The sequence below is a fragment of the Mytilus edulis genome, chromosome 8, assembly GCF_963676685.1.
Source record: "Mytilus edulis chromosome 8, xbMytEdul2.2, whole genome shotgun sequence".
Taxonomy (NCBI): Eukaryota; Metazoa; Mollusca; class Bivalvia; order Mytilida; family Mytilidae; genus Mytilus; species Mytilus edulis.
This window is the reverse complement of record NC_092351.1, coordinates 13,240,080-13,384,258: the sequence shown is the minus strand read 5'-3', so window position 1 is coordinate 13,384,258 and position 144,179 is coordinate 13,240,080. Positions and strand designations below refer to the sequence as shown.

The 144,179-nt window shown below is 32.7% G+C and overlaps 7 protein-coding genes and 1 long non-coding RNA gene across 20 annotated transcripts; 5 read left to right on the top strand and 3 right to left on the bottom strand.

Moving 5' to 3' along the window:
* The first annotated feature begins 33,623 nt into the window (after window positions 1-33,623).
* On the top strand, window positions 33,624-46,235 carry LOC139484846 (uncharacterized). Of its 2 annotated transcripts, XM_071268844.1 has the most exons (9): window positions 33,624-33,757; window positions 37,039-37,117; window positions 37,463-37,726; window positions 38,347-38,496; window positions 39,133-39,322; window positions 40,575-41,859; window positions 42,228-42,449; window positions 43,532-43,627; window positions 44,275-46,235. In XM_071268844.1, the coding sequence occupies exons 1-9, from the start codon at window positions 33,740-33,742 to the stop codon at window positions 45,877-45,879; spliced, it is 3,909 nt and encodes a 1,302-aa protein (XP_071124945.1). In that variant the 5' UTR covers window positions 33,624-33,739; the 3' UTR covers window positions 45,880-46,235. The 2 variants fall into 2 exon arrangements, with proteins under 2 accessions (XP_071124945.1, XP_071124946.1); XM_071268845.1 differs by lacking the exon at window positions 33,624-33,757 and having other exon boundaries at window positions 37,588-37,726.
* A 345-nt stretch (window positions 46,236-46,580) lies between these two features.
* Window positions 46,581-48,036, top strand: LOC139484847 (uncharacterized). Its single transcript, XR_011655170.1, has 2 exons — window positions 46,581-46,661; window positions 47,783-48,036. It is a non-coding gene; the product is annotated as an uncharacterized lncRNA (long non-coding RNA).
* Window positions 48,037-54,988: 6,952 nt separating this feature from the next.
* Window positions 54,989-67,965, bottom strand: LOC139484845 (uncharacterized). Of its 5 annotated transcripts, none has more exons than XR_011655169.1 (11): window positions 67,858-67,964; window positions 63,445-63,532; window positions 62,877-62,963; window positions 62,212-62,361; window positions 61,501-61,662; window positions 60,542-60,645; window positions 59,446-59,626; window positions 58,845-58,997; window positions 57,154-57,361; window positions 56,073-56,692; window positions 54,989-55,389 (listed from the first exon to the last, which is right to left on the bottom strand). XR_011655169.1 is itself a non-coding variant. In XM_071268843.1 (11 exons), the coding sequence occupies exons 7-11, from the start codon at window positions 59,476-59,478 to the stop codon at window positions 55,366-55,368; spliced, it is 405 nt and encodes a 134-aa protein (XP_071124944.1). In that variant the 5' UTR covers window positions 59,479-59,626; window positions 60,542-60,645; window positions 61,501-61,662; window positions 62,212-62,361; window positions 62,877-62,963; window positions 63,445-63,532; window positions 67,858-67,965; the 3' UTR covers window positions 54,989-55,365. The 5 variants fall into 5 exon arrangements, 1 of the variants encoding a protein (XP_071124944.1); XR_011655166.1 differs by having other exon boundaries at window positions 57,219-57,361; XM_071268843.1 differs by having other exon boundaries at window positions 56,073-56,124; window positions 57,219-57,361; window positions 67,858-67,965.
* Window positions 67,966-68,339: 374 nt separating this feature from the next.
* Window positions 68,340-73,260, top strand: LOC139484844 (uncharacterized). Its single transcript, XM_071268842.1, has 6 exons — window positions 68,340-68,586; window positions 69,571-69,648; window positions 70,091-70,150; window positions 71,232-71,297; window positions 72,106-72,174; window positions 72,879-73,260. Exons 1-6 carry the CDS (start codon window positions 68,393-68,395, stop codon window positions 73,153-73,155), a joined length of 744 nt encoding a protein of 247 aa, XP_071124943.1. The 5' UTR covers window positions 68,340-68,392; the 3' UTR covers window positions 73,156-73,260.
* Window positions 73,261-73,315: 55 nt separating this feature from the next.
* Window positions 73,316-77,489, bottom strand: LOC139483953 (putative ATP-dependent DNA helicase Q1). The gene is made up of 4 exons (XM_071267676.1): window positions 77,208-77,489; window positions 75,098-75,249; window positions 74,662-74,718; window positions 73,316-73,424 (listed from the first exon to the last, which is right to left on the bottom strand). Exons 1-4 carry the CDS (start codon window positions 77,487-77,489, stop codon window positions 73,316-73,318), a joined length of 600 nt encoding a protein of 199 aa, XP_071123777.1.
* A 4,868-nt stretch (window positions 77,490-82,357) lies between these two features.
* On the top strand, window positions 82,358-93,446 carry LOC139483952 (uncharacterized). The gene is made up of 9 exons (XM_071267675.1): window positions 82,358-82,491; window positions 85,767-85,845; window positions 86,191-86,454; window positions 87,075-87,224; window positions 87,861-88,050; window positions 89,303-90,587; window positions 90,956-91,177; window positions 92,260-92,355; window positions 93,003-93,446. The coding sequence occupies exons 1-9, from the start codon at window positions 82,474-82,476 to the stop codon at window positions 93,444-93,446; spliced, it is 2,748 nt and encodes a 915-aa protein (XP_071123776.1). The 5' UTR covers window positions 82,358-82,473.
* Window positions 93,447-97,684: 4,238 nt separating this feature from the next.
* LOC139484843 (uncharacterized) lies at window positions 97,685-110,662 on the bottom strand. Of its 6 annotated transcripts, none has more exons than XR_011655165.1 (11): window positions 110,555-110,662; window positions 106,142-106,229; window positions 105,574-105,660; window positions 104,909-105,058; window positions 104,198-104,359; window positions 103,239-103,342; window positions 102,143-102,323; window positions 101,542-101,694; window positions 99,851-100,058; window positions 98,770-99,389; window positions 97,685-98,086 (listed from the first exon to the last, which is right to left on the bottom strand). XR_011655165.1 is itself a non-coding variant. In XM_071268840.1 (11 exons), the coding sequence occupies exons 7-11, from the start codon at window positions 102,173-102,175 to the stop codon at window positions 98,063-98,065; spliced, it is 405 nt and encodes a 134-aa protein (XP_071124941.1). In that variant the 5' UTR covers window positions 102,176-102,323; window positions 103,239-103,342; window positions 104,198-104,359; window positions 104,909-105,058; window positions 105,574-105,660; window positions 106,142-106,229; window positions 110,555-110,662; the 3' UTR covers window positions 97,685-98,062. The 6 variants fall into 6 exon arrangements, 1 of the variants encoding a protein (XP_071124941.1); XR_011655161.1 differs by having other exon boundaries at window positions 99,916-100,058; XM_071268840.1 differs by having other exon boundaries at window positions 98,770-98,821; window positions 99,916-100,058.
* A 106-nt stretch (window positions 110,663-110,768) lies between these two features.
* Window positions 110,769-143,454, top strand: LOC139484842 (alcohol dehydrogenase class-3 chain L-like). Of its 3 annotated transcripts, none has more exons than XM_071268837.1 (12): window positions 110,769-110,862; window positions 111,983-112,060; window positions 113,775-113,876; window positions 128,363-128,504; window positions 131,167-131,257; window positions 132,144-132,276; window positions 134,271-134,357; window positions 135,349-135,478; window positions 136,747-136,877; window positions 136,988-137,123; window positions 142,053-142,191; window positions 143,284-143,454. In XM_071268837.1, exons 2-12 carry the CDS (start codon window positions 112,040-112,042, stop codon window positions 143,312-143,314), a joined length of 1,143 nt encoding a protein of 380 aa, XP_071124938.1. In that variant the 5' UTR covers window positions 110,769-110,862; window positions 111,983-112,039; the 3' UTR covers window positions 143,315-143,454. The 3 variants fall into 3 exon arrangements, with proteins under 3 accessions (XP_071124938.1, XP_071124940.1, XP_071124939.1); XM_071268839.1 differs by lacking the exon at window positions 110,769-110,862 and adding an exon at window positions 111,818-111,838; XM_071268838.1 differs by lacking the exon at window positions 110,769-110,862 and having other exon boundaries at window positions 111,919-112,060.
* The last annotated feature ends 725 nt before the right edge of the window (window positions 143,455-144,179 follow it).

Below are 144,179 nucleotides of genomic sequence, written 5' to 3'. Positions count from 1 at the left end.
CATATAACAACACAGGTTTCACAGTATGATCAAATATATGTGAAAGTGTGTTAATTTTAGGTTTATATAAGTTAAAACTTTTTTTATATTTAAATAAAGCTTTCAATCCCCTTTTATATGAATCTTCTTTAGCCTCTGTAAAGCTTCCACTTGCACTTACATAAATTCCTAAATATTTATAGCCCCTAGCCCGTTCAATAGGTATATTATTATCATTAAATATTTTTTCATCTAGTTTTCCTGTTTTATTAAATACTACTGATTTATTTATCTTTTATATTTATTTGGAGCCCCCATTTATCACAGTTATTATATAGTTTACCAATTATACACCTCTGTAGACTATCAGCTGTTTCTGACATCAATACTAAGTCATCTGCATACAATAAGCAATTAAGCTGTAAGGAATTCAAAATAGCAGGTTTACAGGTCTCATCAAAAGAGTCAAGAATATCATTTATAAAAATTTTAAATAAAGTGGGGCTTAAATTATCCCCTTGTTTGACTGCTATATTAGATGTAAAGTTATTAGTCATAGAATATGTGTCTACCAGATATGACTGCAGATAGTAGTGTCTTGTATGACAGTTGTTGTCCATTCGTTTGATGTGTTTGAGCTTTTGATTTTACCATTTGATTAGGGACTTTCCGTTTTGAAATTTCCTCGGAGTTCTTTACTTTTTGGTTCTCTTTTCAATAGTACTGAAATATTCATTGAGTTATTTTAATTTTGAAAGTTAGTAAGGCATTTTCAATATTAAAGTATAAGAACCGCGCTGAAGTACGTCCATTATTCATAGTTCATTATTCGTTATTTAATAATCAATAATGAAATAGTTCACTATTCACTATTCAATATTAAAAGATGAATAATGAATAATGAAATAGTTTATGTTTCATTATTCAAATTGAAGCGGTGAATAGTGAAATACATATAAAAAAAAATTGACTGTGACACTATAGCTATATCCTGATTCGCAATGACCATAAGAGGGTTTACGGAGGACCTAAATGCCACAATATGCGTAAAAATGAGGAAATAGCCAATTTTTAATAATGAAATGGATATTTTGAATAATGGAATGGACTGCTATGACCCTTCAGCCCCTAAATACAGATATATATTATACCTAAATCGAAAGCTTATCAAGAGAGGAACAAAAGGTATATAGTCAATATGTTCCACAACGGATATTAGAGGAGTAACGATGGGACTTAAATATCGAAATACGCGTGAACATTGAGAAATAGCCAATTTTAAATAATGATATGGATATTTTGAATAATGGAATGGACTGCTATGACCCTTCAGCCGATAATTACAGATAAATATTATATCTCGATCGAAAGCTTATTGAGAGAGGAACAAAAGGTATATAGTCAATATGTTCCGCAACGCATATTACAGGAGTAACGAAGGCCTTAAATATCAAAATACGCCTGAACATTGAGAAATAGCCAATTTTGAATAATGAAATGGATATTTTGAATAATGGAATGGACTGCTATGAACTTCCAGCCCCTAATTACAGATATATATTATACCCCAATCGCAAGCTTATCAAGAGAGGAACAAAAGGTATATAGTAAATATGTTCCGCAACGGATATTACAGGATAAACGAAGGACTTGAATATCGAAATACGCCTGAACATTGAGAAATAGTCAAGTTTGAATAATGAAATAGATATTTTGAATAATGGAATGGACTAGTAGTACCCTTCAGCCCCTAATTACAGATATTTATTATACCTCAATCGAAAGCTTATCAAGAGAGGAACAAAAGGTATATAGTCAATGTGTTCCGCAACAGATATTACAGGAGTAACAAAGGACTTAAATATCGGAATACGCCTGAACATTGAGAAATAGTCAATTTTGAATAATGAAATAGATATTTTGAATAATGGAATGGACTGCTATGACCATTCAGCCCCTAATTACAGATATATATTATACCTCAATCGAAAGCTTATCAAGAGAGAAACAAAAGGTATATAGTCAATATGTTCCACAACGCATATTAGAGTAGTAAAGAAGGACTTAAATATCGAAATACGCGTGAACATTGAGAAATAGCATGAAAAGCATATTTTGAATAATGGAATGGACTGGTAGGACCCTTCAGCCCCTAATTACAGATATATATTATACCTCAATCGAAAGCTTATTGAGAGAGGAACAAAATGTATATAGTTAATATGTTCCGCAACGCATATAAGAGGAGTAAAGAAGGACTTAAATATCGAAATACGCGTCAACATTGAGAAATAGCCAATCTTGAATAATGAAATGAATATTTTGAATAATGGAATGGACTGGCAGGACACTTCAGCCCCTAATTACAGATATATATTATATCTCGATCGAAAGCTTATTAAGAGAGGAACAAAAGGTCTATAGTCAATATGTTCGGCAACAGATATTACAGGATTAACGAAAGACTTGAATATCGAAATACGCCTGAACATTGAGAAATAGTCAAGTTTGAATAATGAAATGGATATTTTGAATAATGGAATGGACTAGTAGGACCCTTCAGCCCCTAATTACAGATATATATTATACCTAAATCGAAAGCTTATCAAGAGAGGAACAAAAGGTTTATAGTCAATATGTTCCGCAACGGATATTAGAGGAGTAACGATGGGACTTAAATATCGAAATACGCGTGAACATTGAGAAATAGCCAATTTTGAATAATGAAATGGATATTTTGAATAATGGAATGGACTGGTATGACCCTTCAGCCCCTAATTACAGATAAATATTATATCTCGATCGAAAGCTTATTGAGAGAGGAACAATAGGTATATAGTCAATATGTTCCGCAACGCATATTACAGGAGTAACGAAGGCCTTAAATATCAAAATACGCCTGAACATTGAGAAAAAGCCAATTTTGAATAATGAAATGGAAAATTTGAATAATGGAATGGACTGCTATGAACTTCCAGCCCCTAATTACAGATATATATTATACCCCAATCGCAAGCTTATCAAGAGAGGAACAAAAGGTATATAGTAAATATGTTCCGCAACGGATATTACAGGATAAACGAAGGACTTGAATATCGAAATACGCCTGAACATTGAGAAATAGTCAAGTTTGAATAATGAAATAGATATTTTGAATAATGGAATGGACTAGTAGTACCCTTCAGCCCCTAATTACAGATATTTATTATACCTCAATCGAAAGCTTATCAAGAGAGGAACAAAAGGTATATAGTCAATGTGTTCCGCAACAGATATTACAGGAGTAACAAAGGACTTAAATATCGGAATACGCCTGAACATTGAGAAATAGTCAATTTTGAATAATGAAATAGATATTTTGAATAATGGAATGGACTGCTATGACCATTCAGCCCCTAATTACAGATATATATTATACCTCAATCGAAAGCTTATCAAGAGAGAAACAAAAGGTATATAGTCAATATGTTCCACAACGCATATTAGAGTAGTAAAGAAGGACTTAAATATCGAAATACGCGTGAACATTGAGAAATAGCATGAAAAGCATATTTTGAATAATGGAATGGACTGGTAGGACCCTTCAGCCCCTAATTACAGATATATATTATACCTCAATCGAAAGCTTATTGAGAGAGGAACAAAATGTATATAGTTAATATGTTCCGCAACGCATATAAGAGGAGTAAAGAAGGACTTAAATATCGAAATACGCGTCAACATTGAGAAATAGCCAATCTTGAATAATGAAATGAATATTTTGAATAATGGAATGGACTGGCAGGACACTTCAGCCCCTAATTACAGATATATATTATATCTCGATCGAAAGCTTATTAAGAGAGGAACAAAAGGTCTATAGTCAATATGTTCGGCAACAGATATTACAGGATTAACGAAAGACTTGAATATCGAAATACGCCTGAACATTGAGAAATAGTCAAGTTTGAATAATGAAATGGATATTTTGAATAATGGAATGGACTAGTAGGACCCTTCAGCCCCTAATTACAGATATATATTATACCTAAATCGAAAGCTTATCAAGAGAGGAACAAAAGGTTTATAGTCAATATGTTCCGCAACGGATATTAGAGGAGTAACGATGGGACTTAAATATCGAAATACGCGTGAACATTGAGAAATAGCCAATTTTGAATAATGAAATGGATATTTTGAATAATGGAATGGACTGGTATGACCCTTCAGCCCCTAATTACAGATAAATATTATATCTCGATCGAAAGCTTATTGAGAGAGGAACAATAGGTATATAGTCAATATGTTCCGCAACGCATATTACAGGAGTAACGAAGGCCTTAAATATCAAAATACGCCTGAACATTGAGAAAAAGCCAATTTTGAATAATGAAATGGAAAATTTGAATAATGGAATGGACTGCTATGACCTTTCAGCCCCTAATTACAGATATATATTATACCTCAATCGCAAGCTTATCAAGAGAGGAACAAAAGGTATATAGTAAATATGTTCCGCAACGGATATTACAGGATAAACGAAATACTTGAAATTCGAAATACGCCTGAACATTGAATAAGAGTCAAGTTTGAATAATGAAATGGATATTTTGAATAATGGAATGAACTAGTAGGACCCTTCAGCCCCTAATTACAGATATATATTTTACCTCAATCGAAAGCTTATCAAGAGAGGAACAAAGGGTATATAGTCATTGTGTTCCGCAACATATATTACAGGAGTAACCAAGGACTTAAATATCGGAATACGCCTGAACATTGAGAAATAGTCAATTTTGAATAATGAAATAGATATTTTGAATAATGGAATGGACTGCTATGACCCTTCAGCCCCTAATTACAGATATATATTATACCTCAACCGAAAGCTTATTAAGAGAAGAACAAAAGGTATATAGCCAGTATGTTTGGCAACGCATATTAGAGGAGTAACGAAGGACTTATTCGAAATACGCGTCAACATTGAGAAATAGCCAATTTTGAATAATAAAATGGATAATTTGAAAAATGGAATAAACTGCTATGACCCTTCAGCCCCTAATTACAGATATATATTATACCTCAATCGAAAGCTTATCAAGAGAGGACAAAAGGTATATAGTCAACATGTTCCGCAACGCATATTAGAGGAGAAACGAAGGACCTAAATATCAAAATACACTCGAATATGAAGAAATAGCCAATTTTGAATAATGAAATTGATATTTTGAACAATGGAATGGACTGCTGCGACCTTTTAGCCCCTAATTATAGATATACATTAAACCTCATTTGAAAGCTTATTAAGAGAGGAACAGTAGTATGATTATGAGAGTTCTGCCACATCCCCATTTTGAGGTTGAGGTCGAGGGAAAATGTGCCTTTGTGGAAGAAAGAAACACACACACACAAAAATAGGAATTCACAGATAGAAAAAACACAATGGATTTTAAGATTACAAATAATTATGTCTGATCACAGATAGAATACACAAGAGGTAGAAATTCTGAGAAAAAAAGATTGCCGCTGTTAAGGCCAACCGAGAACAGCGCTGCAATGATGAGCAAATTTTCAAATGGCGAGAAGTAGGGCAGGACTCACCCTGGATTGTCAAAGACATTAAAGATGTTGACACGAAGTAAATGTCTGCAAAATTATTACCTTGTGCTGGAAAGTGGAAACCTTTTGCACATGGGGATGTGAGAGATTAAACAAGCAGCTGACTACCGTCTTGGCAAAGAGAGAGACCGATGGAGCTGTGCAAATTGTGAGCTACGTTTCACGACTTTCTTATTTTTCATAAGGATTGTAGGATCGGAAGTGTTAGGATATGATTTTGCCATGTGATTATGGACTTTCCGAATTGATTTTCCTCTAAGTTCAGTATTTTTGTGATTTTATTTTTTTGTAGACCCGAAAACTGGGTCTAAAAAACCAGTGAATTGGGGATGGTGGTTTTGGGGTGTCCTAAATTGATTTTTTTTTATTTTTAGGATAAAGACATGGATCCAATAGTGAACATGGAGTTTTTAGTTGAAAACGTCAAAGCCCTGAGAGGTATAGCCAAAAATGAACCACCTTCGAGGGTACTCTCGGTTGAGGAAAGATCAGTTGGTTGAGAGTTGATAGAAACGAAGACAAATCTTAAATTTCATCGTCGTCCCAAACCCAACACGAGGAAGAAGATTATCACCCAGGCAAAACAACTTGGGTTGGAAGAGGTTTGCAGGCTGTCGATAGATCGACTGCTAAAGAAGGTGCAGGAAAAGATTTGGGGAGATAGGAAAGCCATTGGGGATAAAATTGAGGTACATTCGCCGAAGAAAGTCGTTAAATTTGTATTTACTACCTAGAATATGACCCCCATTATTGGCATGCATGTGCAGACCTCCTTGAGGTCTCTCGGATGTCACGGGTGGAACTTATAGAAGATTGGGATTGAATGAGGGATACTTTCACTCGGGAAACTAGATTTTCACCGCGGCCACGGACTTGGTTGAAACCCTTGAGGAGATGGATGAAAAGATCGTATAAAAGATTGCCCAGTGGACCTCTGACAAAACTAGGGAAATGATGCTCACTTCCTCTGTCCAGCGGGGGTGTATCCCTTCTCGAATGTACCTTTCTTCTTGGTGATTCGGAAAATTGCGGTGGTTTCATGAGAGGTATGCTGCCGTAAAGGTTCCAATATACAACTTGTTTTTATGCTCCTTATGACTTGCGGCAACAGGGGCCATCTTGAAAGCGGTGTTTGGTGGTATTGTACTGGTGAACAAGATCGTCCAGGACATCGATATAGGTGTGTGTGGAGTTGGCTGAAAAGTATTTGAACATTTTGTCTTTCATGGTGCGGTCCAACGATTAAAAATACTCGACTTCTCTTCGTTCCCGGTGGAGTAGAGATCGATACCATGCTTTTGAAGCAGCTAATTTACATGTTTGTCCACAGCTTCTTGGGCACACCGCTTGGAAGGCATCCCGCACCGTCACCCCTTTCTTTTTCTTGAGTGGTATCAGCCAGCCATATTTGGAGAAGACATCGATAATGCTCAAGATAAAGATAAATTTATTTCCCTTGTTGTCCCTGGCGAATTCACTCATATCAACGAGGTCGGCCGCCCAGGTCTCATCCACATCACCCACCGTTTAATACAGAGCGTTTATGAAACTAGCGTCGAACTGGTTTGTGCAACTCCTCAGCTAGCTCATCGGTCTAGCGAACATTTTTGTTAACACCCAAACCGAATCGAACTTTGGTACCGATGATGAGTACGACGATGCTGCAGTTCAAGCGTTCGCGTGTGGTAGAGTTGGGAATGGTGTTAAGCGAGGCTAGCATAGCTTGGTCACATATGGAGTTGCGTGCGGTTGCATCCATGTGCTGGGCATAACAAAAATCGTGGTGATATGCTGCCTGGTCAACTTGATTAATGGGTTTTGACCAAGCCTTCGGGGTGCCATCGGAAAGTAGTCGCTTGCTACGTTTAGTCCCTGGCCCGGTGAAGTTGTTTCCAGGTAAATGCATTTCCATGGGCAATCGGTTGATTAGATTGTTCATGAACCCTGTACCGGTTGTAGCAACAAACTGAGACTTCTTGACATCGCACACCTTGCAGTTTCCAACCTTTCTCCGTCGCCCGTTGCTGGTCATTACCTCGCTGGTGTTAACTGTGTCCGTCTTCCTACGACTTTCACGCAGAAAATCATCGCTATTTTATTTTAATAAATGAACGTTGAAGGCATTTCCTACAGTGCCAACGCCCCCACGAGGAGTAATCACTACCTCCTGCCTCAGCGATCGATAAGACGGTTGATCATTGGGAAGTCGGACTGTGGTAAGACGACGCTGCTGAACACCCATTCCTGCGCGATGGATGGCTCCGACTACAATCGATTGTACGTCTTCGGACAATCGCTTCACCAACTTATCAACCAGCTGTTGGAGCTAGCGCTGGAAAAAAGCTTCCATAAAGAAGATATCCGAGACCTTCTATAGTGCAAGGGCAAGTCACCCTACTCGTTGATAGATGTGGTCAACACCTTACCACCACCACGACACCCGAGTGGTATCGATACTTTTTTCTTCGAGCAAGGAAGCGATGTACCAGATGCCGAGAACTTGATCCCAGCCGCAAGAACCTTATGGTGAACCTCATGGTGTTCGACGACTTGATGCTGAGAAAACAGAACACGTGTGAAGACAACGTCGATAGTTTTTACCTGTGCCAGATCTACATCACACTGCCCTGCCAGTCAATCCGGGAGAATGCCAACACCCCCTGCCTCTTCTAGCAGAGCGCTAAGAATATCGACCACATCCGACGCGATCACTGCAACGATCTCACCAAGGAACAGGGTGACGCTCTGTGTAATAATTGCTGGTCCAATCCCTATTGATTTGTAACCATCGATTTTACAAGCACCAAGGAAAATGGAAAATATCGATGCAAATTAAATGAGTTCTATGTGATATAAGATACGGAATGGATCAGCCCGGAGATTTCTTTATGGAACTGAAGTATGAGGAATATCTGGACACAGAGGAACCCCAGCCCTGCAAGTTCAAATGGCCCTGAAAATGCAATTTTGAGTGGGTTTCTGTCGATACGAGGAGCATAATTATGTTGAAAATGCGGTTGCGTGATCCGTCATCCGATCTAAAGCGGTGGAGGTGATTTCAACGCATGGAACTTCACCATTATGGTAACCCCAATGCCCTGTCAAGACGATTCGAGGCCACCAATGCAAGTACCCATAACACTTGAATCTTTCGAAGAAAAGGGATTCGTATCAGCTGTGTAATACCTTCATGTGCAATTCATCGATTAGGGGCGTTCACACCAACGCTTATTCAACAGCATTCGATCCTATTAGATAAATGATGTTTATCAAGATTATCGACCCTAAGCAGCATGAGACACTTGCCAGGGATTTGCAAGACACCAAACAGAAGATTCAAGCCAGTAATATGCAGCATCGCCTCGACGAGATTGAACTTAGCCGGGACCTTTACAAGGTGTGCAAGCCTGTGGTTGAGGCGCAGCAAGAGACAGCTTTACAAATCACCAAAAGATTGCAGACCTTCCCGCAACAGTGCCATCCCTCCCTCCTCCACCGCCCGAGTTTGCCAACCCACTACTCATTGCACCACTTACAGACACCGTCTTCGGACCTCTAGCACAGCAGCATTTGCAGCTCAGTATGACTACTTCCGCCGACCATACCTTTGGATTGCGATCTGAAAACGATGATGATATCATCGGAAGTCACCAGTTTCTTTTGACGGCGATATTTTTTTCATGGATAGTGAAAAGTACAAAGGAACCCTTGGCCTCTGGGAAGTCATTGTGAAAAAGAAACCAGAATCGTTCGAGCTCGACGACCTTGACGACTATGCAGAGATCCTGAAAAGTTCCGGTGTCATGTATCAAGGCAATTCCATCCTTTCAAGAAACCGGGCCTTAAGGCGAATAAGGATTACAAGTGGAAGGAAATCGTGTCCCACATCTACCAGAAGTATAAGTTTGACAGTGAGCTGCAAACCGTGTTTTTTTTCAACTTCAAGCAGCTTCTCGATCGCTTGGAACTGTGTGATGCAGCATACCGAGCAGGAATAATGGTGTGCGCATCGAAATTGTGTTGATTATCCATGCTATGAAAAAGGGTGGACATATCAGCATCGAAGAATATATGGCGCTTCATCATGGCATTTTATAAGTAAAGTTACGCCTGAAAGTACGCATACATGGTAGAGGACTGTTTGACACAATCGACAGTTTGGCTTGCTGCATGTTTACTTCCTCTGCCACCCAAACTATAGGAAGGGTCCTAGCTGTCAATTCCATTATTCAAAATATCCATTTCATTATTCAAATTGAATGTTTGTTATTTTTCACGCGTATTTTGGCATTTAAGTAGTAGTGTAATAGGCATACTAGCACAGAATTAGCAAGAATGAGCAAGGATTAGCAAAAATGTAAGGAATGTGCTCACGTGGAATGTGCTCACGAGGAATGTAGCAATATAATGTGCTCACAAGGAATGTTGCTAGCTTCGAATGTAAGGAAGGTAGAAATACAAAATTATGAGAACTGATTTTTCACTTATTATATTTGCAACAACCCCAAGCTAAGCATATGCATATGGCTTGTGCAAATGCAAAGTTTATAGACATGATTCCAACAGTAGACTCTAACGAAGATCTGAATTCAATAAGAGATCATAGCGCTGCAGGCATCACATTTACAACTTCGAGATTGAGGTCTAGTTTAAGTTCTATGTATGCAAATTATGACTTTCACTTAGACATGGTGAAAGTGATGGGGGTAATTGTCCTCCTTTCAGTGACGAGTGCAACACTAACCGTTATTAACAATCTACATGTTTGTGAATCAAACAAGTCACACAATGCTACAGATTGTATTAGATTAACGCACCACCCAGTAGATTCTATAAGACAATACAATTCATCCATATGTAACTTTTTTCAACAATTTGAACTCCCACAGGACTATAAGGCAACTGTGTGTCGATATCAGAGAGAAGTAAGGATTGATTTTAGACAATTTATTAGTGAACACCCAACAATCAAAGGACTTTATTTCAATACAAGACAGTGGCAATATCTACAGAGACTAATACCACACATTGACAAGTCTATCACTAAATCACTGATTTAAAACAATCTATCATATTTGTGATTTTATTTTTATCAATAAAGCTGTGTTGAATTAGCATTGTATATCAAGTTGTTTGCTTATTGTCCATTTATACAAATGGATTGCTTGTGATTTTATCAGTTATGTGAATAATCACTGGGTTTTAAATGGTCAGTCCAGCAAACTCTCATGATTTTATCAGTTATGTGAATAATCACTAGATTTTAAATGGTCAATCAAGCAAACCTTATCTGATTTTAAATGACTGGTCAAAGGTTACAATTTATCCATTCAATATGACAAAACCAATGTGTGAAAATTTTTCTCATGATGTTTAAACAGAAACAAACTTATAAACAATTTATTTCTAGATTTTTAAGACAAAAAAAACTCTTTTCAAATAACAATTTTAATATCATAATATCAAATCAGCTAACTGCTATATATATACATACAAACAAATTATTCAACATCATCAGTAGAAAATATTCATTGTAAAAATGTGTAAAAGTTATCTGATACAACCAAAGTATTTATGTGGTGAATTGAAATCATATTCCAAAATAATGTTTACTGAGACATTTTAAATTACTTAGATTTTAGAAATATTGTGTTAACCATGTATATAACATATGGTGGAAACAACTCACTGATGATAAGAACAAACTTTTTTGATTCAAAAAGGATACAAAATGCTATAAAAAGTGCTAAAACTTGCATATACATATCAATTGAGAAAATTGACATTACATTTCTCATAAAAATATGAAACAACAACAGCATTAATAAAAATCAATTTTACACAAAAGTAATAAATCAGCTAACTGCTGAATATATATATATATCACCATCACAACCATAAGAAAAGATTTATTGTAAAAATATATAAAACTCACCCAAACAATACTGATTTTAAATAACATTGACTAGAAACTGCAACCAAGATTGGAATGAGGATTTAAGTAAAAATTTGTTAAACGAAGGACAAAAACAAACCTAACCAAATGTGTGTCGTTTAAAGGCAAATAACTTTATCTAAAATGACAGGAATAAACTCACAAAATGCACCAGTATAAGGAGAAAAAACCAGATGTTGCTATCAAAATTGTAATACTGAATTAAAAAAAAATTGATATATCAATCAAGAAAATTGACATTACATTTCTCATAAAAATATGAAACAACAACAGCATTAAGCAAAAACAATTTTATGCAAAAGTAACAAATCAGCTAACTGCTGAATATATATATATATCACCATCACAACCATGATTAGAAAAGATTTGTTTGTAAAAATATACAAAATTTATCTGAGCAATTCTGATTTTAAATTACATCGACTAGAAGGTACAACCATGTTGGAATCATAGTATAAGTACATATCTATTAGAAAAAGAAAAAAAATAAGCTTGTTTCGGTTAAGTGAATATAACTTAATTCAAAAAGACAGAAAAGAAACCTCACAAGACGCACATATATAAGAACACAAAACAGATTTGTAATCAAAATTCAGAATACTGAATTAAAATCAAATAATATTAAGAAAAACTTACATATATTAATCAAGAAAATTCCTTTTTTCAATTACCAATAAAAATATGAAACACCAATAACAAAAATCAGATAAAAATTTAGCAGTAAATCAGCAAATTTTTGAATATATATATCACCAACACGATCATTAGAAAATATTAAAAATGTTCAACATTGAACTGAGCAATACTTATTTAAAATAATACTGACTCAGTGCAACCAAGATAAGAATGAAGATTTAATTAAAAATTTTGAAAAGAAAAAAGGGGTGTCGGTTAAATAATTATACCTTTATTTAAAAAAGACAAGAAAAAACTCACCAGACGCTACATCATGAAAAATACAAAGCTCATTGTAAAAGTAAATGGAATTGTGGACTGAATTTTAAATAAATCTAATGAGTCCCAACCATGAGCAAAAGATTCATTTTGATTAAAGAATTAAGATTGGATGGAAAATACTTTAAATATGATAAGTAAATGAGGTAGATAACAATAAAAAAAAATAACACATTGTTGATTACATGTTCAAAGACTCCCACTAAGAAATGTTCTTATCACATAGACATTGTTATAACAATAATATGAAATCTCTAAAATATCTCATTTATAACTATACATAAACATATAAAAAAAAAATGTCAAATAAGAAAGGATAATATGATTTGTAAATTTTGTAAATAAAAATAACTTTAATATATCAAAATGGAGTACATGTTTACCTGAAAGATTTAAAAATGTGAACATTGGAGAATGAAAAGCACCATGATCTTTGTAAATATAATAACAAGAGCAATGTAAAGCATCATTATCTTTATAAATAAAGTAGAAAGACTCTTGTTTACTTGCGGTTTTCAAAAATGCAAATTATTTAACAATGAAAAGTCTATCATTTATAAATATGTTCATAAAAATCAACAAAGTATATGCATTCAATATTTCAATTAATATTCTACTTTAAGCAAAGCAATACAAAAATAATAGAAATTGTTTAAAATCATCACCCATAAACCCACGTATCACAACCAAATATATAGACCTTTTATTTTTTAAATGTATTTTAATTTCACAGTAAAAACCATTTCTATACGGTTAATATGACCTCTGTTCAAAGGGGAACAATTGTTGTATTATGTACAGTGTAGTTGTCGTGAAATAAACCTTTAAAAACTTTACGTAGAAAATACGATACAGCTATCGTGAAAAGTGTTTTTGAACAGATTTTGGGAAAAACATATGACGAAATTATGATCAGTATATTCAAACACTGTTTGTAACCGCATTATTTAGTTAGTGAAAATATAGTGTTGAAACTGTAGATAATTACTTCAGTTGTTGTTTTGTATGTTAAGGGGGTATATTTATTCAATTATACCCGATATATTCTAAATACCACCCATTCATGTAACAACGATGAAATACATATGTGTAATTCTAAATTTAAGTGAATCATTGGGTTTGTTTGACACACTGAGAACTCATTAGCCTTTTGACTTCTGTGTTTGACTAGTTTGCACTGAGCGGTTAACAAAACACCATAAACAATGGAACACAATGCACTATGAATTGTGAAGGTCTAAATAGTCAGAACACTAGACATTGAGAAAACATTTCTCTAAACTTTGATAAGAAGCATGTTTATCATTATAGGTATTCATTGAGCATACTGATAAAATCTGGAAAAAAGCACCACAAACCACGATCATATTTTCTCAAATTGCAAAGCGTGATTAAATGATAATCAAAAGCATCTACCATTAACTCGGTTGATAAAACAAACTGACCAATTTTTTGGTTTTCATCAAACATTTTGTCTCTCATGTATTGATAAAATCAAAGAAAGCAAACTCGCCACACACCTCGACTATAGTTCTTAAAATTTCAAAATCATCGGAACTCAAATTGATCGATAAAACTAAATTATCTTTTGGTTTTCATCGAGCACTTTGTCCTGCAAGTGGTGGTACAATCGGAAAAATCAAACCCATCACACAAATTGATTTCATTTTCTAAAAATTAAAACTAGATCAAGTAATAATCAAAAGCAGCTAAGCTCATATTGATTAACAAAACGGGCTAATTTCTTTTTTCCATCGAGCACTTTGTCCAGAACCACTGGAAGGTGGTCTTCTTTTCTATGACTATAATCAGCTAGCGAATCAAAGAAAGGATATAAATATGACAGTGTTTGATACACTTTACCAAAACAATTTGAACCAACAGAACAAATTATGGACCAATAAGCATTCTGCAAAAAGAACAGCATGTAGGGGAATTTAGAAATGAGAACCATGTTTGGTAGAAACATGGCTCTTGTTTTGACAAAAGTCAACGGGTATCATTATGTCAACTTATACAACAATAACCCGCGCAACCCAGGCAGGTGTTCCCTAGGGTGGGATGAATTTATCGAGATGTTTTTACTCTATTTCGCAAGTTTTTCATTGTTTTTCCAAAGACGGAATTACACATTAATTTGAAAAATTGTTTTTCAAAATCATTCCTTGCCTCCTGCCTTCTGCTTGTGTTGAATTGAATATAAGTAGCCAACCAAGGAGACTGGTGAAATTCCAATATTCTATGGACTTTAGTAATTTGCATTCCCAAGTTTGTATACAGTTGTAAATTACGGTAATGTGTGATATAATTTTTCTTCTGTTCTAATGTTGGTATCAATTTGGTGGTGTTTGGTCGTTTTCTGTGTTCACCATATAGATCTCGATACAGACATTTGCTATAGCTTGAAAGTTCATCATCCTGCACATTTTTATGTGAGGGTGCTAGTGGATAGGAGTTATGTGAGTCGTGTAAGTCATGAGGATATTCCAGGTCTACCTCCAACATGTACCCTTTATCTGCATCTGTTGAAATGTTTTTCAAATTGAAACTTTTAATTTCATCTTCATCTAGCCAACACATTAACCCTGTTGGCAGAGGTTGTGACATTGCCCAACCATAGAGGTTATTAGCATCATAATACATTATAGATGAATTTTGTTTCGCATCATCATATCCATCTATATATTTGTTGTTGGCTTTTCATATTTTTTTTATATCATGCTTATTCCCTCTCTACAGCCAAGCTCGAAAAAATTGTACATATCAGGACTTGTCAACAATTCTGAATTTACACCCGTCATTTTCAATGCTGCTTGCCATGCAAGCCCTGGTGCTGTATAAAAATGGCTTGCATCTAATCCATAATAATCAGTAGTCATATTTCTAAATCGCTCAAATACATCAGTTAGTAACACTACATCAGTCAAAAGGTACAAATCATGATAGCTTCCAAGATTTGACATGCTGAATGTGTCCCACACCTTTAGTGCGTGGCGATAATCTTACTCGGAAATGTCTACTCTCTTTAAACGATTATAGAAAGTTCTTTAGGCGGTAAGGAAGTTTCTTGAAATTTGTCATGATTTGTTACGTAATCATAGCAGTAAACATTTTTTCGCAAAAGTAATTTTGAAACCTCTTCAGATGGAAACGCTTTTCGAAAGTGATGGAAATGAGTTAACCCATCAATTGCTAAGTTCTCTACTAAGCGTTCAAAACTTTCAGACATAAATTGATAGGAATCTAAAAATCTTAAATTTCCAACTGAGAAGGAAATGTATTTCTCCATGTTGTTTGGAATGCATTTGATTTTCTTGTCTTTAAACTTTCCTGCTGCTTCAATCAATAAATGTGAATCAAATCCTCGAAAGTTGTGAAAAAAAATTGGGATAAACTCAGATTGCAAGAATTACACGAAGCCCCTCTAATATTACTATAGTTTGGGGAGTTCATATGAACGCCAAACTCACTAATTTCAATATGCGAGTGATCCCTCACTTTACCCGATGTTTTCGAGAACAATGTACCACATACATAACAATTTGTTGCATTTTTTAATTTCTTTTCAGTGTTGGTAGTCATGATTAAGGGTTCAGCATCTGCTAATATATTTCCTATGTAATCTTCCTCTTGAAACATGCTTTCAAAAAAATGTTCGACAACGTTTTCCCCTCTATAGATGACTGGTGCTTTGGAATAATTCGCGTTTGTACAAACAACCTGATATGCATAACCGCATGCTTCAAATTTTGTGTGATGAGTTGTTGAAGCAGTATTTGGATTTGGTGAGCATGTATCTAGTTTACATGCCAATGCCTCAAAATCGGCATATATAACAAACGGAACTTTCATTGTTTTGTGGTAATCCTTAAATCTCAAAATATCATCTTCACCCTTTTTTGGGTATTGTACTTTTTGAAAGTCGAATCGTTCACAATAAGGTCGATGAGCATCTAACAGGTCTTGACGTATAAAACCTAGGAGACATCGATGACAGTAATGCAGTTTTGTGTGTGATTTATTATGTGTATGTCCTAGGAAACGACTCAGATTTTTAATCCAACAGTAATGAGAATTTTCATCATTGGACAAATACAGCAAGTCAATTTCATTAGAACCATTTGACATTTTAGTCATGTATGATGGGAAAACTTCCCCATCTTCCCATCCAAACACATTAATGGATAAGTTATTTTGTTTTTCGAATTTCTCCACTTTGGAAAGTGAAACAGGGAAGTCGATTCCAGTCAAATTCAGGGAATCCTCATACTTCATGTAATGAGAAACATGATCGGGATTCTTTTCTACAGGATGTAGTGCAGCTAATACACTCCACAAGAAACATTTTCTATCTTCATTTTTGATGTTTGTTATAGAATGAGAGGCGTACAACTTTGAAGGTAATTTCATGTAACTGGATCCCGAAATCGGTGAGTTTTTTACAGTATTAACCTCCAAACCTAGAACTTTGTTAATAATCCAATTGGATCCTTTGTGTATAAATTCCTCCAAGGATCCATTCATTTTTTGAAACGCTTCGTTCAGGTTGTGATCATTATCATCATTTTCCAGGGATGTGTAAGTTTTACTACGAAAATGTGGTGTTGTTTTTTCTTAAGTTCCATCCTCAATATTTCGCACCATATCCACCCTTACATTTAAATACCATTTAACGTCACGAACTTTTTTTCGTCTTATATTCAATTCTTGTTCAACTTTCAATTTCATGTTCGATAAGAAAAGGTAAAAGATCATATTTCTCTGCTTCTTCTGGGATTATATCAATCTTGTTCACCAGATCATTTAAAGCACCTTTTCGAATGCGTTTCAATTGTTTTCTCTTTTTACCTACTTCTTTGGAGGGATCATCGTCGGAAATTTTTAATGGTTCCTTTGCTAAGTCATTCGTTATCGTTGAGACATTTCCACCCTGTTGCAACGTTTGATTGTTTTCTTCATTATTTAATGGATGATTTTTTATCACATGTTGAAACAATACATCATAAGTTCAACATATTATTCCACAGTGTTTACATTTCAATTTGGAAGATGTTTTTGTTGTAACACCTCCCTCACACCCTTTTTGGTGTTTCTTTCTATAACTGTTGCGTGAAAATAACTTTTCACATTTATCACATTTAAATGATGTATAATGTGCATTCATATGTTGGATTTTGTTGTGAATTTGTTGAATTTTTTTTTTCCACAAATGTCACATTCATGTTTCAATTTCAGCTTTTCACTGTGAGTTTGTTCAGCATTTTCAACTTCTCTAACCAGTTCATCCTCATCACAGTCACTGAATTCTTCATTATTCAATTTTTTTTCAAATTTCTAATTTCAGAATCCAATGGTTCACTACCAGGTGGATAGTTTTGTGTGAGACATTCAAAATATGATGCGCTTTCACCGATGTATCCATCATAAAATGAGTAGCTGTGTGAGGTTTAAAACTTTTATAGTTGGCTTCGTGGAATTTTCTTATAACTTGTGTGACTAGTGAGTTTATTTGATACAATCTTAAAAGGAATGTTCATTTTTAAATGGTTTCAAAGATGTCACTTCAGCTAGTAGTCACTGTTCTTGTTTGCATTAAAACAATGAAATAACAATTTATACGATAAAGAACAATAGCACAAAGAAAAATTATTGTTGTTTTTAATCAGATAATATCAATGTTCAAGATATATATTAACAATTCAAATCTTAAATGAAATCCTTTTCAATTTGTTACTGTCTTTTGTTTGTAAATGTTTTTTTTTGTGATCGGAAATCCTTTTTCACTTCATTCTTTTTCGATTTCAAAAATGTCTTCGGTTTCATTCGCACATATGATTCATCGCTTTTTTTATTCACAGTGTAATCTTCATTTTTGTGATTTAATGGAATCTTTTCCATCCTCTTCTCTTTTAGAATGTGTAGGATTTAACGTCTCATCCTTTGTTTTTACATTGTTAATCAATTGTTGATAGTTTAGTTTTGGAATTAACATTAACTTGCGAGCCATAATGTATGCAAGCCTCCAAGAAAATAGGTAATTCTTTTTTTAATTTCTGTAGTTGTCGTCGTCTTTGATTTAATGTTAAGCCTGGACGTAGTACTTATCTAATGAGCCGTTTTCGCTGCATCAATGCAGTTAAATTCTTTTCTTAAATGGGACAAACACTCTTTATCACATTATATAAGATTTCTAAAATAAATTGGAGTTTTCAAATATGTATGTTATTTGCTCTGTAGTTCCAATTCATTCATTTTCAGGTTGGTAGATAATTGTGTCCTGATCGGGAAGAATGTCTGTGCGCAACTGATAAGATTTGTCGGAGTGAGGATTAATATCAGCAACTAAATACCCATAGGATTTGAAAATTGATTTCTGGTAAGCATCCATAAAAAACTTTGTTCTAGCGGGAAATATTTGTCTACCAAGAGTTTGTATTTGTAGCATATCTCTTCTGTTTTGAAATAGAATGAAATAATGACAGTTTAAAGATGCCGTTCTCATTGATTTTACTTTTTGAAAAATATTTTGAATTAGAAATATAATCGTTATGTTTGCATGGTGACTACCAACACACATGAGTTGCACCAATTCCTCTGATTCTACTCCTTGCATCATGAGGTCATCAAAAACAATTATTTTATGTCCCTCAACAGCACCCCATTTGTTTAATATATCCATCGTAAGTAGACCTTTGTAAAACTGAATGTCTGCTATTTCATTTTCCATTTCATTGTATATTTTTTGCCACATAGAATAACAAAAGAATATTTTAGAGATAGGAGTCTTAAACATTCCATTGGCGTGTTTTAAAATGTTCTTTGTGAAAACAGTTTTTCCTGATCCGCTGGGGGCGGCTATGAAAATAGATGTTGGAGATTCAAATTTCAATAAACTTTCTTTTTCCCACCATGTATCCATGTCGTGATCACTTTGTAGAATGAAAACAAATGGGTATTCTGACATATTTATGACAAAAACGACAACAACTAAAAATCATGGAGTATATCATAGTTTATTTATACATTTTATATGTTTACATATTTGATTATTAACAGAAGTGTTGTGTATGCAACAGTGAAACCTTTGTCCAATAAAATTATATACAAATTGGTCATTCCTTTCAAAATCATCGTTAAAAATGTCAAAGACTTCTTTTTGCGAACAATTTCTACAGCGACACATTAAGTAGAATAAACAATATTGTCCACAAACTTTCGTTTCTGAACTCTGTAGTCTCTTGTGATTGAATAAAGTGCTGAATGAAGTGCTGAACTAAACTGAATCTCTAAACGAACGTTTCCTTGTTTAAGTAAGTTTAGATATGATCCATCATCTCCAAAATTTGGCTCGATCTCAAAACAATACAGTGCATACCCTCCAGCGAAATCGTTTCTGTTTAACTGGTTACCTGAATCACATGTCCATTAATCAGTTACTTCAAACATGCTATTGAAGGCTGGAATAATGGTACGACCAGTGCTAGCATCAAAATTCAATCTCATTAAATTCCCAGATACTTGTATGCTATCAACAAATACCCCGATTTGATTTAAATTAAAATGTTGAAAAAATGGATTTTTCGTATAATCACCAGCAGCGGCTAGAGCATTGACAAATCCAATCACTACTCTGTTTGGTCTTATGTTTTGAAATAGTTGGTCTTGTGCAAATTTCACTGTCCCTGCCGCTACAGTGATTTACATCACTTCTGTTTTGGTGAATGGGTACTTTGCATTCACAGATTTAAGTATTTCGGCATGTCCATAAATTACTGCAGGGTTGATTTGTATTTTGCAAGCTTTCAAAACGATGTCTTCGATGATCACTTTAAAATCTGGGGCTACCTCGTTCGTCATGAGACAAAATTCTGGCCTTGTTCTGGTTAATCTTACATTAATCGCAACTTGATTCAAAATATATCGATCCATGTGAAACAGATCATGACAAAGAGGTCCTTCCATGTCACCTGTTTTCGATTGAGCAAAGTAACGAGAGCGGGTATTGAGGGATCTATTAGATCCACTATTAACATCGTTATCATCCAAGTGTCCTGCCACGTCTTTTATCCAGAATTGAGATGTCAGTTGGGAGGTTTTTGATTCGCTACCATAAGACAATAATGTCTGAATCATAGCTTTATAGGGATAATGGTTAGTTGTAGATGAAACTAGCTGGCCTTGCATTGTAACTTCCACTTGTGAAAACATTGATTGTAGAAACAAATCTATTGGTCCTACATATTCGTTTTCAGTTAAGTTGCTGCCATCACCTTTTACAAGTTTAGCCTTAACATAAAGCTTTGATCGTTTAAGGTCTACATATTCCATGCCATGTTTTCCTGTAATCTCCATATCTATAATATTTCCCGTCAATTGGGAGTTTGAACGAACTTTCTGAAAATACATGCGTTCTACTGCTGACTGGTATGGTGGTAAGCTGAATAAACTTAGCCCACTAGGCTGCGCTTCGTGAAAGTCTGCTACATTATGTGCTGCCATAATTATTTTTGAAGATGTCCTTAAATGTTCTAGTAGTTAATTTCTTCCCCTTCGATTTCTTTATCTTTCGTATCTTCTTTGTTGATTTTTTTTATCTTTCTTATCTTCTTTGTTGATTTTTTAATTTTTCTATGAGTGAATGTCTTCTTTAGTTTTTTAGATCTTGATTTTCTCTTTTGCAGAGCTCGTGAGGTCTTTACCGTTCGACGTTTTTTAGTTAAACTGAGAGGTTGCGGTGAAGCTTTTCGTTTAATACCCTTCTTTAAAACCTGGAGTTCGGTTTTTGCTTGTTCGACTGTCTGTTGTGCAGGTGATACCAATTGAACTGTCAATGTATTTGATGAGTTTTGATTTTCTAAATGATCAACATTCTCTATTGGTATCATAAATGTTCCCTGGCTACCAATGAGTGAACCACCAACTTGCTTCCTTTTTCCAACCCCACTTTGATTATGTATGGGTTATGGTTACCTTTAGCCATGTTTTCATAATATCTGACCCATTTTTGTGGGTTGGGAACATACATTCTATCTATATTAGAAAAACGGGAACGATTTTAAATGAAGTGTCAACGTTGAGGGTTGGTTTAAGAATGAAGCTTGTGAGTACTATCTGTTTGTTATATAAATGTCAATATCAAATAACTCTTTTGTATTTACAGGAATGTAATGGGGAGTCTCAAGAATTGAAGTTCAATCACCTGGTCTAATGAAAATGAGTCTTCGAAGTAATGGGTTTTTTTTCACCTTCTACAATGGAATCCTGGCAAATACTTGAATGTATGTATATAGTATGCTCTATAGACTTTGAACATTGAATTTCAGCTTCTAAAAGAGTAACTTTCCATGTTCCATCTAAAACAATTGGGGCTTTTAAATGTGATTTGAATTTATATGGTGAATTGTCTGGATAATATGGAGATGATCCATCACTACTGAGAACAACATAGATACTCATCTTAACTGCTACACCTCCACTGCGTCAGTGATATCTTTCTCCGGAATCCACTGATTATATTTATCAGGCCATCCATCAAATTTTACTAACCATTGAACTTTACCATTGAGTTTGCGCTTTTTAATTTTCTTTTCTATAAACCATAAAGCATCTTCATCTTTGTTTACCCTCTGGAGCTCGCTTTCATAAAAATGGCCGCGAACTGGTTGATCCATAAAATCTTTAATCACATAAACACAAATTGATTGCATTCTCATCCTCTGACTTATTTTAAAATTTCTCTAGTGAAATGTTCATCATATGATCGATCAAATATCATATTTTTATGCGAAAGTCTTACGAGATCATTGCGCTTATAATGGTATGGTGTAACTGTTTTCTTGCTTTTCATTTTTCTTGGTTTTAAATACATGTATGCCCATATGTCGGCTTCGTTGGCCAATTTAACATCTTTGGGTGCTATATTATTTAAACTTATATGCGGCGTTGCATTGTAACTTTTTATTGTGTATGGTAGCATATCAATATAGCGATGTGTTCTTTGTTTTGTAAAATAGCGAAACATCATGTTCTTGATAGTTTGAATTACTCGTTCAGCTATGTTGGCCTTTGTTGATGAGTTTTGTGTGGTGAAGAAATAAATATCTTCACTCTTCAAATATTTGCGTGTAATATTTGAGGTAAATTCTGTTTATCAGTTCTTAGTTTTTTACATTTTCTTCCTTGATTAAATATGCTTTGAAAAAAAACTCTTATAACTTCTTTTGCTGTTTTATTTTTTAGAGGTTCCACCCAAAGATATTTAGAGAAGATATCTATAACAAAAAGAAGATGTTTCACATCTCTATTCTCTTTGGATATTGAGGATAAATCAGCCAAATCGGCATCGAACTGATCATCAATTCCGGCTACTACAACTTTTGCCTTTTTAAAAGTTTTCCGTGCAGGCCTTTGCAAACTGTAGTTATCTTGATTTTGCAACCATGATCTGATGGAGGGTTTACCAACATTCTTAACACCTCTGACTTTTAAAACCTGGTACAGCTTGTCAGGACCAAGATATGCACCTGCTGTGGATAAATCGTAATAAATCTTTTTTCAAAATGGAGTCTACTCTCTTATAATCCTGTCTTTTCACCATATTGATAATGTGGGGGAATTGTGATAATTGATTGATGGCGAACTGTGAAATGACGAAAAATAAAAACGAATGAACTACTTATACAGTTTGATACAATTTTTATTGAATATATGTACAGTTGTGCATAATGGATTTTTGATAAACAGATCAACTTCCATCTAGTATGTGTATAATAGGTTTTATTAAAAGAGGTATTAAATGATAAAAAGATAATAACATTCTTCTTTTTCTTGCCATATCAATTCTAGAGCTGGCTATTGTTCGAATTACAGTCTTATATTGGTTTATTTTTTACTGGTTGGCAATGCTGACTGTTATTCTTCCTTGTAAAATATTTTTAGCAATATCATACAAAGTTTGGATATGTTCTTCCTCCGTAAATCGAACTAACGTCTTTCTTTCATTGGGGTCCACTAGGTAAATAGTTTTCAGAAAAACGGAGTTATGCATAATTTGTCTAAACATTGTCAGGTTATACAGAGCTGAAGTATAAAACAGAGGTTTATATGTTGTGTTCCTCTGCAAAGAACCTTTGAAAAAGTGCACAGAAGTCTTGAACGTCCTTGTAAAGTCTATCTGGTTTTGGTAAATTTTTCCTACACCATTCAACATCGTCGAGTAGTTTAAGAAATGTATTCCTAGCATGTTCACTTATGTCTACAGTGTAACTGCTTGTCCAATCGGATTGTTCTATTTTTTTCATTTCTTCTTGCCAGTTTGTGTGAACTGCTTTGTGGTTGATGTGAGATAAGGCTTCTTCAAAATGCATCTCCAAATGTTCCAACTCGTTCCACATTAAACATGTATGTTGTATCTGACTGGGATGGTCTACAGCACAACCATAACAATATTTTATTGACAGTTCGACAATGTCTTCTCTCAGTTTAGAATCAAACTTGACGTTATAATTACTAAGCATGAAGCAAATGCTGTTTTCACCTACATCCATTCTGAAGTTAAATGTGTCTATAGTGGGAAAAGAAGTGATCATACTCTTTTATATTGAGGAAGTAAACATTCCAAAGAAATTCATACCAAAACTATTTGAGGTATGTTGATCATATGATTGATATTTGATAAAATTCCATAGAAAAAAAATATTAGCAATGTCTACGTCGAAAAATAATTGAAGAATGGTACTTCATTAGTCACCATTTTTGCAAATAAACAATTTGGTTCCTATTTTTGGTGTTCTGTTTCTACACAATCGGACGCTTCCCACAGTTTTGTGGTTATGTTGAAATAGAAACAAGTCACTCGATCTCCAATCCCGGTATAAAAGAATCCGTTTTGAATCAAGTGTTGTGGTTTCTGCACAATCTGTCTTGGCCAATTCTCAAATGTGTGTTCCCTATCGATGTAATACATTTTCGTTGGGTGTACAGGATTAAATGAAAACATTTTTGAGCATAACGAGTCTGTTTCTATATCCATTTTTGTAAAATGGATTGTCTTACTAGTATAAAGTTTATGTCGTTTGCTTTGGCGAAATTTTCTATGATTTGGAAATATGCTGTCCAATCTCCTCCTCCCAATCCACAACCGATGTGATCAGGTAGTCCAAAAGTTTTAACGTTTAGTTCTTTAAGTTGTTCTAAGCACTGTTTGAACCAAATTATTCGGTTTCCCGAGTATCTTTATAGGGTGGAATATTTCTAAAATTCTGATCTGTAGTACCGAAATCCCACTGACTTAAAAAAAAAAAAAAAAACAAGCAACATCTGGGTGTAACTGATGTTGGGATCGAATAAGTTTTACAGTACCAGGTTCTCCTCTGTCTTCTAGAACGGCTAATTTTTTATGACCTTCAGCGCGTCGTTTTGAATATATATCTGCCCAGGGATATTTTATTGCAAGTGTCTTTGATCACCCATGTGGCTTTACACATAGGCAGTTTACCTGATGTACAATAATATCGACATCTCCGATTGTTAGCAAATCACCAAAAACAAATTTCAGACTCATTTTTAAATAGGATTATTGATTGTTAGAATATTAGTGTTTGAATTTTCTGTAATATCACATTCCATTAAAAAATGTTCTTTTTATTTCTACATTCCTTACATTCCAAGCTAGCTACATTCCTCATGACCACATTATATTGCTACATTCCTCGTGAGCACATTCCACGTGACCACATTCCTTACATTTATGCTAATCCTTGCTAATCCTTGCTAATTCTGTGCTGGTATGCCTATTACACTACTACTCATTTAGGTCCCCCGTAACCCCTCTAATGGTCATTGCAGCACATATTGTTTATTCTCAGTTTATTCCTCTATAAATAAGCTTTGTTGTGGTGTATAAATTATTCCTTAATTAAGAGCTGACGGGTTGGATCAGTCCATTATATTATTCAAAATAAGCTATTTCCAATGTTCACGCGTATTTCGATAATTAAGTCCGTCGTTACTCCTCTAATATACGTTGCCAAACATATTAACTATATACATTTTGTTCCTTTCGTAATAAGCTTTCGAATGAGGTATAAGGTATATCTATAATTAGGGCTAAAGAGTCGCATCATTCCATTCCATTATTCAAAATATGTAATCATTATTCCAAATTGGCTCTATCTTAATTTTCACGCGTAATTTGTCATTTAGGTCCTCCGTTACCCCTGTAATGGTAATTGGGGCACATATTGTTTAGTCTCAGTTTATTCCTCTATTAATAAGCTTTAATTTGGTGTAAAAAAATCTTGAATTGAGAGCTGACGGGTTGCAGCAGTCCATTCCATTATTCAAAATAAGCTATTTCTTCATGTTCAAGCGTATTTCGATATTTAGGTTCTTCGTTTGTCCTCTAATATGCGTTGCTGAACATGTTGACTATATACCTTTTGTCTCTCTCGTAATAAGCATTCGAATGAGGTATAATGTTTATCTATAATGAGGGGCTAAAGGGTCGCAGCAGTCCATTCCATTATTCAAAATATCAATTTTATTTTTCAAAATTGGCTATTTCTTAATTTTCACGCGTATTTTGGCATTTAGGTCCTCTTTAACCCCTCTAACGGTCATTGCGGCACATATCGTTTATACTCAGTTTATTCCTCTATCAATAAGCTTTAATTTGATGTATAAAGTTTGCCTTGATTAGGGACTGAAGGGTTGCAGCAGTCCATCCATTATTCAAAATAAATTATTTCTTCATGTTCAAGCGTATTTAGATATTTAGGTCCTTCGTTTCTCCTCTAATATGCGTTACGGAACATGTTGACCATATACCTTTTGTTCCTCTCGTTATAAGCTTTCGAATGAGGTATCAGGTTTATCTATAACTAGGGGGTAAAAGGTCGCAGCATTCCATTCCATTATTCAAAATATCCATTTCATTATTCAAAATTGGCTATTTCTCAATGTTGACGCGTATTTCGATATTTAAGTCCTTTACTCCTCTTATATGCGTTGCGGAACATATTGACTATATACCTTTTTTTCCTCTCTTGATAAGCTTTCGATTGAGGTATAATATATATCTTTAATTAGGGGCTGAAGGGACCTGCCAGTCCATTTCATTATTCAAAATATTCATTTCATTATTCAAAATTGGCTATTTCTCAATGTTCAGGCGTATTTCGATATTTAAGTCCTTCGTTACTCCTCTAATATGCGTTGCGGAACATATTGACTATATACCCTTTGTTCCTCTCTTAATAAGCTTTCGATCGAGATATAATATATATCTGTAATTAAGGGCTGAAGGGTCCTGCCAGTCCATTCCATTATTCAAAATATCCATTACATTATTCAAAATTGGCTATTTCTCAATGTTCAGGCGTATTTCGATATCTAAGTCCTTCTTATCTCGTCTAACATGCGTTGCGGAACAAATTGACTATGTACCTTTTGTTCCTCTCTTGATAAGTTTTCGATTGAGGTCTAATATATATCTATAATTAGGGGCTGAAGGGTCATAGGAGTCCATTCCATTATTCAAAATATCCATTTCATTATTCAAAATTGGCTATTTCCTCATTTTTACGTAGATTGTAGCATTTAGGTCCTCCGTAAATCCTCTTATGGTCATTGCGAATCAGGATATAGCTATAGTGTCACAGTCAATTTTTTAAAAATATATTTCACTATTCACCGCTTCAATTTGAATAATGAAACATACACTATTTCATTGTTCATTATCATTTTTTTAATATTGAATAATGAATAGTGAACTATTTCATTATTCATTATTGAATAATGAAAAATTAACTATGAATAATGAACGTACTTCGGCGCGGTGGTATAAGACCTTCAGTGAATAGTGAAAACTTTTTAATGGCTCTATTGGTCCTACGACTCCTATGTAAGCATTTACTCATACATCAGTGACCTTCACGTTTAGGATTTGAATGTACCTAGGTATGTTAATTCAGTAGTGCAACTGAATTAAGTGTGTGGTTTTTTTATTTATACCATGGAAGTGGTATTTTGTCGTTTCAGTTTCAGTCGGTATTTACTATTGCCTTTTCCTTTACACCAAAACCTGAAAGTTAACCAGTCATTGACACATATATATGAAGACAATTTAAATGAACTCAATGAGAGTTAAGAATAAATTGGTGTACGTTATAATTATCCGTGTAATCAAAATATTTATTTAGTAAATGTTCGTTGCCATCTTTTAACCTTTTATGTTAAAGAACTATATTTTCTTTTTCAGCTTAAGATCAGTGTTAAACATGTGGGAGTGAATGGAAAATGACAATGACAATATATTGATAGTTCACTTATTAATAAACAGTAAGCTGTACATTTATACTCGCACCATACATATAATATAACTTTGTATGCAATGTAAAGGAATACTATAAAACAGTAATGCTGAGGCATACACCTTTCGTTTACATACTTTTACAGTAATTTCATTTCTACTTTATTAATTCTATTAAGTATATTGATTCATATGAAATTTCATTTGTTAAACTACATAACTCTTTTGGGAGATACACAAGACACTCCGTTTTTTTTCCTACCTACTGTTCCAAGGTTTGATCCCCATGCTACATCTAACAACTTTTTCAAGCTTATAAGTATAAACGAAGTCACAGAGAAGCAGACACATTACATATACAAAGAAAAGGAACACTTACTAGGCAATTGTATTATGTGTCTTAATTGTTTGCACAAATGTGACCTAGAAAATTATACTTATCACCAGGTTTTAATACCTGTATTAGCAACACAAGGAGTGCCACATGTGGATCATCGTGTTGCTCAGTCTTTAGCTTTCTATACTGGGTTTGGTATACTGTTGTTTGTCTTTTGATCTTTTACGTTTATCGCCATGGCGTTTTCACTTTATTTTCGACTAATGAGTTTGAATATCCCTTTGATATCTTTGGCATCCTCTCTATTCGGAAATTACAACTTTATCAAGTACAATATGTTTCATGAAACCGAATGATATTTATTTCCACAATAAAAGCACAGGCAGTTGTCTCTAGACTAAAATTACCTATATACCTTAATAAAACACGTGTTATATTTAGGTATGCAAGTTTTTTATTCAGTCACCAGTGTCATGGAATAAAATTCGTTCAATTCTTAATTCTGAAAGGGGCATTGGCTGACAAATTCATGTGGAACTTGCAAGCTGAAATTTGTTATAGATGCAAGAACAAAATTAAATATCAGATCAAACTATCATCGGTCATTTTAGTTCGGCCGATCGGTGAAAAAATTGCTCAAATAATGAGAAAAGCACCAATTTTTGCATGATGGTACATTTTTGTGTACTGAGCAATATTAGCTATGGACCCACCCTCAAAATTCAATATGGCGGCTTATTTTAAGATGGCTGCCGTACGTTCTAAAATATTTTCCAGTATTGCACAAACCACAGTGGATTTGATGCTGGGTGCACGAAAATCAACATATTTGAATGACTTGGTGTACTTAGCAAGATTTTGTTTTGGCAGCTATTTTCAAAATGGCCGTCTTGAAAAATAAGCAAGTATTCATTATTGAGAATTGAATATAAGCATTTTATTGATGTATAGTGTCATGTCCCAGTTCTGTCCTTTCTGATTTTGCCTTGCTTGTCATTTCATACACAAAGTAGTAGCTTTCATAAAAAAAAATGCAGTAGTAGCTTTCATTAAAAGCTGCACTATTTGTTGTCTTGGGTCACACATAAAAACTGTGATTTGGAATTTATCTGCCTTAAGATATTATTCAGTGCCTATCTTATCTCTTGGGTCGCAATATTTTGCAATTTAAGACATAAAACTGTGAATTGAGAATCAGTTAAACACATATCAGTGAAATGGCAGGAATTGAGGACAAGAAGGACAAGAACATTGAAATGGCAGAAACTGAATCACTTGGGGATATGGAGAAACCCACAGCTGAAGACGCTTTAACAGAGGACAGCTCAGAAATGACTATTAAACAAATGTACCAAGAATATTTAACAGATAAAAAATCAAATGCTCAAAGAACAGCTGAGATTTACCGCAATATAAAACAGAGCGAAGCGCGAATATATAAAATATGTGTTGGTCTCATTACGTTCAAGCTGAACAGAAAGAGGCAATGAGTATTGATAACAAACAGATGAAAGCAATAATTCAGCAACTTCAGCAGTCTGAAGACAGGATATACCACAAGGCTAGTAATAGTTGCTTGGTGGAATTGGTCAGACCAATAAGATATTCAATGTTGTGGTGAGACGAATGAACAAGCTGACAACAACTGAGGAAGTAGACACAGTTCTATTTAAAAGTGCATTTGAACAGCAGGGTACCTTCCAACAACTGGCATCTGTTGTAAATGAATCAGTGGACAATCGAAATAAAGAAGTTAATATTTCTGAAATGGACACATCATTTAAGCCAAAATTTGACCTTAGCCAGTACAACGCAAGTTTACCAAAAGTACACAACAAAATCCATGCCGTGGGTCTTTACCCAATTGTAGTTCGCATGAACCATAAACCGCGCCAACTCTGTTGAAGGTGTCTTCACCTTAAGTTAAAATTCATATGTCTGGGCCCTTGGCCCTGCATGAGACAGTTCAAATTATTCAACAACAATCTCCATTTAAGAACATACTATAAACCTCTAGTACTAATCAAGGATATCAGCAAACGGCTTATGTGTCTTCTTCCGCACACCAACCATCTACTATGAGTCAATAATATTTGGTTCAGATCAGCACACCATTACAGAAACAATTGGCAGCAAGTGGATTCTATCAAGTTTCTCCAATGCTGAATGCAGTGCCTACTTACGGTATCATTCCCGTCGAGTCAATGGCAAATCCCACATTTATCACTCCAATTATGACAACCTCGTCCGCTTCTGGAGCTCTTATATGCTTCCCATAACAGCAAGTTGACTCCATTGACCGATCCAGTAAAGGGCAGAGGAAAGAAAAAAAGTGTGACAACACCTCTTCTTCAGACTCTTCATTGGAGAGAGAATATACCCGATGGCAAGAAAATCTTTGTGCAAGGGACCGGAGCCGAAGCCCACAGCTGCCAAAAATGCAAAAACTCAATTGAAGAGGATCCATCACTTGGGAAGCGTTCATTTACCAATTTGAACGAACTGCCGGTAGATGACAATGGGAAATCAGGGAAAAATGTGTGTAGGCCCCAGATTGCCAGGCCGATGTTGGCTTTGAGTACGCTCGGATGGTAAACACAGATGATGATTCCAAGGCCTTAAAAAAGCATTCATTTGGAGCAGCGCTTCCGCAAGAAAGACGATCAAACCAGATTGGAACCAAAACATTCCGTCGAGGATGTAAAGACAAAGATTCTTCAAGGCATGTAATAGAGAGGAACCCAGAAACATTCAACAAGGCGTTAAAACAATTGAAAACCTCAAAAGCAAACCAGATGGCGATATATGGATAAAAAAGTGCCAATTATGACCATCGACAAGTCTACTTTGCTAATGGCGCAGTATCACCGACCGATAAAGAAAATATGAGCAGTCCTTTAGATTATGAGTTGCATAACCTCACACAAATTGTCACAAAACTAGGTGATGTTATGCTTTCAACTAATCAGCATAACTTCGGATTGGTCGATCAATATAATCTCGGTTCTTCTGATAAAAAAATCATGGAAGATCACCAGTTCAATGGAAGATCACCTGATCAATATAAACGTGGAGGATCTCTTGAGCAATACAATCGCGGTAAATCGGCAGATAGAAGTACACCCAAGCTTAATGCCTATCGATCAGCAACACCCCCACTAAGCTAGAGATCATATAGTCCCTAAAGACAACGGTTAGCATCTCCACGGACAAACTCCAGAAATCCCGAATATTTCAGACAACGGTCACCTTCACCAGGATACGGAGCAATTCAAAGTTTAACCTCAACAATGGAGCAAAGGGTCGGGTCAGTAGGACAACTCAGATTCCAAAGTCTATTGGCCATGAAACATCACCTTATCACAAACTCAAACAGATGCCCACTGCCTCGTCCAATATTGTCATCATTTGAACCATTTGAAAGAGCTAAGTAACTACAAGGTACTATACATGACCAGAATTTGAGCATGATTGTGGACACTGCTGCAATGATAACATTAGTAAATGAGAAATTACTTCCAGCAGAAAATGGAGATTTGGAGATCGTAACGCTACGTGGTTTGGGTTAACAGCTTGTTATTGAGAAGATAATAAGGAACGACTCTCGACATTGATAGAGTAAAAATACAATGGGATGTGTGCAAAGAGCCATTAACAGACGATGTTATACTTAGCCTAGTTATTTTGGACACACTGATCGCAGTGATAAACCTGAGTACTCCCACAATTACAATTGTACCATCAACAATAAAGTGTTAAATGTGCCATTTGTTAATAGTGGAAACGAGATTTTAACTCAGCTAGTTTGCATAAAACGAACCATCACAGTTCCGCCAAATTGAAACATGACGGTTACCATTAAAACTAATAAAAGTGCTGACCAGGAGTGCATTTTAAGACCATGCTCGCTGAAATATTGCAAATTGATTACGCACGTAGTTAGAAAAGGAAATAGTTACCCCTTAACCATTTTAAATGATGACAATCGTCTAATCCGACTGAAGAAAGGTACACCTATTGATTACATAGAATAATTTGACGATGTAGTGGGTACGGCAGATGAAAACGCGATAAGTGACGTAAGACGTGGCATTGAAGAGACACGAGACAAGGTGCCCTTGGCACTGCCTCAAAGTTCAGATGAGTTATCTAGTATTCCACCACATTTAACCGACCTATATTAACGTCAATCGACTCGTTTCAACCCATTTCAGTCCAACCATTAAAACTGAAAGCGTTTAAAGAACAATTACAATAACATGTAACATATTGATTAACATTTTGAATTTCACTATTTGTTTTTGTATATGTAGCTATATTTGCAAATGTATGTGTTATAGAAATACCCAAATTATTTGTTGTATACTTTAATAACAAATTCAAGAACATGAAGTCCATTTTTAAAGAATCATGCAGTACTTTAATTTCAGAAATTATATAGAATACCTTTAGGACAATCTTGAATTTTATACCGTTTTTCCGCCATCTTGAAAATGGCAGCCATATTGGATTTTTCAGAGTGGGTCCATAGCTAAAATCAAAGGGTATATAACCAAGAACTACTATGCAAATTAAGTATCATGCTTTCCTCATCAAGTGAGCAATTCTGCTCTATATCTGCACCAATCGGCCGGACTATTTTAACAGTAAGCACCACATTGGACATTGTTCAATACAAATACTTAAGTTTGAAATGCTGTATCTTTTGTAACCTGCTGAAATTGAAGATGCCCATTAGATTCTGTATAAAATTAAAATAATCAATGGGCTATACTCAATCACATTGTTACTCGCATATAAATATTATTTAAGAAATAATTCATGGGGGCTTGAATATATCGTGATTTTACCACGGGTTGGCCCTTTATGACAAATATTTTACCCCTGAGCGATAGCGAGGGGTAAAATATCGGCATAAAGGGACAACCCGTGGTAAAATCTAGATATATTCAAGCCCCCATGAATTATTTCGATTCTGATAGGACACATACGGCAATTCTTTTGGATCGAAGCGCTCTAGGTGTAGGCAAATATTTGCCGTTCCCATAAATAAACGCACTAATAAACTAGCGTAAAAGAACGGAGCAAACTGCATTAGTGACATGCTTAAACTATTTAAAATAATGTATTTAGACAGTTTTGGATGAATTTGAATGATAATTTATTTATATGTCTTATATGATGTACAATAAAGGGCTTTTGCCACATTTTAGCATCATTTGTGTATGTTTCCTTGTGATGATTTTCGGATTCACAAGCGTGTATTTTCCCGTAAAATGCTTACATTCTAACGTCATTGTTCTATGACGTCGGGTATCTCATTCATAAAAAAGCATATGACGTGGCAATCTCCGGCGCAGAGATCACATATCCGTTCCGTTCAATACTACGTAACACTACCATAGTATTTACCTACCAAAACGTAGGAACCAATCATATCATATATTACAAAAAAGTCTGGTGCTGTACGTCCCATTGGTTGCTTGAATCATGTGATATAGCTACTGCTGCAGAGCATCTTTGTCGGCCATTGTTGCTTCACAAAGGGGTCACAACAATTCTATAGTTGATTTTATTTAATTATTAGAATATTTTTAGCAGGATTATGAGTAATTTAGTGAAAGTAAGTTAGCTTGCCAACTAAATGCAGCAAAAAGTGCTTTAACAGTGTGTCTTGCGGGTTTTCAACTCCATAACATCGACCCTCCCCCTTTAAAAAAAACATCGAGGCCCAACCGAAGATGTGCGTACAATACTCGTCAATAGCTAGTCAAACCTATTACAAAAGTAATTACTAATTATTAACCTTTGGAGGTTTCATATATACCCAGGTTTAATAAGGTCCCACGCTCCGCACGTGCATTCATATCTGACAAACTAAAGTTACAAAAAAGTCGTTCTGGGCATAAACGAAAGCATACACTGGCATGACCTGATAACTTTAATCTTAGTCTTGAGTTGTGTACTTGACAAGAACTTGGGAACACTACATTAAAAAAACAACAAACAATGGAAATTTATTACAAATTAGGATTTGGGGGGGGGGGGGGGGGGGGATTACTGAAAAAAGAGAATAACCTAGATTCGGTAAGAGCTAAAAATTAATGAGCTTTCACAGTACAAGATGAATAATCTGCTACAACATGCAGTAAACAATTGTGGAAAATGTTTAAACATATTAAACTGAATATGATTTTTCAATTTTCAAAGAAATCCAGAATTTATCCTTCTAGCTAGTCCAGATTAAAAAATTCTTTCATACATTGGCAAAATACAACTTGGCAACTTGTTACACTGACCGCTAACTTCACAAACTATTGGTTCAAACATCTTCAGGAATAATATTCTGCAGAATAGTCTAGAAATAACTAATGTTCTGTAAGTACCAATTCTCGATACATTAGAATGGTTTAATGGTTGTATTTATTTACATGTATAAACAAGGCTATTGCCGCCAATGTGTGTTTTTTTAGACCCAACTTTAATATCATATATGTTTTATGCAAGCATGACAGGTGACAAAAAGTTTGTTTTTTTTTAGTTTGTAAATAATTTATAAAAAAACATTTTTTTATTATTAGGCCAAAAAATATATATATTATGTCTGTTAAGGTTACATGCTTTAAAAAAAATTTAGGGTAGGTAAGTCGGTATTTCCATATTATTTTATATTTTCATTTTATTTTTTGTGACATGATTTTGAGTGTGCTGTTTTGTCTTGTCGTGGTTCGAGTTGGTCCTGGGCCGAGTTAACCCGTAATTTTGATGATTTGGATTATTTCCCTTTGTTATTGGATGTAAAAAAAAAATGAGGAAAATGTTTACTTGGCAAGGCAGGGAAATACCTCCTTAGCATTTGTCACACACAAATGCTTTTAAAAGAAATAAATAGATATAGATAGGTGTAAGAAGATATGGTATGAGTGCCAATGAGACAACTTTCCATCAAAGTCACAATTTGTAAAAGTAAACAATTACAGATTAAAGGTAAAGGTTTCGACACAGAGACCTGGCTAACACTGAACAGCAAGCTATAAAGACATTCAAACTTGGAAACCTAATTATAAAAAACCAGAATCACTACTAAACCACATCAACAGACGACAACCAACCAACTAACATCAGGTTCCTGATTTGGAAAATAGAGTTTAAAAAAACATGACACGACCCTCCACTTCTCCCTATGGTGTATATAAAAAAGAAGGTGTGTTATGATGGCCATAAATGAGACACCTTCCACAATAGTCCTATAACATATGACCTCGGGGGCATTATTTACTATTTCTATTTACTGTTCTGATATTTTTTTTTACTATCAATATGCCACCCGAGCTCAAAAAAAAATAAAAATGAAAATATCAGTATAAAAACGTTAAAAATTGAATAAGAATGCGAAGTCATATGTTATAGGACTACTTCCACAAGAGACATAGAAATTAACAACTATAGGTCCTTGTATGGCTTTTAACAATGAGCAAGCCCATACCGTATATTCAGCTATAAAAGGATCAGAAATGACAAATGTAAAACAATTTAGACGAGAAAACAAACAGTCTAATTTATGTTTAAAAAAATGTTGAATGAAAAGAAAATATGTAACCCATTAACAAACGACAATCACTGAATTACAGGCTCCTGCCTTGGTACTGGCACATACATAGTTACATACATACATTGTAACATACATTTTGTCTCTATTTTTGGCTTTTATTCTGAAGTGCAGTTATTCTCTCGAAGTTATTGTCTTATATTTTATTAAACTAATACACAATGCTTACACATCTATGTTGGGCATCACATATGTACTAAATACTACTATCGACATATTGTCATTTTTTTTTTAAAGTCTACATATTTTTACTGAAATTTTCTGAAGAAATCATAACATTCATTGACATTGAAATTTTATAAAATATTTTATCAATATTATTTTTTATATATATATACTGCAGTTTTCTTAAAGTTTCATCAAGATCTAATGGGTTCTTTCTTGAATTCCTATCAGTTGAACAATAAAATGATGTACAGGTGCGTGTGCAGAGGAACATTTTCTGTATTTCATCTAAAAAAACTTGTGCTTCTGTTTGATTAATTTTAATTTTATCTAAAGATCAGTTACTTGCATGTGTCCATGTATAATCATTAACATAGATGCCAACCATTACGATTTTTCCGTAGTTTTTCCGATTTTGCGATAAAAACTACGCTATTACGGTCAAAGTAGTATAGTTACGGATTCCCAATCATCGACGTTCAATTTTGTAAAACGCGGATTTTTATCATTACTTTTCCGTCCTGGTCCAGTATTTAGGAAACGCCAATGTAATGCTTCCGGTTTCTCGGGAGTTATCAACCTATTGTTGGGTAACTAACTGACTTCCGAAGAGGCAAACTTGCATTTTATTAAGTAGCTTTCCCCCTTTCTCTACTTCTCCTTGACAAAACAAAAATGTTTGAGTCGAGAACATCTGAACAATCAATGAATGGAATACATACTACAGACAACATGTTAAATGACAAATTTTAGTGTACATCACTGTGCAACCACTCATCAGTAATTTTTATTGGTAAATGCACGTTTATGAATGATTACTGAAAACTTTTCAAAAATACGGAAAATTTGATAGTTTGTTACTGATTGTGTCAAAAAGGGGTTTGCATCTATGCAGTAATCAATTAAACCCAAGTGCCTTTCTAAAAATATTATGAGTCACACCTTACTAAGGCTTCATTCTAGTTCTTTATTTAGTAGATAGTGAAAAATGTCAGCAGCTTGGCTATGATAAGTTATTATGTGGCATATAACAAATGCTTATTACCTTTTGGGGCGTAAGCTGAAATTATACACAGTAACATGTAGTAAGAAAATTTTCATTTTTAATTTATTTTTTGTTTATTTGATAGGAAACTTTTGGAGTACACTCAACTAGACCAGAATTAGCATGTCCATCATCTTCAGTTTTGCAACAGTTGGAAGACAGAGGTAATTCATGAATAACATAAATTGTAGAAATATATGTCATGTATGTGCAGTATTTTTAATTGGTTTTTTTTTATATTGATAGCATTACTATATATTTATTAAACTTGAAACAAAAAAGATAAACAATACATTTTCTGAGTAAAATCAGCACAAAAACTTATCTAACTGACATGTCAATGTTCTACATGATATAAGGTTAACAAACATATCATCTTTCATTTATTTTAAATGGTTTTATTATTGCAAAAATCTTTACATTTTTTAAATGAAATTCATGTTGCTTCTAGGTAAAAAATATATTGTTAAAATGAATAAGTAAACTGTATAAATCAAAATTCATTGTAGAATGGAAAGTCAGCTTAAAGAAGAATCTAGAAATTGCCTCAAGAGCTGTGTATCTAGAAGGAAAATGTTCTGAATCTTTGGCCGCTGCTGACTTCACTTCACCAGAAACACCGTTTTTATTTCAGTTAGAGAAAACCATGTTAGATCTGTCATCACCCTCCCTTACTGATGGAGAGTTTTACTGCTCCTTCTTCAAGCTTGATGATGTTTACTACTGTAGATTTTTTGAAAGTGGAGTTCTTCAGGGATATTTCTTATCTGAGGGTATGTTTCATTATTGTTCATATCTACATGTACCATGTAAATTCATACACAGTGATCTACACAATCATGACAATTGTCCTTAGTTTTTTCCCATTGAGTTTTTTTTACTTTTTTACATTGTTTTCATATTTGTAATATGTCTTTGTTATAACATTATTTGAGTAAGGTGTGCAATTAATCTAAAAAAAATAAGGAATTAAACATTCCTTAAAGTATAAACTATTTATCATATGATTAATCATGGTTCTTAGCCATACAACTCATGATTATCATGTTTTTCAGGTATTTATATTTTTGAAGGAAACTCATTTATATCAGTTCTAGAGCAGTTTTCACTATCAACATTATACAATTCAATGCCTCTAAAAATGTTAACACATCATGCAGTTTTATAACAGGTCCTGTTAACATACCATGATTGTGAATAAGGAAATCTAGAAAAAAAAGTTAATAGTGAATAAAACTGATGAATATCTTTTTCTTTTTTTTACAAATTCTGCATAGTGTTAAGATAAATTTGTCGAATCAGTAACATTTAGCATTATTTCAATTTGTGAAAAAATATATTTATTCATTGTTGTAACATTTACAGAAATAAGTTTCTTATTTTTTGTCACTAGGAATGTCTCAGCTTAAAAATTATTTTGAGGAACATCGTTTGGATATGACAAAACTGGTTTGGTTGCAAGTTTCCACTCAAGATGATATAAAGCAGTACCACAGAAGATACACCCTTAAGTTAGAAAGAAAAAGAAGTCATCATTCTTTAAGCAAGTTTACTATTTTAAAATATACACTGAATAAAGACAACTGCATTGGTCATAATTCCATGTTCAGCCTCAAAATTGATAAGCTTCATAGATGGTACCAAACTATGAAGAAAGATGAAACATAGAAGACAATTTATGATAAATAAAAAAATAAAGCCATAAGCAAGTAAAACATAAACAGACATACATAATTATATATGAACAGCACATAAAAAACTTCGAGCTTTTTATAATACAAATGATATGATTTATAAGCTGCTTCCAATAATTTATTTTTTCTATTTTTAAAGAGGATTGTGATTTAAGTTATTAAGAATAGTCTGCATATGCATGCTCCAATTTGAATTTTGTAAAATGGGAGCTTCAGCAGTTTAGTGATTTAATGTGATAATTATCCTGTCAACATTGAGGTTGTAAGTTTGAACCCAGCAAGGTATGTTTAACCTGGACCTACATGTTAAAGCTAATTAGGGCGAGTCAACAACAGCAATCAATCATCTGATAAGAGATATTTCTCTAGTGTATTTTTTCTAGATAATATTCTCATTCAAAAACACTATTCTGTCCTCAACAGCAGTTACACCATAATTTTATAATGTTAGTTTCAAAGAATGAGATTATTGTTTATTATTGTAGGTAATCCTGGTTCAGATACTGGAAGACGATACGTCAACCTTCTTGAAAGAAATAAATCCAGTATTCTTAATTCACACAGAAAGTTGATGGCAAAGGCGCAAACCTCAACAGAATCCTGCCAGTTACTAGGAACAGTGGTAAATGTTATCAAACATAACTCGCACAAAGAAAACAATACTCAAAAAGCCAGGTATAATTGAGATCTTCAGAATTGAAACTTGTATCAATTAATGTTCTTAGTTTTTCTCTAAGGAATACTTGTTAAAATTAGATATAAATTTATCTTTTTATTCAGTTTGAAATTTTCAACTATGTATTTATTTATTTTATTGCAGGAGTAATTGAAGAAAAATATTATTGGTTTAAAAGTTTAGTGTGTAAATGAAAAAAAAAATGACACTTTGAATCTATATACATGATATACTTACCATACTTTTGTTATGCCCCTGCTTTAGGGTGAAAGAAGCATTGTGTGTTACCTTTTACAGTCCATCCATCCATCCATCCCAATTTTTATTTCTGCTCTCTCTAACTTAAGTTTTACTCATCCAATTCTTGTGATACTCATACACAATGATAAGAACCACAGCATGCAGACAATAGCAAAATATGAGAAGGTGTATTTTTGTCCTCAAACATTCTATTTTACTAATTATGTAATTTAAGCTGTTTTCTCTCCTATTGTGGAATAGCTTTTAACATTGTTTATTAATATGTTTAATTGTTCTGAAAAATATAATGCAAGTTTAAGAAAAATGAACATCAAAAAGAAATGTAAATACATTTTTAGCTCACCTGGCCCGAAGGGTTGCTGCCCCTGAATTGGTAATTTTAAGGAAATTTTGCTGTTTTTGGTATTATCTTGAATATTATTATAGATAGAGATAAACTGTAAACAGCAATAATGTACAGCAAAGTAAGACCTAAAAAGAAGTCAACATGACCAAAATGGTCAATTGACCCCTAAGGAGTTATTGCCCTTTATATAGTCATTTTTTTTTAACAGTTTCACAAAATTTGTAAAATTTTACTAACATTTTCCACTGTAACTACTGGGTCAAGTTCATTATAGATAGGGATAATTGTAAGCAGCAAGAATGTTCAGTTAAGTAAGATCTACAAACACATCACCATCACCAAACCACAATTTTGTCTTGAATCCATCTGTGTCCTTTGTTTAGTATTCACATAGACCAAGGTGAGCCTCTAGTTGTTTATCAGATAAGAAAAAAATATTTAATGTATTTGTTTTTGATATATATATGCTATTAAAGGAGAATCTTTGAGACCAGTTTAACATGTTAAAAAAAAGATACTTTACAGTTATATTATTTCATATATTAAATATTATATTTGTAGAATATTATATTTTCAGTTGTCTGAAATTTTAACCTAAAACATATCTACCGTAATATGATTGAAACTAAATATTTCTTTTGTAGATTTCTCGAAGCCTCAGGAGTCTTTCATCCTATTCTCCATATATGGGAAAATACCATACATAACTACCGTTCTAAAGGAGTCCCTGTTGAGAATCCAGAATTTAAATTTATTTTTGATCCACCATCCAGCTCAAAATACACATTATATGACCAGTGCAAAATTATTTCCTGCCTACCAAATGACCACTATTGGAATGAGGGAACCCATGCTCATGTTGGCTGTGGTAGAATGTTATCTATCCGCGATTCTACTGAGAAATATAAGCCTGCTTCTCTTCGTAATCTGATACTTTACCATCACAGAGAATCCAACTACTCTGCTATTTTTAGATTAGTTGACAAATTTCGTAACCCAGAGTCTTCCCCATCAAATTCGCGCCAGAACATCAATGACGACAACATCAACATTGGGGAAAATATGCAAAATTCTACTCCGAGACAAGTAAGACCTAAACGCAAAGCTTTAAATGAAGAGGATATTTTAAGAAACCTTCGAACTGTTAATCCTCTCTTTACAACACACAACAGGGCTTCAGACAATTCCTTGTATGAAAAGTATAAAACAGCACAAACTGAAACTGGAGGTTTATTTTGGCGTGTTCACGAATCAGATATCGATGTCCTCTGTTTGAATGACGTCAACATGACCACTGGATGTTTAATGGAGTCATCTTTTGTTCACATGACAAGGAGAAATGTTGGGAATGTCAACGTATACCATTGCACATGTACACTCTTTGCAACTTTATTACAGCTCGCAACATTAGATGAACAGCCTGACACAGAAATAGATTCTATTAACATCAAATGCTGCCATATAAGGTATTTCAAAGAAATTATTGAACCTGATTATCCCATCTACTTCAGCACAGAAGTTTTTACATCACCAACAAAATCTCAGAAAAGTATAATGTTATCTTTGGCTGCTTTACAAAAGCCTGTAATTTTACTTCTGTCATCTCTTCGAACAAAAAAATTTTCAGTTGTACCAAACAGTAGTCAAGATTGTAAGTTTGTGAATGTTTCCAGAAACCGTGTATCATGCCAGTCCGGTGAATGTAGTGCCATTTACAGTTTTTCTACTCGTAAAGTCATATACTTGTGCGAAACAAGTAATGTTTGTCCTCATCTGCAGGCAATGAAAGACCACAAAAATTTATGGATGAATGGTAATGATATTGAAGAAGACATTGAAGATGAAGATGAGGAAGCATTTATTGATAATGAGGAAGATGAGAATGATTTGGAGGATACTTTTCAACCAGAAACTACTCAAACAAAGAGGGTAAGTTACAAACTACAATCATTAAACCAAAGCAGATATATCTAATTAATAGACAAGAATAACACCGTTCACTCAAACTTTTAATCAAATTGAATTTGCCAGCGTTGGAAATAACATGCAATTACCAACTAAATGCCTACAACACAAACATTTCCTTGATGGACCAAAAATCGTTTTTAAATGAACATAAATACAATAACTGATACAATTGCCCATAAAGTATGATTTTACCTGACTAAAAAGGTTAATCTAAAAAAAATATGGAAGAAATAATTCACATCATGATGTCAGTTTTTTCATATAGTGCTACATACTTTATTTTGTCTGTTATGTTATATTTATTAAATATGTTCACATTTTGTTTTCAGACAAATTTTTTTAATCCGGCAACAGGACTTTGGGATTTCCCAAGTTTGAGTGAGCACAGACCCAAGGAGGAAGATGATCCAGCCTTACAACGAGCAATTAAAAAAAGATTAGCTGTATTTGATGGTGCAGAAGGAGTTGTTCGAGACACTAAAGGGTATTTGACCGGAAACAATCCACTTGTACTCTTTCCTCCTGTATTAGAAGATGGATGTCTTTGTGGGGTAATTTTTTTCTCTATTAAATTTCTACTACAAAATTCTGCGCTAAATGTCACAAATTATATTAGTGCAAAATATAACAAAATTGGAAAACAAAGAATGATGGGTTTTCATCCATGACCAAAAAAATCCAGTACACATAAAAAAAAACGGTACTATTATTGCTGTTCTTTATCTGAAAGGACCAGTGAGGCCTTCAACACAAACAAACAAAAAAAAACAAAAAAAGATCACCTCAATGCAAGTTGAAGATGGCCCCTAGCACTGGCTTGAAAGGAATTCTTTGAAAAAATGATTAGTTGTAACACATCCTAATCAGTCCTGGTCAAAAAAGGACATACTGGAAAGTAGTACATATTTAAAACAAAATAGTTTCTACAGAGAAAGGTAAAACTTGTGTAGAATAAATTTATGTAATTAAGGTATCAGATGAAAGGTGAAGGATTGGTGATCCTTGTAGAACATACAATTTACTGATAATTTTGAATAATACAAAAATATATGAATGGTTCTAAAATTAAGGGCATGTATATTATCACTGGACTAGTATATATTTGTTTAGGGGCCAGCTGAAGGACGCCTCCGGGTGCGGGAATTTCTCGCTAAATTGAAGACCTGTTGGTGACCCTCTGCTGTTGTTTTTTATTTGGTCGGGTTGTTGTCTCTTTGACACATTCCCCATTTCCATTCTTAATTTTATAGCCTGTTTCTCAAATATAAAGTGCCTGGTTTGGTGTATCCGAAATTCTAATAACCAGTGCAGTATGCCTGACTTGTAATTGTTATAAACATGATATAGACAGACTAGATATACATTATTGTTTAAGAGTATCTTAACTAACTTAGCTTCTATGGCAAAATATTTACATGTCATTTAGATTTTAGAATGAAATATCTCGCCAAATTATTTAAAAGGTAATGAGTTGCATTGTAAAAATTAGTAAATAACAGTTATTAGATTGAACCTTTGACAGTTTTAAAAAAAAAAATCTATAATGTCAGATTGCATGAATATCTCAACATTTTATATTTTTTTATTTTTCTGCTTAGTGTTTTCATGTCTAATAAAATGCTTTTAATTAAAGGCCGGCTACTCTGATGATGACCATCCAAATGGGGTATTGACCGAGGTGAAGTACAGGACAGTGGTGTATTTGACTAACGGACCAGCTAGATTTGAAGTGAGAATGTTTTCTAAGTCTTGAGCCATTTTAAATTTAAGAACTATGTGTGCTTTCATTTATTTTTAATTATAAACAAGTTTAAAGAAATTAAAAAGACTTTAAATTTTTGTAGATACTACAATTTTCAATTTAATTTTTATAATTTGCCTATCTCATTGTTTTTCTTAATATCATTCATATCATTGATGAGACAAACAATTAATAGTGCAGATCCAGTGAGGTTATTCATTTCTCAATTTTTAAATTCCAGTGTGGGCCCTTTACAAAGTAATTAAAAATTGTTTATTTTGTTTTAAAGTGTTATATAAATGAATGTGTAGTGCAGGTAGTGTTCAGACCTACAAAATTTCATTTTAAAAAAACAAGTTTATCCGACAAAATGCTCCTAACAATCGATTCCAAGAAATATTTTATATGACCCTTACCTGTATAAATTCACTATTTCTTTTATGCAATTATTAGTATGAACATAGTTAAATCAAAAGTTATGATACTTTATTTTAAACAGTATATTTCCTATTCAACTGATGTAGAAATAATATACAGATACTTGAATTCCCTGATGAATCAGAAACAGATTAAATCTATATTTTGGCTTAAACTATTTAGAAGAAAAATGCAATTTGCTTTTCCTTCTTTTTCAGGTACTTGGTAGGAATTGCTTGGCAGCAAATGCAGAGTGCCAAGTTCAATATGGTGGATCTTCAGACAGCCTCCATTTTCTTTCAAAGGAAACTGCTGCAGGAGATGAGATTGGCTGGGATTTTGTAGATCATGCATTGAACACTCATGTCACTTTCAGTGCATATTGCAAAATCATGAGCAAAAAATACAGGAGAAATTTTCTTAATTCAGCTAAATTTATGTCCCCTCAAACATTCATTGCTTGGTGGTTTTCATGGAGTAGTAAATTCAAGACTGATTTCAGAAAGCCTTGTTCTATCTGCAAATACAACCCAAAATTCTTAGCATGTGATGGCACTAAAATTGGTATTAGCTTTAAAAATGCAGATACAGATCCAATAGAAAAACCAACTTCAACAGAAAAAATTGACCCATGTCACAGAAGAAATGATCGTTGTTTCTTGAATTTCAATAGCGAAGAACAACCGGATGCTATAATAAGAAAATGCAGAGATCACCTTGCATACACATCAAAAAAAGCACTTGGACAATTAAATCAGACATTAGAATTTGAAGAAGAACTCATTAGAAATACACTCCTTATTGAAACAGTTTCTGGTCAGTGTTCAAACATCATGCGCAAATTTGTATGTAATGAGTATCATGAGTCCGTACAGAAAAAATTAGCAGTAATATTCAAGTTTTTGTCAACAAATCATTCTTTGTCATCATTGATTCCTTTTCGCTACACAGATCTTTTGGATTCTATTTTGTTGGAATTGAGAACATCTACACAAAACCACAGAATAAATTTGATATCTGATTTTTCTCCAGAAATTCGTGATACTTTATATGCTGCTTTACCTTATGAACAGTCATTTTCTGATGTTATTTCTTTATTTCAGTATCTTGTCCTAAGAATCCAACGTATAAGAGAAAAGAATAAAGATCCAGCTCCTGCAGTCCGTCAGCCATCTACGTACAATCCTGAAAGATATGGTGCAGCTTACTACTTTACACCCAGTGGAGAGAAGCTTAGAGACATTCCAATTTATACCATGAATGAAAATGCACATTCAAAGAATTATGATGACCCACCTACTAGGTCTGATGAGCAGTGTAATAAGATATACCCCGAGGTCTCCAGACGTGGTACTACCTACTTATTTCTTTGGTTTGACCCTAAGCACTATGGTCATTGTTATGGTTTTCATATCATTCCAGGATCTGAAGGGAGGAAAGACCCTTTCTCTTCTGCCTATTCATACTTAGAACATGCTCCAGAAGAGGTATTTTATGATTTTTCATGTCAGTTTGAGGAGTACTGTCTGAACAGGGAACCTGGTTTCTGGGAGAATACCCGATTTTGGCACGATTTATTTCATGGCTACAGTCACAAATGTCCTTTCTGCTACAAATCCCAGAGAATTTGTCCATTGCAGGGCTTGAACACGGAAATATGTGAGCAGTTCAACTCATTCATTCAGAAAATCAAATATTCTGCCAGATCTATGTCATTGGGAAAATTTTGCTTTTACCTTCAATACATGATTCATCAGTGGTGTGAAATGAAACGCTCGTCATTTGAACAGAGATGTGATATAGCAGCTGCATATTTAGCCTGAATTGACAACAACAAATATTAGATACACCTAATCTGGTCATTTATACAAGTTTGTTTTTCTTTGAATTCAGACAATATAAAAATAATGAGAATTGGTATGATTGCCAATGAAAAAGCTATCAACCAAAGTCCAAGAGCTGTGCATGTTAGCAATTATATTCCACCATATGGCCTTCAACAATAAGAAGAAAAAAATTAAAGTACATTCTATGGTGTGAACAAAAAATATATGGTACGGTATGTGCATTTTCATTCATGGCATATTGGTTTGTAAGCAGTGAGGATAAACAAAAGGTTAAGTAGAAAAGTATATTGTCATAACAAAGAATTATTTTTAAATAAATATGAGAGAAAAAATATTAAATGGGGATGATTCTTCAAATATAATGTGACAAAGATCTGTGTTGATTTTGAGAACAGTTTGTTAAATAAATGTCAATTTTTTTTCAATATGATGCTTCCAAATAAATTCTGAATTTCAGTTTTTTTCTGACAGAAATTTGAATACAGAGAAGTATGTGGTAACAGTCAATAAGGGACACCTAACAACACCCCAAAAACTGAGAGAAAAAATAAAGTATGCTTAATCTCTTCATGATTGCATCATGGTTAACGAAGAAAATTGTTCTTGTTTTGATGTTGAGTGACTTAAATCATTTCCAATTTAAATGTATTTTGTATATTTTGTATATATTTTGTATATTTGACTGTATACTGGCTCTGTTGTTTGTTTGTTCTTTTTCAGGTCAGAAGAACCAGAGAACTATCAATGAATTCTTAAAGGTATATAAATTGAACTATTCATCCAAGTTTTTTTTTAAATGTGTACAGATTTAGAGTATATAACTATTAATAGAAAGGCAAGAACTATTTATGAATGCTGTATTGTGAATGGCTTTCATCCATCTTGGACTTGTTAAGACCATGATGTCTTAACATTGATTTAGATTAAAGATGTACAAACTGTATACAAAATTACCTTTCAACATGAAATCCTTATTTAAGATATCTGTACTTTCCTAGAATATACATCGTTTACGTACATGAATTAACTTTTACACTAATTTACCTGTTTAGTTGTACATCTATTTTATGATATATAGTATACCCATAAGCTCATATCTATTATAAGGCATAAATGAATACAATATATAAAGTGTTGCAGATAGCCCAGCAAGCATAGTGGACAACAGAATTTATTAGCTAATTACATCCATGTGTCTTAATATATATATATATATATATATATATATATATATATATATATATATATATATATATTATCTAGAAAAAGTAAACCTTGTACTGGCAAGAGCTATAATATGGTTGACATGAATGTAAACTGAATAACTGAATAAATCGATCATAATCGACCTTCCAGGTACAACCAAACAAACCCAATAGTGGAATAAACTGGAAACATGGATCCGACCTCATACATAAAGACATACTTGGACGTGTATTGTTTTTGAAAAATATATAAATGCATGTACCAAAAGTATATTCATAATATGAATGGAACTTGAATGTTGCCCTGCAGCGGGTTAGAAAGTGATCATCTATTGGAAAAAATTTCCCCACTATAAAGTTAGTCACATGTCCAATACCTAGTGACGTGAACTTATAAAACTACTACGCTAGTACGGTATAATTTTTTTTAGTATATACAATAATATCTCCCTATACTACGAAATGTGAGAAATTTATACTAATAAAGGCATAAATTTTATAAAAAAAAACAGAAGGAGTTGCATAGCTATTTTGACTGCTTCTAAACAAAAATATATCAATCAATATGTACATTCATTTAATGAAAACATCTAATTTAAAAAAAAGTTGTGCTCATAAATTCAGTAAATTGTCGAATGTTTTCTTAATGTTTTGTTTGTTTATTCTTTTATCAGGATGTGGTCAAGAAGATGAAAGAAGCTGTTGTCTGTCAAGGAGATATAATGTTTTTAAATTGACTGACAATTTCATTGTTGTTATTGTCATTAATTTGCACAAATGACTTGCAGTTCTATTCATTATTACTTGTTCATATACTATATTGTAAATAAGAACAATTTTAATTATCATTTTTGAGTCTTCAAATTTTATGTATCAGACTCATGACTGTAATCGTACATTTCTATGATCTTAAATGAATTATTTTTTTATGGGCTTCAATAAGTATTTTGGAATGTTCTCATTACCAAACTTGATGAATTTGTACTTTATCATCCTCTGAAAGATTTAGATTATATGTAAAAAAAAAAAAGTTATAAACCAGTTACCATTGTCAGGTATCCGCTTCCTGGAATACAATTTGGCTGTACTATCAAGCTGCACAGTGTTTATGCCTAATTTGAAAAAAAAAGGAAATGTGGTATGATTGCCAATGAGACGTATTCTTAGATGGCAACCAATTCCAATCTATGGAATACAGGCCCTCTATATTGGACTTTTATTACAGATTGATTTGGAGTTCAAGTGGTTGTGAGCGTGCAATCCTTCCCTTAACCTGACAACATTAGACTTTGATGTTACAACTAAATATCAGTTGAACATTGTATGACCCATTGTATTGGAACAAAGCCCCGAAAACAACTTACAAATGACAAAAGAGTAGCAATGTAGGAGGAAGACGAAGTCACTGAAAACTAGTTCAAAACAGAAAACATGTATCGAGGATATTTTTCATAAAGCATTTATAAATAGACGTCACCTGGGTTTTTGGCAGTTAAATAACATTGTCCTCTTTCATTATTCACACTAGAGGCATGATGAGTCAAATACAGTTTTTTTTATAACAGCATATTTATATAAATGTTGTTTTTTTATTTTATTTAAAAGAAAATACAATAAAAAGAACCAAGGTATGGAATTTTCTTGATGTGCAGTTACATTTGTAAGCCTATAAATTGATGTATACATATTTCATTCTCCAATAAACTTTATTTATGCTTATCGTTTTTATTGTATCTTTGTCAGTATAACTGTCTAATAGTGTTGCCAATTAAGAATGAGATTTGGTATGAGACAAAAAGTTGTGGTAGTTTGGTCAGTTAATATTATTTACCAGTCTCACATATTTTAAAACAAACAATAAACCAGGGCAGTCAAAGGTTGATGCCAAGTAATAGGTAAATGGAAGAAAAGAAGATAAATAGTTCTACTGAGGTACATGTAAAAAGTATGTTCAAAAGATTTTTCAACGGACTCGAAAGATGTGGGACAGAAATCAAAATGATTTGAAGAACACTGGTGATGGTTGTACTAAACAAACTTATTGTGCATTACAGGATATATTTACATATTGCATATATATCTATTTACTGATGATGTTTTGCCTTTGAGTGCTTCATAGACATCAAATGAAAAGTAAATGAACTGATGACTGATTCAACTTTTTTTTCTTTAAAATGCTGTTTGCAGGTGTAAATTTTGTATGATGGCCATGAAAGTACTTGAATTCAGACGTTTTAATTGCTATATGAGATAGTTATTCAATAGGTATAAACCTTGCATAACGTTCAAATACCATTGAGACCCAGTTATTCGATGTTTATCCATAAAAACCGTTATACATCAATGAGACACAGTAATTCAATGGGTACAAACCCTAAATAACGTACACACACCAATGAGACACAGTTATTCGATGGGTATAAACCCTACATATTGCTCATATACCAATGAGACACAGTTAGTCGATGGGTATAAACCCTAAATAACGTACATTAACCAATGAGACACATTTATTCTATAGGTATAAACCCTTTATAACGGTCATGCACCAATAGGACACAGTTATTCGATGGGTATAAACCCTATATAACGGTCATACACCAATGAGACACAGTTATTCGATGATAATAAACCCTTTAAAACTTTCATACATGAATGAGACACATTTATTCGATGGGTATCAACCCTATAAATCGTTCTTACACCAATGAGACAAATTTATTCTATAGGTATAAACCCTATATAACGGTCATACACCAATGACACACAGTTATTCGATGGGTATCAACTCTATATATCGTTCATACACCAATGGGACACATTTATTCGATAGGTATCAACCCTATATATCGTTCATACACCAATGGGACACAGCGTTTCGATGTGTTTATACCCTATAAAACATTCATACACCAATGAGACACAGTTATTCGATGGATATATACCCTATAAAACGTTATACACAAATGAGACACATTTATTCGATGGATATATACCCTATAAAACGTTTATACATCAATGAGACACTTATTCAATGGGTAAAAAACCCTATATAACGTACATACGCCAATGAGAGACAGTTATTCGATGGGTATATACCCTATATATAGTTCATACACCAAAAAGACACAGTGTTTCGATGGATATATATCCTATATAACGTACATACACCAATGAGACACATTTATTCGATGGGTATCAACCCTATAAATCGTTCATACACCAATGAGACAAATTTATTCTATAGGTATAAACCCTATATAACGGTCATACACAAATGACACACAGTTATTCGATGGGTATCAACCCTATATATCGTTCATACACCAATGGGACACATTTATTCGATAGGTATCAACCCTATATATCGTTCATACACCAATGGGACACAGCGTTTCGATGTGTTTATACCCTATAAAACATTCATACACCAATGAGACACAGTTATTCGATGGATATATACCCTATAAAACGTTATACACAAATGAGACACATTTATTCGATGGGTATATACCCTATAAAACGTTTATACATCAATGAGACACTTATTCAATGGGTATAAAACCCTATATAACGTACAAACACCAATGAGACACAGTTATTCGATGGGTATTAACCCTATATAACGGTCATACACCAATGGGACACATTTATTCGATAGGTATCAACCCTTATATCGTTCATACACCGATGGGACACAGTGTTTCGATGTGTTTATACCCTATAAAACATTCATACACCAATGAGACACAGTTATTCGATGGATATATACCCTATAAAACGTTTATACATCAATGAGACACTTATTCAATGGGTAAAAAACCCTATATAACGTACATACGCCAATGAGAGACAGTTATTCGATGGGTATTAACCCTATATAACGTACATACACCAATGAGACACATTTATTCAATGGGTATAAACTCTATATATCGTTCATACACCCAAAAGACACATTTATTCGATAGGTATCAACCCTATATATCGTTCATACACCAATGGGACACAGCGTTTCGATGTGTTTATACCCTATAAAACATTCATACACCAATGAGAGACAGTTATTCGATGGATATATACCCTAGAAAACGTTATACACCACTGAGACACATTTATTCGATGGGTATATGCCCTATAAGACCTGTTTCGATGGATATAAACCCTTTAAAACTTTCATACATGAATGAGACAAATTTATTCTATAGGTATCAACCCTATAAATCGTTCTTACACCAATGAGACAAATTTATTCTATAGGTATCAACCCTATATAACGGTCATACACCAATGACACACATGCAGTTATTCGATGGGTATCAACCCTATATATCGTTCATACACCAATGGGACACATTTATTCGATAGGTATCAACCCTATATATCGTTCATACACCAATGGGACACAGCGTTTTGATGTGTTTATACCCTATAAAACATTCATACACCAATGAGACACAGTTATTCGATGGATATATACCCTATAAAACGTTATACACAAATGAGACACATTTATTCGATGGATATATACCCTATAAAACGTTTATACATCAATGAGACACTTATTCAATGGGTAAAAAACCCTATATAACGTACATACGCCAATGAGAGACAGTTATTCGATGGGTATATACCCTATATATAGTTCATACACCAAAAAGACACAGTGTTTCGATGGATATATATCCTATATAACGTACATACACCAATGAGACACATTTATTCGATGGGTATCAACCCTATAAATCGTTCATACACCAATGAGACACATTTATTCGATAGGTATATACCCTATAAACCGTTTATACATCAATGAGACACTTATTCAATGGGTAAAAAACCCTATATAACGTACATACGCCAATGAGAGACAGTTATTCGATGGGTATTTCGATGTGTTTATACCCTATAAAACATTCATACACCAATGAGACACAGTTATTCGATGGATATATACCCTAGAAAACGTTATACACCACTGAGACACATTTATTCGATGGGTATATGCCCTATAAAACGTTTAAACACCAATGAGACACTTATTCGATGGGTATCAACCCTCTATAACGGTCATACACCAATGAGACACATTTATTCTATAGGTATATATACCCTATATAACGGTCTTACACCAAGTAGACACAGTTATTCGATGGGTATAAACCCTAAATAAAGCAATGAGACACATTTATTTTATAGGTATAAACCCTATATACTGTTCATATATCAATGAGACACATTTATTCGATGGGTATAAACCCTATATAACGGTCATACACCACTGAGACCTATTTATTCGATGGGTATATACCCTATAAAACGTTTATACATCAATGAGACACTTATTCAATGGGTATAAAACCCTATATGACGTACATGCACCAATGAGACACAGTTATTCGACGGGTATAAACCCTACATAACGTACATACACCAATGAGACACATTTACTTGATGTGTTTATACTCTAAGCAACGTCCATATACCAATCATACACATTTATTCGATGCGTTTAAACCCTATAAAACTTTCATACACCAATAAGACAGTTTTCGATGGATATATATCCTATAAAACGGTTATTCATCAATGAGACATGGTCATTTGATGGATATATTTCCATATAAAACGTTAATACACCAATAAGACATCAACAACCCAGACCTACCGTGCACTCCACCACATACATAGCCTGTAAGAATAGAATCCCAAGAGGCAATGCAAGCAGACATCTTGGCAAAACGGCCTGATAATCCGTACTAGCCACGCAGTTGGAGTATAATGAAAGCCAAATGACACAGACCCAAATCTGTAAATAGGTATATCAGTCCGCAATATCCAGAGAGGATAGCTGGACATTAAAACACACATACCATCAATACAGTTATTATATAGGTATAAACCATATATACCAATGAGACAGTTATTCAGTGGGTATAAAGCCTATATAAGGTTGATATACCAATGAGACACAGATACTCGGGTATAAACCCGTTATAACATTCATACACCAATGAGACCTTTTCTCAACTATTTCTTCGTCTGTTGAATCCTTTCAGATTTTACCCCAACACTGTTTTGTACATATGAAGGGTGATAGCATCTTTTTTGTTTTGAAAGGGAAGCAACTCCTTACTTTCCCCATAAGGTAACTAATCCTATATCTTTTAGGACAACCTATATCAAATATACCTAGTCACCATGTACCGGTAGTTTATAGGGGCAAGATAAAATGTTCATACATCAGTGAGACAGAGTTATTTGATTGGTATAAACTCTATACACCGTTTAAACACCAATGAGTTACAGATACAGTAATTTTTTTAGCCATTTATAGCTGGTTGTTCACATTGAGCCAAGGCTCCATGTTGAAGGCCATACCTTGACCTATAATGGTTTACTTTTATAAATTGTTATTTAGATGGAAAATGGTCTCATTGGCATTTACACCACATCTTCCTAAATTTATTAGAAGGGTATAAACAATTCATATGAATAAAAAAGAGAAAACATTTTAAGCTTATGACAAAGTTCAACCTTACAATGACAGCAAACATCCTTGTTTAAAGCTTCAATTTAAATGCACATATACCATGACTTTGTCTTGTAACGGAAGTTTTCATATACTAAAATCTATATAATTGAATATGAATGAATAAGTTTATTTGCAAAAATAAATTTACATGCCATTGCAATCAAAACATATATTACATATATGACACAATAATAAATAGCAGAAAACAACATAAATGATACAATGTTAAGTAATAATTTGACATCTCGTTTTCCATGCTGAATTAAGATAATTACATAATTTCATAGTCAAGTGGTTTAACAATTATATTTTCAATTATAATATAATGAAAACATAAGTCATATATATGTTATCAATTATTGAGTTCCAAAAAAGTTTTTTTGTGATAAATTAGAGCATCATTTTTAGCTATTAAGGATTAATATTTTAATTTTATAGCCAAGAGTTTTAACAATTATATTTTCAATAATAATATAATGAAAAAATATATCAAAGATATGTTATCAATTAAGTTTTTTTGTGATAAATTAGAGCATCATTTTTAGCTATTAAGGATTAATATTTTAATTTTATAGCCAAGAGTTTTAACAATTATATTTTCAATAATAATATAATGAAAAAATATATCAAAGATATGTTATCAATTACTGAGTTCCCAAAATGTTTTGTGAGATAAATATGAAAATCATTTTTAGGATTAATATTTGCAAATAAACTAGAGGCTCTTGAGAGCCTGTGTCGCTCACCTTGGTCTATGTGCATATAATAAACGTAGGACACAGATGAATTCATGACAAATTTGTGTTTTGGTGATGTGTTTATAGATCTTACTTTACTGAACATTTTTGCTGCTGACTATATCTATAATGAACTTGTCCCAGGAGTTAACTCATTTTGTAATAATTGACAAAATTGACAAAATTTATGAAAATTGTTAAAAATTGGCAATAACTCCTTAAGGGGTCAGTTGACCATTTTGATCATTTGACTTTTTTGTAGATCTTACTTTGCTGAACATTATTGCTGTTTACAGATTATCTCCATCTATAATAATATTCAAGATAATAACCAAAAACGGAAAAATTTCCTTAAAATTACCAATTCAGGGGCAGCAACCCAACAAAGGGTTGTCCGCTTCATCTGAAAATTTCTTAGCAGATAGATCTTAATCTGATAAACAATTTTACCCCTTTTCAGATTTGCTCTACATGCTTTGGTTTCAGAAATACAAGCCAAAATCTACATTTTGCCCTATGTTCTATCTTTAGCGGGGCGGCCATCTGGTTGGTTTGCCCTGTCACCGGACACATTTTTGAAACGAGATACCCCAATGATGATTGTTTGGTTAAATTTTGCCCAGTAGTTTCAGAGGAGAAGATTTTTATTAAAGTTAATGACGACAGACTACAAGTGATGAGAAAAGCTCAATTGGCCCTTTAGGCCAGGTGAGCTAAAAAGTTGATATAAGAGATTATATATCATAAAACAAATTTAAATACATGGGTTGCCACTTTAAATATAGATTTAGTCAACAGGTTTTGCTACAAACATCTAGAGATAAACGTTTTTTGAAGATGAAAAAAATGAAAATGGATGTCACAATGATATGCAGTGATCAACATGGAATGATATAAAGTTGTCAACATGAGATGATTGACAGTGGTCAGCTGGTTTATGTCTCATGAGAACCAGTTCAGCCATAGGCTTGTTTACTTCTTCTTTTTAACATAGAACTTGTATATAAACCTAAAATTAATAAGAACAAAATGTTAAATCATTTGAATCAGTTTGAAAACTTTTTCACTATAATTCAATCTATATACCAATTTCACATTTCAACATGTATTCCTCTTGATCTACATGAATGATACTAGAAGTTTACAGGTCAACAGAATTTTCTTATATTGAAATTTCATATGAAATCAGTACTCTGTGGACCATGACAATGCCCTTTTAATGTGGTACATAACACAACTGGGAGATAACTCTGTTAAATCAGCTGAATGTTTAAATCACTATTTATTGATGTTAAATATTAAGCTTTTGAATGATCAAATTTTATGTGTGTCAAACTGCTGTAAATCTATTGAGTTTTTTCCTATAAATTGTGTGGTTCATGTTTTTTTGAATTTTTTTTTATTTTGGTCAAAGGCTCAAAGTAAACATTTTGTCAAAATTTGTAGAAATTAAACAATCCAAATCAATTTTAGCCAAGGGCTTTGGTACCACCTTAATATAATATTTCATCACCAGAAGAACTGTAAAACAAAAAGTATGGCATACTGTTCAAAGAAGAAATCATGTTTTGGCTATTTACAACAAAAACAAAATACATAATATTTGTATAACTTGTGTTTCTTCTCATTTTAGTGTTCATTTGTAGTGATCTGAGTCAGCATTATTTAATATATGTTTGTTCTTTCACTTACATCGAAATCCATATCAAGGTCTTTAACCTGTAAATTTGTGTAGTATTCAATGCTGAAATAAAAAAAATAATATTATAAGTATGCAATGTTAAATACATTGTAGATCATTGTAGCTAACACAATACAAAATACTGTTCCAATAGCCTAAGACTTATCTCTAAATGGTGTACATAAAAATAAACTTACAATCAACAAAAATATAGAAAAAACTTATAGAAATATTTTGGTAAAATTTCCATAGAAATGAAGTACTAAGTATTGAAAACACAGAATTTTATATTTGGGTAAATTAGACTGGATAAAGGGAGAGTTTTTTTAACGAGAGCTAGGTAGTTTCAATCTTTTCTGTTAAAACTCTCCTTTTTGCAGGCAATCACATCCACATGGTAAATCATCCTGCAAGCTAAAGGTTGCTGCAGTGACACCCATGCATGTATCATGAACCAACTGTCCACAAATGGTACATTCCACCCAGCCTGGGGTTATAACCTTGTGATGGCTGTCCAGAAAACAGCATAACTGAAGGGCAAAAAAGCACACAATCCTCAATACTGCTTCCATAAGGTCCCAATGAGCAGACATCTGGAACCTCATTGTAGATAGAGTTGATAGATGCAGAGCTGTATGAAGAAAATAATAAAAAAATATATTATAAAAGTATAACTAAATTCAAAAATAAAAACAAAAATGCATTTCAGTGTCCATAAATTTATTACATTTTACTTCAAAATGCTTTGTGATGTAAACTTAAATGTATTTATGTTGAATTCAAGTCAGATAATTTTTTTAAAAATTCTTTAGATAATTTGCTGAACTCCTCAGAATATGAAATATTTTTTAGTCACTCCTAAGGAATACGAAAATCAGACTTTACATCAACCTTTATAATGGAATTGCCATTCCACACACTATAAATGTATGTGTTAACAATGTGAGCGATGCTTGTAAAAAAAGAAACAAATTAAAAACATAGAAATTGTTAGCATGATATATTTTGAGTGGATATCTGCATCGTAGCGAGTACAAATAGATTTGATACTTTTCCAAAATATACAAATAAAGCAAAAAACTATGTTTGTACCTGTTATTTGTACAATAGTTAGCTGATTGCAGGATAAAGTGAGGCCTACACCTTTTATATCTTACATATGTCTTGGCTTGGTAGGCATCAAAACCAAGTGTAAAGATGATGGTCTAGCTGAGGATGTCAATGGTGGCAGGATCAGCTGCTGTACTGCTGGTATTTTTTGCAGTGCTGTTGTATTGGACATGAAAACAATGGGAAACAGCTGAAACAAAAATAACAAAGCTATAGATAATACACATAGGTAGCAAAATTAAAAACAGAATACTTGGTCTACTATTTCATGCATTGATCATCAATAAAATTCGTAAGGGTTCCACAGAACCCAGTGTCCCGCCTACTTTTGCTGTTAATCGCAGACTCAACAAAAATGAGGAAAAACATCAATAAAAATTTCCCTCTCGATACTGTCTTTTGATTGAAAGAAGCTTCCAAGTTTGATAAAAAATCCAGGATAGTTTATGAATCTAATAAATGTTTTATAAACTTTAACTGCAGACTGTATGTAATGTTAACTGGAAGAAAAACTAAGTCCATTTATAAGTAAAATACAGAAAAAGTGAAATTTTTTTTTACAAAATTTACTTCTGAATAATATCTTATGATCAGAAACAATATTTTGTCAAAGTTTGGTAGAAATCCAGGATAGTTTAAGAACATTATAAAAATTTTAAAAACTTAAACCACAGAGTGAATGTTTTGTTTCTGGCAAAAAATCTAAGTCCATTTATAAGTAAAATACGGAAAAGTGGAAATTTATTTTTACAAAATTTTCTTCTTGATTCTATCTTATGATCATAAACAAGCTTCTGTCCAAGTTTGGTACAAATCAAGGATAGTTTATGAAAGTTATTAAAATTTTAAAAACTTTAACCACAGAGTGAATGTAATGTTTCCTCGCAGAAAAACTAAGTCCATTTATAAGTAAAATACGGAAAAGTGGAAATTTATTTTCACAAAATTTTCTTCTTGATACTATCTTATGATCATAAACAAGCTTCTGTCCAAGTTTGGTACAAATCAAGGATAGTTTATGAAAGTTATTAAAATTTAAAAACTTTAACCACAGAGTGAATGTAATGTTTCCTCTCAGAAAAACTAAGTCCATTTAAAAGTAAATACGGAAAAAATAGAATTTTATTTTTACAAAATTTACTTCTGGATACTTTCTTATGATCATAAACAAGCTTCTGTCCAAGTTTGGTAGAAATTCAGTATAGTTTAAGAAAGTTATTAAAATTTCAAAAACTTTAACCACAGAGTGAATATTTGTGGACGCCGCCGACGACGACGGATTGTAGGATCGCTTAGTCTCGCTTTTTCGACTGAAGTCGAAGGCTTGACAAAAGAAGTTGACCAGTAATCATATACAGAACAGAACTATAACTATTTGTTTTAAGGAAATATGTGCATTTTTCATTCATTATTTTGTACATAAATCAGGCTGTAAGTTTTCTTGTTTGAATGGTTTTAGATTTGTCATTTTGGAGCTTTTATAGCCCATTATGCAATATGGACTGTACTTAATGTTGAAGATTAGGCTGGGACCTGTAGTTGTTAAATAAATGTGTAATTTTGTCTTTTGTGGAGAGTAATCTCATTGGAAATCATACCACATTTCCTCATTTTCATATTAATATATTTTTTAAACTTTTAAATCATAAAAATTATTTTGAGAAACTTTATACTATTCGGGTCCCTGTAGTGTATGGATATTGAATAGTCGAGACCAGCTCTTTTCTGCATCCATACTCTACTTCCTCTGCTGTCGAGGCTGCAATCACCTGCTGCAGGGTAGATTTAACCCACAGGTCAGTTTTCTCTTTGAATTCTTCTACAATCTTAGAGAAATATTACAATAATACCATAAGAATAAATATACCTTTCTACAGGCAAAAAAAAAAAAATTAATATTGCCAAGCATAGATAACCCCTTAATGGTAATCTGTGATTTACATAATTTTTTTATGCATATCCTTTTGGTTTACATTTGTATACTTATGTGCTACTCTTTTATCATACTACATTATAGTGAAATTGATTGAAGCACCAGATTGTGATCATATGAATGGATTGTAAATTGCAATTATAAATATTTTTAAATAAACAGGTCTTAATGTTGAATTTTATACTTGCTTTATATGATTTAACAATTTAAGAGAACTGTTCAGCAAACAAATGTTTCCAGTCATAAGATTTATGAAGGAGCAACAAACAATTCTATTTTCTATCTGTAATAGAAGGGTATAAAATAAAGGAAAATACAAAAAACATATATTGTATTCTTACATATTTTGGAAATGGTACCATATTATCCACCATTTTCAACACTTCAGCCAGCTTCAGTACCACAGCCGTATCTTCATTTCTATAGAGGATAATGGACACTGCATTATAAATGCAACTTTCATTTGCTGTGAACTGGTAAGCTGTTCATTCCCCTATGGAAAGTGGTATACAGTCTTTATACCTAAAAAAAAAAAAAGACATCTCTAATAATACCCGATTTCCAAAGAATATTAACTATAAACAAAGCAAAATAAACAAGGATGTAGTTCTATCTTAATGCATGATTTAATGTAGGCTATGAAAAATTATTTTAAAATCTGCAGTTACATGCATGTTATCAACTCAAATTATATACCTACTAGATGAAGGGATGGATGGACAGACGAACAAACGAACAGACGGATGGAAGGACGCACAGACCAGAAAACATAATGCCCCTCTACTATCGTAGGTGGGACATAAAAACATTTCAGACATATTTCCTTTAATATATTTGTAATTTATTATGTCATCCTGAACATGCATGAAATATTCACCACTGGATGTTTAGCAACAAATTTTCAATCAATCAATCATTTGTTTTGTGTTAATGGTATTTTTTTTGCATGTACCCAACATTTATGTTTTAAATGGCCAATTTACAGCTTCTTTTTTCTGTACAGATATCTCCTGTTGCTGTAACAGTTAAAGACTTCTTTAAAAATAATTTGACAGTTCATTAGATTTTCTGTATCATGTTGTTAACCAAGCTTTAAACAATAAGTTTGCTCTGAGTAAAGTTATCAATTATTAAATAAACTTATTCTAAAAGGATAAAAATTTAACACTTAAGGAGGCTCGCGGGTACAAAAATTTATACGTGAAAAGGATATTCATTATAATGTCTTATTATTGTCATTTGATGAACTTTGGTCAACCATATTCAAAATTGTATGTGAGCAAATCAGTATGTTTTAACACGTTGTGTGTCATATAGCGTAACAACAATTCAGATCAAAATTTTAAATTGTCGTTTGGTACCCACTACTTACATTTAAGATGACATTAGGAAACCAATCTGTTTAGAAATACTCCTTTATTGTGATACAATATATACCTTCAGAATAAACATTCGGCTATATGATGAGGTAACAGCTTCACAACATCATCTTAGGGTATTACCAAATTCCCTTCAAGATCATGATCTATCCGTCCATCTAACTGTAAACCCCCCAAAAAAGAAACTAAATTAAAGTATGACCAGGTTAACTTTAAAGATAATCAAAGGGTCGTCATCACGAAATTTCTATGAAATTGGGTTTGAATTATTAAACTATGATCTCATCTGAAATATTCTATAAAACCGATCACGTTTCGCTAAGAAATGTTACGACTGTATTTGGTTAAGAGAAAAAATAAACATTTGTCTTTCTCATTACAAATTTTATTTATTACACTATTAGTTATAACTTTATGATATGGTACAAAATTTAATAAAAAAAAATTGATTAGGTTTGGCCCCAGATGACTTTTAAAATATCTATTTCATTGAAAAAGCTCCAAATAATCTCCCTTTGATGCAAAAATGCATTTTTTGGCAATAAAACTGAAATTTCTTTTTTAACTCATCGGTGACCTATATTTTTTATTATTGTTTTCAAATAAGCTGTACACAAACCAAATAATTTAAAAATTTAAGCGATTTATGTAATTAAGTTCTTTTTTTATTTCGATATTACCTCTATTTCTCCTATTAGTACAACAGAAAAAAAGGACAAATCCAGTGTAATTCATTGGTTGTCTTCTGATATTATATTTGTATATTGTTTTGTACAGGAATTTTATGTTTATCATTTGTAATTTCAGGGACTGTCATGGCTGGATAAGTGTAATGGGTTTTGCTCATTGTTGGAGATAGAAAAGTGAACTGTTGTTAACTACTATATCATTTGGTCTCTTTGAAATACATACAATGAATAACTTTAATTATTTATGAAAAAATAAAAGTTCCTTAACCTAGACAGACATAAAAAAACAACCTGTATTGAATTATCTTCATATCGAACATGTGTTTACCCCTCTGGTTCTTGCCCTTTCTCCTGTCCTGTCTTGAAAAATTATGCCCCCTTGTTCTTCATCCGTCTCCTGCATTTCCTTGTCCCCTTCTCATATTTTCTAAGGCTCTATTGGATCATGGTTGACAGTTTCTACACATTCTTCTTCAGTACCATTTATATACTAAAAGATATTCAATAGCAATTTGCATTACGACTGATTGATGTGACTACAAAAGTTGATGGTGTAAAAGATAAGTAAAATAATGAGTATTATTTGTAACACTGTCTATCAAAAGATTATGCCCATGGAATAGACCAATTCTAAAAGAACAATTAAACCCAAAGAGCCTGTATCTTAAAAAGAAATATGTAAATATCAGAAATATAGGCAAAACATTACAAAGGATTAAATACCAAAGGGAAAAGATATGGGTCATTATGCTGATGTTTTCTAAGCCAAAGGCTTTCAATCCTAGAATGTATATAAACTGCAACCAAGTGCAAAAAATGTCATGAAAACAGGCAAGCCAATAAGCTGCATCATATCCCCCTTTATCGAGGTTAAATAGAAAGTTATAACATCCTATCAGTAAGTCATGTAAGTTATAATGGTAAACCATTAAAAATGTGCTATTTAAAAATGTTTTCAAGTTACAAGGATATAACAATGAAAACCATACATTATTAATATTAAAAAAAAGAAAATACATAAAAATAAATTGTGTCATACTAGATAGAGAAGTGATTGGTTTAGCTGATTTGGATATCGGAGTTCTCATGATGCCAACATGCAAATCATAGACGTTAGTTTCCAGCACAGAAGAGTATGGTATTGATACAATATTATTGTCTGCAGCCTGATCTGGAGTTTTGTCTGCCTCTGAAAAACAAGCACTGTATCAGTATCATAAAACTATGGTTTAACAGCTCTAATTACAATATGCCACTTGGTTTTCCCTTCAACTAAAAAGACTCATTTCACTAACCATAAATATTAATACATCTATTTTTCTATATTTGAGATATTGCAACATGTACCCATGTGTACATTATGCAGTAAAATCAAGCTAATTGCTTAAAATGGGTCCAGTAGTTGAACAGTGAAACATAACTTATGTGGAAGAATAAAAATGTGAAGCAGAACAAAAGGAAAAAAATATGCATGAAGAAGGATATGTAATATAAACATATTAGTTGGTTTTCTCGTTTGAATTGTTTTACATTGTCATATCGGGGCCTTTTATAGCTGACTATGCGGGTATGGGCTTTGCTCATTGTTGAAGGCCGTACAGTGACCTATAATTGTTAATGTCTGTGTCATTTTGGTCTTTTGTGGATAGTTGTCTAATTGGCAATCATACCACATCTTCTTTTTTATATATTCTGTAGGTTTACCATTAAACTGCATGCCAAGAAGTATATCTTTGTACGTCTTTGTTACATGCTAATTTTGAACCAACATAAACTTCATCTGTACTGAACCTGAATATAATACAAAAAACATATATATCTTTTCAATATATCAACATTTGCTGTTTAAATCTATCTCAGTTTAATAAGTTAATACTCGAAAAGCAAAGAAACTCTTTTAAAAGTACAAATGTATTAAAATGTAAAATTTAAAAAAAAGAAAGTTGAATTTATAAATAGCACAGGTCTACTGAAATTATTACATTTAAAAATTGACCATATATATGTCTATTTCATTTATCATATTTTAACTCTAAAATAGATCTTTCTAACAAGCGGATGTTTGTTTGTCTTTCATGAGATTTTTGCAGAGAAACTCTTAATTGGAGACCCTTCAATAATCTATCAATATTTTTTCAGGGTTGGTTACTTTTACTATGGTTAATAAGTCCATTAAATGTAATAATACATGTGGTAATATTTGTTTAAGACATGGCATGATAAAAGTTAATCAGAGAAAAAATGTCTCAAATGTATGATTACAGATACATACCAGTTGATACAACATGCACAATGGCATTATTAACAACAGCCATACAAATAATAGCATATTCTGGATATTCATCTTTGAAATTCTCCACCTAAAAGTATAACATACTAAATTCAAGTAATCAAGAGCGATACTAAGGAAAATTATATAAGAAAAAAACACTTTTTACATTTATAAAAAACAAGAATGTGTCCCCAGTACACGGATGCCCCTGGGCACTATCATTTACTATGTTCAGCGGAGCGTGAAAATGGGGGATAATCTCTTACTTGGCATTAAAATTAGAAAGATCATATCAAATGGAACATGCATACTAAGTTTCAAGTTGATTGGACTTCAGCTTCATTAAAAACTACCTCTACCAAAAACTTTAACCTGAAGTGGGACAGATAGACGAATGGACAAACGAACAGACGGATGCACAGACCAGAAAACATAATGCCCATAAATGGGGCATAAAAATAATATTTGAATAACTGTAAAATACCTGTAATAAGTTATTTTGAATTTTGAAAGCATTTAAAATAAATTTAAACAGTGATCAATATTCCATATAAAATACACTATGAATATACTACATGTACTAAGTAGCATAATGTAGGATAACTAGAGACAACTTTAATTTTTTAAATATATAATCTCTAACTCAACAGATTTTTCTCTCTCTCATACTATAACCATCACCATGATTTATCTACTACTCATGTGATCTTCTATATTGATACTGTTTATCTATTATTTCCATTTTATGAAAAATAATATGTAAATAAATATGCACAAATTAAAGTTTACACACATATAGGACTAAAACATTTTAATTGGCTTGACTGACTATGTAAAGTTACTAAATTTAAGTCAAAATAGAATCTTAAAGAACTAAATACACAAAACATTACAGTTTTCTTTTCAACACTTGGGAAATTGACATCTCTGAAATCTTTACAGAATTAGAAAAATGATGCAGCTTGTATAATTATTTTCAGACTGGAATAAAAGTAAAATGATATTATAACATATATAGCATGTTAAATATATATGAATACATATATATATCAAACAGGTAAAGACTTGCTTATTACATATCATAAATTGAAGTGTACTGTATCATAATTATAGTATCCTTTGTAAGAACTATTGTTAGCTATCATTCAAATAATTGATATAATTTTTTATTTTTTACAGTCTACTACATGTTTTACATCATTATTTTTTTTAATGTAAAACAATTCCTTTACCAATTACCAATTTGATTCTGTAACTACACACTTTTTAAACAAATAACTTCCCTTGGTCAATCGTAATCTGGTATTTGACCACTCAGCTTAAGTTGAAAGTGATATATTAACGTTTTAACAAATTTAAAATCTATAAAAAGTATTTAGCTTAACACAGAGTTAAATGTTTTTAAATGAATCGAAAAACTTAATGGTTACCCACAAAATGCACAGATATGTTTGCTTTTTCTACTAGATCTCCATTGCCATTAAACATTAATATACTCCTAAGGGAGGCAACCAAAAAAGTAGTCTCTAATTACAGGAATTGGAAAACAGACTAATGGTCCATGGTCTTGTTTCTTTGTGGTATAAGAGTCTATGAAGTGTTATTTACAGATTTATAGGTCCATGGTCTCATGTGTAATATGTATTAATGAGACCATAGCATGTTATTTACTGTCTATTTGGTCCTTAGTCTCATGTTTCTTTGTGGTTTAAAAGTCCGAGATATGTTTAGGTCCAAGGTCTCACGTGTAATATGCATTAATGAGACCATGGCATGCCATTTACAGTTTTGTGTGGTCCAGGATCTTATGTTTATTTGTGGTTTAAATGATATGCTTATGACAGATATATAGCATGTACATGAATAGGTCCTTGGTCTCATGTGTAATATGCGTAATATGAGACCATGGCATGTTTTTGAGTCTAATTGGTCCAGGGTCTATCTTTATTGTGGTATAAGAGTCCATGATGTGTTAATAACATGAATTATGTCTATGGTGTCATGTGTTAATAGATGTGTTAATTATAAGTCCATGGTCTCATGGGTTATATGTATAAAAGAGATTATGGTGTGTCTAATTGATCCATGGTCTTCTGTTTCATTGTAGTTTAAGAGCCCATGATGTGTTGATAATAGCTACATAGGTCTTCTGTTTTATTATGGTCCATGATGTGTTAATAACATAAATTGTATGTATAGGTCCTTGGTGGCATGTTTAATGTGTATAAAAGAAACCATGACATGACAATTCATTGATGACTAAGTTTGTATCTGTATGCAATTACCTTACTAGGAAATAAGTTTCTCAGAATTTAATTATAAATTAAAGTGTAACAATGCAGCCAAGAATTTTATTTAATTTATATAAATTTAGCAAGTATTCTGTATTTAATTTTAATGGATATAAAATATATATATCTCGTTCATTAATGTATCATATACATATCATACATGAAAATAGGGCGAACGGACTATCACATGCTTTTATTTTGACTTAGTTACGCTATCAGCATCCCCCTTTTTAAGAAGTACAAAATAAGACGTAAAACAGTAATTATTATTTCATTGCAAATAACTCGAGTACTGCGGTATTGTAACGATAATATAGAATTACTTTAAAAGTTAAAAAGTAAAAACTTTTAAAGGGGCATTAGCTGTCAAATTCATGGTCACCGATTTGACTCAAATTCTCATATTTGATTTATAACTATGTAAAACATTTATCCAAACTATCAAAAGTCTAAAATAAACAGTTAACAGAGCATGGGGTAGATAATATTTAGATTCGTTTCGTGTGTATTTTAGTCCAGACGCCATCTAATTAACTATCGATTTGACCTAATATGACCATATAAGCGATGTAAACATAAATAAAGATATGAAAAGATTAAAACAACACGTGCAATTAGATTTTTATAGGTGTGTTTGATTTTATTTTATAGATTAAAAATAGATGGTTCTCATTGCTTTTAACCGTATATGAATGATTTTATGTGCATCGAATTAATAATCAAATGATTTACCGTAGTTTCACTTTTATTGTTGACATTCTTTTTCTTTAAATAACCAGTACACGTACAATGCATTAGTTGTCAATCTCTAGCATGGGGTTAAATTGAAGTTCACATGAATACGGATTAAAAAGAGGTCGACTCATTCACTTGCAAGTGAATTACTAATTATCAATGTTTCTTAGCGTAATTTGACAAAATTTAACCTTTTTGGCTGCAAAAAGCAAATTGTTATTTCACTATTTCACTTTCATTATTGATTGAACCAAAAAAATCAAACTTTAGATTTTTTATATATCTCGTAGCTAGTGCCCCTTTAATTTCCTGCAAAGAAATATTGTATCGTAGTTCCAAATTCATTTTGTAGTTTACAATCAAATTGAAATATCCGCATTTCCGGTTTCTATTTAAACTCGAAAGATGCATGTTGCATAGCATGGATTTGCTAGATAAAGTAATTAAAAACCTTTTCATTTGACAACGTTTGCTTTACAAATCTTTTTAACCTTTTACATAACCGGACCCTTTTACCCGTACTACTCGTTTTGTCGTTGCTGCAAACCAGCCATACCGGTAATGGGTTCATGACTTCTGAATTTGAGTGTCCGTAAAAAATAAGCTCCACATGATTTTTAACAATTACCGAAAGTAGCAAGAAAACTACATGGGGACCTTCGTGATAGCTATTGGTCATGCTCGACTAAGGTAAATGGAGGGGGCATGAGGGCTTGGCCTTTGAAGGGTTACAAACGGCAATTATTGAAAAAATATATACATGTACTTCTATATATAGTATTTATAATGAAAATTCAAATAAATATAATTTAAATAAGCAATGAATTAGCATGTTCACCTATCCTTATATGGAGGGATGAAATACTTTCGATCGCGTTACACTGTACGGTGTAGATACATTTTATGATTGTGAAAGTTCCTCCATCGTTCAATTTTCATCCATGGAGATCTCTGTATCAGGGAGAAGAAACTCCGTGCAATGAACCTAGGGCAAACGATCCCGATACCTGGTTGGATACCCCTCCCCCATAATATTTCATTGAATTTAGTTCCGCATTTGAAGGCCTTTGAATAATTTAAATAAGAAGACATTTAAATTTAAAGACATTTGAAGGAGTATAATGACATCATGTAAGTCACCTAATTTCTAAGATATTATTAGTGAAACAGATGACAAGAATATTCTTTCGGTAGCAATCAAAATAATTTGACGATTTTCGACCAGGACGACAGGAGTCGGTCCCCCGAAGGCTGGATCCTTCGATGCACCGCAACTTCATTTAATTTCAAGTGTTATTTGACAAAAAAGAGTATGTTTTACATGAATGGGTAAAAAGAAGTATTACCAATACCAGACAGATAGGTTGTATTGCATGCATTAAGCTACAAAATAGTTTTTGTTGTTCTCTGTTACCGCCATCGGGTCGCCATAGTACACTTTCTATGCCTTCACATAGGAGATCAATGCTTCATACAGAGGCTACTCGTCATACATTTATAAGACACACCCCCAACGAATCAAACCAACGCTTATAAAGTAAATAATAATCTGATTGGTTCCAACGTTTTGGAACATGAACACCCTCCTACACTCAATATGACCTCTGCCATACCTTTTTTTGCGTACTTTTTCTTCTCAATCTCTAAACAAAAATTAAATGCCTATGATGACTTTTTTTATCAAAATTTATCAATCAATCTTCAATTTTAAAAGAATAACAAAAGTTTTAATGAAATTTATTTAAAAAATTTATATTTATCAAATAAAAGCTGATTGTCGCACTTCTGTTATAGATTGTATTTCCTGTCAAATTATGTAAACAAAGTAGTCTGCAAAGGGATTATTTTTATTTCTGTAGCGATGTTTTTTATACATATTTCACTTTTTTTATGGATTTCTTCTTCAATTTAAATAATTTGATATGTCTTGCAATGCTTGTTATACCACAAATTCGTGGAGATTTCATTCCTTGAAATCTGACCTTTTTTCTTTTTTCGACAAATTTACAAAGAATTTTGTATCAGTTTACATTCCAACTACCAAAAAACAAACATTGTGTAACTCCTGCTATTGTACGTTAAAGAAATTGAAAGAGTGGAGTGAGAACATATACAGGTAACTCAAGTGCTTAAATTGTCTACATAATGAACATTTCCGTATACATGTACACTAGATATATTATACATAAATGTCTTTCATGAATTTGTAATCCATGACCATGTCTTATTAAATAATAATGATCTGGACCTCTGAAGTTAAAAGAAGTCCATATGAATAACCCCCAAAATTAGTTTTTAATTTTTATCAAAAAAGCCAAATAAAAGGTGTAAGAAATATATATATAGTGCATGCAGTGGACCATGTTTGACCAATGAACTAGCCACTAAAGACTGTTATTTATCAGTAGCTATGATATCTCTATTTAATATTGAACACAACATAGCTTGAGATAATTATTAATTATTCTTCAACTTGGTGTAACTGATATTCTTATAATCACATTCTTTGTAACATTGCAATTTTGCATGTTTGACAAACAGAACTTCTTATTTTCCTGACCAAAATTGAGTGGAGGTTTAAGTATATTATATAGGTTAGCGATTTAGGCATTCCTAGCTATTTAAACAAGAATACATTTTTTTTTAAAGATTTCATTGTTTCTTCACTTCTCTATGAAAAGATTGTGTAACTTATTGATGTTAATTTCTCCTTCCAGTTAAAATTGAAAGATACAAAAAATATTTATAATGAAGATCCATTTGTTAATAACATAATGATTAAATTAATAGATAGTTTAATAAAATCTAGAAGAGTTAAATTAAGCATAAACACATGAGTAGTCCAGCTCTTCTTCTCATTATAAAACGGTACTGATTGTGTTCACTCACTCATTATCTTTGAGAATTTTTACTGTATTTGTTGTCTCCCTTCTCTTATATAATATTGTTTTAATTTTATTGTCATGTATTGTAATTTCAATGAAAAAAATCAACACAATTATTTGTACACTTTAATTTAAACTGTAATTGTACTGCTCCTCGGGGCGTCTCTTGATTGACATATGAATTACATGTACTTTATCTGTTGATTTTCTTGTAGAACTGAGAGAATTGATACATTTAGTGATCATGCTGTGTTTCAGGAACAACATGTCAATCAATTGGTTACTGACACAGGGTATGTGTAGATAGTTGATGAATACGCATGAAATGTGGGGAAGGGTTCATGTCAACAATTCAGCTACCACTACACAAAAAAAAGACTTGAAAATACTAAAATAAATATTATGAATATTAACAAACATTTACTGCACTTTTTGTACTTTTGACCTTTGTTTGATATTAGATAATTGGTCTCCATTGCCAATGATACACTAAGTGACATGATTGAAATCTTTTTGATTATTTAGCTGCTATTTAATATAAGACATAAAATAAGACCTTTATTGATCTCAGTAGAATATTAAAGATAATATTATGTTGGGTAGCACTCAATGTAACAATATATACAGTTGGACTATATAATTATTCAATTGTAAACTGGTAAATATTGGTATATACTTATGTGCTTTCATCATGTTCATGTCATATAAATTGCATAGTTCTAATTCTGATTTTAGAATTTCACCTGATCCACAGATAATTGATTGTTTAAGGAATGGTCACTTTGGTTCCATTGAGTAAGTAACTTAAAATTGAGAATGGAAATGGGGAATGTGTCAAAGAGACAACAACCCGACCAAATAAAAAACAACAGCAGAAAGTCACCAACAGGTCTTCAATGTAGCGAGAAATTCCCGCACCCGGAGGCGTCCTTCAGCTGGCCCCTAAACAAATATATACTAGTTCAGTGATAATGAACGCCATACTAATTTCCAAATTGTACACAAGAAACTAAAATTAAAATAATACAAGACTAACAAAGGCAGAAACTTACCTTTATTATATATGTATACTGTGTGATTCATTAAATGCTAATTATTCATTTTTATAAACATAGTACAGGTATAAGAGATTTTTTATTTAAATTTTTCAAAATTTTAAAAGTTAAAACAGTATAGGATATTTATTTAATTAAACCTTTTGGAATAATGAATGCACCTTTGCATTTTTTGTCATGTTTAATTCTAAGGCATATATAATGAAAGCTGTATAATGTATATATAATTACATATGCTATGGTTAAGATGGCTCTACTTACAAAAATCTACTTAGGCCAAATGAAAAAGTATGTGTGGTTCCAGTTACATCTGAAAAAAAGTTAGGGTAGGTAGTTAGGGATTTTTTTTTTATTTTATGGTGTTTTTTTTACATTGAGTCTATGGCATGTATGTGAGCAACATTCTGACTTTAACAGTGCTTAATGAAAAATGACAATAAAATCTTTAGGGTAGGCTATTTTCAAGCCAAAAAAGTAGGGACGGTAGGGTTACTGGAACCACACATATATTTTTCTTTGGCCTTATAACAGGCTATAGTTTAAACTTGGAATAATTTTTAATAATGGCATTTGCATAATACAATGTACATTTGATTAATTTGGCTGTACAAATATATGTATCTAGTCAAGTGCTTGAAAATTTTGATAAATTCCATATTTATTTTGTACTATGATGTGATAGAGTAGTTTTCAATAGAATGTACTGTGCCGCTCACAACAATATATATACAAAATACCATGTATGGGAAGGGTTATGGACTGCTCAAAACAAATAAACAGAGAATTTGTTCAAAAAGTAATACAAATATATTTGTTTGAAGTCTAGAACCTGGTCTATCACATACAGTTGGTCCTGCAGGGGATGCTGGCAGTATAGACAAATCAGAGTAAGTAATTATCTGTAGGAACTTTAGAATAAGTGATGTCAACACATTTCATATTATATTAAAAGAAGATGTGGTATTATTGCCAATATGACATGTATGAGACAACTTTCCACAAGAGACAGATTGACACAAAAGAAATCACAGCTATAGGTTACTGTCAAGTCTTTAACAACGATAAAAACTGTTATGGCTTAGTCAGCTAAAAAAAGACAAAGTAATCACAAATGTAAACAATTCAATTGACAAAACTTATGGCCTAATCAAAGTGCAAAAAATAGATGAAAAACAATTATGGAGCACAGCAACAAACAGCCTCATTTAAATTACAGGATCTTGGCTTGGGACAGGAAAATTCAAACAGAATGTGGTTGGGTTGAAAATGTAACCAGGGACATAGGTGTTACAGTACACAGTACATTATGCACATGACAAAAAAATATGGTCTACATGTCAATGAGATAGCTTCCCCCAATTAAAAAAATCATTTAGAAGCAATAGATCCATATCCTGTGACATACATAAATAACAAAGTTATTGAAACACCAATGTATATATGAATATGAACATGAATATAATAATTATAGTTGATTGTTTAAAATGTAGTCTGAAAAGCAACCAACTTGCAAAAAAGTACCAGGCACAAAGAATAATTGTAGGAAAAATGGAATATTTATCATTTATGGGAATCTGAAGAAAAAAAATATCACCTATCATTTTGTACTTTTTTACATAATGTGAAATTACAATGAATTATGAGTATGCACATGTGGTTACATTCATATCAACAGTTTTATATAACTTTTTTCAGTATAAATGACACAGTTATTCAAGAGGAGGATTGCATACTATCATCAGGAGTAAAAAGATCTTTTACAAAGTATATATCATCTATATGTTTAGGTCACACTACAGCTCAGGGTAGATTTTGCTTTGTCCACTCTTCCACAGTGGGAATTGGCACTGGGTGGGCAAAATTCCAGCTTGTCCAGTCTGACCACCAATAGGAGTGGGCATGTAATTTCTATTGTTTAATCAAAAGACAATTTTTGCAAGTACAATCAATTGAAAAAAGCAGATAAGCATTTGTAAATAAGGAATAACGATACTGTTATTAAAGAGTTGTCACCGTTAATTGTTGATTTGACGGTCACAAATGCAGTTTTATTGGCGACCAATATTTGCTGCCGTCAAATCAAAATTGACAGTGTCAACTCTTCAACTACAGTACTGATATTCTGGTTCTAATACATTTAAAAAATAAGATATGTTACAAGTTGAAAAAATGTATAAATTTGACATACAAAAAAAAAGTCAGCGGAACTTTATGAATATTTTTGGCCTATAAATGTCATTGCTAAACGTGACGTCAAAGACTGTACATAACCTTAAACTAGATCATTTATGAGTTTGAATAAAGTTTATGCTTTCATATCTTGTAAATGCTTAGTATCTTGAAAATTTGATATGCAATAGTACTTCTATTTTTCAACATATATATCCTCAACTCTCATACAAATCTTGAAGACTTAAGTCAATGTCTATGAAATATCTTTTACTACCATTAAATGTTTATTTTTACAGTGACCATTCATATATCAACCACAAAGGGCACAATGCAAGTGATTCAAATGACCATGAATATTCCTGTAACTTGCACACAGAAGAGGATGAAGAAGATGATGAAGACGTCAATATTTTATGTCAGGATAGAACAAAACAAATATTAAAACTACTCAATTTAAAGAGTAATGCTGCATATGACTACCCAAGCATGTTAAGGACTTGTAGTCAGACAGATCTTAGCGAAAAAGACATCTTCATGAGCATTATTGAAGAAATGAAAACACGGTATTATTAACATCATCATCATGATGATCATCATAATTTTCTGCAAGCATTTTTAGGTCAGATTTTCTCAAAATGATTTCTGATATGAAATATGGAGATTTTGCATGATTTTCAATGAGACTACTATATTGGTAGAGATAATTTGACTAAGATACAAAATACCTTCAACACTAAGCATAATCTTTACCTTTTAGCAAATGAAGTCCCAATCTTGGTACTCCTGGAAAAAATCCTGGAAGCTCTTTCAGGTGTTCAAAAGCTTTCCTGAAGGATTTCCCCCTATTCATAAAAAAAGAAGTAATGATCATGCATTTTGATAACCATTTAATAAATAAAGTTAAATACACCACCACCAAATAAAAGGGATATAAGCAATATGAAATCATTTTTTCCAATAAAAACTCTGATTTTATTAAATATGGTCTTAAAATTTGTGTTCTGTATTTGTTATAATTTTAGTTATCTACATGAAATAAATTTGAAAGAAAACCACTGAATCTAATAATCCAAGAATGAATAATATATTTCAAAAACAATACAGGTCACAGATAATTGGAAAAAAATGCATTCACAGTGGAATGTTAATAGCTGAAATAATATACATTGTTTGTCCGCAGTTGGAATTGAACCAACATACAGCAAAAGTGTATTACCCTATAGATACAGACTTCTTTATAATGTATGTTGTTAGTAAGGGTGAGATAAAATGTAAATAAAAAATTAAGATAAAAGCATTAATTACTAAATGTTAACAAAAAGCTTTTAAAAAAAACACATTAAAAGCTTATACTAGCTGCATTATAGAAGTTGACAGTGGATGAAAACAGGAAATTAAACCAGAAGCTAAAACATGTAAAATGCAGATATGCACTGAAAATAAATTAATAAAAAATTGGTCACCTAAGATCAATTTTACTTATTGTTAAGTTCAAAAAATGTCTTGCTACATGTTGCAGATAAATTCCATTAGGCCAACTGTAAGGAGTTTTGCTAGAAGTAATAAATATACAAAAAACATATACATTACTGGTAAGTCTTAACATTAGAAATGGAAATACATACCTTGCTTTCTCTTTTATACTTACATTATCTGTTTAAAACATTTCAAACAGTATCAGTAAAATCTGATAGAAATTCATGTCAAAATGTGAACTTTAAATCAATGGTAATATAAAAAAACAAAACAACAAAATATTATTGAGGTTATATAAGTAATATTGATTTTTAAAATTGGAAAAAAAACTTTACTTTCAAAGAAATGGCCAATGCTTGATAAAATATATAAACTATGTTAATTATTGACCAATATACGGGGTAACACACAACCAGGACAAAAGCTTAAAGAATTACGTTTAAATTGTTTTATAAAGTGTAATAGATGTCCATTAAGGTCACCTAAAAAGTATGGAATGTTACCAGTAGTTATTCATATATTCAATACATTTTGCTATTGTCCAACAGAAAAAAGTTGTCAAACTGAATCTGAAATTAAAATACAACTAGAGCTGAAACGTACCAATCTGCAACTTTATGACATTCGTCAATAAAAATTGCCTTCACTGAAGATTTGAAACTACAAGAAATATAAAGTAAAAAAAACATGGAATTTTACTATTGACTGTTTTGGCCACTTGGATGTATTTTAAATGCACACATAACGTTGTTCTAAATTCATATTAAGATCAGAATTCTCAGTAACATTATCATTATTTGTTAGCAAAATTTAACAATGTAAGTGGTTTTCAGAAAAAAAATGTGAAAAACTAAACTCTAAGGGACTGCTTAATTTTAACCAGACTGCAAAATCAACATTCCATTTTTATTGCATTATTGCTTTAAAGAACAATTTAACATGGGAAAGAAGTGATGCATAAGTCAAAAATCTTTTTTTTTTAATTTCTTGATTATTTTTTCTATATATAATTAATACATGCATATAAATAGTTTAATACCTAGAGGAATCCAAAAGATCATTTCCTTCTGAAGTACAGAAGAAGGCTTCTGGATGAGCAAATATTAAGTTACAATTGGATATATCTGAAGTATCTATATCACACTTAAGATCTTGGATATTTTCCTCATTCCCTGCAGTCAACAGTCTTCCCTGTGGAATAAAGGAGCACAGTTAAACTACCTACCAAGAATTATTAGAAACTGAAACAGAAGAAATTAAATACATGTGTAGCCAACAATCAAGAATAATGATTTATGAATCTAGATTTTATCAAATTCATGCACCATTCAATGAATCAGAAACTACTTCTTGACGAAACCAAATACTTTTGAACATATGATACATGTACATGTAACTACAAGATTTAGAACAACCTTATATATATATATATACTCAAATACTGTACTTAATATTTCAAGTTGTCAACTGCAGGTTATACATATATATATACATGTATATGTATATGTATAACCTGCAGTTGACAACTTGAAATATTAAGTACAGTATTTGAGTAAAAAAAAAAATTAACAGGTGAGCCATGCATAAGCATGTAACTGGTACCAGATTGACATGAATATCTCAAAGTCTTCAAATATCAGTTAACTTTAATTTGGTATGTTAGTAAAACTGTTTCGTCCCGGCCAAGGGTACTCATCAGGTGGCTTAAGGCTACCACTACAGTCATCTGTTACATATACATTTTTTTTTAACTAATTATAATAACAAATGGTAAATCACAAATTGGATTAGTTAGTGATCATCTCTTCGCACTCATATTCTGAAATATTTCACTTAAAAGATCTTTTAGACCTTAAAAAAAATTGCTGATTTTGACATGCATGTGTAAAGAGGGAGAATCGGAGGGGTCCTGATCCTAAAATACCGAGCTATAAATTATAAAATCCTCTATCCCAAATCCTGGGCTTAAAAATATGAAATCCTCAATCCAGAAAATTAAAACCTTACCTGGATTTTGATGTCCAAGTTTTTTCCAGTCTGCAGAAGATAGCAAAATAAACAAACACATGAGTTTCGTTTCATAGGTCAAATCATTTACACAGTTTAAATCACCTGTTGTCTGCAGATGTCAATTGTCCATTTAAATCAATATTACTCACAACATGTATTATATAAGGGGATATTCTCAAACCTCTTTCCGACTTAGTTTATTTTGGCACCTTCTGCCTGAACGAAAAAAACTGGAAACCAAAATCTAGTAAAGTTTATAATTTTCTGAAACGTTTACTTTATATAACTATTATATATATATCTGTCATGCCTTAAAACTTTCCTAGATGTACCAGTTTCTCTTACTCATATAGTAAATTTTTAGGGGTAAACATAGTCCAAATAATTATGACGTCTTGAAAGGCTATTATAATTTTTTTCTTTGACGCCTTACATCGACGAGAAAAAAATTATAATAGCCTTTCAAGGCGTCATAATTATTTGGACTAGGCAGGGGCGGGTCCAGGTAAGGGCGTAATGGGCGTACGCCCCCCCCTTTAAAAAAAAAAAAATATCGTTATAATCTGCTAGTTATACTAGAAATATGTATATTTCCACATTAAAGCAATACTCAGAACGAAAGAACTTTATTCTTCAGTGTTTATTTGTCTTGTATCATGTATGTCGTTCAACGAAACCCGAACTTAATCAAAAATAGAGGGATTACTTCATAATTTGATGCTAAATTGTTGAAATTCAGGAGCTTCTGATCTTCCCCATGGACCATCAACCGTAATCACGCCTCTCGTTCATAAAATCTTGGTTACTCCTTATTCCTTTGAGTTTGGAATTTCTCGTTATTGGTCTACTGCTGTTAAGATCCATCCAATCATTTTAATATACCATAGACAATTAATGGAGAGAACTTGGCATAAAAAATGTCACACCCTGACACTTTAACTATAAAATATACATGCTCCAAGTCAGGAACCGTTACAATAGTGCAATTCTCTATTATTTTATGTTTTTAAGCCCAAAAAAGGTTTATTCTACGCCCCCCCCCCCCTTTAAAATATCCTGGACACGCCCCTGCTAGGGTAAACACGGCCATATTTTTAAATTCCTTATGATGAACCTTAAGAATAAGAGTAGATTTTTACCCTGGTATTTAATATACAACATTTCAGTGCTTCTGAGTTCTTCAACTGTTTTACTTGCTCTTCTTGGATGACACTGAGAGGTGAAAAAACAATCACAGTGCCGTCCAAGATTAGCGGAGCCAGTTGGTATATGAGGCTCTTTCCATAACCAGTTGGCAAAATCGCAACTGTTTCAAGTGTTCCTTTTCTGATTTCGTCCAACACTTCAATTTGTTTAGGTTTGAGTAGTATGTTAGGATGACCAAGTCCAAGACGTCTAAGCTGGATTTCGTAATCCGCCATTTTTTACAAATAGCCTTTTCACAACCTTATATACTTCCGCTTGTCCGCCATGAGGAAATTTCCTCATGGAGTCAGCCAATCGTATGGCAGAGGTCATATTAAGTGTAGTATTGCGGAGCACGTAAGGAACGGATATGATCTCTGCGCCGGAGATTGATGACGTGGGAGTACAATCGGAACAGCACTGGCAATATATTCATATTTTACCACGGGTGTGTACTCAAAGCGTTTGAAGGACGTCATGTTAGAATGTAAATTATGAAAGCACCGAAATTACAACTTTAACAAGTACAATATGTTTCATGTATCCGGATGATATGTTTTTATAGATTTTAAACGTTTAACTTGCCCAAAAGTACGATACTACAATCTAAAACGAACGGCGCAAAATCTCACGGAAACATCGGTATATATTAGTCTTGAATATATTTGAATAGATGTCTTTTTTATCAAATGTGCACCAGTTGGGTTGATGTCTCATTAATTTAATCACCCTTTAATACATATCTAAGCAGGAAAGTCACACAAAGCGTGTAATGCATGGCAGGTAGGAACATTTAACTACGACAATTCAATTAAATATAAATTGAACAACTTTTTCTTCATAAAAGTAATATAAACTGTTGACACAGAGATATGTCTCGCCTTTGTGTAATTTATGGACATTAAATGTGCACTGTATACCAAATATCATTGACCTTCCACTAGTAATTCCCTTAAACTGATATATCACAAGTTCATACATGTCATACATTGCTGGCGTCGACGCTGGAACAAGCACGCATAAGTCTCGCATTCTCGACTTATACAATAAATATATGTATTGAGTCCAAAATAATGTTGTAAAACAATCAAAATTATTATAGATTGACTTCACGAATTATCATTTTATTAAATGATTCAGCATTGATTAACAAATAAAAAAATATTTAAAAAAGGAGACTGTAGAATGTTCGTACATTCAAAGCAAATTAACAACACTCTAATAAAGGAACTTTCTGTAAGGTATGTCAACCGGGTAATAGGGCGCGAAGTTAAGACTGCCACGAAAAAAGATATTTGATAGGACAGACAGATTTAGCTGTAAAACAGGCCGTCTACGGACCATTCACAGAATTAACGTGCACAGAGATCGGCATTCTCCCAACAGCGTGCATCGGATTTAACGTTCCCATTCTGACCAGAGTTCACTGTGTATCTAAACACTCCGCACAGCCAAACGGGCAACCCCTTTTCACATGAGTTTGACAATCACTTAAAATTCAACATACAGTATATTGCTAGTATTTTGAACACAAAGTAATAGCCAATTGCTGCACATATAGACCTTAGGGAATAATACACTTAACCCCCTTTGTATTTTTTCTTCTTCGTATCTACTTTATTAGCATGGTTATTATTTTAAGAATTTTTAAAATGTCCTGATCTTATTATTTTATACTGAGAATGTTTGAATACCGAACCGTCTGCTTGTTGCCGGTTAATATGTATATACCCTATTCATACAACAGTAACTTTTATTCGCTGTGGTTTTTATACACCCAACAAAATTTTGACGGGACGTATTATGGTATATGAATGTCAATCGTCCGTCTGTCCGTCCGTCCGTCTGTCCGCCCGTCCGTCCGTCCGTCCGTCTGTCTGTCTGTCTGTCTGTTTGTCTGTCTGTCCGTCCGTCCGTCCGTCCGTCTGTCTGTCTGTCTGTCTGTCTGTCTGTCTGTCTGTCTGTCTGTCTGTCTGTCTGTATGTCTGTCACTTCAGAACCGTTCATCCTTTTATGAAACTTAACATAGTTGTTTCTTATGATGGTCAAACGATTTTTCACATGTCGCGCTGTATCTCAAAAACGGTTTCTGATTATTGCTTTAAACTTCACACTCTTCTTAATTATAATAATCCAAAGATCTGTATACTTTTTGGTGATGATTCAAAATTGATTTTAGAGTTATTCAGTTTTTGTAAAACTAGAGGCTCTAAAGAGCCTGTGTCGCTCACCTTGGTCTATGTGAATATTAAACAATGGACAAAGATGGATTCATGACAAAATTATGTTTTGGTGATGGTGATGTGTTTGTAGATCTTACTTTACTAAACATTCTTGCTGCTTACAATTATCTCTATCTATAACAGTACTTTCTGTGGAAAATGTTATTGAAAATCTTCAAATTTTAAGAAAATTGTTAAAAATTAACTATGAAGGGCAATAACTCCTTAGGGGGTCAATTGACTATTTTGGTCATACTGACTTATTTTTAGTTCTTACTTTGCTGTACATTATTGCTGTTTACAGTTTATCTCTATCTATAATATTATTCAAGATAATAACAAAAAAACAGCAAAATTTCCTCAAAATTACCAATTCAGGGGCAGTAACCTAACAACCGATTATCCGATTCATCTGATAATTCCAGGGCAGATAGATCTTGACCTGATCAACAATTTTACTTCCGATCAGATTTGCTCTTAATGCTTTGGTTTATGAGTTATAACCCAAAAACTGCATTTTACCCCCATGTTCTATTTTTAGCCATTGCGGCCATCTTGGTTTGTTGGCCGAGTTACCGGACACATTTTTTTAACTAGATACCCCAATGATGATTTTGGCTAAAATTGGTTAAATTTGGCCCAGTAGTTTCAGAGGAGAAGATTTTTCTAAAAGATTACTAAGATTTACGAAAAATGGTTAAAAATTGACTATAAAGGGCAATAACTCCTAAAGTGGTCAACTGACCATTTTGGTCTTGTTGCATTATTTGTAGATCTAACTTTTCTGAACATTATTGCTGTTTACAGTTTATCTCTATCTATAATAATATTCAAGATAATAACCAAAAACAGGAAAATTTCCTTAAAATTACCATTTCAGGGGCAGCAACCAAACAACAAAATGTCCGATTCATCTGATTATTCCAGGGCAGATAAATCTTGACCTGATCAACAATTTTACTTCCGATCAAATTTGCTCTTTATGCTTTGGTTTATGAGTTATAACCCAAAAACTGCATTTTACCCCCATGTTCTATTTTTAGCCATTGCGGCCATCTTGGTTTGTTGGCCGAGTTACCGAACACATTTTTTTAACTATATACCCCAATGATGATTTTGGCTAAAATTGGTTAAATTTGGCCCTGTAGTTTCAGAGGAGAAGATTTTTCTAAAAGATTACTAAGATTTACGAAAAATGGTTAAAATTTGACTATAAAGGGCAATAACTCCTAAAGTGGTCAAGTGACCATTTTGGTCTTGTTGCATTATTTGTAGATCTAACTTTTCTGAACATTATTGCTGTTTACAGTTTATCTCTATCTATAATAATATTCAAGATAATAACCAAAAACAGGAAAATTTCCTTAAAATTACCATTTCAGGGGCAGCAACCCAACAACGAAATGTCCGATTCATCTGAAAATTTCAGGGCAGATAGATCTTGACCTGATGAACAATTTTACTCTGTCAGATTTGCTCTAAATGCTTTGGTTTTTGAGTTATACGCAAAAAACTGCATTTTACCCCTATGTTCTATTTTTAGCCATGCGGCCATCTTGAATGGTTGGGCGGGTCATCGGACACATTGTTTAAACTAGATACCCCAATGATGATTATGGCCAAGTTTGGTTAAATTTGGCCTAGTAGTTTCAGAGGAGAAGATTTTTCGAAAAGATTACTAAGATTTATGAAAAATGGTGAAAATTGACTATAAAGGGCAATAACTCCTAAAGTGGTCAACTGACCATTTTGGTCTTGTTGAATTATTTGTAGATCTTACTCTGCTGAACATTATTGCTGTTTACAGTTTATCTCTATCTATAATAATATTCAAGATAATAACCAAAAACAGGAAAATTTCCTTAAAATTACCATTTCAGGGGCAGCAACCCAACAACGAAATGTCCGATTCATCTGAAAATTTCAGGGCAGATAGATCTTGACCTGATGAACAATATTACCCTGTCAGATTTGCTCTTCTTAATGTTTGAGTTTTTGAGTTATAAGCCAAAAACTGCATTTTACCCCTATGTTCTATTTTTAGCCATGGTGGCCATCTTGGTTGGTTGGCCGGGTCACCGGACACATTTTTTAAACTAGATACCCCAATGATGATTGTGGCCAAGTTTGGTTAAATTTTTCCAAGTAGTTTCAGAGAAGATTTTTGTAAAATTTAACGCAGGACGACGACGGACGACGACGACGGACGACGACGGACGCCGGACGCCAAGTGATGAGAAAAGCTCACTTGGCCTTTCGGTCAGGTGAGCTAAAAAGGGATGGGTTTTCACATTTCGCGCCATATCTCATAAACGATTTATGATTATTGCTTAAAAATGTACACACTTCTTAGTTATATTAATCAAAAGATCTGAATACTTTTTGGTGATGATTCAAAATTTTATAATGGAGTTATTGAGTTTTTTGTAAAAAAAAAAAGGGGGTTCACATGTTGCATCGTATCTTAAAAACCATTAATATCTATTGCTTAAAACTTTACACACTTCTTAGTTATATTAATCTAAAGATCTGTGTACTTTTTGGTGATGATTCAAAATTTTATTTTAGAGTTATTGAGTTTTTTGTAAAAAAAAAAATCACATGTCGCGCCGTATCTCAGAAACTTTTTACATGGCGCAGCTGTTTATTAGAGATATTAAATACATTGACCTTCTTCAGTACTTTACAAACTATGTATCATTTCACCTTTTTATGTTTTTCTCCACGCTCTCCATTGTTTACATTGCAACACATTAACCCATGTATTTTGACTGCAATTGATATATATATTTACATAGTATTTACCTACCAAAACGTAGGAACCAATCATATCATATATTACAAAAAAGTCTGGTGCTGTACGTCCCATTGGTTGCTTGAATCATGTGATATAGCTACTGCTGCAGAGCATCTTTGTCGGCCATTGTTGCTTCACAAAGGGGTCACAACAATTCTATAGTTGATTTTATTTAATTATTAGAATATTTTTAGCAGGATTATGAGTAATTTAGTGAAAGTAAGTTAGCTTGCCAACTAAATGCAGCAAAAAGTGCTTTAACAGTGTGTCTTGCGGGTTTTCAACTCCATAACATCGACCCTCCCCCTTTAAAAAAAACATCGAGGCCCAACCGAAGATGTGCGTACAATACTCGTCAATAGCTAGTCAAACCTATTACAAAAGTAATTACTAATTATTAACCTTTGGAGGTTTCATATATACCCAGGTTTAATAAGGTCCCACGCTCCGCACGTGCATTCATATCTGACAAACTAAAGTTACAAAAAAGTCGTTCTGGGCATAAACGAAAGCATACACTGGCATGACCTGATAACTTTAATCTTAGTCTTGAGTTGTGTACTTGACAAGAACTTGGGAACACTACATTAAAAAAACAACAAACAATGGAAATTTATTACAAATTAGGATTTGGGGGGGGGGGGGGATTACTGAAAAAAGAGAATAACCTAGATTCGGTAAGAGCTAAAAATTAATGAGCTTTCACAGTACAAGATGAATAATCTGCTACAACATGCAGTAAACAATTGTGGAAAATGTTTAAACATATTAAACTGAATATGATTTTTCAATTTTCAAAGAAATCCAGAATTTATCCTTCTAGCTAGTCCAGATTAAAAAATTCTTTCATACATTGGCAAAATACAACTTGGCAACTTGTTACACTGACCGCTAACTTCACAAACTATTGGTTCAAACATCTTCAGGAATAATATTCTGCAGAATAGTCTAGAAATAACTAATGTTCTGTAAGTACCAATTCTCGATACATTAGAATGGTTTAATGGTTGTATTTATTTACATGTATAAACAAGGCTATTGCCGCCAATGTGTGTTTTTTTAGACCCAACTTTAATATCATATATGTTTTATGCAAGCATGACAGGTGACAAAAAGTTTGTTTTTTTTTAGTTTGTAAATAATTTATAAAAAAACATTTTTTTATTATTAGGCCAAAAAATATATATATTATGTCTGTTAAGGTTACATGCTTTAAAAAAAATTTAGGGTAGGTAAGTCGGTATTTCCATATTATTTTATATTTTCATTTTATTTTTTGTGACATGATTTTGAGTGTGCTGTTTTGTCTTGTCGTGGTTCGAGTTGGTCCTGGGCCGAGTTAACCCGTAATTTTGATGATTTGGATTATTTCCCTTTGTTATTGGATGTAAAAAAAAAATGAGGAAAATGTTTACTTGGCAAGGCAGGGAAATACCTCCTTAGCATTTGTCACACACAAATGCTTTTAAAAGAAATAAATAGATATAGATAGGTGTAAGAAGATATGGTATGAGTGCCAATGAGACAACTTTCCATCAAAGTCACAATTTGTAAAAGTAAACAATTACAGATTAAAGGTAAAGGTTTCGACACAGAGACCTGGCTAACACTGAACAGCAAGCTATAAAGACATTCAAACTTGGAAACCTAATTATAAAAAACCAGAATCACTACTAAACCACATCAACAGACGACAACCAACCAACTAACATCAGGTTCCTGATTTGGAAAATAGAGTTTAAAAAAACATGACACGACCCTCCACTTCTCCCTATGGTGTATATAAAAAAGAAGGTGTGTTATGATGGCCATAAATGAGACACCTTCCACAATAGTCCTATAACATATGACCTCGGGGGCATTATTTACTATTTCTATTTACTGTTCTGATATTTTTTTTTACTATCAATATGCCACCCGAGCTCAAAAAAAAATAAAAATGAAAATATCAGTATAAAAACGTTAAAAATTGAATAAGAATGCGAAGTCATATGTTATAGGACTACTTCCACAAGAGACATAGAAATTAACAACTATAGGTCCTTGTATGGCTTTTAACAATGAGCAAGCCCATACCGTATATTCAGCTATAAAAGGATCAGAAATGACAAATGTAAAACAATTTAGACGAGAAAACAAACAGTCTAATTTATGTTTAAAAAAATGTTGAATGAAAAGAAAATATGTAACCCATTAACAAACGACAATCACTGAATTACAGGCTCCTGCCTTGGTACTGGCACATACATAGTTACATACATACATTGTAACATACATTTTGTCTCTATTTTTGGCTTTTATTCTGAAGTGCAGTTATTCTCTCGAAGTTATTGTCTTATATTTTATTAAACTAATACACAATGCTTACACATCTATGTTGGGCATCACATATGTACTAAATACTACTATCGACATATTGTCATTTTTTTTTTAAAGTCTACATATTTTTACTGAAATTTTCTGAAGAAATCATAACATTCATTGACATTGAAATTTTATAAAATATTTTATCAATATTATTTTTTATATATATATACTGCAGTTTTCTTAAAGTTTCATCAAGATCTAATGGGTTCTTTCTTGAATTCCTATCAGTTGAACAATAAAATGATGTACAGGTGCGTGTGCAGAGGAACATTTTCTGTATTTCATCTAAAAAAACTTGTGCTTCTGTTTGATTAATTTTAATTTTATCTAAAGATCAGTTACTTGCATGTGTCCATGTATAATCATTAACATAGATGCCAACCATTACGATTTTTCCGTAGTTTTTCCGATTTTGCGATAAAAACTACGCTATTACGGTCAAAGTAGTATAGTTACGGATTCCCAATCATCGACGTTCAATTTTGTAAAACGCGGATTTTTATCATTACTTTTCCGTCCTGGTCCAGTATTTAGGAAACGCCAATGTAATGCTTCCGGTTTCTCGGGAGTTATCAACCTATTGTTGGGTAACTAACTGACTTCCGAAGAGGCAAACTTGCATTTTATTAAGTAGCTTTCCCCCTTTCTCTACTTCTCCTTGACAAAACAAAAATGTTTGAGTCGAGAACATCTGAACAATCAATGAATGGAATACATACTACAGACAACATGTTAAATGACAAATTTTAGTGTACATCACTGTGCAACCACTCATCAGTAATTTTTATTGGTAAATGCACGTTTATGAATGATTACTGAAAACTTTTCAAAAATACGGAAAATTTGATAGTTTGTTACTGATTGTGTCAAAAAGGGGTTTGCATCTATGCAGTAATCAATTAAACCCAAGTGCCTTTCTAAAAATATTATGAGTCACACCTTACTAAGGCTTCATTCTAGTTCTTTATTTAGTAGATAGTGAAAAATGTCAGCAGCTTGGCTATGATAAGTTATTATGTGGCATATAACAAATGCTTATTACCTTTTGGGGCGTAAGCTGAAATTATACACAGTAACATGTAGTAAGAAAATTTTCATTTTTAATTTATTTTTTGTTTATTTGATAGGAAACTTTTGGAGTACACTCAACTAGACCAGAATTAGCATGTCCATCATCTTCAGTTTTGCAACAGTTGGAAGACAGAGGTAATTCATGAATAACATAAATTGTAGAAATATATGTCATGTATGTGCAGTATTTTTAATTGGTTTTTTTTTATATTGATAGCATTACTATATATTTATTAAACTTGAAACAAAAAAGATAAACAATACATTTTCTGAGTAAAATCAGCACAAAAACTTATCTAACTGACATGTCAATGTTCTACATGATATAAGGTTAACAAACATATCATCTTTCATTTATTTTAAATGGTTTTATTATTGCAAAAATCTTTACATTTTTTAAATGAAATTCATGTTGCTTCTAGGTAAAAAATATATTGTTAAAATGAATAAGTAAACTGTATAAATCAAAATTCATTGTAGAATGGAAAGTCAGCTTAAAGAAGAATCTAGAAATTGCCTCAAGAGCTGTGTATCTAGAAGGAAAATGTTCTGAATCTTTGGCCGCTGCTGACTTCACTTCACCAGAAACACCGTTTTTATTTCAGTTAGAGAAAACCATGTTAGATCTGTCATCACCCTCCCTTACTGATGGAGAGTTTTACTGCTCCTTCTTCAAGCTTGATGATGTTTACTACTGTAGATTTTTTGAAAGTGGAGTTCTTCAGGGATATTTCTTATCTGAGGGTATGTTTCATTATTGTTCATATCTACATGTACCATGTAAATTCATACACAGTGATCTACACAATCATGACAATTGTCCTTAGTTTTTTCCCATTGAGTTTTTTTTACTTTTTTACATTGTTTTCATATTTGTAATATGTCTTTGTTATAACATTATTTGAGTAAGGTGTGCAATTAATCTAAAAAAAATAAGGAATTAAACATTCCTTAAAGTATAAACTATTTATCATATGATTAATCATGGTTCTTAGCCATACAACTCATGATTATCATGTTTTTCAGGTATTTATATTTTTGAAGGAAACTCATTTATATCAGTTCTAGAGCAGTTTTCACTATCAACATTATACAATTCAATGCCTCTAAAAATGTTAACACATCATGCAGTTTTATAACAGGTCCTGTTAACATACCATGATTGTGAATAAGGAAATCTAGAAAAAAAAGTTAATAGTGAATAAAACTGATGAATATCTTTTTCTTTTTTTTACAAATTCTGCATAGTGTTAAGATAAATTTGTCGAATCAGTAACATTTAGCATTATTTCAATTTGTGAAAAAATATATTTATTCATTGTTGTAACATTTACAGAAATAAGTTTCTTATTTTTTGTCACTAGGAATGTCTCAGCTTAAAAATTATTTTGAGGAACATCGTTTGGATATGACAAAACTGGTTTGGTTGCAAGTTTCCACTCAAGATGATATAAAGCAGTACCACAGAAGATACACCCTTAAGTTAGAAAGAAAAAGAAGTCATCATTCTTTAAGCAAGTTTACTATTTTAAAATATACACTGAATAAAGACAACTGCATTGGTCATAATTCCATGTTCAGCCTCAAAATTGATAAGCTTCATAGATGGTACCAAACTATGAAGAAAGATGAAACATAGAAGACAATTTATGATAAATAAAAAAATAAAGCCATAAGCAAGTAAAACATAAACAGACATACATAATTATATATGAACAGCACATAAAAAACTTCGAGCTTTTTATAATACAAATGATATGATTTATAAGCTGCTTCCAATAATTTATTTTTTCTATTTTTAAAGAGGATTGTGATTTAAGTTATTAAGAATAGTCTGCATATGCATGCTCCAATTTGAATTTTGTAAAATGGGAGCTTCAGCAGTTTAGTGATTTAATGTGATAATTATCCTGTCAACATTGAGGTTGTAAGTTTGAACCCAGCAAGGTATGTTTAACCTGGACCTACATGTTAAAGCTAATTAGGGCGAGTCAACAACAGCAATCAATCATCTGATAAGAGATATTTCTCTAGTGTATTTTTTCTAGATAATATTCTCATTCAAAAACACTATTCTGTCCTCAACAGCAGTTACACCATAATTTTATAATGTTAGTTTCAAAGAATGAGATTATTGTTTATTATTGTAGGTAATCCTGGTTCAGATACTGGAAGACGATACGTCAACCTTCTTGAAAGAAATAAATCCAGTATTCTTAATTCACACAGAAAGTTGATGGCAAAGGCGCAAACCTCAACAGAATCCTGCCAGTTACTAGGAACAGTGGTAAATGTTATCAAACATAACTCGCACAAAGAAAACAATACTCAAAAAGCCAGGTATAATTGAGATCTTCAGAATTGAAACTTGTATCAATTAATGTTCTTAGTTTTTCTCTAAGGAATACTTGTTAAAATTAGATATAAATTTATCTTTTTATTCAGTTTGAAATTTTCAACTATGTATTTATTTATTTTATTGCAGGAGTAATTGAAGAAAAATATTATTGGTTTAAAAGTTTAGTGTGTAAATGAAAAAAAAAATGACACTTTGAATCTATATACATGATATACTTACCATACTTTTGTTATGCCCCTGCTTTAGGGTGAAAGAAGCATTGTGTGTTACCTTTTACAGTCCATCCATCCATCCATCCCAATTTTTATTTCTGCTCTCTCTAACTTAAGTTTTACTCATCCAATTCTTGTGATACTCATACACAATGATAAGAACCACAGCATGCAGACAATAGCAAAATATGAGAAGGTGTATTTTTGTCCTCAAACATTCTATTTTACTAATTATGTAATTTAAGCTGTTTTCTCTCCTATTGTGGAATAGCTTTTAACATTGTTTATTAATATGTTTAATTGTTCTGAAAAATATAATGCAAGTTTAAGAAAAATGAACATCAAAAAGAAATGTAAATACATTTTTAGCTCACCTGGCCCGAAGGGTTGCTGCCCCTGAATTGGTAATTTTAAGGAAATTTTGCTGTTTTTGGTATTATCTTGAATATTATTATAGATAGAGATAAACTGTAAACAGCAATAATGTACAGCAAAGTAAGACCTAAAAAGAAGTCAACATGACCAAAATGGTCAATTGACCCCTAAGGAGTTATTGCCCTTTATATAGTCATTTTTTTTTAACAGTTTCACAAAATTTGTAAAATTTTACTAACATTTTCCACTGTAACTACTGGGTCAAGTTCATTATAGATAGGGATAATTGTAAGCAGCAAGAATGTTCAGTTAAGTAAGATCTACAAACACATCACCATCACCAAACCACAATTTTGTCTTGAATCCATCTGTGTCCTTTGTTTAGTATTCACATAGACCAAGGTGAGCCTCTAGTTGTTTATCAGATAAGAAAAAAATATTTAATGTATTTGTTTTTGATATATATATGCTATTAAAGGAGAATCTTTGAGACCAGTTTAACATGTTAAAAAAAAGATACTTTACAGTTATATTATTTCATATATTAAATATTATATTTGTAGAATATTATATTTTCAGTTGTCTGAAATTTTAACCTAAAACATATCTACCGTAATATGATTGAAACTAAATATTTCTTTTGTAGATTTCTCGAAGCCTCAGGAGTCTTTCATCCTATTCTCCATATATGGGAAAATACCATACATAACTACCGTTCTAAAGGAGTCCCTGTTGAGAATCCAGAATTTAAATTTATTTTTGATCCACCATCCAGCTCAAAATACACATTATATGACCAGTGCAAAATTATTTCCTGCCTACCAAATGACCACTATTGGAATGAGGGAACCCATGCTCATGTTGGCTATGGTAGAATGTTATCTATCCGCGATTCTACTGAGAAATATAAGCCTGCTTCTCTTCGTAATCTGATACTTTACCATCACAGAGAATCCAACTACTCTGCTATTTTTAGATTAGTTGACAAATTTCGTAACCCAGAGTCTTCCCCATCAAATTCGCGCCAGAACATCAATGACGACAACATCAACATTGGGGAAAATATGCAAAATTCTACTCCGAGACAAGTAAGACCTAAACGCAAAGCTTTAAATGAAGAGGATATTTTAAGAAACCTTCGAACTGTTAATCCTCTCTTTACAACACACAACAGGGCTTCAGACAATTCCTTGTATGAAAAGTATAAAACAGCACAAACTGAAACTGGAGGTTTATTTTGGCGTGTTCACGAATCAGATATCGATGTCCTCTGTTTGAATGACGTCAACATGACCACTGGATGTTTAATGGAGTCATCTTTTGTTCACATGACAAGGAGAAATGTTGGGAATGTCAACGTATACCATTGCACATGTACACTCTTTGCAACTTTATTACAGCTCGCAACATTAGATGAACAGCCTGACACAGAAATAGATTCTATTAACATCAAATGCTGCCATATAAGGTATTTCAAAGAAATTATTGAACCTGATTATCCCATCTACTTCAGCACAGAAGTTTTTACATCACCAACAAAATCTCAGAAAAGTATAATGTTATCTTTGGCTGCTTTACAAAAGCCTGTAATTTTACTTCTGTCATCTCTTCGAACAAAAAAATTTTCAGTTGTACCAAACAGTAGTCAAGATTGTAAGTTTGTGAATGTTTCCAGAAACCGTGTATCATGCCAGTCCGGTGAATGTAGTGCCATTTACAGTTTTTCTACTCGTAAAGTCATATACTTGTGCGAAACAAGTAATGTTTGTCCTCATCTGCAGGCAATGAAAGACCACAAAAATTTATGGATGAATGGTAATGATATTGAAGAAGACATTGAAGATGAAGATGAGGAAGCATTTATTGATAATGAGGAAGATGAGAATGATTTGGAGGATACTTTTCAACCAGAAACTACTCAAACAAAGAGGGTAAGTTACAAACTACAATCATTAAACCAAAGCAGATATATCTAATTAATAGACAAGAATAACACCGTTCACTCAAACTTTTAATCAAATTGAATTTGCCAGCGTTGGAAATAACATGCAATTACCAACTAAATGCCTACAACACAAACATTTCCTTGATGGACCAAAAATCGTTTTTAAATGAACATAAATACAATAACTGATACAATTGCCCATAAAGTATGATTTTACCTGACTAAAAAGGTTAATCTAAAAAAAATATGGAAGAAATAATTCACATCATGATGTCAGTTTTTTCATATAGTGCTACATACTTTATTTTGTCTGTTATGTTATATTTATTAAATATGTTCACATTTTGTTTTCAGACAAATTTTTTTAATCCGGCAACAGGACTTTGGGATTTCCCAAGTTTGAGTGAGCACAGACCCAAGGAGGAAGATGATCCAGCCTTACAACGAGCAATTAAAAAAAGATTAGCTGTATTTGATGGTGCAGAAGGAGTTGTTCGAGACACTAAAGGGTATTTGACCGGAAACAATCCACTTGTACTCTTTCCTCCTGTATTAGAAGATGGATGTCTTTGTGGGGTAATTTTTTTCTCTATTAAATTTCTACTACAAAATTCTGCGCTAAATGTCACAAATTATATTAGTGCAAAATATAACAAAATTGGAAAACAAAGAATGATGGGTTTTCATCCATGACCAAAAAAATCCAGTACACATAAAAAAAAACGGTACTATTATTGCTGTTCTTTATCTGAAAGGACCAGTGAGGCCTTCAACACAAACAAACAAAAAAAAACAAAAAAAGATCACCTCAATGCAAGTTGAAGATGGCCCCTAGCACTGGCTTGAAAGGAATTCTTTGAAAAAATGATTAGTTGTAACACATCCTAATCAGTCCTGGTCAAAAAAGGACATACTGGAAAGTAGTACATATTTAAAACAAAATAGTTTCTACAGAGAAAGGTAAAACTTGTGTAGAATAAATTTATGTAATTAAGGTATCAGATGAAAGGTGAAGGATTGGTGATCCTTGTAGAACATACAATTTACTGATAATTTTGAATAATACAAAAATATATGAATGGTTCTAAAATTAAGGGCATGTATATTATCACTGGACTAGTATATATTTGTTTAGGGGCCAGCTGAAGGACGCCTCCGGGTGCGGGAATTTCTCGCTAAATTGAAGACCTGTTGGTGACCCTCTGCTGTTGTTTTTTATTTGGTCGGGTTGTTGTCTCTTTGACACATTCCCCATTTCCATTCTTAATTTTATAGCCTGTTTCTCAAATATAAAGTGCCTGGTTTGGTGTATCCGAAATTCTAATAACCAGTGCAGTATGCCTGACTTGTAATTGTTATAAACATGATATAGACAGACTAGATATACATTATTGTTTAAGAGTATCTTAACTAACTTAGCTTCTATGGCAAAATATTTACATGTCATTTAGATTTTAGAATGAAATATCTCGCCAAATTATTTAAAAGGTAATGAGTTGCATTGTAAAAATTAGTAAATAACAGTTATTAGATTGAACCTTTGACAGTTTTAAAAAAAAAAATCTATAATGTCAGATTGCATGAATATCTCAACATTTTATATTTTTTTATTTTTCTGCTTAGTGTTTTCATGTCTAATAAAATGCTTTTAATTAAAGGCCGGCTACTCTGATGATGACCATCCAAATGGGGTATTGACCGAGGTGAAGTACAGGACAGTGGTGTATTTGACTAACGGACCAGCTAGATTTGAAGTGAGAATGTTTTCTAAGTCTTGAGCCATTTTAAATTTAAGAACTATGTGTGCTTTCATTTATTTTTAATTATAAACAAGTTTAAAGAAATTAAAAAGACTTTAAATTTTTGTAGATACTACAATTTTCAATTTAATTTTTATAATTTGCCTATCTCATTGTTTTTCTTAATATCATTCATATCATTGATGAGACAAACAATTAATAGTGCAGATCCAGTGAGGTTATTCATTTCTCAATTTTTAAATTCCAGTGTGGGCCCTTTACAAAGTAATTAAAAATTGTTTATTTTGTTTTAAAGTGTTATATAAATGAATGTGTAGTGCAGGTAGTGTTCAGACCTACAAAATTTCATTTTAAAAAAACAAGTTTATCCGACAAAATGCTCCTAACAATCGATTCCAAGAAATATTTTATATGACCCTTACCTGTATAAATTCACTATTTCTTTTATGCAATTATTAGTATGAACATAGTTAAATCAAAAGTTATGATACTTTATTTTAAACAGTATATTTCCTATTCAACTGATGTAGAAATAATATACAGATACTTGAATTCCCTGATGAATCAGAAACAGATTAAATCTATATTTTGGCTTAAACTATTTAGAAGAAAAATGCAATTTGCTTTTCCTTCTTTTTCAGGTACTTGGTAGGAATTGCTTGGCAGCAAATGCAGAGTGCCAAGTTCAATATGGTGGATCTTCAGACAGCCTCCATTTTCTTTCAAAGGAAACTGCTGCAGGAGATGAGATTGGCTGGGATTTTGTAGATCATGCATTGAACACTCATGTCACTTTCAGTGCATATTGCAAAATCATGAGCAAAAAATACAGGAGAAATTTTCTTAATTCAGCTAAATTTATGTCCCCTCAAACATTCATTGCTTGGTGGTTTTCATGGAGTAGTAAATTCAAGACTGATTTCAGAAAGCCTTGTTCTATCTGCAAATACAACCCAAAATTCTTAGCATGTGATGGCACTAAAATTGGTATTAGCTTTAAAAATGCAGATACAGATCCAATAGAAAAACCAACTTCAACAGAAAAAATGGGTATAAAACCCTATATAACGTACAAACACCAATGAGACACAGTTATTCGATGGGTATTAACCCTATATAACGGTCATACACCAATGGGACACATTTATTCGATAGGTATCAACCCTTATATCGTTCATACACCGATGGGACACAGTGTTATTCGATGGATATATACCCTATAAAACGTTTATACATCAATGAGACACTTATTCAATGGGTAAAAAACCCTATATAACGTACATACGCCAATGAGAGACAGTTATTCGATGGGTATTAACCCTATATAACGTACATACACCAATGAGACACATTTATTCAATGGGTATAAACTCTATATATCGTTCATACACCCAAAAGACACATTTATTCGATAGGTATCAACCCTATATATCGTTCATACACCAATGGGACACAGCGTTTCGATGTGTTTATACCCTATAAAACATTCATACACCAATGAGAGACAGTTATTCGATGGATATATACCCTAGAAAACGTTATACACCACTGAGACACATTTATTCGATGGGTATATGCCCTATAAGACCTGTTTCGATGGATATAAACCCTTTAAAACTTTCATACATGAATGAGACAAATTTATTCTATAGGTATCAACCCTATAAATCGTTCTTACACCAATGAGACAAATTTATTCTATAGGTATCAACCCTATATAACGGTCATACACCAATGACACACATGCAGTTATTCGATGGGTATCAACCCTATATATCGTTCATACACCAATGGGACACATTTATTCGATAGGTATCAACCCTATATATCGTTCATACACCAATGGGACACAGCGTTTTGATGTGTTTATACCCTATAAAACATTCATACACCAATGAGACACAGTTATTCGATGGATATATACCCTATAAAACGTTATACACAAATGAGACACATTTATTCGATGGATATATACCCTATAAAACGTTTATACATCAATGAGACACTTATTCAATGGGTAAAAAACCCTATATAACGTACATACGCCAATGAGAGACAGTTATTCGATGGGTATATACCCTATATATAGTTCATACACCAAAAAGACACAGTGTTTCGATGGATATATATCCTATATAACGTACATACACCAATGAGACACATTTATTCGATGGGTATCAACCCTATAAATCGTTCATACACCAATGAGACACATTTATTCGATAGGTATATACCCTATAAACCGTTTATACATCAATGAGACACTTATTCAATGGGTAAAAAACCCTATATAACGTACATACGCCAATGAGAGACAGTTATTCGATGGGTATTTCGATGTGTTTATACCCTATAAAACATTCATACACCAATGAGACACAGTTATTCGATGGATATATACCCTAGAAAACGTTATACACCACTGAGACACATTTATTCGATGGGTATATGCCCTATAAAACGTTTAAACACCAATGAGACACTTATTCGATGGGTATCAACCCTCTATAACGGTCATACACCAATGAGACACATTTATTCTATAGGTATATATACCCTATATAACGGTCTTACACCAAGTAGACACAGTTATTCGATGGGTATAAACCCTAAATAAAGCAATGAGACACATTTATTTTATAGGTATAAACCCTATATACTGTTCATATATCAATGAGACACATTTATTCGATGGGTATAAACCCTATATAACGGTCATACACCACTGAGACCTATTTATTCGATGGGTATATACCCTATAAAACGTTTATACATCAATGAGACACTTATTCAATGGGTATAAAACCCTATATGACGTACATGCACCAATGAGACACAGTTATTCGACGGGTATAAACCCTACATAACGTACATACACCAATGAGACACATTTACTTGATGTGTTTATACTCTAAGCAACGTCCATATACCAATCATACACATTTATTCGATGCGTTTAAACCCTATAAAACTTTCATACACCAATAAGACAGTTTTCGATGGATATATATCCTATAAAACGGTTATTCATCAATGAGACATGGTCATTTGATGGATATATTTCCATATAAAACGTTAATACACCAATAAGACATCAACAACCCAGACCTACCGTGCACTCCACCACATACATAGCCTGTAAGAATAGAATCCCAAGAGGCAATGCAAGCAGACATCTTGGCAAAACGGCCTGATAATCCGTACTAGCCACGCAGTTGGAGTATAATGAAAGCCAAATGACACAGACCCAAATCTGTAAATAGGTATATCAGTCCGCAATATCCAGAGAGGATAGCTGGACATTAAAACACACATACCATCAATACAGTTATTATATAGGTATAAACCATATATACCAATGAGACAGTTATTCAGTGGGTATAAAGCCTATATAAGGTTGATATACCAATGAGACACAGATACTCGGGTATAAACCCGTTATAACATTCATACACCAATGAGACCTTTTCTCAACTATTTCTTCGTCTGTTGAATCCTTTCAGATTTTACCCCAACACTGTTTTGTACATATGAAGGGTGATAGCATCTTTTTTGTTTTGAAAGGGAAGCAACTCCTTACTTTCCCCATAAGGTAACTAATCCTATATCTTTTAGGACAACCTATATCAAATATACCTAGTCACCATGTACCGGTAGTTTATAGGGGCAAGATAAAATGTTCATACATCAGTGAGACAGAGTTATTTGATTGGTATAAACTCTATACACCGTTTAAACACCAATGAGTTACAGATACAGTAATTTTTTTAGCCATTTATAGCTGGTTGTTCACATTGAGCCAAGGCTCCATGTTGAAGGCCATACCTTGACCTATAATGGTTTACTTTTATAAATTGTTATTTAGATGGAAAATGGTCTCATTGGCATTTACACCACATCTTCCTAAATTTATTAGAAGGGTATAAACAATTCATATGAATAAAAAAGAGAAAACATTTTAAGCTTATGACAAAGTTCAACCTTACAATGACAGCAAACATCCTTGTTTAAAGCTTCAATTTAAATGCACATATACCATGACTTTGTCTTGTAACGGAAGTTTTCATATACTAAAATCTATATAATTGAATATGAATGAATAAGTTTATTTGCAAAAATAAATTTACATGCCATTGCAATCAAAACATATATTACATATATGACACAATAATAAATAGCAGAAAACAACATAAATGATACAATGTTAAGTAATAATTTGACATCTCGTTTTCCATGCTGAATTAAGATAATTACATAATTTCATAGTCAAGTGGTTTAACAATTATATTTTCAATTATAATATAATGAAAACATAAGTCATATATATGTTATCAATTATTGAGTTCCAAAAAAGTTTTTTTGTGATAAATTAGAGCATCATTTTTAGCTATTAAGGATTAATATTTTAATTTTATAGCCAAGAGTTTTAACAATTATATTTTCAATAATAATATAATGAAAAAATATATCAAAGATATGTTATCAATTAAGTTTTTTTGTGATAAATTAGAGCATCATTTTTAGCTATTAAGGATTAATATTTTAATTTTATAGCCAAGAGTTTTAACAATTATATTTTCAATAATAATATAATGAAAAAATATATCAAAGATATGTTATCAATTACTGAGTTCCCAAAATGTTTTGTGAGATAAATATGAAAATCATTTTTAGGATTAATATTTGCAAATAAACTAGAGGCTCTTGAGAGCCTGTGTCGCTCACCTTGGTCTATGTGCATATAATAAACGTAGGACACAGATGAATTCATGACAAATTTGTGTTTTGGTGATGTGTTTATAGATCTTACTTTACTGAACATTTTTGCTGCTGACTATATCTATAATGAACTTGTCCCAGGAGTTAACTCATTTTGTAATAATTGACAAAATTGACAAAATTTATGAAAATTGTTAAAAATTGGCAATAACTCCTTAAGGGGTCAGTTGACCATTTTGATCATTTGACTTTTTTGTAGATCTTACTTTGCTGAACATTATTGCTGTTTACAGATTATCTCCATCTATAATAATATTCAAGATAATAACCAAAAACGGAAAAATTTCCTTAAAATTACCAATTCAGGGGCAGCAACCCAACAAAGGGTTGTCCGCTTCATCTGAAAATTTCTTAGCAGATAGATCTTAATCTGATAAACAATTTTACCCCTTTTCAGATTTGCTCTACATGCTTTGGTTTCAGAAATACAAGCCAAAATCTACATTTTGCCCTATGTTCTATCTTTAGCGGGGCGGCCATCTGGTTGGTTTGCCCTGTCACCGGACACATTTTTGAAACGAGATACCCCAATGATGATTGTTTGGTTAAATTTTGCCCAGTAGTTTCAGAGGAGAAGATTTTTATTAAAGTTAATGACGACAGACTACAAGTGATGAGAAAAGCTCAATTGGCCCTTTAGGCCAGGTGAGCTAAAAAGTTGATATAAGAGATTATATATCATAAAACAAATTTAAATACATGGGTTGCCACTTTAAATATAGATTTAGTCAACAGGTTTTGCTACAAACATCTAGAGATAAACGTTTTTTGAAGATGAAAAAAATGAAAATGGATGTCACAATGATATGCAGTGATCAACATGGAATGATATAAAGTTGTCAACATGAGATGATTGACAGTGGTCAGCTGGTTTATGTCTCATGAGAACCAGTTCAGCCATAGGCTTGTTTACTTCTTCTTTTTAACATAGAACTTGTATATAAACCTAAAATTAATAAGAACAAAATGTTAAATCATTTGAATCAGTTTGAAAACTTTTTCACTATAATTCAATCTATATACCAATTTCACATTTCAACATGTATTCCTCTTGATCTACATGAATGATACTAGAAGTTTACAGGTCAACAGAATTTTCTTATATTGAAATTTCATATGAAATCAGTACTCTGTGGACCATGACAATGCCCTTTTAATGTGGTACATAACACAACTGGGAGATAACTCTGTTAAATCAGCTGAATGTTTAAATCACTATTTATTGATGTTAAATATTAAGCTTTTGAATGATCAAATTTTATGTGTGTCAAACTGCTGTAAATCTATTGAGTTTTTTCCTATAAATTGTGTGGTTCATGTTTTTTTGAATTTTTTTTTATTTTGGTCAAAGGCTCAAAGTAAACATTTTGTCAAAATTTGTAGAAATTAAACAATCCAAATCAATTTTAGCCAAGGGCTTTGGTACCACCTTAATATAATATTTCATCACCAGAAGAACTGTAAAACAAAAAGTATGGCATACTGTTCAAAGAAGAAATCATGTTTTGGCTATTTACAACAAAAACAAAATACATAATATTTGTATAACTTGTGTTTCTTCTCATTTTAGTGTTCATTTGTAGTGATCTGAGTCAGCATTATTTAATATATGTTTGTTCTTTCACTTACATCGAAATCCATATCAAGGTCTTTAACCTGTAAATTTGTGTAGTATTCAATGCTGAAATAAAAAAAATAATATTATAAGTATGCAATGTTAAATACATTGTAGATCATTGTAGCTAACACAATACAAAATACTGTTCCAATAGCCTAAGACTTATCTCTAAATGGTGTACATAAAAATAAACTTACAATCAACAAAAATATAGAAAAAACTTATAGAAATATTTTGGTAAAATTTCCATAGAAATGAAGTACTAAGTATTGAAAACACAGAATTTTATATTTGGGTAAATTAGACTGGATAAAGGGAGAGTTTTTTTAACGAGAGCTAGGTAGTTTCAATCTTTTCTGTTAAAACTCTCCTTTTTGCAGGCAATCACATCCACATGGTAAATCATCCTGCAAGCTAAAGGTTGCTGCAGTGACACCCATGCATGTATCATGAACCAACTGTCCACAAATGGTACATTCCACCCAGCCTGGGGTTATAACCTTGTGATGGCTGTCCAGAAAACAGCATAACTGAAGGGCAAAAAAGCACACAATCCTCAATACTGCTTCCATAAGGTCCCAATGAGCAGACATCTGGAACCTCATTGTAGATAGAGTTGATAGATGCAGAGCTGTATGAAGAAAATAATAAAAAAATATATTATAAAAGTATAACTAAATTCAAAAATAAAAACAAAAATGCATTTCAGTGTCCATAAATTTATTACATTTTACTTCAAAATGCTTTGTGATGTAAACTTAAATGTATTTATGTTGAATTCAAGTCAGATAATTTTTTTAAAAATTCTTTAGATAATTTGCTGAACTCCTCAGAATATGAAATATTTTTTAGTCACTCCTAAGGAATACGAAAATCAGACTTTACATCAACCTTTATAATGGAATTGCCATTCCACACACTATAAATGTATGTGTTAACAATGTGAGCGATGCTTGTAAAAAAAGAAACAAATTAAAAACATAGAAATTGTTAGCATGATATATTTTGAGTGGATATCTGCATCGTAGCGAGTACAAATAGATTTGATACTTTTCCAAAATATACAAATAAAGCAAAAAACTATGTTTGTACCTGTTATTTGTACAATAGTTAGCTGATTGCAGGATAAAGTGAGGCCTACACCTTTTATATCTTACATATGTCTTGGCTTGGTAGGCATCAAAACCAAGTGTAAAGATGATGGTCTAGCTGAGGATGTCAATGGTGGCAGGATCAGCTGCTGTACTGCTGGTATTTTTTGCAGTGCTGTTGTATTGGACATGAAAACAATGGGAAACAGCTGAAACAAAAATAACAAAGCTATAGATAATACACATAGGTAGCAAAATTAAAAACAGAATACTTGGTCTACTATTTCATGCATTGATCATCAATAAAATTCGTAAGGGTTCCACAGAACCCAGTGTCCCGCCTACTTTTGCTGTTAATCGCAGACTCAACAAAAATGAGGAAAAACATCAATAAAAATTTCCCTCTCGATACTGTCTTTTGATTGAAAGAAGCTTCCAAGTTTGATAAAAAATCCAGGATAGTTTATGAATCTAATAAATGTTTTATAAACTTTAACTGCAGACTGTATGTAATGTTAACTGGAAGAAAAACTAAGTCCATTTATAAGTAAAATACAGAAAAAGTGAAATTTTTTTTTACAAAATTTACTTCTGAATAATATCTTATGATCAGAAACAATATTTTGTCAAAGTTTGGTAGAAATCCAGGATAGTTTAAGAACATTATAAAAATTTTAAAAACTTAAACCACAGAGTGAATGTTTTGTTTCTGGCAAAAAATCTAAGTCCATTTATAAGTAAAATACGGAAAAGTGGAAATTTATTTTTACAAAATTTTCTTCTTGATTCTATCTTATGATCATAAACAAGCTTCTGTCCAAGTTTGGTACAAATCAAGGATAGTTTATGAAAGTTATTAAAATTTTAAAAACTTTAACCACAGAGTGAATGTAATGTTTCCTCGCAGAAAAACTAAGTCCATTTATAAGTAAAATACGGAAAAGTGGAAATTTATTTTCACAAAATTTTCTTCTTGATACTATCTTATGATCATAAACAAGCTTCTGTCCAAGTTTGGTACAAATCAAGGATAGTTTATGAAAGTTATTAAAATTTAAAAACTTTAACCACAGAGTGAATGTAATGTTTCCTCTCAGAAAAACTAAGTCCATTTAAAAGTAAATACGGAAAAAATAGAATTTTATTTTTACAAAATTTACTTCTGGATACTTTCTTATGATCATAAACAAGCTTCTGTCCAAGTTTGGTAGAAATTCAGTATAGTTTAAGAAAGTTATTAAAATTTCAAAAACTTTAACCACAGAGTGAATATTTGTGGACGCCGCCGACGACGACGGATTGTAGGATCGCTTAGTCTCGCTTTTTCGACTGAAGTCGAAGGCTTGACAAAAGAAGTTGACCAGTAATCATATACAGAACAGAACTATAACTATTTGTTTTAAGGAAATATGTGCATTTTTCATTCATTATTTTGTACATAAATCAGGCTGTAAGTTTTCTTGTTTGAATGGTTTTAGATTTGTCATTTTGGAGCTTTTATAGCCCATTATGCAATATGGACTGTACTTAATGTTGAAGATTAGGCTGGGACCTGTAGTTGTTAAATAAATGTGTAATTTTGTCTTTTGTGGAGAGTAATCTCATTGGAAATCATACCACATTTCCTCATTTTCATATTAATATATTTTTTAAACTTTTAAATCATAAAAATTATTTTGAGAAACTTTATACTATTCGGGTCCCTGTAGTGTATGGATATTGAATAGTCGAGACCAGCTCTTTTCTGCATCCATACTCTACTTCCTCTGCTGTCGAGGCTGCAATCACCTGCTGCAGGGTAGATTTAACCCACAGGTCAGTTTTCTCTTTGAATTCTTCTACAATCTTAGAGAAATATTACAATAATACCATAAGAATAAATATACCTTTCTACAGGCAAAAAAAAAAAAATTAATATTGCCAAGCATAGATAACCCCTTAATGGTAATCTGTGATTTACATAATTTTTTTATGCATATCCTTTTGGTTTACATTTGTATACTTATGTGCTACTCTTTTATCATACTACATTATAGTGAAATTGATTGAAGCACCAGATTGTGATCATATGAATGGATTGTAAATTGCAATTATAAATATTTTTAAATAAACAGGTCTTAATGTTGAATTTTATACTTGCTTTATATGATTTAACAATTTAAGAGAACTGTTCAGCAAACAAATGTTTCCAGTCATAAGATTTATGAAGGAGCAACAAACAATTCTATTTTCTATCTGTAATAGAAGGGTATAAAATAAAGGAAAATACAAAAAACATATATTGTATTCTTACATATTTTGGAAATGGTACCATATTATCCACCATTTTCAACACTTCAGCCAGCTTCAGTACCACAGCCGTATCTTCATTTCTATAGAGGATAATGGACACTGCATTATAAATGCAACTTTCATTTGCTGTGAACTGGTAAGCTGTTCATTCCCCTATGGAAAGTGGTATACAGTCTTTATACCTAAAAAAAAAAAAAGACATCTCTAATAATACCCGATTTCCAAAGAATATTAACTATAAACAAAGCAAAATAAACAAGGATGTAGTTCTATCTTAATGCATGATTTAATGTAGGCTATGAAAAATTATTTTAAAATCTGCAGTTACATGCATGTTATCAACTCAAATTATATACCTACTAGATGAAGGGATGGATGGACAGACGAACAAACGAACAGACGGATGGAAGGACGCACAGACCAGAAAACATAATGCCCCTCTACTATCGTAGGTGGGACATAAAAACATTTCAGACATATTTCCTTTAATATATTTGTAATTTATTATGTCATCCTGAACATGCATGAAATATTCACCACTGGATGTTTAGCAACAAATTTTCAATCAATCAATCATTTGTTTTGTGTTAATGGTATTTTTTTTGCATGTACCCAACATTTATGTTTTAAATGGCCAATTTACAGCTTCTTTTTTCTGTACAGATATCTCCTGTTGCTGTAACAGTTAAAGACTTCTTTAAAAATAATTTGACAGTTCATTAGATTTTCTGTATCATGTTGTTAACCAAGCTTTAAACAATAAGTTTGCTCTGAGTAAAGTTATCAATTATTAAATAAACTTATTCTAAAAGGATAAAAATTTAACACTTAAGGAGGCTCGCGGGTACAAAAATTTATACGTGAAAAGGATATTCATTATAATGTCTTATTATTGTCATTTGATGAACTTTGGTCAACCATATTCAAAATTGTATGTGAGCAAATCAGTATGTTTTAACACGTTGTGTGTCATATAGCGTAACAACAATTCAGATCAAAATTTTAAATTGTCGTTTGGTACCCACTACTTACATTTAAGATGACATTAGGAAACCAATCTGTTTAGAAATACTCCTTTATTGTGATACAATATATACCTTCAGAATAAACATTCGGCTATATGATGAGGTAACAGCTTCACAACATCATCTTAGGGTATTACCAAATTCCCTTCAAGATCATGATCTATCCGTCCATCTAACTGTAAACCCCCCAAAAAAGAAACTAAATTAAAGTATGACCAGGTTAACTTTAAAGATAATCAAAGGGTCGTCATCACGAAATTTCTATGAAATTGGGTTTGAATTATTAAACTATGATCTCATCTGAAATATTCTATAAAACCGATCACGTTTCGCTAAGAAATGTTACGACTGTATTTGGTTAAGAGAAAAAATAAACATTTGTCTTTCTCATTACAAATTTTATTTATTACACTATTAGTTATAACTTTATGATATGGTACAAAATTTAATAAAAAAAAATTGATTAGGTTTGGCCCCAGATGACTTTTAAAATATCTATTTCATTGAAAAAGCTCCAAATAATCTCCCTTTGATGCAAAAATGCATTTTTTGGCAATAAAACTGAAATTTCTTTTTTAACTCATCGGTGACCTATATTTTTTATTATTGTTTTCAAATAAGCTGTACACAAACCAAATAATTTAAAAATTTAAGCGATTTATGTAATTAAGTTCTTTTTTTATTTCGATATTACCTCTATTTCTCCTATTAGTACAACAGAAAAAAAGGACAAATCCAGTGTAATTCATTGGTTGTCTTCTGATATTATATTTGTATATTGTTTTGTACAGGAATTTTATGTTTATCATTTGTAATTTCAGGGACTGTCATGGCTGGATAAGTGTAATGGGTTTTGCTCATTGTTGGAGATAGAAAAGTGAACTGTTGTTAACTACTATATCATTTGGTCTCTTTGAAATACATACAATGAATAACTTTAATTATTTATGAAAAAATAAAAGTTCCTTAACCTAGACAGACATAAAAAAACAACCTGTATTGAATTATCTTCATATCGAACATGTGTTTACCCCTCTGGTTCTTGCCCTTTCTCCTGTCCTGTCTTGAAAAATTATGCCCCCTTGTTCTTCATCCGTCTCCTGCATTTCCTTGTCCCCTTCTCATATTTTCTAAGGCTCTATTGGATCATGGTTGACAGTTTCTACACATTCTTCTTCAGTACCATTTATATACTAAAAGATATTCAATAGCAATTTGCATTACGACTGATTGATGTGACTACAAAAGTTGATGGTGTAAAAGATAAGTAAAATAATGAGTATTATTTGTAACACTGTCTATCAAAAGATTATGCCCATGGAATAGACCAATTCTAAAAGAACAATTAAACCCAAAGAGCCTGTATCTTAAAAAGAAATATGTAAATATCAGAAATATAGGCAAAACATTACAAAGGATTAAATACCAAAGGGAAAAGATATGGGTCATTATGCTGATGTTTTCTAAGCCAAAGGCTTTCAATCCTAGAATGTATATAAACTGCAACCAAGTGCAAAAAATGTCATGAAAACAGGCAAGCCAATAAGCTGCATCATATCCCCCTTTATCGAGGTTAAATAGAAAGTTATAACATCCTATCAGTAAGTCATGTAAGTTATAATGGTAAACCATTAAAAATGTGCTATTTAAAAATGTTTTCAAGTTACAAGGATATAACAATGAAAACCATACATTATTAATATTAAAAAAAAGAAAATACATAAAAATAAATTGTGTCATACTAGATAGAGAAGTGATTGGTTTAGCTGATTTGGATATCGGAGTTCTCATGATGCCAACATGCAAATCATAGACGTTAGTTTCCAGCACAGAAGAGTATGGTATTGATACAATATTATTGTCTGCAGCCTGATCTGGAGTTTTGTCTGCCTCTGAAAAACAAGCACTGTATCAGTATCATAAAACTATGGTTTAACAGCTCTAATTACAATATGCCACTTGGTTTTCCCTTCAACTAAAAAGACTCATTTCACTAACCATAAATATTAATACATCTATTTTTCTATATTTGAGATATTGCAACATGTACCCATGTGTACATTATGCAGTAAAATCAAGCTAATTGCTTAAAATGGGTCCAGTAGTTGAACAGTGAAACATAACTTATGTGGAAGAATAAAAATGTGAAGCAGAACAAAAGGAAAAAAATATGCATGAAGAAGGATATGTAATATAAACATATTAGTTGGTTTTCTCGTTTGAATTGTTTTACATTGTCATATCGGGGCCTTTTATAGCTGACTATGCGGGTATGGGCTTTGCTCATTGTTGAAGGCCGTACAGTGACCTATAATTGTTAATGTCTGTGTCATTTTGGTCTTTTGTGGATAGTTGTCTAATTGGCAATCATACCACATCTTCTTTTTTATATATTCTGTAGGTTTACCATTAAACTGCATGCCAAGAAGTATATCTTTGTACGTCTTTGTTACATGCTAATTTTGAACCAACATAAACTTCATCTGTACTGAACCTGAATATAATACAAAAAACATATATATCTTTTCAATATATCAACATTTGCTGTTTAAATCTATCTCAGTTTAATAAGTTAATACTCGAAAAGCAAAGAAACTCTTTTAAAAGTACAAATGTATTAAAATGTAAAATTTAAAAAAAAGAAAGTTGAATTTATAAATAGCACAGGTCTACTGAAATTATTACATTTAAAAATTGACCATATATATGTCTATTTCATTTATCATATTTTAACTCTAAAATAGATCTTTCTAACAAGCGGATGTTTGTTTGTCTTTCATGAGATTTTTGCAGAGAAACTCTTAATTGGAGACCCTTCAATAATCTATCAATATTTTTTCAGGGTTGGTTACTTTTACTATGGTTAATAAGTCCATTAAATGTAATAATACATGTGGTAATATTTGTTTAAGACATGGCATGATAAAAGTTAATCAGAGAAAAAATGTCTCAAATGTATGATTACAGATACATACCAGTTGATACAACATGCACAATGGCATTATTAACAACAGCCATACAAATAATAGCATATTCTGGATATTCATCTTTGAAATTCTCCACCTAAAAGTATAACATACTAAATTCAAGTAATCAAGAGCGATACTAAGGAAAATTATATAAGAAAAAAACACTTTTTACATTTATAAAAAACAAGAATGTGTCCCCAGTACACGGATGCCCCTGGGCACTATCATTTACTATGTTCAGCGGAGCGTGAAAATGGGGGATAATCTCTTACTTGGCATTAAAATTAGAAAGATCATATCAAATGGAACATGCATACTAAGTTTCAAGTTGATTGGACTTCAGCTTCATTAAAAACTACCTCTACCAAAAACTTTAACCTGAAGTGGGACAGATAGACGAATGGACAAACGAACAGACGGATGCACAGACCAGAAAACATAATGCCCATAAATGGGGCATAAAAATAATATTTGAATAACTGTAAAATACCTGTAATAAGTTATTTTGAATTTTGAAAGCATTTAAAATAAATTTAAACAGTGATCAATATTCCATATAAAATACACTATGAATATACTACATGTACTAAGTAGCATAATGTAGGATAACTAGAGACAACTTTAATTTTTTAAATATATAATCTCTAACTCAACAGATTTTTCTCTCTCTCATACTATAACCATCACCATGATTTATCTACTACTCATGTGATCTTCTATATTGATACTGTTTATCTATTATTTCCATTTTATGAAAAATAATATGTAAATAAATATGCACAAATTAAAGTTTACACACATATAGGACTAAAACATTTTAATTGGCTTGACTGACTATGTAAAGTTACTAAATTTAAGTCAAAATAGAATCTTAAAGAACTAAATACACAAAACATTACAGTTTTCTTTTCAACACTTGGGAAATTGACATCTCTGAAATCTTTACAGAATTAGAAAAATGATGCAGCTTGTATAATTATTTTCAGACTGGAATAAAAGTAAAATGATATTATAACATATATAGCATGTTAAATATATATGAATACATATATATATCAAACAGGTAAAGACTTGCTTATTACATATCATAAATTGAAGTGTACTGTATCATAATTATAGTATCCTTTGTAAGAACTATTGTTAGCTATCATTCAAATAATTGATATAATTTTTTATTTTTTACAGTCTACTACATGTTTTACATCATTATTTTTTTTAATGTAAAACAATTCCTTTACCAATTACCAATTTGATTCTGTAACTACACACTTTTTAAACAAATAACTTCCCTTGGTCAATCGTAATCTGGTATTTGACCACTCAGCTTAAGTTGAAAGTGATATATTAACGTTTTAACAAATTTAAAATCTATAAAAAGTATTTAGCTTAACACAGAGTTAAATGTTTTTAAATGAATCGAAAAACTTAATGGTTACCCACAAAATGCACAGATATGTTTGCTTTTTCTACTAGATCTCCATTGCCATTAAACATTAATATACTCCTAAGGGAGGCAACCAAAAAAGTAGTCTCTAATTACAGGAATTGGAAAACAGACTAATGGTCCATGGTCTTGTTTCTTTGTGGTATAAGAGTCTATGAAGTGTTATTTACAGATTTATAGGTCCATGGTCTCATGTGTAATATGTATTAATGAGACCATAGCATGTTATTTACTGTCTATTTGGTCCTTAGTCTCATGTTTCTTTGTGGTTTAAAAGTCCGAGATATGTTTAGGTCCAAGGTCTCACGTGTAATATGCATTAATGAGACCATGGCATGCCATTTACAGTTTTGTGTGGTCCAGGATCTTATGTTTATTTGTGGTTTAAATGATATGCTTATGACAGATATATAGCATGTACATGAATAGGTCCTTGGTCTCATGTGTAATATGCGTAATATGAGACCATGGCATGTTTTTGAGTCTAATTGGTCCAGGGTCTATCTTTATTGTGGTATAAGAGTCCATGATGTGTTAATAACATGAATTATGTCTATGGTGTCATGTGTTAATAGATGTGTTAATTATAAGTCCATGGTCTCATGGGTTATATGTATAAAAGAGATTATGGTGTGTCTAATTGATCCATGGTCTTCTGTTTCATTGTAGTTTAAGAGCCCATGATGTGTTGATAATAGCTACATAGGTCTTCTGTTTTATTATGGTCCATGATGTGTTAATAACATAAATTGTATGTATAGGTCCTTGGTGGCATGTTTAATGTGTATAAAAGAAACCATGACATGACAATTCATTGATGACTAAGTTTGTATCTGTATGCAATTACCTTACTAGGAAATAAGTTTCTCAGAATTTAATTATAAATTAAAGTGTAACAATGCAGCCAAGAATTTTATTTAATTTATATAAATTTAGCAAGTATTCTGTATTTAATTTTAATGGATATAAAATATATATATCTCGTTCATTAATGTATCATATACATATCATACATGAAAATAGGGCGAACGGACTATCACATGCTTTTATTTTGACTTAGTTACGCTATCAGCATCCCCCTTTTTAAGAAGTACAAAATAAGACGTAAAACAGTAATTATTATTTCATTGCAAATAACTCGAGTACTGCGGTATTGTAACGATAATATAGAATTACTTTAAAAGTTAAAAAGTAAAAACTTTTAAAGGGGCATTAGCTGTCAAATTCATGGTCACCGATTTGACTCAAATTCTCATATTTGATTTATAACTATGTAAAACATTTATCCAAACTATCAAAAGTCTAAAATAAACAGTTAACAGAGCATGGGGTAGATAATATTTAGATTCGTTTCGTGTGTATTTTAGTCCAGACGCCATCTAATTAACTATCGATTTGACCTAATATGACCATATAAGCGATGTAAACATAAATAAAGATATGAAAAGATTAAAACAACACGTGCAATTAGATTTTTATAGGTGTGTTTGATTTTATTTTATAGATTAAAAATAGATGGTTCTCATTGCTTTTAACCGTATATGAATGATTTTATGTGCATCGAATTAATAATCAAATGATTTACCGTAGTTTCACTTTTATTGTTGACATTCTTTTTCTTTAAATAACCAGTACACGTACAATGCATTAGTTGTCAATCTCTAGCATGGGGTTAAATTGAAGTTCACATGAATACGGATTAAAAAGAGGTCGACTCATTCACTTGCAAGTGAATTACTAATTATCAATGTTTCTTAGCGTAATTTGACAAAATTTAACCTTTTTGGCTGCAAAAAGCAAATTGTTATTTCACTATTTCACTTTCATTATTGATTGAACCAAAAAAATCAAACTTTAGATTTTTTATATATCTCGTAGCTAGTGCCCCTTTAATTTCCTGCAAAGAAATATTGTATCGTAGTTCCAAATTCATTTTGTAGTTTACAATCAAATTGAAATATCCGCATTTCCGGTTTCTATTTAAACTCGAAAGATGCATGTTGCATAGCATGGATTTGCTAGATAAAGTAATTAAAAACCTTTTCATTTGACAACGTTTGCTTTACAAATCTTTTTAACCTTTTACATAACCGGACCCTTTTACCCGTACTACTCGTTTTGTCGTTGCTGCAAACCAGCCATACCGGTAATGGGTTCATGACTTCTGAATTTGAGTGTCCGTAAAAAATAAGCTCCACATGATTTTTAACAATTACCGAAAGTAGCAAGAAAACTACATGGGGACCTTCGTGATAGCTATTGGTCATGCTCGACTAAGGTAAATGGAGGGGGCATGAGGGCTTGGCCTTTGAAGGGTTACAAACGGCAATTATTGAAAAAATATATACATGTACTTCTATATATAGTATTTATAATGAAAATTCAAATAAATATAATTTAAATAAGCAATGAATTAGCATGTTCACCTATCCTTATATGGAGGGATGAAATACTTTCGATCGCGTTACACTGTACGGTGTAGATACATTTTATGATTGTGAAAGTTCCTCCATCGTTCAATTTTCATCCATGGAGATCTCTGTATCAGGGAGAAGAAACTCCGTGCAATGAACCTAGGGCAAACGATCCCGATACCTGGTTGGATACCCCTCCCCCATAATATTTCATTGAATTTAGTTCCGCATTTGAAGGCCTTTGAATAATTTAAATAAGAAGACATTTAAATTTAAAGACATTTGAAGGAGTATAATGACATCATGTAAGTCACCTAATTTCTAAGATATTATTAGTGAAACAGATGACAAGAATATTCTTTCGGTAGCAATCAAAATAATTTGACGATTTTCGACCAGGACGACAGGAGTCGGTCCCCCGAAGGCTGGATCCTTCGATGCACCGCAACTTCATTTAATTTCAAGTGTTATTTGACAAAAAAGAGTATGTTTTACATGAATGGGTAAAAAGAAGTATTACCAATACCAGACAGATAGGTTGTATTGCATGCATTAAGCTACAAAATAGTTTTTGTTGTTCTCTGTTACCGCCATCGGGTCGCCATAGTACACTTTCTATGCCTTCACATAGGAGATCAATGCTTCATACAGAGGCTACTCGTCATACATTTATAAGACACACCCCCAACGAATCAAACCAACGCTTATAAAGTAAATAATAATCTGATTGGTTCCAACGTTTTGGAACATGAACACCCTCTTAAGTGCTCTCTTTACCGGTAAGTACACACAAATTGCTGGTACGGATAGCGTATACACAGTATAAATTATATATATAATTGCAGTTGACTTTGCATATTCTTAAAGAGGTCAGTTAAGTATTTTATAAATTTTAGTTGATGTAAAAGTAAAAAAGATGCGTATTCAAGCCTTTGTCGAATTTTAACATGATTAATGTAGCAAAACTATTTACAAATTAATATACATGCACACTTTTATAACATGTATAATAGATCGAGACTCTGCTATGGTTTAATTAAACGTATCGTTAGATTTTTTTTAATTTCAAAGAGCACAAAACGTTTTGTAAATAAATGCATTATATATTCAATTTAAAATTTAACTATCCCTAAAATTCATTAAAGAGGGGGCGGAAGGAAGGGGCGAACACCATAGAGCTCAAAATATTTGGTAAACTGGGAGTCAAGGAAACAGTAGTCATATTTCAAAAGATTTTATATTCTTGTAATTCACTCCAAAGTCTTCTTTTTAATTTATCGAGTTTGACTTTCTTACTGTATGTCTGCTGTGAAAACTACCCCGCCAATCGAGCCGCCAATGTTTGAATTCAATTTAAGTTTTGCCAGATGGGGACAGTTTGTTTACGAGGTACATGTATATAATGAAGGGTGTATATTGCTGTTTTATTTCTTATTTAAAGCAAACTAGCGGTTAAAATTTATTTACACAGTCCATCTGTTTTATTACGGATCCTTCTTTTTTATAAATTGTAGCACATAGAAAAATAATTTGTAATTATACATTTTCCCCTTTTGCTTTCCCTTTCGATTTCTTTGGGTATATTTTTTTTTAAGTTGTTAAGCTTGCCATTTGATTTATGTATAAATAGCGGACTTAATTATTAGGACATAATCAGTATCATAGGGATTTTCTTCGGAATTGCTTCGTCCAAAACTCCAGCAAACCTATCTCACCATTCCTGAAAACAGATGAAAGGACTATTGTCCAACCACTCTGTCATTTAAAGTTACATATTATAATACTATTAACATGCTTGGAAAATCCATCTTATTTCAACACAAATATAATTTGCAAAAACACCATGTGAGTTATAATTTATGAAGCTATTCGGAAGTTTTAGTTTAAATGATGTCAACCATAAAAATGTTTATTTTATTTTTTCGTTTCAATACATTTAAAGTACAATGATACATTTAAAAAAGTAATTCAAAACCTCAATTTTTGAAGGTCAAGCTTTTATATTGGATTTCATGCTAACATTTGACGTAAACACAAATTGAAGCCATGGCAGATACAAAATCAAAGGTAGGTGTTTCAAATTAATCTATAGATTGATATATATTATCAGTATTATACTTTACATTGCGCCATCGAGATGATTTAGAGCCTGCCATGTTGTATTGATGCTTTACTGTTTCATTGACGTATATTATTTACAATCATTACGCTCTACCGCGAATATACTATATTATCACAGCTTTAGTTCTTTCAAGGAATTGTATAAAATATACAATTCCTTGGTACTTTATTTCGACCCATGAATGTGCGAGTAAACAGTTATTATTATAGTATAGGCTATATACTGATAAGCGTTGGTACTTTCGACCCATGAATGTGCGAGTAAACAGTTATTATTATAGTATATGCTATATACTGATAAGCTTTGGTACTTTCGACCCATGAATGTGTATAGACAAACAGAAGCATGTACATGTACAGTAATCACGAAGTGCGACATTTAACCTGAGGATTTAACTGCATTCAATTATTGTATAATAAACTAAATTTATTTATTCATTGTTATTTCATATCGGTTCAAAATAAGCTTCTCTTATTGGATAAAAAGGGACCATATGCCATTCATTGTTCTTCAGTAATAAATTCCATCGGTCATTAACAGAACAAAACGGACCAGAAAACCGGTCGTTAATGGACTTTTGCATGATAATGACCGATGGGGCGTGGTTTCCGTCTATTAATGACCGTTGGGGTGGGGCATTCATCTGTTTATGACCGTTGGGGAGTGGTTTCTCTGTTAATGACCGATGGGGCGTGGTTTTCCTGTTTTTAACGATGTCACTTTAATAAAACATATTCCTGTTTTCAATATTATATTTAAGTTGTTGAATTGCTTACCATATGTTTTCGTAAATAATAAAATTATAGAAACTTGATTAAGTATTTGTATTCTGAAAAATTGCACTAAAATTAATGACAGTATTACTACGACTTGTCTTCAATCTTTCCCATAGAAATCGATCGTTTCCCATAGAAATCGTACAACTACTCGAGTTTGTTTTGGACATTTTGAGTTTATGAGAATTTTCAAAGACATGGTTCTTCAATGAAATAAACATTATAGTTCTTGAAAACTGGTCATTATCGTGATACATGGGCTGCCCGTAGGACAGTGGTATTGACTATGGCAGCGATAATGACCTCGCCTTCGACTCAGTCATTATCACTATCTCAGTCAATACCACTGTCCTGTGGGCAGTCCATATGTCACGATAATGACCATTTTTTTTTGTCAAGAACTATTATGTAATTAGTGTTTAACGCCACTTTCAGCACTTTTAGCTATTTCGTGACAGAAATATTTTTTGGCATGAAAACTGGCAATCCTTGTCAATTAACAATTTAACCACCTGTCACGTACGGGTTTCAACTCCAAACCTCGGTGTTGACATTACGGGTTCCAACTCCCAACCGTGGTGTTGACAGGCTTGGTATACAGTAGTTGAACTTCTTAGACCACTCAGCCACCGAAGCCCCTAAAATAAACTAAAATGTAATATACACAAAACATATTCGTAGCACGAACCAATGAGACTTAATCCAGCTATCAAAAAAGTTTTACTTAAGGCCAACTTTGTCACAAAGAACTATTACTCAAGTGAAATTACATATATTTCAAACAAACGTATCATTTAATTTGTATCAGTGGTCAGTTTTCACACATTAACAAAAATCTATTTTGTTTTTTTAACATAAAGTAATCCTTAATTTTACATTACAGCCAATACAATGTAAAGCGGCTGTTTGTTGGGAAGCTGGTAAGCCCCTCTCCATAGAGACTGTCGAGGTGGCACCACCAAAGAACGGGGAAGTTAGAGTAAAGGTATTATGGCTTTTTGGAATATATTATATTACTTTTATAAAGCAAACACAGATATTTCAAAAATGTATTATATTAAACTATAATAGGACAAGAACACAATAAACACGAAGAAGAATGGTGCATGTACATGTATTAAAAAGCAGATCGACCGTGATGAAATGCGAAAGCTGAAAGGGGTCTGATTAAAACTAGTACCATTGGAGAGAATTGGCAGTTTGGATGATCAGAAATATAGTTTTGGCGATACAATGTAGCTCATTTACGAACCCCTAAAAGCATTATTGCAAGGATTCCAAATCACAGAACGTGCTACGTATAATACTCTCTTACTCATGAATATTCATGAATATATCAGATAGTAGGCATTTTGTCTTGTAATAAGTCACTAACAAATACATGTACCTACAAGAATTTTTTTGCAAGAGTTCGTTGACGTGCTGATGACATGGTACTCTCTTCAAACGTGTCATTGGATGTCAATCGGACGTGTGTGCGTATTTATACATCCTGATAGTAAAGTTTGGGTTTTGGTCTTTACAGAATTTGTGCTCCGGCTCGTTTAGTAGTTTCTACCTCACTATTGTCATCCGTCATGCTTCTTATTGTAACGTCCGGTAATTTGAAGAAATATATTTTTCTGATCCTACCATGATATGAAACATTTTTGTTATATAAATAAGGAGATGTGGTATGATTGCCAATGAGACAACTATCCATCAAAATTTAAATGAGGTGGATGGAAGCAACTATAGGTAACTGTAGGTACAACCTTCATCATCAACCAATACCATATAGTCAGCTATAAAAGGCCCCTACATGAAAAATATGAAACATTTCAATTGAGAAAACTAACGGCCTTATTTATAACAAAACAATTTACGAAAAACAAATATCTTTCAAGATGGTTGAAATGCCTTATTGTGGTTTGTCAAATTATCCTTATTTGTCAGAGGTGTCAATCATTTAATTTAAAACGTTACCGTAACGGTTATAATAATTGGAAAACATATATCATGATTCGTCAAAATCAGTTGATTTTTTTTATCGTCATCGAGAAATGAACAATATGTTTTCTTTGTGGAGTTTTTGTGGACTTTTATTTGTATTTTCGTCGTTTTAATTTTGCCCACGGTGGGGTCTTTTTTTTTGTTCTTGATTTATGGGTTCTAAATGCCCCTTTTCATCGTTTTCTTTTAAAAAAAAATAAAAGTAACTTGAGTTGCATTAAACATATACATTTTAAATTAGATCAAGCATTTCAAAGTATAGATCCCCAAGAATTTCGTTTAAATATTCTTAAAGCACCCAAGTTGTCTTTTAAAGTACGCGGATGTCTGTGAACCCAAATTTAGATTTATTGCAAGTCAAAGCACGTAAGTTGTCTTTTAAACTACACGGATGCTAGCTGTGAACCCAATTTTAGATTTATTGCACATCAAAGCATCCAAATTGGTTTTTTTTTAAGTACACAGATGTATGTGAACCCATGCACATCAAGATTTAGTGCAAGTCAAACAATTTTCTTAAACGATGATTTTTTTTTATATTTCTTTAAATATAAACATGATAAATTAGTAATATGTAATCACATAAAATTATATTACTTCATTCTTGACTTAAATGCTCTTTGCTTGTATAGATATTTGAATGCACACGAATATTAAGTGGATCCGAATCTTAATCAAACACATAACACATCATTTATAACGAGATATTTTCATATTTCATTAGGAATAAATTATAAGCTGCTATTTAAAAAAAAATCGCCAACGCGTTATTTACTACGTCAAAAACACGTCAAAAACAGTATAAAAATACCGTTTATATTATTTGGCAAGATTTGAACGTTTTTGTTAAAACAAACATTCACTATTTAAGTCGTTTAGGAAGCATTTGTTTGTATAGATACAAAAGTGTTATCGTATAAAAGACGAACGACACCTTTTTACAATATACCGCTTGATTTTTTAAAGCGATTGAAACTATTAATACGGAAAATTAATAAATTATAAGTGTATTTCACGCATTTATTTTATTTTCCTCCTTATGAAGAACACAGGTTTACCATCATGGCAGCTTTACCTGCCCTGATGCAGACTCCAACAGATAATACACATTTCACTCGTCGTATGATTCTTACCCTGGTAGTCCTAGCTTGATCAACGACCAATCTTTTACAATCAGGGAAATATTATAGGCAATGAGGTACACTTTTGGACTGGGAGAGATGTGTTGGTCACTTGTTTTGCAAGCAACCCCGATATTCCTTTTATAAGTGAAACTCCTGAAATGTTACTTCAAATTGAAGCGGATGTTAATGGTCTTTTACGACAGAGAACCGGTCGGGGTCATATGCTTTTCCCTGGATTCACATTTGTTGTGACCATACGTTTCTGCATTTGTGTGTCGTCGAAAAGACTTTACATGATGAAAATATTATTTTTTTTATTTTACTTTGTATCTCAATTGGGATTTTTTTTTAATTTTGAGAGGACCCCTTGTTTTTCGTCAACTGTAATCGTAAGTCTTAAGTGTAATCATAGGTATAGACCTTGTTTCCGCAAATGTCTACTATTAGTTGAATTAAATAGTATTATTCTTCCAAAGATGAGATTGATCAAGTATTTTATTTTAATGTGTTCGATGATACATACTGTTACAATACGTCTTTTGTTTAATATCCAACTATTATCCCTCCGTTAATCATATATTTTAATATATAGTATAAATTGAAAACTTATTTTATTATTTCCTCGATCATATTCACTTTTAAACTGAAATCCTTTTACTATAAAATACCAAACTGATAAACAAGACATTTCAACACTTTCTGTTGACCTCAATAACCTGGTGTGATTAAGTACATGGGTGAATGACCATTAATGTAAACATGTCAAGTAGTTCTTTATTTCAACCTTTTATTTTTTATTAGGCTGTACTGAAACTTTTAAGTAATATTCATTTTTGATAAACTTATTCATTTATAAATGCTTTTATTTCAAATTATTTTGTATTACATCAGGACAGACTGCAAAAAATAAATTTGCCTTGCTAGCAAAGAAAACTACGTCTGATCGCTCCAACAGGTAAATTAGACTGAACTGATTATCGATCGAAAAAATTTGCCGGATTTGAAATTAACCAATCAGATTACAGGCGTATTTGTTAGTGCAAAACCAGTTTTAGTTTGTTAAACTTTCCATTTGTTAATGAGAACCAGTTTGAAACTAGTTTCGAACCTAAACTGGTTTGCCGTTTGTTATTCTCAAACCCAAACTGGTTCCAGAAACTATTCAAACCATGTCCAAGGGTGGTTTGTGGTTTCGGTTCAGGGTTTAGGGGTAGTGGTCGCGAAAAATTTTACGCAGTTTCTATGGTCAAATTGATCTTTTTAGTGGATTTTCAATACTAATGTACTAGTTTAACCTTTTTGTGTTTGGTGTTTTTTTTAACTTCACATAGTTTTATATAGATAATTAATGTTAATTCTGAACACTACATGTACATGTATTTGTTTGGTCATTTATTTGTTGCTGTTATTGCTATTTTTCTGAGTCTGGCAGAAAAAAAATTGTAAACATTTCTAGAATTCATAACTGTAAAATAAATTGAAATAGCCTGAGATTGAGAACAAGAGCTTATGAAATTGTTAGAATTGTTAAAATTTGTAATTAAGTCGTCATTTCTAGGTCAGTGATTTTTGGTCTATATGTTGTTGCATTAAGATAAACACAACTCATTGTGAAATTAGAAAAAAATTGGCTCCATTCTCAAATTGGTATGAGCACTGAAACATTTGACAGGTACCATGTTGAACTTGTATATAATTAATTGTGATTAGGTATGGTGAACCACCATTGATAATTCATTGATATTGGTATACAGTGTGCACATCTCTTTTTAACAAAGATTATTATAGTTTGACTGGTTGTGTCTGTTAGTATCTTACCAATAATTTAAATTAAATAAGATATTTTTTATTTTTATGTCTAAATTATTAGCAAAAAAATACACCTCTGTCAAGGATTATTAAACACAATGTTAAATTGATGCTAATTGTTATCGCCCAGTGACAAATATTTCATGCATGTTCAGAAAAACACGAGATTAAAAGTCTGGTATATAATGTAAGAATCAAGAGGTGTGATATTATTGAGGCAACTATCCAAATATGAAGTGGATGTAAGCAATTAAAGGCAACCTTCAACAATGACAAAACCAGATACTGTAAAGCCGTTTATAAAAGGCCGTGAAAAGTGTGAAACAATTCAGACGGAAAAACTAACGGCCTAACTATACAAAACAAAACAATTTACAAAAAATCAAATATGAGTTGAGACATGAACCAACGACAACCACTAAACAGGTTCATAAAGAATATGACAGGGGTTGATATAAAAACGAAGATGTGGTATGATTGCCAATGAGACAACTCTTCAAAGAGACCAAATGACACAACAAATAACAGCCATAGGTCACCATACAGCCCTCAATAATAAGCAAAGCTCATACCACATAGTCGGCTATAAAAGAACCAGAAATCACAAATGTATTAAAAACTATTCAAAGGAGAAAACTAACAAAATAAAGTGAACGAAAAACAAATTAGTAACACAATAATAAACGACAACCACTGACGTGCAGGCTCCTGACTTGGGACAGGAACATACATACAGAATGTGTGTGGCGGGGTTAAACATGTTAGCGGGATAACAACAATCCCCTTACCTGGGACAGTGGTATAACAGTACAAAGCTCTCAATCCTCTCCGAAGCTAAAAAAGTAGTGTAGCAGTAAATATAAGAACAACATGCGTGAATCAGTTTGTAATAAGATAAACTCAAACGATCGGTACGGGACACACAAAAGAAACCGGCCAACTAACATTAAGACAATATACTCAAAACATCGAACTAAGAGTATTTGCAATTACTGGAAGTTTGTTCAAAGCTAGCTGCAACTAGTACTGAAATAAATCTTATTCCCCCAAACTGAAGTGTCATCAGTACACAACCAACTGTTCAGTTTATTAAAAAAAATCTAAAGAAACGTCTGCTTTACGTTGTATCCTTACATACAGATCCATATACAATGAAAGATTTTGAAAAGTGGTAGTCCAAAGGTTTTGACCATCGAAATTTTGCATTAGAAATATAGTTAGGACCAGAAGATTTTCTTCTAGGACCACCAGAGAAAAATGATTTTGAGAACTTTCTATTATTTTTGATTTATACAAAAAAAAATCCACTTCGGTTACTTGAAAAAAATCAAAGAGCTGAAGAGCTCTGAGGGAAAAGACGGCCATTGTTTCAATTTTTAGGGGGGTATCTTTTGATAGTCTACATACAAAGAATGAACAAAAGAACAGCTAGAACATATAGAAAGGCTGACAATAATGAAACTAATTGTTGTTTATTGTTATTTCATTTCCTTAGTCAAGAATTCATCATAGAGACAATTTGGACCAATGAGATCTGCACCTTCTAAATCAAAACATTTGATTAAAGTTGGGAGTTAATTATTTAAAATTCAATTGAATTTAACAACTACTACACTATATTTTAGAATTTTAATTATGTACAACTGAAGGGCAGGCTAAGACCTTTCTCATTTTTTTGTGACAGTATTCTCAAGAAAGTGAGGACTGAAAAATCTATTCAGTTTTAATTTTCCATTGATAAAGTTCCCAGTTACAACTCTCATCACAGGGATACATGTACTTATAAAATCAAATATGATTGATATAAGCTGTGTGAAGTTTGTTTCCAGATCCCACATTTTGATATTTCTGTAAAATTCATGAATAAATAGCTTTAAACTACAAAAAGCAATATTTAAAAAAAAAAAAAAAAAAAAAGACAAAAAAAAAAAAAATGACCACTACAATAATTATGTTGGTACGCAAAATTATTTTTTAATCGATGACTACTTATCATATATATATACTTAATGTGACATTTTTAGTGTTTAGATACATTAACTTTCATTAAGTGGGTAATTACTCATCAATTGAGGTACTCCTTAATTGGAGAAAGATTCTAAAAACATAACTTTACAGAAAGAATGAAAACTGCAGTTGCTCTCCCCAATCTCAATAGGTATAAACTACAAAAAGCAACATTTCATTTTTTTTATTTTTTTTTTAACCATTTCAATAATTATGTTGGTACACAAATTTTTTTTATATAGAAGACTACTTATCATATACTAAATGTCACATTTTAAGTGCTCAGAAACATTTACTTTGACTTTAGTGTATAAGTACTCATCAATTGAGGTGCTCCTGAATTGGAGGAAGATTCTAAAAACAGAACTTTACAGAAACAATGAAAACTGACGTTTTTCTCCCCAATCTCATGTATCCCCATTGACATTGTTTACCGCGAAAGTTGACCTACAAATTATCTGATTATAGCCTCAGATTAAAGCATTGCACGTTGGTGTGTGAATCATCTACACTACAGCAAACATCATTAGGTTTACATTTAACAAATACGGATGTTTAATAAGTATACAAACTGTGAATGATTTTTATAATGAATAAAGGATATCCCTGTGTAGTGTGGCATTCCAACAATGACGTCACTAGGTTAGATATATTTAGAATATTTCGTAATACTGATTTTTCCGGACTGTAGAAGAAACGTATATAGTGTATGGGAAAGCTCAATATACGATAATTTCACGAGAAACAGAAGGGAAATGTGTAAAAAATGTATTTAAAGTCAATCTGTTCTCCTTGTAATCAATTTCAGTATGACATTTTGAGGGGGTTTCCAAACTATCAAAACAAAATGATTGACGTGAGGGAATGATACTCTGGCCAACCCCATTAGGGAATTGACGGCTTGAAGCCGTCTTTCCCCAAAAATGGATAGACTAAGATGTCCTTTTTTATCAGTCATTTTCACAGGCACTTGTCCCCGGCACTTGTCTCAGATTTTCCCCCTATATACCTTAATATATATTCCAGACAAACATTGACGATTTCTTGTGCAGTTTAAGATTATTCTTAAAAATCAAATACTAGTAATGGTGGTTTAGCCTGGTTGGTTTAACAAAATTGAGTTAAAGGAAAGCACAAAGAAAATTGTAACGAACAGAGCACACTTTTACAGTCATTTCTTCTGGACGAACAAAAATCTGCGATATTTGAACGCAAATTGAGTTTTTATTTTATTGATCTTCTGTAGAATATCCCGCCAGAAGAGCCCAGATTCATTTTTTTAAATTCTTCACCAAAAGACATTCTGGAGATGTGTAGAAGAGACGAACCTGCCCAAGTAGTTTTGACATCATGTTTTTTAGATAAACTTTACATTTGTTGAAAAATATCTCAACCAAAACCAGTTTTGAAACCTAAACCAAAACCAATCAAAACCAGTTTTAAACCAAAACCTAAAACTAAAACCAGTTTTTCTGTAACAAATACGCCTTATGTAAATTACGGAATTTCCACAATTCATGAACATTCTGCTATATAAACGCTGTGAATTGCGGGGCTCGTACAGTCTTATCGATGACATTCTAAAGGTGAAATCAAGTTTACATTAACAGTATCTTAACGATTCAAAGGTTTGGTATGGCTAATAATTTGTTTATTTTAAACAACTTTTAACGTTTAATATTAAAGGATTGTATGATATAAATTAAAGTTTTCTTGATAATTTTATTTTTAAATTACCAACTAATTTAGCGAATAACAAATAAATGGAATAGACATATGCTTATTTTCAAAATAATGGGGAAAAGGGGGGGATACCGTATTTTAATTTTAAGTTCTCGAAAGTTTGAAGTACTCTCCTGCACTGGTAAGGTGTACTGACTTAGGGCAGTGTCATTTAGCTAACAATGGAGAGGAAGTGTCATGTGGCATGCCCCGCTATAGTCAGGAAGACCTCTCCGACCAAAACCTTTGCAGTCTTGCTTAACTGCGAGAGCAGCTCTGTTTCCAGTGATGGAAATGTTGACGGGTGGTGACTACTTTGGCGAAAGCCTTAGTCAAACATTCTTGAATATCAATCAGATCTTTATTCATATCAGTATCAAGACTGGGAACCCATACGGTCGGTAGACTGAGGAGTCGTTTTTCCGACCCGTGGGCGAGTACCAGTGGCGATAGGCCCCTTTGATATGAATAATGTCTGGTTGTCCGTATCATATTGTTCAATAAAGAGATCCACATGTCTACTATGACACAGATCCGTTCATATGACCATACGTTATATAATATATCAATCAACAAACTGGGCTTATCCCCTTATGATGATAAAAGATACTTACTAGATGATGGGATACAAAGTTTGGCCTATGGACATTGGAGAATATAATCAGGATGAAAATCAATATTTTAATCACTGTACGTCTATCATTCGAAGGAAGCGGACGTGTTTAGAGAGCTCTATACGATGTCAAATATTTGTCCCGTGTGTAAGATAGGATTTTCAAGAAAAGATAATATGTTGCGACATCATAGAAATAAACACGGAATTAGTCAATCATATCTACAGAGCAATGGTGTATATCCACAGCCGATTCCTTCGCCTCCGCCTCCTCCGCAAAAGGAAGATAGCATGCCTCCTCCTCCTCCTCCTTCGCCGCCGCCTCCGCAAAAGGAAGATAACATGCCGCCTCCTCCTCCTCCGCCGCCTCCGCAAAAGGAAGGTAGCATGCCTCCTCCTCCGCCGCCGCCTCCGCAAAAGGAAGATAACATGCCGCCTCCTCCGCCGCCTCCGCAAAAGGAAGGTAGCATGCCTCATCCACAGAAGGAAAATAGCCCACAGCTGCCACATAATGTGATGCTACATCATCCATTCACTATGATGCTGGCTGGACCTACTGGTTCAGGTAAGACGTTTTGGATGAAAACATTATTGGAGAGAGCACGGACTATGATTACACCATCACCAGAGAGGATAATATGGTGTTATAAACGATGGCAGCCATTATTTAGTGAAATGCAACAGACCATTAAAAACATTTTGTTTGTTCAAGGTTTACCTGAAAATTTGAATGATGAATCATTCATAGACTCTAGATTTCCAAGTTTAATCATTCTAGACGATTTAATGAGAGACGCCACTAATAGTAAGGATGTGTGCGAATTATTTGTCGAGGGAAGTAATCACCGAAACCTAAGCGTAGCTTGTATAATGCAGAATGCGGTCTCGAAGGGAAAGGAGAGTCGAACCATGAGCATCAATAGCCAATATATAGTCTTATTCAAAAACCCACGTGATCAAGTTTGACCAGCCATATTTGCTAGACAGATGTATCCTAATAATCCGAAGAAATTTATGAATAAGTACAGAGAGGGAACACAGCGACCATATGGGAGCTTATTCATTGATCTGAAACAGAATACACCGGAAGACGACAGACTAAAAATTAATATATTCGAAAACAAGAACATGGTTGGTGGGGGTGTTTCTGAAGAGTATATAAGCAGAAAAGAACCAAATCCACCTCAGTTTGAAGAATCATTTCAAAGTGAGCAGACGTATTTACCAGACGAGAAAGAAATCATGCCTTCATGTGATGATTGCGGTGTAGTCTTTGAAAGCGTTCCTGATTTAGCTAGACATATGAATAAGTGGTAACCGGAAAATAATGATTTAAAAAGAAAAAGGGAGATTGAGGATGAAGACATACCCTCAAAGAAGCCTCGTGTAAACGAAATTGATATAGAAGGTGGAGAAGATATGGCTTTTATAAAATTAGCTGAACTTGCTAGAGAGGCAAATGTAGATATATGGGAAGAAAAAGTTGATAAATACATCGATGGTGACATGAATGAAGACCATGCCATAAGTAAGGCCACTCGCAAACTAAAAGACGAGGATATGATCAGTTTTTGATCAGATATAGCAGTTTAGTTGAATATTTACTACAGTTACAAAAGGGTAAACTACATGGTAAAGTCATGAAAATGATTACAGAATTAGTTAACGATGGCATGGACAACGAGAAAGCCGTTAAAGTAGCCATTAGGAAATATAAACCTATGTTGGAAAGCTATCTAGAAGAAGCTGATGATAACGAAACATATAATGATGGTTCTCAAAGTGATAATAGCATTGATGACGATGAAGAGGAAAAAGAAGAGGAGGAGGACGAAGACGATGAAAGCTCAACTATATAAATAAAACAACGTTTGAATCTGTATATCATTCTATAGTCATCATTCCATATGTAAAGATGGCCTCTTGGGAAAAGTACTTGAAAAATATTTATTACAATCCAGCTAACCCAGCAAGTTTTGCAGGGCCTGATAAACTTTACAGATTTGTTCGAACAGATGGAAAATTCGTTCTTAGTAAATATAAAATACGAAAATAGCTACAACGACAGGAACCATACAGTTTACAAAGACCCTTAAAAGGGTCGTTTAAGCGGAATTGTTAACAGAGTTATCGTTATTGGAATAGACGACCAATGGGATGTCGATTTGATGGACATGTCGAAATTTTCCAAATTTAACAGTGGATTTAATTTCATATTGGTGGTGATTGACATATTCTCCAAATACGTATGGCTAAGACCTCTAAAGAATAAGAAAGGCGAATCCGTGGCGAATGCTTTGAAACATGTTTTATCAGAAGGGAAGATCACCAAATAGAATAAGAACAGATAAAAGACAAGAGTTCAGATCAAGATTAGTAGAATCTCTCCTAAAACAGAGAAATATTCAACATTTATTTGCACAAAATACAGAAATCAAAGCTAATTACGTTGAAAGAGTTATCAAGACTATTAAATCAAAAATCATGAGATTTATCACCAGTAAGCAGTCATATGATTATATGGATAACTTACAGAATTTTGCTAACAGCTACAATAAGACCTTCAATAGAACGATTGGCATGGCACCAGATAAATTCACCATATCTAAAGAGACAAACCTGTGGTGGAAAATGTATTGGCCGAAAAGATTACAACCTAAGACAGAGAAAGTACGAAAACCTTTCCGTTTCAAAATCGGTGATAAAGTTCGGATTACATACATAAGAAATTCTTTTTCCAGGGAATACGATGAGAAATGGAGCGGAGAGATATTTAAAATATCTCAAAGAATATAACGTGGTGGGATTCCAGTTTATCGACTTATTGATTTTCAAGACGAAGAAATTTCAGGAACCTTCTACCAATCAGAAGTGCAGAAAATGGATGTTCGAGAAGACGATATGTGGAAAGTTGAAAACATCATCAAAACGAAAGGAAAAGGACCCAACAAACAATATTATGTGAAATGGTTACACTGGCCAAAGAAATTCAAAACTTGGATTAAAGCTCGCGATTTTTCTGATATTTGAGAGAGTTAACTACCCCGGAAAGACTAACTTCAAGTCTCGACAGTTTACACCCCTGCACGAAAGATAGCATACTGTTGGCCCTTTCGTGAGGTTAGAGATACTGTTGAGTGGTAGACGATTCTCATTCTATTATCTCGATGTATAAAATAGGTATATAATTTTGTTATATTGTAAAGGCATCATGTGGATGGCTCTCCGACCCATGTTTGTCTGAATTGACGGGGATATTAAATATTTTACATACTCATATTGTTATTATTATTACTAGTGTGGTACAAAGAAGCCACAACTTAAAAAAAAGGGGGGGAATCAAATTGGTTGATTCCTTGCTTATATCAACATGAGCAAAACCTTGAACCTTGAAGAACCCCCACTTCCCATACTATTCAGGCACATACAGAATGTGTGTGAGCGCATAACACTCCCCTCAAGCTGGGACAGTGGTATAACAGCATAATATAAGAACAAGTTATAAAAGGCAGTTCAAAAAAGGCTTAACTCGTCAGATCGATACATCAGAAAAAAATCATGTTTGTGAGCGCTCAACCCTCCCCTAACCTGGGACAGAAGTGAAACAGCACAACATAAGAACAAACTATCAAAATAAGTTGAAACAGGCTTAACTCATCAGCTTACACAATATCAAATTGCAACATTCCATCGAAAATCATGAACAGGGATGAAAATATCAACATACTGGTACCCGTATCAATCATATCACATGCTTACCAAAAGTATTTGCTCGAACAAAATAAAGCAGGTGATCATAAAAGAAGAACGAGTGAGGAAAAACTAGGACAAAAAACACAGTCATTAATTATCTAAATTCAAATTCATTTACTAATAGAAATGCTAACATAATAAGTTTTGTGTTCTGTCTGATGTTGAAAAGAATGTAAGAAATGTAAATGTGATTTTTCGCTTCGATTTGAAGATAAAGGGTTTGCCTTTAAAATAAAGGTGTATATAATTCTGTACTTTTTGGTTGTATTGTGTAAACTGGGTTTATTCCTTGTCAACAAGTGTTCTTTTGATAAATCATTATCTCTCTCTATATATATATATATATCCACGTCCACTTGTATTTTTGTCCATCTGATGAGTTAAGCCTTTTTCAACTGATTTTTATAGTTCGTTCTTATGTTGTACTGTTATACCACTGTCCCAGATTAGGGGGAGGGTTGGGATCCCGCTAACATGTTTAACCCCGCCACATTAGTTATGTATGTGCCTGTCCCAAGTCATGAGCCTGTAATTCAGTGGTTGTCGTTTGTTTATGTGTTACATATTTTTTTTTCGTTCATTTTGTTTTACTTAGATAAGGCCGTTAGTTTTCTCGTTTGAATTGTTTTACATTGTCTTATCGGGGCCTTTTATAGCTGACTATGCGGTATGGGCTTTGCTCTTTGTTGAAGGCCGTACGGTGACCTATTATAGTTGTTAATGTCTGTGTCATTTTGGTCTTTTGTGGATAGTTGTCTCATTGGCAATCATACCACATCTTCTTTGTTATATACATGACATTTAAAAGAATGGCCACGATAAAAATCCCCGACATTTAATTTAATGGATAATTATTGCTTAACTGTAACCTCAGTCGGAAACCCGGTTGAAATAGAACAAAAGAATTGAAGCTCTTTGTTAGAGAAGGCGATAAATGTGTACTGTATTGTTTACTATAGTGACAAAATTTTAAAAAGCTTATCGAAACAAACAAAATTACAATTTCTTCTCAATTACGAAGTGTTTTATTTTAAAAACACCATTTGCATAAGTTTTCACTTTATCTAGTACATAGTTATGCAGAACAATTAGATTTCAAGTCGACGACATTGGTATCTTTCAAGTTGGATGAAGAAAATTCATAACCTCCGATTTTTTTGATAAAATTACCACGAACGGTAAACATATCAATCTATTAGTTCAAAAATGTTCGTGTCTGCCCTTCCATTAAGTGACTCAAGAAAAAATTCCTAAAACTGGGTAACAATTGTATCGAAAATAGAAAATCGAGTGCACCTTTTTATGTTAGGGCGTGTTTGAGTTGAATATTTTATCTTGATATCGTACAAAGTAAGAATATTTCATACTTCGTCTCGCTTCAGATTCTATCATTTTTATATATCAAAGCTACAGATTGACTTTATAACACAAAAAAATAACAGTACTAAAAGATGAAATATGTGGGTCAAGTGAAATACCTATCTAATGAGTCACAAAAACAGAGAAGGTGTGTTCGAATAATTTTTTTTTTACTGAAAGTACTTGACGACAGTCTATCAAGTTGGATGATGAAAATGCATATCTTTGAAAAATTATATTTTTTTGTGTGTGAAAACTAGGGTTTATAGTCTTTATACACTAAAAAAATCTAGTTTGCCCTTCCACGAAATTTTTAATTTAGATTTTTTTTAAAATGTGTATGAATTTTCGAAAATTCCACCTAACAACCGATCAGACAATAGTTTTAAGTTGAATCAATGCAGACAAGATCATTAACTGATGCTCATTAGCTAGTTGATACATTTATCATTTAAAATACAACTGACATATTAGGATCGTAATGGTGCAATGTGGATGAATTTATCGGTTTCCAAGAGCAAAATTGGTAGCGCGTCATCCCTACAATGGCTTCCATTTCTACGATTGTGAAAATGAACTGGCGTAATATTCTGACGAAGTAGAATCCTGACTGACCTGTGACAAGATCACTGAAATCTGTATTAATTGCCTTGCCTGTTATTTACCATGTTTACATGGGACTGCGGTTAAATATTCACATAAGTCAGAATAGCTGGTTAGCTATTGGCCATCTATTCAAATATTGTTGCGAAGGGTTATAAAGAGCACGAGTGGACGGAAGGTTGACAATCACAGCTTCTGATAATGAACAAACACATTCGTTCATTAATTCAAGGTTACCACTATCATAAAATATGAAAGTAGATGCATGTTTTTGAATGAAAATGAGACTACTTGCAATCAAATATTAAAAGGAAGATGTGGTATAATTGCCAATGAGACTACCAGCAATCAGATACAAAATGGAAGATATGGTATGATTGCTAATGAGACTACTAGCAATCAAAGACCTGGTGGTCAATGCTGTAAACACAATATTCATGTTTATGCAGGTATCTAGATGAGACAACGTTTCACCTTGTACATTTACAGGTGCTGTACACAGGAGTCTGTCATAGTGATCTTAGTATCCTAAATGGATCGTTAAAAATCGGTCAGATGCCTATCATCCTTGGACATGAGGGTGCTGGTATTATAGAGAGCGTGGGTTCTGGTGTTACTGATTGTAAACAAGGTGAGACAAACTTTTTTTTCAAATTCACAAATGTGGTACGACCATGTGTGGGTCGAAAGGCTGAGAGCCAAGTAATTTGTCCCTACAAGAAGAACTGTACATGCACATTAGTTTATAATTGGTTACAACAGTTGTTTCTTTTCTCTAATAAAAAATGTATAGTATTACTGTAAACAATATCGTTTTATTTGTATGAAAATGTTAGTGGTCAATCATTGGTAGACGTATTTCTCTAATTGTTTAATTGACGGTTCTCAACAATGAGCAAAAAAAAAACATACCGCACAGTCAGCAATAAAATGCACCGAAATGACAAATGTAAAACAATTCAAACGAAAAAACTAGTCTATGGAAAACAAACGGCCTAAGTTATGTACAAAATCAAATTGTATATATAAATCTTATTTTTGTTTTCGTTATTCAGATATAGTTCAGCGAGTTCTAAAAGCATACACAATTTCATCAAAATAGAAAATATCGCCCAATTACGTATACTTTGCATTAACGCACAGATTAACACGGAAGTAAACGCGCGTTTAGTTTTTATGTCTACTGAAATTTTGACTCATTGCAGAATAAAAGATAACATAAGGTTAACGCCGCATTGACTTTTTGCGTCCGTACACATGTTATGCTTTGTCTTTACCCAGCTTTAAGTTGGAAGACAGTGCATGACGTACATGTATCATGGTATATATATATGAAACAGGGAATAGAACAGGGAATGTGTCAAAGAGACAACAACCCGATCAAAGAGCAAAAAAAAACAGCCAGAAGCCACCAATGGGTCTTCAATGCAGCGAGAAAATACCGCTCCCGGAGGCGGGCATCAGCTGGACCTTAAACAAAAATGTATACTAGTTCAGCGAACTGGACGCCACACAAAACTCCGAAACATATGGAATACTTTGCAATTTTAACGAATTGTAAACTATCCACGCAGTCCAACAACATATTTTTATTCCATACGTCAAAACACATGACAACTGTAAGACAAATATTCTTAAACTGATCGTCTAGAGTTATATATATACAGTGAGAACTAACACCGTTCTAAAGATATACATGTACTACGTTTTATATTTAACCAAACAATGTTAAATCTATTTGATCTCCAACTTTGTGGTAGCAAAGTCTTTTCTTCTCTCTGGGGGATATGAATCCTGTTTATATGTTAATATCGTATGCAAAGTGTCTAAATGCATCAATATAGATACATGATATATTTTATATGTGACGGGTGCTACATGGGAGCAGGATCTGCTTACCCTTCCTGAGCACCTGAGATCACCAATAGTTTTTGGTGGGGTTTTTGTGGGGCTCAGTCTTTAGTTTTCTATATATGTTGTGTTTTGTGTACTATTGTTTGTCTTTTTCTTTTTTAACCATGGTGTTGTCAGTTTATTTTCGGCTTATGAGTTTGTATGTCCCTTTGATATCTTTCGGCTCTCTTTTATTAAACACATGTACATTCCCTACTTCCGAATGCTCCAGTTTCAATTAATGACTCTGCTGATTGTATACATGAACGTCAGAGGAACATATCCGTTATATGTACGAAGTTAGAGGGAACTGTAGTTTAACGATGTTTATATCTAACCAATCATCAAAAACATTTAAATCAAAATTTACAAAAAATAAGTTTCTGAATTGCATGAACTCCAAACAAAGATGAACGACTGCGTCGACATGGTAACCGTCTCCTGCGATGTATAACCCGTCGTGCGAATTTACATTAAGTCAAAGTGTCACAAAAGGAAATAAGACACAATCTGTATATCTTCCTATCGGACTCTTATGGTAGCTAAAAGGTTAAGACTGTGTATCTTGTGAGTCGTATGTGTCGAGCAATTCGCGATGATGAACGCGTAGAACGTAAGCAGTGTCAATGTCAGTCATTCTGGAGCATTGTTTTGAGCGTCATTCTGGAGCATTGTTTTGAGTCAGGAGTTCTTACAATAAATAATGAAGGATACCAGGCTCATACTTTAGTACGCTAGGTACACTCTTCCTCTACACAAGACCCATCAGTGGTGCTAAAATTGAAATAGTCTGTACGCCAAATCAAATACGAAGTTGAAGAGTATTACAAGCCAAAAAAATGTCGAAAAGTTGTGCTAAATACGACTAAGGTCATCTATGATTATGGGTAGAAAAAGCCATAGTGTTTCGAATAATCAAACATTTTATGACGAAACTGAGAAAATGAAATCTTTTGAAATCAAGTCACTTAGCCAAACTCAAAGGGACGTTATGCGGAATCAGAGGATATCGAACATACATTTGCAATAATCGAGTTAACCTTACTAAATATGCGTTAAAATTTACAATTTTTAAAACATTAGTGTAACAATCTTCGGATAGATTTTGCGAGAAAGAGAATGTGTCAGACAATTTGTATTTGCACTCATAGGATAACACAATAGAACAGATATTAAGGATCATTAAAGGGGGGATTCCTAAATAGGAGTTTATATATAAATCAAGTCTGACTTTAATCTAGCGTTATTGCAAGTGTTATGTTTCTATTGTTGTCAACTTAACTCAATAGTTATCCGACTGATGTATGATAAACCCCACCCCACCCCGCCCCCTAGATCCGCCACTGTGCTACAAAGAAATGTGGACTGTTCGCTTCTGAAGCTTATTTTCATTTTGTCAGGAGATCACGTGGTTATGTTATGGCTTCCACAGTGTAATCAATGTAAAAGTTGTAAGAGCGGCAAGACAAACCTATGCGATGAGTTTTTAGGGTAAGATCGATGTTTTAGATTTTTATGTCACCATGGTCACGTCTCTGTATGGTTTTGCTACTTGTATCCATTAACGCTTATCTGTTTTTCCATTATGTTTCAATTATAAACAATAAATAAATGTGAGCCATAATATATGAGTATAAACGTACCGAACAAAGTGAAAATTAATGCGAATTAGGCAAAATATAAATGGTAACAAATAAACTTCGGAATGATTTTATTCATTTCAAATGTAATGCCTTCGCCTGTTATACTGTACAATAACCGCTTTCATAGGCCGACTTTCAACTTATTCCGGGGTAAATTATCAAGTTTGCTTTTCCAAAATGGTTACAATTATATTATGGATTATGCCAAATATATTTCTGACAAAGACCAAATATAAAATTCTACATGGGTATAGTTTCAATAATACATAAAGATCGTTTATAGTACAGAAAATGCAAAAGTTTGACTGCAAATGAAGCAATATTTGTCTCTATCATTACTTAGAACAAACTTTGACACACAACGAATTAAAAACTATTTTTTGTTCACAAAAACCGATTTCGGAGAAAAGAGAGACGAAAGATACCAAAGGGATAATCAATCTCATAAGTCGAAAACGAAACTGCGAAAACTTAAATGAATAACGATCCTTTAGAATTTGGTTTGTCATCTGCATGGCATTGTTTTATACTTCAATCTACATATAATAAGTTTTCATGACAGAATGGTGCGACTTAATCATATGGAAGACTTATAATAGGAAATCAGTCAGATGCAATTAACTTCAGTGTCTTAATTTACTATAATTTATCTTGTTTTAGAGAAATTTAATTTCATCCTACGGGATACCTATGTAACAAACATTTTGTACCTTATGGATTTAATTTATTTGTAGTGGTACTCACGGCTTGGGAACAATGTTGGATGGAACAACTCGTTTTACTTGTATGGGGAAGCAGATATACCATTTTCTAGACTGCAGTACATTTAGTCAGTACATTGTAGTACCTGAGATGTCGGTTTGTAAGGTAATATCATTGTCTAAAATATTACCTTTTTTTTTAACCTGGGCGTGATTGGTTACTATTCGCAGAATCTGATATCGATGCCAAATCAATCTTATTTTGAACGGAAGCTCAAATATATTGTTTTCCGTTGATGATATCCACGAAAAACTAGATAGATAAGTAACTTGACCACGTTCTACAAAAACAACAATAATGACATGTGATGGATTACTTTGAGATAGTTATAACTATTATGTCCATCTGTCCATCTGTATGTCCGTCCGTCCGTCCCATGTGTTACCTGGCTTCATTTGATATGCAATGACTATTTAGCACAAGTCATGATCACAGAAAATAACAGTAAATTTGTTATAATACAATTTCTTTAAGACATAGATATAAGAAGATGTGATATGAGTGCCAAATAGACAACTCTCCATCCTAGTCACGAATTGTAAAAGTAAACCATTATAGGTCAAAGTACGGTCTTCAACACGGAGCCTTGGCTCACACAGAACAGCAAGCTATAAAGGGTTCCAAAAATGACTAGTGTAAAACCATTCAAACAGGAAAACCAACGGTCTAATCTATATTAAAAAAAAACGAGAAACACTTATGAACCACATCAACAAACGACAACCACTGAACATCAGGTTCCTGACTTAGGACATGTGCAAACAAATGCAGCGGGTTTAAACGTTTTAATAGGTACCAACCTTCACCCTTACTTGAAACAATAGTGTAACATCACAACATAGAAAGACACACTATAAAATATCAATTGAAATGGCTTTACTCAATCAAAAGACATATTAACACAAGCAATTGAACATAGTATACACAGAACGAATAAATTAGATCTATGACACAATGTAAATACAAAATCAATAAAATAAGGGGTGAGATGTTAAACAATATCAGACAGACAATCATAACCTTGGACAAAATGCCGCCAAATAAAATAATGTACACAGGTAAATGACAATAATTTTGTTGTGAGGTATACAGTAATGGAGAACGGTAATATTTTTTACAAAATAAATAATTTTGTTGTTCATAGTACGAGGACAGACGTGAAAATTTATAGTCGTACCAAACACTTATCAAAGCTGGTATATATTAAAAATAGACAGACGAGATATAGCACTAAATAAGTAAACATTGAATAACAAAAAAGCATTACAAATTGTATCAACAGGTCAAATTAACACCAAAGTACGATTTGAGAGTACTCGTAGTTACTGAAAGCTAGTTTAAAGCCAAAAAAAATTAATGATAAAAAAAAATCATGCTTCAAAGACTAATATCAACAAAAACACATCCCAGGGATGTAGTAATTTAACGTCATGGACAGTCAAAGAAGACATGACTTGTGCAATGCCAAATATAAAAGTATCCACAAGCAGTAGGATAGTTAGGAGTTAACCTTTTAATAAATTGGTATAATGTAATGCATAGATAGAGTAATCTCTATACAAAAAATGAACATGGATGTGTATTTATACATTAAAAAAAAAGAACGTTTGAAAAGAATACAAATTTAGTTATGTTTTAATTTGCCATGTTTGCTGATGACAAAATCGATATTTGTGCCAATGCAAATTATATTCCAAGATCTTATTACAACATTGGTAAGATAACCTTTACTAATAAGTTTGTTTAAAGGTTTGATAAGTTAACACCGATCACATAGTGGTTTCCGCGCTTTTAGTACAATATTACCGTAAAATTTAGGATGTGAAATACCGTTTTCTACAGGTACAGCCAAATTTACTAATCAAATCTTTGTATCTATGAAAGAGTTTAGTAAAAGTTTGAAGTAATTTATGGTAACGAAATCCCTGACTTAATAATTTACCAGTGATGCATTGATTACGTTCGGTAAAATCTATGACATCACTACACACACGGGCATAACAAACGAGTTGGGATATATAAACACCGTATGATGAAGCCAAAGTAACATCGCCGTCTAAAAAAGAAAATTAACAATGCATGTTTTATATTGTTTTTAGATTGAAACATCAGCTCCTTTGGACAAGGTATGTTTACTGGGGTGTGGAATAGCTACAGGATATGGATCTGCCCTCAATACAGCCAAGGTAAAAAATTATTATTTTACAACGATTTATATTTTTTTCTAGCTCAGAATATTTGTAGCGAAACACCTCATTAATAATATATTGCTATGACTGTTTGCAATTGTTGAAACCTAAAAACCGTTGTATCGACGATAGAAATCATCAGCAGTGATACAGCGTAAAGTCTGCTGAAACCTCTTTCAGATCTTATGACGTATATCCAGATAGTTCGTTATATAGAGGGGCACCATAAGTAATGCAAGACAATTCCCCACTCAAACACCGCCATAATCTGCTACGGATTATAAAACATTCCATAGTTTTGTTTGAGTTTTTCCTTTCGATAAATTGTTAGCATCATCAAATATCGAAAAACGTATGCTCAAGAGGAACATAGATTTTGTAAAATTTGTAAGTTTTTTGATAGAAATAAAATTGAGAATAGTTGTTGATTTTTGTGGATAATTTTGGTGTCAGACAGAAGTCCGTCATCAGTGCTACTCTCGCCACTTTCTTCTTCTTGTGATATAACAGGAGAATCGATCGATCGATAAAGTTCATAATCATAGTGTCAAGTCACAATCATAAATATCCAGTCAGGGATAAAAATATTTTGGAAGTCGAATTAAAAGTAAACGTTGACTACCTAAAACAAAAGAACTAACAAACATCAGTCATTGACTCCTGCAAAATTTTTACTGCCCTTTATGTGAACTAAATCGATAAATGTTTCTTCAGCCAAAAATAACCGATTAAAAAAATAGTAAAACGCAGATTCTTTTTCAGCTTTATTTTTTTCCAATATTATAACAATGAGAAAATTTAATTTTTTGTTTCATTTCTTCTCTCCGTTTAAGCTTTCAAATACACCTGATTTATTAATAGGTGTTGACACTACACGTTAAGTTAGTCCCAATAATTTGTTTTGTTATTCAAGTTTTATAAATCTATATTTTATTACAAATTTTCTTTGTTCTTAGTGTTTTTGTTTATTTAAGTATCTTTTGATCAGGTCAAACCTGGTTCCACATGCGCTATTTGGGGCTTAGGAGCAATAGGCATGGCAGTAATAATGGGTTGCAGAAAAGCAGGCGCTTCCCGTATAATCGGTATCGACATAAACCCAGACAAGTTCAAACAAGGTAATACTGTTGGCGCTCAAAACCAAACTTTGTATACATTTATGTTATATGATAGTTATAAATGCCAAACAACTTTAGTGCGTAAATACGGATATTGTGTTACAAAATTATACTTTGTGTCCTTTTAGTTTGAATGACGATCCTTGGCTAGCGAAGATGGGTTTATGGAAGTACACCACTAATTCATGGTCCCATAGCTTTCTATGTTAAATTCCTCCATTTCAAACAGGCACACCTCTCTTGTTTTAAGTTCAAATAAAGTGGCAATTATTGCATTTCAAAGCAACACTTTATGGTGTCTTGTACTGAAAAAATCAACATACCTTTAATGGCATATAAGAAAGAACTGGTTCCCGGAAATTAGGATGTACCAAAACAGGTACACCAGATCTGACAAACAGACAAAATGTACCCTCTTTTTAAAATTTGGTGCTGTTTTTTTAATATTCAAAATTAAAAGTCCAAAAGTGTTCTACAATGCTCACCAGGCCTTAATCTTTCATTTGATACCAACAATACCTAAATATTCTACATATTCGGGCCCGAATTAGTGGTGTTGCACTTTATAATATATTTTTTTTAACTAAATTTTTGATTTTCAATTAGTTTGGCCTTTAGCATCACTGAAGAGGCATTTATGGTTAAAATGCGCATCTGGTGCAGTTTTGGTTTTTAACATTAAATTGTAACCAAGATGCCATATTAAAATTCTTAAATGGCTTTAAATGGCGAGACTGACACGAGAAATGTAATGATGAATTGGTTGAAATTAATCTGCTATTACGAAAAGGTTTTTATCGTGCTTACAATATTCCAGTTAAATCTGTCCAGGATTTGTATTTCATAGCCTATTGCTCGTGATACATGAATTGTGCTTAAAAGGAAGCCATTGATTCCGATTAAGGGTACTAAACCGAATATCAGCGTCACTAATGTTCACGGATATATTCCACCCAATTGTAAAACACAATTCAATCCTCTTTTCTATGTTTATGTTATCACCGAATTGAACGTGTTTTGGTATGTGGCACTGTTTGTCATGGATAAGCAAAACAATTGGTGTCACTTATGGAGCACAAATTGCTTACCATTCTATGGTCCATGAGTTCATCCGTTGATTTTTGGTGAAGATTTCTCATGTTCTTCTGCCTTTCTGTGCATGCAGTATGTGAAATATCTTTTTTACTGACTTGCGAGTTTTGATTAACTTTTTTGTACTTTCTTCCTATAAACGGAAATAAGAATATCACCACTATCATATGTTTCAGGTAAAGGTTTTGGTATGACAGAGGGCGTTAACCCAAAGGATCATGACAAACCACTCCATGAAGTACTAACAGAAATGACAGAAGGTGGCCTAGATTATACATTTGAATGTATTGGTAACGTGAAATGTATGGTGAGTCTTATTTAAATGTGTAGTATTGTTTTGAAAAGATCAAACTCTCAAAAATATATATTGTATTGTATCATAGAGATTCACTAATACCTGACAAATTTCCATTTCAGCAAACCGCCTTTGAATCGACACATAAGGGCTGGGGTAAAACCATTATAATTGGCGTTGCACCGGATACGGATGAATTTTGCACCAAACCATTTAATTTTGCAATGGGTAAACGAATTCTTGGATCATTTTATGGAGGTAAGGCATTTTGATCACAACTCACGCGTTGAATAACAGTTTGTTTGTATAAATGGGTAGCATAATATGTTATTACAAAGCTGTAGTTTCCCAGAGCCATAAGGAGATCGAATTAATCTCAAAAGTTGTTGTAGCATGCCTATTTTTGTTCAAGAACGCTATTTTGATTCGGAAAGTTGAGTTGAACTTAAGATGTGAGATATTCTTGAGATCATATATAATTGGTACAAACGCTAACTATTTTCATTTCGTCATTGAAAGTATTACAGACCAAAACACAGGGAAATAGGCTACTTAATAACGTTGACTAAACTTAATGAAAGAACATGTTTTCCTGGATCAGACATATCGTGTAATGCAACATTAGATTGTTATCAAAGTAAAAAAAATCTCTCGAGTCACCCAATTATGCGTTGTATCAAAACTGTGTTATTAAAAAGTGAAACTATTGAAAAGCTACAATTTGTCTATTCATGTCACATGTTCATATATAAAAACACATTTTGTCTAGGTCTTACAAAAACCTAATATCTGAAATTCATGTTTAAAATAAAGGGAAAGCTTTAAACTCATCAAAGATACTATTATTAGAATATGTAATATATGATTACAAGTTGATTACGAAATTCAACCAACCAAACCTTCATTTGAGCTTTGGTTAGCAATAAGGTCGAATGGGAGCAGAAAGTAACTTTTTTATTTTTTATAATTCAACTTTCTTGTCACTTCTTGTGTTCATTTGAATAAAACTTAAGCACCAAAGAGTGGCTGGGATAATAATATAATTCATAAGATACCCTTGATTTCATAATGTAATTGCGTGAAATCTTTGTTGTCGACAGCCAGTTTTACACAAGATCACGTTTAAATACCACCTGTATCATCAACGCTGTTATTAGGTCTTTCCACCTTTCCGTGTGGAAAGACCTATTGATTTTGTTCTGATTATTTTTTTTTCTTCTGCCTAATTTTTTTCTTGCGGTGTAAAAATGTTTCAAAAGATGTCGCTTAGTTTTTTTGTATATGATATCATACAGTCTATACGCTTTTGAAACTCACCCTGTTTAACCGAACAATTTTCTTTGTAAGAGTTATCTCCCCAAACAGTTTTTCTTGTTATCAGATCTCCTTCGCAACCATAAAAGAAAGCGACAAATTTATTTTTCCAAATTGCTTGTTATATCCTCAGGATGTTACGTTTCATTTTGACCGAAGCTTTACGAAGACTCCATATGAGAGCTATTTCCCCTTTTATATTGAAATAAATGAAATAAATTTGTAACTGGAAAACCATAAGTGATAGAGGCCTAGGGTCTTTTGATTTGAGGTCCTTGGTTCCAAAAAAATAAAATGAGGTCAAGGTCAAAGGTCAAGGTCATGTTCAAATTTTTTATTTTGGCTTGTTATCTTTTATTTTCAGAAATCATACAAGATATCGACAAAATATTTTCAGACAATTGTTAGTTGCGACATGTCGTAACACATAAATTTTACTTAAAAGGGTACGTAACATTTATGCGAGTTTTCTCCCCTTTTATATCTAATATTAGTTGTATGGTAATATAACTCATTAACAATATGAAGTAGAGGCCTAGAGTCTTTTGATTTGAGGTCCTTGGTTGATGACTTTGGAATTGAGCTCAAGGTCATAGGTAAATTCAACGTTCTAGATTTTGACCTTTGCTCTTTCCTCTTATGTATACATGATAAAGCCATGGGACTTTTTGCAAAAGCTTGCAAGCAAAGTGACCTTGAAAAAAGCCAACCGGAAGTGACCTTTTGTAAACCGGAAGTAGCCCTTTTTTGTACTAATTTAATGTAAAAGTATACAGAACCATCTATTTTTGGAATCAGAGTCAACTAAACTATCAAAACATACCGATGTTTAAACCGGAAGTAAAAAATGATCTCCCTTTTTATATCTTTTTGTATAGAAACCATATATTTTTGGAATTAGCGTTCAAGAAGCTGTCATTTGACGATAAAATTGACATTTAAAACCGAATTTTAATATTTTCATATAAAAAAGATCTGTACTAGTGGAAAGACCATCAATGGTTCTCTGAACAATTGGTTTTTAATTAGTTTTATACTTCTTCGATGTTATAAGCAATTGCAGCTTTTGCGTATCCTTCATAGCATGCATTTATCATACTTAGAGTAAATAACTTATAATTTTTACAGTATGATAACACCAAGTAATTCATGTGAATTCCATATTTTCCGAATTGGTGTTCGGGCTGATATGAAAAATTTATCACATGCTTCAGCTATTATCACATGCCTTTCCGTAACGTTATCATATGCCTTTCCGTAACGTTATCGCATGGCATACCGGCGCTACTCGGCAATTTCCGGAAAATATATCACAATTGTACGTTTTCAGTGAAAAAAAATAACAAAGTAGGCTACAAAACATATATTAGGAAACCAAAAAATGTATTATGTAAAATGCCAAAAAAACAAATGATACAATAAATGCATTAAATTTTCTTTTAAATTTCCAGCATAATTTAGAAAGTTACTTTACAAGATTACTGTTGACCTTTCCAAACAGTGTTCTTTATATTATGTTGAATATTTTTTTTATCTATAATATAAAAATATATTATACTGATGTTTTTCTCCTCTGTTGATGTATATGATGGAAAGATCTCATATCGGGTGTATTATATTTATCGTCCGACGTCCGTAAACGTTTCACTTTTTTAACTTCCACTTGAGAACCACTTATAAGGATCAATACATTAAACTGTTATTTTTCTCCATTGTTGAAGCATATGATAACAAGATCATAACATGTCATTTTTCATATCAGATGTAATATCAGCCCTCGGTCAATATCAGCCCTCGATCATTCGGCTCTTGCTCTGATATTGAACCTTGGGCTGATAATACATCTGATATGAAAAATGCCATGTAATATGATATTATTACGTAAGTATTGCTGTATTGGCCTTGTTATTGGTTCAAGGCTTGCTGTATTGGCCTGAGGCGAAGCCGAAGGACAATACAGCTGGCCGAGGACCAATAACAAGGCCAATACAGATATACAAGTAATAGTATCTTTATTAATTAACTACAGTGTTACAATATTATTTTTATTTTATTTCACAAGAGATAAGTATTTTTACCTTGAAGTGGAACTATCCAAATCTCAGTTTCTTTTTATGATGCAATATATAATGATCTGGTGCTGTTTCCAGGTGTCTTCAGCATTTTCTCATCTGATGAATTTTTCTACCCTTGCCAGTCACTATAAAGTGTTACAATTAAATTTAAACGCAACACATAAATATTAATTGGAAAGGTACTGCCATTGCATGTGTTATGCAGAAACTTATTAAATTTTTTTTTTTTAAATAATGTAGGAGTTGAAAATGATACAACTATCCATAAGCCAAATGACCAAAGAACGAAGATTTGCATATTTACAGAATGCATATGCCTGGTTCGGGTTTAAAAATTAATGATAGTTTACAAAATAAGCGAAAGTAAACAGTTAATCGATTTGTAACATCGGCATCGTGAAATTTAATCCGAGATTACTCTGACGTCCAACGGCTGTTTTGCCAGACAAGCTGGGGCCGTGGGACGTCAGAGCTCGTCCCATATCAAAGAGTGGATATTTGCCCATCCAAAATAGATGCGCTGCTTCGTCGCTTCTGGTGCCGACTAGCGGCCTTGGAATTATATAAATCGGGCATCGATCTGTTTATTTTTCATTTATCTCTTCATTTATGTAAGTTTCACCTACCTGCCACCCTTTATTTTCTCATATTTAGACAGATTTCACAGTCGCCCATTGATTCAGACATTTTTTATTTTATTTTCAAATGGACTCAAATATGCAAATAATTATACTTTTATCACCTCCTTTATAGGAGATCGATATTTAACATTTTGTAACCAACCACGATTTTCCCCCTCCTTTACAGGAGATCGGTATTAAGCATTTAGTGCCAACCACGATAACAATCGGAAGCTCTCGGACATTTAGATAACTTGCATCGTAAATGAACGAGGTGTTAGAATATAGTCATTTGCATAAATCATCACTTGTTTTCTCGTGGTCACGTGATAATCTTTAAAAATGAAAGTCAAAATGCAGAAATCGACTGGTCTCTGTGAAAACTGTTAAAATATGGAAAAATAAAGGTTAGCAGGTAGGTGAAACTTACATAAATGAAGAGATAAATGAAAAGATTGATGCCCAATTTATATAACTCCAAGGCCGCCAGTCGGCACCAGAAACGACGAAGCAGCGCATCTATTTTGGGTGGGCAAATATCCACTTTTTGATATGGGACGATCTCTGACTTCCCACGGACCCAGCTTGTCTGGCAAAACAGCCGTTGGACGTCAGAGTAATCTCGGACTACGTGAAATTATGAGGTCGTCAAGAAACGAACTTTGTGATAATCTACTCGTTCCCCAAACCTGAAATAATTTCAACGTCTGCTTTCAAAATGCTTTTTAAATGAATGTGACCTTCTTTAGCCTGAAATATATGCCATAGTGAACTTTTCAGCATGTTAATGATGACTAAATGAAAACTGCGTCTTCCAAACAACTATATACTTTATGTTTGTATTTATCGTGACTTTCGATGTAAAAACTAGAGACCTTCCGAAATCCTGTATTTGTGTCAACTCGGCCAATATAGAATTACTCGGCCAATACAGAAAAAATTCTATATTGGCCGAGTTATTCTGTATTGGCCGAGTTTACACCTTATATTGCATAGGCAGTTTTCATCATATTCAGTCCAATAACAGTGTAGTTAATTAATAATAATCTGATATTATCATACCATGAATGTATAATGACGTTGTCCTCCTCAGTCAATATACTTACTTTTGGTACAAACAACCATGTATTGACCTTATCAAAAAGGTATAACTGTCTGTTATTTGCATTTCCTTGTAGATTATAAGGGTAAAGACGATGTTCCTGGACTTGTTGAAAGTTATAAGAATGGCGAAGTGTTATTAGACGAGTTTGTAACACATAAAATGGCATTAGATAAAGTAAACGAGGCATTTGACCTCATGCGGGAATCTAAAAGGTGAGATACATTTCTAAGGATGAAATAATCAAGTTCTTCCAAAGATGTTAACATGTGAAATATCAGAAAATGTTTGTTTGAATATTGAGTTCTACGTTTTTAAGTCATTCAAATTTCATGTATGTGAGGAAAAATTGTAAACTTTTAGATCTTTCTATTTACATTTGAATGTGAGCAACAGTCTTACCAAAAAATGTTTTTGTCGCATTTTTACAAATTTGTTAAGAAGCATGTAGTGTTACTTATGATTTGGTGCTGCGATAGGGTCACCGATTCGTGCTCCACATGTGGCACGTGTAGTGTTACTTATGATTTGGTGCTGCGATAGTGTCACCGATTCGTGCTCCACATGTGGCACGTGTAGTGTTGCTCATACAAGTACAAATCCGGTAATTTTGAAAAACAAGCTATGAAATATCGTATCAACTGGGAGATATATATTCCTAGTGACACATAAAAAACCTTTCTGTAGTCAAATGACAAGAATATATTATCATTATCATTAATCACAAAGTTAACTTTTCAAAATACTTTTGTAACTCCAACCGTCCAAGTGTGCAGGCATCACCTGCCAGCCTAGGCAAATGAAGACTCTGTCTCAGTATAAAAGGTTCACTATTGGGAATATGACCTTAACAAATAAAGAGAGCACAGCATGTACGATATGACCAGCCGTACATCGCCAAGATAAAACATAGTATGGATGAACTAGGTGTTCAAATCAGATATAAAAAATGCAGATAGTAGTGTCTAAGACTTGTCTGACAGTTGTTGTCCATTCGTTTGATGTGTTTGAGATTTTGATTTTGCCATTTGTTTAAGGACTTCCGTTTTGAATTTTCCTCGGAGTTCAGTATTTTTGTGATTTCACTTTTTACTATTGCATTTTCATTTACACCAAAAAATAAAGTTAACCAGTCATTGACACATATAATAATATATGAAGATAATCTAAATGAATTTCAATGAAAGGTAAGAATAAATTGGTGTACGTTTTAATTATCCGTTTTATCAAAGTATGTATCTAGTAAAAAAATTATGTTCGTTTTCACCACTTCATCTTTTATGTTAAAGAATTGTTTTTTTTTTTAGCTTAAGAACAGTGTTAAACATGTGGGAGTGAAGTGAAAAATGAGAAGGAGAATGACAATACATAGATTGTTTACTTATTAATAAACACCAGGCTGTACATTTATACTCGCACCATATATATATAATATAACTTTGTATGCAATTTAAATAAAATCATCATAGATACCAGGATTGAAAGTGTATATTTGTGCCAGACGCGCGTTTCGTCTACAAAAGACTCACCATTGACGCTCGAATAAAAAATGTTAACAAGTCCAAATAAAGTACGAAGTTGAACAGCACTGAAAACCAAGTATTCCTAAAACTTTTGCCAAATACGGCTAAGGTAATCTATTCCTGGTGAATACTATAAAACAGTAGTGGTGAGGCATACACCTTCGGTTACATTATTTTACAGTAATTTTAATTCTACTTTATTAGGTATATTTTTTTCTACTTTATTAAGTACTTGTATATTGATTCATATTTAATTTCATTTGTTAAAATACATAACAATTTGGGAGAAACACAAGACTCCGTTCGTTTCGTCTACTACTATTCCTAGGTTTGATTCCAATACTACACCAACAACTATATCAAGCTTATAAGTATATCTAAGTCACAGAAAGGCAGACACATTTCATTTGCAAAGAAAAGGAAAACTTACTAGGCAATTATAGTATGTGTCCTAATCGTTACCACACTTGTGACCTAGTAAATTAAACTTATCTCCAGGTATGTATTTGTATTAACACCACAACGGGTGCCACATGGGGGCATCGTGTTGCTCAGTCTTTAGTTATCTGGGTTAGGTTATGCATACTGTTGTTTGTCATTGGGTCTCTTACGTTTTTCGCCATATCTTTGTTAGTTTATTTTCGATTGATAAGTTTTTTTTTATATTTAGTCATCAGTGT

What these genes read in the sequence shown, in the direction of transcription:
- LOC139484846 (XM_071268844.1), top strand. An exon ending in GGGATATTTCTTATCTGAGG is followed by an intron (nt 37,727 to 38,346) that starts GTATGTTTCATT and finishes TTTTGTCACTAG; the next exon opens with GAATGTCTCAGCTTAAAAAT. An exon ending in AAGAAGTCATCATTCTTTAA is followed by an intron (nt 38,497 to 39,132) that starts GCAAGTTTACTA and finishes TTATTATTGTAG; the next exon opens with GTAATCCTGGTTCAGATACT.
- LOC139484845 (XM_071268843.1), bottom strand. Translation starts at nt 59,478, where the DNA reads ATGGTGGATAATATGGTACCATTTCCAAAATAT. An exon ending in ACACTACAGGGACCCGAATA is followed by an intron (nt 57,362 to 58,844) that starts GTATAAAGTTTC and finishes TTTTTGTTTCAG; the next exon opens with CTGTTTCCCATTGTTTTCAT. An exon ending in ACCTTGATATGGATTTCGAT is followed by an intron (nt 55,390 to 56,072) that starts GTAAGTGAAAGA and finishes TATTAATTTTAG; the next exon opens with GTTTATATACAAGTTCTATG.
- LOC139484844 (XM_071268842.1), top strand. Translation starts at nt 68,393, where the DNA reads ATGTCTTGCAATGCTTGTTATACCACAAATTCGTGGAGATTTCATTCC. An exon ending in TGGAGTGAGAACATATACAG is followed by an intron (nt 68,587 to 69,570) that starts GTAACTCAAGTG and finishes ATTTTCTTGTAG; the next exon opens with AACTGAGAGAATTGATACAT. An exon ending in GGTCACTTTGGTTCCATTGA is followed by an intron (nt 70,151 to 71,231) that starts GTAAGTAACTTA and finishes ATTTGTTTGAAG; the next exon opens with TCTAGAACCTGGTCTATCAC.
- LOC139483953 (XM_071267676.1), bottom strand. Translation starts at nt 77,489, where the DNA reads ATGGCGGATTACGAAATCCAGCTTAGACGTCTTGGACTTGGTCATCCT. An exon ending in GTTGTATATTAAATACCAGG is followed by an intron (nt 75,250 to 77,207) that starts GTAAAAATCTAC and finishes TTTATTCCACAG; the next exon opens with GGAAGACTGTTGACTGCAGG. An exon ending in GATCTTTTGGATTCCTCTAG is followed by an intron (nt 74,719 to 75,097) that starts GTATTAAACTAT and finishes TATTTCTTGTAG; the next exon opens with TTTCAAATCTTCAGTGAAGG.
- LOC139483952 (XM_071267675.1), top strand. An exon ending in GGGATATTTCTTATCTGAGG is followed by an intron (nt 86,455 to 87,074) that starts GTATGTTTCATT and finishes TTTTGTCACTAG; the next exon opens with GAATGTCTCAGCTTAAAAAT. An exon ending in AAGATGGATGTCTTTGTGGG is followed by an intron (nt 91,178 to 92,259) that starts GTAATTTTTTTC and finishes TTTTAATTAAAG; the next exon opens with GCCGGCTACTCTGATGATGA.
- LOC139484843 (XM_071268840.1), bottom strand. Translation starts at nt 102,175, where the DNA reads ATGGTGGATAATATGGTACCATTTCCAAAATAT. An exon ending in TGGTACCATTTCCAAAATAT is followed by an intron (nt 101,695 to 102,142) that starts GTAAGAATACAA and finishes TATTTCTCTAAG; the next exon opens with ATTGTAGAAGAATTCAAAGA. An exon ending in ACCTTGATATGGATTTCGAT is followed by an intron (nt 98,087 to 98,769) that starts GTAAGTGAAAGA and finishes TATTAATTTTAG; the next exon opens with GTTTATATACAAGTTCTATG.
- LOC139484842 (XM_071268837.1), top strand. Translation starts at nt 112,040, where the DNA reads ATGGCAGATACAAAATCAAAG. An exon ending in CTGAGATGTCGGTTTGTAAG is followed by an intron (nt 132,277 to 134,270) that starts GTAATATCATTG and finishes TATTGTTTTTAG; the next exon opens with ATTGAAACATCAGCTCCTTT. An exon ending in CTGCCCTCAATACAGCCAAG is followed by an intron (nt 134,358 to 135,348) that starts GTAAAAAATTAT and finishes TCTTTTGATCAG; the next exon opens with GTCAAACCTGGTTCCACATG.